The 118,350-nt window shown below is 40.7% G+C and overlaps 4 protein-coding genes and 2 non-coding genes across 19 annotated transcripts; 1 reads left to right on the top strand and 5 right to left on the bottom strand.

Moving 5' to 3' along the window:
* Positions 1-256: 256 nt before the first annotated feature.
* Positions 257-61,599, bottom strand: CHD8 (chromodomain helicase DNA binding protein 8). Of its 12 annotated transcripts, none has more exons than XM_043554281.1 (38): positions 61,479-61,599; positions 41,366-42,425; positions 40,135-40,506; positions 39,019-39,404; positions 37,512-37,626; positions 29,819-30,001; positions 29,670-29,738; positions 29,254-29,309; positions 28,624-28,741; positions 24,976-25,059; positions 21,400-21,537; positions 19,751-19,872; positions 19,352-19,595; positions 18,339-18,515; positions 17,189-17,332; positions 16,702-16,957; positions 15,906-16,116; positions 15,461-15,656; positions 14,817-14,984; positions 14,440-14,619; positions 14,188-14,298; positions 13,654-13,850; positions 13,254-13,453; positions 12,993-13,149; positions 12,813-12,902; positions 12,440-12,543; positions 10,658-10,787; positions 9,482-9,557; positions 8,960-9,014; positions 8,584-8,791; positions 7,211-7,419; positions 6,400-7,119; positions 6,013-6,164; positions 5,427-5,729; positions 4,503-4,616; positions 4,132-4,311; positions 3,617-3,733; positions 257-1,236 (listed from the first exon to the last, which is right to left on the bottom strand). In XM_043554281.1, exons 2-38 carry the CDS (start codon positions 42,206-42,208, stop codon positions 670-672), a joined length of 7,752 nt encoding a protein of 2,583 aa, XP_043410216.1. In that variant the 5' UTR covers positions 42,209-42,425; positions 61,479-61,599; the 3' UTR covers positions 257-669. The 12 variants fall into 12 exon arrangements, with proteins under 12 accessions (XP_043410216.1, XP_043410214.1, XP_043410223.1 ...); XM_043554279.1 differs by having other exon boundaries at positions 12,993-13,173; XM_043554288.1 differs by having other exon boundaries at positions 42,378-42,425; positions 61,479-61,578.
* LOC122469866 lies at positions 4,817-4,902 on the bottom strand. The gene has a single exon (XR_006293746.1). It is a non-coding gene; the product is annotated as a small nucleolar RNA U6-53/MBII-28 (small nucleolar RNA).
* Positions 10,097-10,206, bottom strand: LOC122469865. The gene has a single exon (XR_006293745.1). It is a non-coding gene; the product is annotated as a small nucleolar RNA U6-53/MBII-28 (small nucleolar RNA).
* Positions 61,600-65,285: 3,686 nt separating the features above from the next.
* Positions 65,286-81,288, bottom strand: RAB2B (RAB2B, member RAS oncogene family). Of its 3 annotated transcripts, XM_043554303.1 has the most exons (10): positions 81,128-81,161; positions 80,830-80,901; positions 80,397-80,476; positions 80,022-80,113; positions 77,974-78,041; positions 72,732-72,814; positions 72,427-72,519; positions 68,408-68,519; positions 67,777-67,845; positions 65,286-66,933 (listed from the first exon to the last, which is right to left on the bottom strand). In XM_043554303.1, the coding sequence occupies exons 5-10, from the start codon at positions 78,019-78,021 to the stop codon at positions 66,826-66,828; spliced, it is 513 nt and encodes a 170-aa protein (XP_043410238.1). In that variant the 5' UTR covers positions 78,022-78,041; positions 80,022-80,113; positions 80,397-80,476; positions 80,830-80,901; positions 81,128-81,161; the 3' UTR covers positions 65,286-66,825. The 3 variants fall into 3 exon arrangements, with proteins under 3 accessions (XP_043410238.1, XP_043410237.1, XP_043410236.1); XM_043554302.1 differs by lacking the exon at positions 80,022-80,113; XM_043554301.1 differs by lacking the exons at positions 80,022-80,113; positions 80,397-80,476 and having other exon boundaries at positions 81,128-81,288.
* A 25-nt stretch (positions 81,289-81,313) lies between these two features.
* On the top strand, positions 81,314-95,050 carry TOX4 (TOX high mobility group box family member 4). The gene is made up of 9 exons (XM_043554299.1): positions 81,314-81,583; positions 81,795-81,863; positions 87,581-87,823; positions 88,658-88,918; positions 89,270-89,500; positions 91,259-91,339; positions 91,721-92,464; positions 93,438-93,601; positions 94,337-95,050. The coding sequence occupies exons 1-9, from the start codon at positions 81,578-81,580 to the stop codon at positions 94,395-94,397; spliced, it is 1,860 nt and encodes a 619-aa protein (XP_043410234.1). The 5' UTR covers positions 81,314-81,577; the 3' UTR covers positions 94,398-95,050.
* A 516-nt stretch (positions 95,051-95,566) lies between these two features.
* On the bottom strand, positions 95,567-110,840 carry METTL3 (methyltransferase 3, N6-adenosine-methyltransferase complex catalytic subunit). Its single transcript, XM_043554300.1, has 11 exons — positions 110,540-110,840; positions 101,250-101,467; positions 100,751-101,155; positions 99,444-99,619; positions 98,241-98,457; positions 97,828-98,015; positions 97,416-97,454; positions 97,125-97,233; positions 96,936-97,001; positions 96,684-96,796; positions 95,567-95,797 (listed from the first exon to the last, which is right to left on the bottom strand). The coding sequence occupies exons 1-11, from the start codon at positions 110,637-110,639 to the stop codon at positions 95,686-95,688; spliced, it is 1,743 nt and encodes a 580-aa protein (XP_043410235.1). The 5' UTR covers positions 110,640-110,840; the 3' UTR covers positions 95,567-95,685.
* Between the last annotated feature and the right edge of the window lie 7,510 nt (positions 110,841-118,350).

Here is a 118,350-nt window from a genome sequence, read left to right on the forward strand (position 1 = left end):
TTTTTTTAAGAACTTGCGAGTTTGAATCTGAACATTTGCCTACTATTTACATTAAATAATTGCCTTGCCTTTAGCAAGCTGGACTACACTTAACATATGCCCTTTGGTGGAGTGGAGACGACTTGTCTGTCCTGTCCAAGGTAACTTTGTATGAGAGATAATGAACTTTGGAAATGGTACTGAAAATACCCATCATGAATTCAAAATTAACCTTTATATTGGGTTTGAGCAAATATAGAACAAAGGAAGAGTGGAAAAGGATTAACTTAAATTTATTAATGCCAAGGGGAAGGAAGGTAACAGTTCCTGACCCTCCAGCTGTATCCACAGTTCGGCCAGGAACAGGCTCTGCCAGAGGCTAGGGCCAGCGCTACATAGTCTGTGGTTAATGGAGGGGTTTAGGGAGGGGTGAGCACATCAGCTGCTCTAGTCTCCTTTCCTTCCCCAGAAATGAGGAAGTGGTCATGTATTTTTTTAGGAGTTCCCCCTGCCCACCCAATCCTCTCAATTTTGGAAGCAATCAGGTACAAGTTTTCTTTTTCCTTTTCACCTCCTGGAGTCCTGGGTTTCCCCACATCTCCCCTGCCCCTCCCACTTTTCCATAGTCCAAGGGCCAGAGTAATTGAAAATAACAGCAGCCACCCAAGCAATGGGGACCATGCCGGGGCTTCAGTCATCAGCATCTTCGCTCGAGTCTGAGTTGGCTGGCATCATAGGATCATCAATGAGTGAGAAGTCCCTTTCTGAGCTATCATAGCCCTGAGATAAATCATCATCATCATCTTCATCCTCATCGTCCTCGTCTTCCTCAGGCTGCAGTGGTGGCAACCTCAAGGCAGTACCAGAGGTGGTAGTGGCTGGTGAAGAAGGGAAGCCAGTGGCTCTCAGGCCTGGATGGTGATGGTGGTGATGGTGGGGGTGGGGGTGGTGGTGGTGGTGATGAAGCATGGTGCTGGAGTCTACATGAGGGGATGATGCTGCACCACCCATCACAAACGGCATAAAAGGCAAAGATGCAGAAGCGGCACTGCTGTGACCCAGAGATGACACAGACTGCAGGCCACTACTGCTGTGTTGGAAGGTATTATGCAGAGACAGGGACCCAGTGCCTCCACCCTGCATCAGGGCCATCATCTTAGAAAGGTCTGGTCGCATCCTACGGGCCCGCTTCTTGCTGCTGTCTGGTGCAATAGGCCCTGGCAAAACCCGGTTGAACACAGTTTCAGCATGGTGACCCTAGGAGAAAGGAAAAGAAGATGGTAAACAAGAAAGTCAAAAAGCAAAATAGAAGCCAACAGAGCCCCAGCTTGCAAATTCTTTTTCACTGACTCTATCTTTAGGAGCAGCAAAACAAGCACATTCAGATAAAGCTTGATGGTAATAAGGAGGAGGAAATGCTGGATGTAGCTGCTGGAAGCACTGCGACGCCCAAGCTAACATCAAGGAATCGATACTGATACTCATGTGAACCAGAGTTTTCTTTTTTCCGTGACTACATTGTATCTTCAGTCCATCCGCCCATTTCTTACCTTTAAGAAATTAAAGGGGCCTGAGTAAGCCAATGAGTGAATCAGTATTTGCACAGTATACTTTACTGATGGCAGGTTGTTCACATGAAATTTATCATGTGAAGTGCAGAACGACTATATTGGTATTCACAAAATTATCACTCATTAGAATATCAGAGTGTGGTAAACTAAAGACAGGTCAGGTTAAGACTCCTGGATGTTTAGAACAACAAAAAGACTGTGGGTAGCTCCTTGTGAAATTTAAGTTTTGTTCACACTGATAAAAAGAACCTATCTGCTGAATTTTAAGCCACTTCTTCTAGATGTTCTGACTGTCAATTTTAATTAAGTATACCAAAGCTGGAACTACTGCCTCTGCTTTGCTAGACCTAAGTACAATACTGGGTAACCTAGAATTAAACTCAGACAGTTGGTGCCTATATCTCTGCACTCTATTTACCAATCTAACACGTGACACAGGAATACACCTTTCTGATTTGGAGAGACAAACCTCTCAATACTCCGTATTTGTATAGACTTTTAAAATATAACTATAATAGCACCTAAACTCCCACAGTTACAAGTAATAATGCAGTGCTAGATATAAGATCAATTCTGTCTACATCAAAAATTCTGTACTAGTCATATTATGATTTTCTGTGACTCCCTAGGATCTTTTGTTTCAACTGACTATAAAGAAATAACAAAATACTTGAGGTAAAAATAGGTAATACTGGGGAAAAGCCTTTTTTATGAAGCTGCTCTGTAATGTGAAATTCAAGACAGAGAAGGATCCAGCCTTCAGCCATCAGTCTCACATATCAACCACTGTGCTTATTATCACACTTTTGGTCCCACTGAGGATAAGAGGAAAAATTAAACTATTCTTTTATGGCCAACAATCCTTATATGAAACCACTTTTATCAATAAAAAAAAAAATAAGCTTCATAAATGCCCCTCACAAATTACTATAATGTGCAAAATACTGATCTCAATTTGTTAAATGCAAAAGATAATGTTTATTTGGAAACTGACTTTGCTAAAAGATACATTGTATTTTTATATACATATTACATATATATGTAAAGATGTACATGAAAGAGGGGATGATTAGATAAAGGGAGTATACACAAGTAGTTATCACTTTAAGTGCTTCCCAAACCATGATTTAGTATGTTTAAAAAATATAATTACTGCCCAAAGTAAGGCTAACATAGCAAAGAGAAACTTTTACAGTTATATTTTGGTAGAAAGGATTATCAGCACTTAATCTACCAAAAGGCCTATAACTGGGGTAGTAAAAGCATAAGTACATTTGAAAATAATGGAATAACCAATGTTGTTTTAAACCATAAAACATGTTTTCCTTTCCTTTTTCCATTACTGGCGTTATTATCAGTGATTCTCAAACTCCTCCATGTTGGGAACCGCTATGACTATTTTCTTTAGTAGCCCCCAAGTCCCTTCTAAAATAAACAGGATCCTGGGGCGCCTGGGTGGCTCAGTCGGTTAAGCGGCTGACTTCGGCTCAGGTCATGATCTCACAATCTGTGAGTTCGAGCCCCGCGTCAGGCTCTGTGCTGACAGCTCAGAGCCTGGAGCCTGTTTCAGATTCTGTGTCTCCCTCTCTCTGACCCTCCCCCGTTCATGCTCTGTCTCTCTCTGTCTCAAAAATAAATAAACATTTAAAAAAAAAAATTTTTTTTTAATAAATAAATAAACAGGATCCTAAAACTTTTAAGAGATTATCTGCTCCAATACCCTCAACTTTTCAGGATGTGCAAACTGAAAGGTTAAAGATTTGCCAAAACTCCCTAGTCAATCAGTAGAAGAGCAGAAGGCCTTGAATGTTCCAACACATCTTACTAATTCTTGTGTTTTAATATGCTTGACGTGCTAGTTACTTTTTAGAACTTTATGCTCTTGTAGAGATGACAATGCTAAAGGACTGTATTAATACCAATAAAATTACTCTGGTTTTCTGATTGGTGGATTGAAGATAAATTTTTTTCATACACTGTTAAAAAGGTAAGTAACATAACATCAAATAATTTCTCCAGTCACATCTAGTGTGGGAACAGAGTGGTAACGCCTCAGTCTCACTCACCTTTTTCCCATTCCTAGAGTTAGCTGTCTGGACAGGTTCCACTCCCAAACAGTTCAATTCCGCCTTATTATTTTTTTTACATCTCTGCCACTTCTGTTTTCTGCGATCCTCCATATACTGAAATAGAAAAGGATCAGTCATCCTAGAGGAATAAAAATCTTCTCTGGAGTAATTATTAAGGTACTAGTGTCTAGTTTGACAATACATGCTTATTGCATGGCTAAGTAAAGGATTAGTCCTGGTGGGAAACTGCCATTAAGCTGATCTCTCCCCCCAAAATCAGGTGATCAGATAATAGTTCAACAGTAAGTAACTGCCTAGTATTTAGTTTAGTAAGTGCTTTAACTTATTTTATTTTGATCCTTATAACTCTGTGAGTTGGGAAGACGGGGTATTATTATTCTGATTTGGCAGATACAGAAATGATAACATAATACGGCATGCTTCCTCCCTCTCACACAGCTTAAATACCAAGGGAATGACTTTAAATCTTGCTGGATGGAACTGCCACTCACCGCTAGAAATCGGGGATCAACAGCGAACTCTGGATGACCCTGTAACCACATCTCCAGTTCAGCCCGGCGAGGGGCATCCTCACCCACCAGCAAAGTACCATCCACCTTATTGATGACAGGGATCCGGGTCTCCAGGTCCACATCAAGGTGATTAGGCTCTTCCATGCACTCCACCTCCAGCTGCAAACCCAGAATCCACCCCCATGAGCACATACTCTTCTTTGGGGCAGGGAGGGAGGGGGAGTAGAGCCAATGGTAGCCATAAAATAATTCTAGTATCTTCTAGTCCCTTAATCCCAACTGCCTTCATCAATTAGTAGGAATAAAAAAAAAATCTAATCATCACATTAAAGACTTTTTCTATCACTCACCTCGACTAGCTTCTTTCTGTTTCCCTTCTTCTTATGAAACAGAGGATGTCCATCTCCCATTACTCCATTAGCCATCAACTTGTGCTTCTGGAATGTTAACTTCAATCCTTCCTCCTAAGAAGACAACCCATCCACCCAAAATGTCATATGGCACATGTTTTTAAAGTAACCATTAAGCTTTGGGGATCTTGGGGTAAGGGTCATCCTCTGGCTCAAGGATGAGAAAGAAGGCCATCTGACTAAAAGGTAGAAATCAGAAATACGATAAAACCTATATACTTTTCCCTTAGACAGATTTTGTTTCTTGACCTAGTACCCCTCAGAAAAGAAGTAAGAGAAGGATTTCAACAACACCCCCTACCTGGTGTCTCAATATTAGCATGGCAAATCATCACAGGAGCAAAATCCTGATAATTCCTAACACATACTTTAAGAAATTTTTCTTGTTGAGTACTTAATGAGCAACTAATAGGGTTTCAATAGGGAAGAGGATCAGGAAATTAAACTTCCCATTTGTAAAGTAAGTAACACTGATTTAATTTCAGTAGGAATGACTTCTTATTTTTGACTTAATAAGGCCCATAAATACTTCCGTGTCATTTTAACAGCTTTCCTACAACTTGAATTCAATTTTTAAAAACTAGGTTTCTAGGATCTAGAAACAAGCCTCCCAAGAGAACCTTGTATCAATTAAATTTCTTTCAAAAATATTGTTTCTTTTAATCTAGTCCCCCGGAGATAGAAGTCAAGATCCCTTCCTTTACTGCAATGACTTCTCCTCAATGGAGCTGTGTGAGCTCTAATTTTTATACCCTCTCATTTTTAAAGTTAGCTAACCAAATGAGTTTAGTATCATGTTAGTGAAGTAGTTAGTAAAACTTCAGCCTCATTCCCCACTTCCCAGTGCCTAAATGCTAAGCTTACATCTTTGATCTGAACCGTAAACTCCTTTTCATCCATGCCTCTGCGAAGTTTTGTGAACTGAGCTGCTGCTGTGGTGACTGCAGACACTTCCTCCTCTGCCATGGAAGCCGCGCTGCTGCTTCGTGGTGTGGGGACTGGAGAGTCACCATATTCTCCTGGAGTCAAGGAGGGACTATCTAGCAAGTGGTTGCCTGGCCCCAAAATTCCTCCTGTTACCATTTCCTGGCTCCGGCGGCTAGAAGGCCACTTCCCTGAGAGTACAGCCTGGCAGACGAGGTCAATACGGTTTATAAGGACACGATCCTGAATGGGGGGAAAAGAAATCAATACTGGTTTTTAGGGCCGGAGAACCAGCTATGTGATTCTGTGACAAACAATACTGCCACCATTGTCAGAATGGGTAAAAATCACAAGGTAGGAGGAGGGAGGTAATAGTATCAGATCACTAAGTCAACTGGGAAGAGTTTCATGAAAAAAACCGCGTAGCGCAAAATACAATTAAAGAAAACGAGAACCATCTGTTCCTTGTTCCCTGCTTCTGTTACATTATATTTCCACACTATGTGTTGAGGAATGACGCTATTACCTTGGGCCACTCAGAGGCTCTTTGTCTTTCTTGTAGCAGCAGAAGCTCAGGGGTCATTTGTTCTCCATCTTCATTTGGGAATCCATCTTGGGACATAGTGAGGGACAAGAGACTCTCTTCATCATAGAGCTTTGAGCGGGACTGGTCAGCAGCTAGAGACCATACAGAATGTGAGCAGAGATGGAAGAATGAAGTTATATAGAAATGGAATTATATGGGCTTTAAATAAAAGCCCAGAGAGTAACAGATCTCTTTTGGTATTCTATCAAATCAAAATCCAAATCTCTCCCAGAGGATGCATGTAGAAAAGAAGGGGAAGAGTGAGGTGAGTGGGGTGGAGAGGTGGGAAATGGGGAAAAGGGCCAACAGCCTGTCACATGCACTCACTTAGCTTTTCTTCCTTCTCGTCCTCACTCTCATCAGTGCTGGAGCTGGAGCTGGATGAGGATGAGGAAGAAGAGGATGATGGTGACAGCTTGCTCAAGTCCAGCTCAGAGTCTGAATCATCCTCATCCTCCAGTTTGACTGGTGGAACATTCCGGGAAACCAGAGGGGTAGTATCAGAGGGGGCTACTCGCATCTCATAGTCTTGTGGGGTTGGTCGGCTCCTGGCCACCACCTCATGCTCTAGCTTTAAAGTCAGACTCTCCAGACTGGGGACCTGGGCGGCTGTCTCCTCGGGTGGTTTTTCAACAGGAGCATCTGGGCGCAGGGGCAGTGGTGAGGCAGTGCGCGAGGTATACTGCTGGTGGAGCAGTGGAGTAGAGCAGCGTGACAGGGGTGGAGCTGGTGCTCCTGCCTGATGGTTCTGCATATAATTCATACGGGCAGCCAGAAAAGAAAAGTCTGGGTCCTGCATGATGTTGCAGTCTGTTTGGCTCACCCCATGTCGGGCTGCCCCTCGCAGAAGCTCCCCATCATGCCGAACAGGCTCCCACCATTTGGGCAATTCAGGACCTGGGGGCTGACATAATGCCAGCCGATCTTCCAGAAGGGGATGGCATAAAACTTGTTCCCGTAAGCGCCGAAGCAACTCAATACGGTAAAGAGTCCGTGAGGCCCTCTCCTCCGTGATGGGCTCAATGAACAGATTAGGGTCCGGGGGCTCTGCAAGAGATAGGGGCAGACGGAGAAATGAAGCGACTTGGCTCTGTTGCCCTCCATCCCCACTCACCCAAGAGTCTCCAGTCTTGCTTACCATCTCCAGCTGCTGGGGGAAGGCGACACACTTGGCGACACATGGCCACAAAGCCATGGAAGTACTTGGTAAGGCTTTCGTCTGTTTTTTTGTCCAGACGGGCAAAAGTACGGAAGCGATCCCAATGGAACTGCATGGTATCAGGGTCATATTCCACACCAAAGGTAGACACCACCCGATAGAAATCAGTTTGTTCACGCCTTGTCCATCTAAAGGGAAGAGGAATCAGGCAATAGTGATCAGAAAAACACAGAGAGGGGTGCCTGGGTGGCTCAGTAGGTTAAGCATCCAACTCTTGATTTCGGCTCAGGTCATGATCGCGCTTTGTGAGTTCGAGCCCCACAATGGGCTCTGCACTGACAGTGTGGGAGCCTGCTTGGGATTCTCTCTCTCTCTCTCTCTCTCTCTCTCTCTCTCTCTCCACCCCCCTCCCCCCCGCCCACCACCACCGCTCTCATTCTCTCTCTCAAAATAAATAAAACTTAAAAAAAAAACCAAAACACAGGGAAACTGGTTATTTCTTAATGTGGCTTAGGATATCTGAATAAACAAAAATTGAAAGTAGGGACAAAAAAAGGGGGGGACCCAGAAGACAGCAGAAGAGGGAGTTAAGAGGTACTCTATAACATATAAGAATTTAAGAATAGCAAACTAAGGGAAAAAATGATGTGGGCAAATAAATGAGAACGGTCACATAAAAGACCTCCTTAGGAGTTGTGGTTAGGCACACAACCAAAGTTTCCGGCATAGAGGAATAAAAGTTAAAGGGAAAAATAAGTGGTCCCTCTAGGGAATTCCAAATAAATCCTTCTTAAGATGTTTTTCAATAAGACCCATAGCTGGGGCGCCTGGGTGGCTCAGTCAGTTGAGCGTCTGACTTCAGTTCAGGTCATGATCTCACAGTTTGTGAGTTTGAGCCCCACGTCAGGCTCTGTGCTGACAGCTCGGAGCCTGGAGTCTGCTTTGGATTCTGTGTCTCCCTCTCTCTCTTCCCCTCCCCCATTCATGCTCTGTCTCTCCCTGTCTCAAAAATAAATAAACATGGGGCGCCTGGGTGGCGCAGTCGGTTAAGCGTCCGACTTCAGCCAGGTCACGATCTTGCGGTCTGTGAGTTCGAGCCCCGCGTCGGGCTCTGGGCTGATGGCTCAGAGCCTGGAGCCTGTTTCTGATTCTGTATCTCCCTCTCTCTCTGCCCTTCCCCGTTCATGCTCTGTCTCTCTCTGTCCCAAAAATAAATAAACGTTGAAAAAAAAAATTTTTTTTAAAAATAAAAATAAAAATAAATAAATAAATAAACATTAAAAAAAAAAATTCAGTAAGACCCATAGCTGAAGGCAAGCCTACAACTCAGCCCAAATTCCCAGCCACACTACCGTTGCTGTTTTTCCCGCCGCGCGATTTCTTTTAGCTTGAAGGCTGCCTCACAACGCCGTCGTCTCCGGTCCCCTCGTTCTGCAGCCTCTATCTTCATCTGTTCTCTCTTGTAGCTGCGCTGATAAGCTGTTACTAGGCGCCGAAGCCTAGCTGTCAGAGCAGAGCCTGGAGGCCAGAATAGATGGCCTGGCTGCTGGGTCACCTGGGCTGTGGGAAGCAAAGAAGAATGAACAGGAAGTATAGGAAGGACAGTAGAGATAATCAAGCCACCCAAAAGCAAAGCTCTTAGAAATCCCAGGATAGGACAGAATTCAGTTAATAATTCCCCAACCCACCACCCCACACAAAATTGTACTAGTTGACCTAGAAGTTTACCTTCATCTCCATCAATCACTGAGATCTCCTCATCCATCATCATCAAGGGATCACCCTAGAGAAGGAGATCCACCCCACAGGATGGAGGGGGGGGAGGGAAAGGGGGGGAAGTTGGCACTCTGAAATCACTTTCTTATGTGAGTCCTTCTATGGCACCAAAGGGATCAAGAAAAATTTCTAATGACCCCTCACAAAGAAATGGAAGCAACCAACTAAAGGGATAAGAAAGTAAAACCTGAAAAATCAGTTGCTGTTAATGGCTTAAAAATTAGGGACTCAGGAATTTTGCAGTCACATAATATACTTCAATATCCAGCTTGGTCCCACCTCCTACACAAAGCCATCCCTGGTCTCCCCCAGTTGGTATCACAATCCTTTCCATTACTACTTTATATTCTCAAATGGTAGTTACTTTCCATTTTGTATTATAAATTAATCAATACACTTCAGGATCCAGGGAATGGGAGAATACTTAACTATTTAGTAATAGAGAAAAGCTAGACTCAAAGGAGAATTCCTCACCTCATCATCTTGGTCCTTTGGGGGACCCTGGAGTGGTTTATATTCAGGATCTTCACAATCCTTATCAAAGTCAACCCTAAAATTATTCAAAAGCATGAAAAAAAAAACAACACAAGAATGTATCTTCCTTCACTACGGGCAATTTAGGATGAAGACCTAGCCAAATGTATAATCTAGCATGAAGCAGTCTTTTCTTTCATGCTTAAAGGAATGGCAGCCAGGTGCTAAGATCTGAGAAAGTTAGGTACAACACCGAACAGGACAAAGAACGGGGAGAAACTGACAAAGTGTCATTCTAAATTGCTCACATCTGAAACAAAACACTTTAACCAGCATATTTCCTTTCTCTTGATAGCCTTTTTTATTCTTTACCCATTCTTCCCATCCTTCCTATTTACTTTAATTATTACATTTGAATAGTCCATGTTTGCTTGTTTTACTTTGCTCTACTGAGTGGAAGGGTGACATAATACATGATTTGCAATGAATAACTGACCCAATTTCCTTTGAGTGTTCTGCACTAAAGAAACTAAGGTTGTGATCATCAGAGAAATCTCTCAATTGCAGAAGAGTACATGGAATGGGTATTCATGAACTAAGCCAACTACTGAACATGCCCCTCAGGTCTCCATGTGAGAAGTTTTGTTAAACTCACTGGCACCCAAACCAGGGCAACACTGCCCCACCTGGTGACTCAGTATTAGCATGGCAATTCATCATCGAGGCACGTATCCAGAATCTATGCCTATATGTGTCAGCTACCACTGAGAGATGATAAACCAGGGGTAAAATCTCCTGAGGCGCTAACCATATAAGTGGTGTAGGAGAGTTGCATGGCTATTATCTTTCAAGAGAATCAGTTGTCCTGTCAGCTGTGGCTACACAGAAAAGTGCTGCAAGAAAACTGAACAGAACGTCAAATAAGCCGTTTAAGAGTAACGTTAATTTTCACCCTTAGTGGCATCTTTTGGCAATGTGTGGTTTTAGCCTAGTTTATGGAGTGCTTTCTGCTAATCCCACTCTTTGTTAAGAATTTATCATTAATGAGTATAACCATCATTAAGGATACTAATGGGTTCAGTCAAGGCTACAGTTATGTTGTCTCTTAGCATAAGCAACTAATAGGCTTCATGGGGTAGATTCAGAACTTCAAGACAATTAAACACCAGTGCTTACCCTTCTACTATGTCAGAGAAATTATCCAATACTCGATGTTCTGCTGCAATGGCTTTGTCATCTGGTCGACCAGCCTTTTCCAGGAAGCATAAGGCTGGATCTGCCCTCATAGTATTGTATTTCTCATAGCCTAGAAGAAAAAGGGTCTTAAGCTGAAGAAAATAAGAGATTAATTTTGCCTAAAGGGTGCTGAAATAATTGAACTATCTGAGCTACTTTGCTCATAATAGAAAATACTAACTTGGACAGCTCCTGGGTTATATTACTATATTTAATATTTCTATAGCAACTTAGAGTCACAAAGAGTTTTATCGCTAGTTATAAAAGATAAGAACTTAATCAGAATTTATAAAGAATGGTGAAAAGTTTACATAGCCATTTAACTGGTAGTTTTTCTATTATTATTCTTACTACATACATGGGGAAACTGAAAAAGTAAAATAATTTACGGCTAGGTCACACATTTTTGAATGAAGGACAAGAAACACCTGTAAACAAACAGGCACTGAATGTCTGATGAACAGAGAATGAATGAATGAGTCCATGAATATATTTCAGGATGTTTGGACTCATCTAAACCTCTTTGTCTCACAAGTAAATCTACGATTAGAAAGTGTTCAGTTTTTCTGATCCCTTAAAACATCTCAAAAACATGTTGATTAAGTGCCATTACTTTTATGTTAAAGAAATAAACAGAAAAACATTTTCAATTTCTTATAGGTTTACTTATTTTGAGAGAGAGAGCAAGAGCACAGGAGAGGGTAAGGGGCGGAGGGAGGGAAGGAGGGAGGGAGAGAGAGAGGAGAGAATCCCAAGCAGGCTTTGCACTGTCATCACAGAGCCCAACGCAGGACTTGAACTCACGAACCATGAGATGATGATCTGAGCCGAAACCAAGGGCCTGATGCTTAACCTCTGGAGCCACCCAGGTGACCCCAGAATAGTTAAAAAAAAAAAAAAAAAAAACAAAAACAAAACTGATATTCTAATTCACTAAGTCACTGGGCTGGAAGTTAGCACTCACTGCTTTTAATACCTAGGATTTGTTATTAGGCAAGACTGAAAAGGGAGTACTCTTCCTTTTTGTACTCCATTTTGTTTCACTGTAGCTCACACCTTCATCAGAGTGACTGTTGAACATTTAGACAAATAGGATGTTACATAAGTAGAACACTTTCATACAAATTAAACGTGTTTATTATTAGTAGGAGTGGGCATATATTACCTCCCCTGAACTGTGGAAGCTTAACTAAGATACCACAACATACAAATTGATAACACTGATTAGGGAACAGATGGGAGACTCCCTACCTTGGGATTTAACTATCCATCTGGTCTTTCTTTTTTTTTTTTTTTTTTTTAATTTTTTTTTTTTTCAACGTTTATCCATTTTTGGGACAGAGAGAGACAGAGCACGAACGGGGGAGGGGCAGAGAGAGAGGGAGACACAGAATCGGAAACAGGCTCCAGGCTCTGAGCCATCAGCCCAGAGTCCGACGCGGGGCTCGAACTCACGGACCGCGAGATCGCGACCTGGCTGAAGTCGGACGCCCAACCGACTGCGCCACCCAGGCGCCCCCCATCTGGTCTTTCTGAACATCTATTTATAGGAACGAAATGCTTTGCTCTGGATATTTAAGAACTAATTTCTTATTCAAACTTAATTTTATTGAAAACCAATCAGATAACTCAGGTACTGGTCATAAGCATTTTACGCTACATGTTCCATCTGTGGACGTAAGTCTACAAAAGGAAATAAACAGACTAAAAAAAGGTACCTACCATGCTTAAAGACTCCAATGAGCAAGGACTTGTCAGCCTCACTGTCCCACCATGTTGTTGGAACCTCCAGCTGATCCACTACTGGGAACCATATGTCAATCTCACTAAAGGTAGAAGACAGCAGAGTCAACACAGCAATGCAGAGAATTAAATAACAATCCTTGGGAAGATTATTATAGGTATCTTCTTTTATCCATTAACTTAAATGCTCACGGATCTACCTATTTCCTTCCACTGATATCAAGCGTAAGATTAAAGAAGTGACATACTTTCTTAATTATCAGTTATCCCAAAGACAGCACAGAATGAAATAAATAAACCAATCTTTTCTGGTATAAGGCAAGGCATAAAGAAAAATGTACCATAACTTTACCTGGCAATGGCACCCCCTAACACCTTCTCTGCCTGGTCTCCAATAACCTCCTGCCTTAGATAATAGAGCATCCGTACCCGCAATAGCACCCTACAAGTGAGGGAAGAAGAGCCGGGTCAGTAATAACACAGAAACTTTGGGGTGGAAAATGCTTTAGTCTTTGTTAATTTCCATCCTTACTTGTTACACTGATGTTTCAAATGCTTCTTATAACTCTCATCCTGGAACAGGGTATCAGGATTATATTTCCGGATCCAATCTGCCTTATGGATATCAAAAGTGCTTTGTGATTTTACTTTTTTCCCCTTGCGTCCACGTGGCACAGGGATAGACAGACCTGGGAAAGGGGAGACATTAAAGACTTGGATTGAGAAAAACCCTTGGACCTGAAAAGGATTAGGTGATCTATAGAAAGATAAACAGTAAAGAGTTGATAATTACCTGAATGATTCTGCAATTCTTTTGTCTTGCCATTTTCAGCAGGGCTAATCAAGTCCCAAATGAAGCCTTTGATATTTTCATCCCCACGATAATGTAGAAGACAGTAAACAAGGATGGCCCGGCAAATTGTCTCCACATCTCGTTCAGTCATACGTCGCTTGAAGCGTCCATGAGACAAGATATCTCGCCACCGTCCCCAACTAGAAAAACAGAAAATTGTGTTAATATTTTCCTGGGGACTTCCAAAAGATGGGAGAGAAAAAGATCTGGGGAAAATATCTTAACAGGAAAAAGTTTTTCCCATTATCCCCTCTTTGGTCAGAGCTTCCAATCTGAAAGGCAAACCGAGTGTCTAGCAGGATTAAAATCCACTACCTCTAATGGCAAGACGGGTTCTTACCCATATACCAAGAGATGCTTTTCCACCCGAAAACAGTCAGTGCGCCCATAGGTATGATGACGGTCGTGTCGGCGAGAGCGTGGCCGCTCATCATCTTCACTTTCCAAATCAGAGAATTCCACTAGGTCATCATCTTTCAGGGTGCTGAAGTGCCGGGTCTGTTTTCGTACTCTAGGTGTGTCAATCACCAAGTTATTCTATACAGAGAACAGAAGCAGAAGAGTAACTCTGTTCAAGATAGGATTGTGGGAAAGGAATTAAGACAATTATGGATTGAAATAGCCTAGGATATAACATCTGTAGATACTCAAAAAGAGATTTTTTTTTTTAGGACATGCAAAATAATCTATAGGGACTCAGGAAGCAAAAGTAAGTGGTAGATATCTAAGTAGTTTTCTGGGGCCTCATATGCAGAAAGTTTTTACAATGGCTCTTATATACAATACACCATCATAAACGAAGGCCAGCATCAAAGAATCGGAGCAGCTACAAAGGCTCCTGAAACACTGCTTCCGTAAAGAAAAGGAAGCTTACCTTGCTGTTCAGTAGATCCATGTCCAGGTCAGCCTTTTTGGCCCACTTTTGCCAAAAGTTGGGGTCATCCAGAGAAATATCAGTTCTATTTTCAGAAGCAACAAAGCTTGCCTAGTGAGGAAGGAACAAAGTTGACCACAACACTTTTTTGAGCAAGTGAAACCAGTAACTATATTTAAAAAATATATTTAAATTCCAGAAATTCCTGTCTCTACCTCTGCTTCTCTAGCATTTGGCACAGACAGAACATACCTTGGCAAAGGTAGAACCCTTTCCTTCAGACTCAATGGTGATGGTTGTGGTTCGTCTTAACAAGATCTGGTCAATGTCTTCTTCACAAAACTTGGAGCCCTCATCATCTTCTTCCATTATGGCTGCATATGCTCCTTTTCTTAAGAGATCTTCAATCTCTTTCTTGGAGAACTGCTGGATCTGCAAAACCCAACAGTAAGATGAAAAAACTACTAAGAGCATTACCTAACCATATCATAGTAATTTAGTTTATTACATTTTAAGAAATAAGAATTGAGAAATCAAACATGGTGGTCAGATTCCTGTGCAAAAATACCTTTGCCTCCCTCTATTGCTATCACCTGCTACAAATGTATCCACAGACTAAGAGGACTCACTCCAGTAATGTTGCCATCCCGACCACTCATGGACTGAAGCACAGCTTTATCCAATCCCAACTTAAGGCTAGCCTTATCAAACATCTCTCTTTCATAAGAATTACGAGTGATGAGACGGTACACCTTCACAGCTTTGCTCTGCCCAATTCGATGACATCGTGCCTGCGCCTGGTTAAAAAGAAATGGAAAGAAAGGGCAAAGATAACATAAAATTGGGGTGGGAAGAATTCAAAATACCAATTCACATCTATAATGCAGCCATGAGATCAACTCAAAACCAAAAAAGTCAATTTCAAGATGAAATGACTGCCCCACCAAACACAACAGGAGTCAGCAAGCTATAGTTTACCCAGCCACCTGTTTCTGTTAATAAAGTTTTACTGAAACGCAAACCCACCCATTCATTTCCATGTTGTCTATGGCCGTTTTTGTGCTACAAGAGCAGAGCTAAGTAGTTACAACAGAGACCGTATGATCTGCAAAGCCCAAAACATTTACTGACGGTTTGCTGATGGAGACTGCCACCTTTAAACCAAATAAACCATGCCATACTCTTTGAAAGAAAGTCTTTCTATGAGATCTTGATCCTGTTGAAAAACCTCTTACATTAGGTGGTTCGTCCCTAAGACAATGATTTCCTCTACCTGCAGGTCATTTTGTGGATTCCAGTCTGAATCAAAGATGATGCAGGTATCAGCAGCTGTGAGATTAATACCAAGTCCACCAGCCCGGGTGCATAGCAAAAAGACAAAACGGTCTGAGTCAGGCTTGCTGAAGCGGTCAATAGCTGCCTGTCGAAGGTTACCTCTGACTCTCCCATCAATACGCTCATATAGGTACCTGTGCGACCATCACAGAAAAAAATTTAATTGGTAAGCAGAAAAAAGAGACCAAAAAAGCAGAGTAGGATCAATATCAGTATCTCTGTATCTCTAGTTGACCCAAACCTTATCAGAGAGTTGAGAGTAGGAATCTTAAATACTTCTTTTATCCCAGTCCTAGCCGACTTTATTAAACCCAGACCCTCCTACTCTCTGCAGCTTTACGAAGCTACACTAAACACAAGGCAAGGTATGACTCTTTTCTCACCTCCTCTGAATTAGATAATCCTCTAGGATATCTAGACAGCGTACCATCTGGGAGAAGATCAGAACCTTATGGCCACCAGCTTTAAGTTTTGGAAGCAACTTGTCAATAAGAACCAATTTGCCAGCTGAACGAACCATGGCCTGCAAGTGGAAGTCATGAGGTATAATATGGCAAGCTTCTCGAAATTCTGTCAGGATTTTTTCTTCTGCACCTGCCAAAAGAAAAATCAAACTTGATGGTGAGATCCAGAGAAACATGCTAAGGCTGTAGTTTACTTAACTGAGATAAGGAAGCCAAGAAAAGTCATCTGACTTGAGATAAACATTTTTCTCACAGAGAATTTCAGCACCCAAAACATCCTAAATAATCTTCGACTGTGTCATACAAAATACTACAAATCAATCAGGACTTAAGATTGTAATTGGGTAAAATATACATAAATATGTGGACTAGAACTAGGACAGTACATGATAACAACTATTACCATCCCACTGGCACCCAAATCAGAAACTGCAAAATGGAGTACCAGTGAGGACATTTCTCCAAAGGACAGAATGACTACTTGAGTTCTTGTTCATGAAATTCTAAACAGCAAATTGCATATAATTTAAGATTATGCAGGATGAAGGGGGAAGAACTAGCGAAAGACATTTCACATAAGAGTTGCTTTAAAAGAACCCCTCTCCCTCCCCAACTTAGGCCGAGTCAGTCAACATATCCACAGTTCCTGAGGAGTATCGTTAGAAAGGAAACACAGGCGACAGAGGAATGCAGTATTCTCCAGGAGCTCTCTCACCATTGATGAGATATGGGTGGTTGCAGCATTTGCGCAACTCCATCATTGTATTGAGTAGATTAGGCATGTTAGTGTGACCTGCCCCTTTGGAAAGGAAGGAGAAATTCTTCTCCAAAATAGCCCGGTAGTATTTCTTCTGGATGTTGGTCAGCTCTACTTCAATAATAGTTTCCTGTTTGGGTGCCAGGTTTTTTTCAACATCCTCCTTGAGTCTTCTCAGCATCATTGGCTTGAGAATGGCCTGTAGCTTTTGAACCTGTGCCCAATACAGAGAGAAAAGAAATAAAAACTATGAGGACAAACATGCTTACGTTACTTGGAAACATGAAAAAAACATGAGTTTTCCACTATGAGAAATGTAGATTTTGCACAATGCCACAAATGATGCAGGCACGAGGTTGTAAGTTCAAAAAGACCCTCACGGCCTATGACAGTACATGCGTGCCTACTACACACTTTACCTTTTTTGTCCAGATACATTTCCTACCTGTTCCTCTGTCTTGAGATCCCCAAAGTCCTTGAGGAACTCTGATTCTGAAGGAAACTGTGAAGGTTCCAAGAAATGAAGCAAGCTAAACAGTTCCTCCACGGTATTTTGCAATGGTGTTCCTGTGAGTAACACTTTGTGTTCCTAGAAATGGAGAAAACAAAAAAATGATAAGACTCAAAAACACAAAGGACATCTGGGGTTTTCTATCAAGTATATAACTTAAGCGTTAATTTCTTTATCTGTATAATTATGGGAATGGACCAGATTACTATCTTAACTTTTCTTTCACTCTTGCTCCCTCTTTTGATAAACATAAAACATTAAAAAAAAAAAAACACCTTGATATTTAACAAGAATTAACTTAAACATGATTATGAGCAAAGAAATATTCAAAATATTTATTTTTTCAATTACATATGCCTTTCCACGCTCAAATCCCCACAGATATCCTAATATGTCCCCCTCTAGGGAATGTACCTGTGCTGGATTAAATATGGCCATTAATTCTTTGTAGTTCCTCCTATCAAGGTTCACCCCTTGAATCTGGGCTTGCCTTGTGGCTTGCTCTGACAAAGAGAATGTAGCAGAAGTGATATTGTGTGAGTTTCAGAGCCTATAACTCAAAGGCCTTGCAACTTCTGCCTTTGCCCTCTCTGGACACTGCCCTGACTCTACCATGTAAAGAAGCAACGTCTGGCCTACTGAAGGATAACAGGTCATACAGAAGATGACCCAAGAGCCCACCAATTGCCAGCTGCAGCCACATTACTGACTACAGGCAAGATCACCAAAGTAATGGTCTAGCCGAACACAGCCCAAGTTGCTGGGCTAGAAAATCATAAAAAATAATAGTTGTTAGCCACTAACGTTTAGGGTATTTGTTATGCAGTACGAGGTAACTAATACAGTATCCCACCTCTCCACCTGGTTAAAAACCACTAACATACAATTACCTTCCAATTCTAAAATATACAGGACTCTTACAAGACTTTCAGGTGTCCACTCCCATAGGTCATACCCACCACCCAATACCAGGATTGGGATTCTTTTTTCTTCTCTGGTAATTAAAGTTACATTAATTCCACAGAGAATTAGGGTTATTTTAATTTCAGGTGTTTTTGCCCATGAGTCAATGTGAAGAACTCACCAAGTCCATGTGCTTGAGGCTATCAAGCAGCTTGCAGTTACGGTTCTTTAGCCGATGGGCCTCATCAATGATGACACAACGCCATTCAATCTCACGAAGCTCAGGACAGTCTGACAAAATCATCTCGAAAGTGGTGATCAGGGCATCAAACTTGTATGCACCTGGGATGAGGCGCCCCTAAGCACGAAGGCAATAAAGTTAAAAAAAGGCCTACCATGAACCTAAACAGGGACCTCTTCTGAATTACACATTCTCTTTTCTATATTCAGGCAGGATCAACAGGAAATACAAACTGCACCACCACCCACCTCTGGTGCTGTTTATCTTCATGATAAATAATGCCAAATCACTGAATGTAAGATACAATGTCTCTTCAACACATTCAGTTTCTTGAGAAAATGACAGACCTCACTGAATGAAGCTGGACATTTTTGACTCTGCTGTATGCCTAGCTCATGTATCTCAAAACCTAGATCTCTTGATAGTTAACACTAAAATCCACAAAGGTCAGGCACCGTTGAAACATACAAGACAAAAGTGAAAGTGAAATAGGTAATATCTGTTACTGTCTAAAAATGGACAGGAGAATCAGTTTAACAAAATAGCAGCAAAATACGACTAAGAAAGGATGAATAGGTCAAATTTTTATTTTAAAATTTATATAGAAACAGGAATTGATCTTGATGAAAATTTTAGTAGACTTAAGAAAAAGAAAGGAAATGGCCTAAGTTCACCACCTCCATTCTCTCCTAAATAAAAGTTATCAATACTGGTAAAATTCTATTTAAAATCTAAGTATTCATAAATGAAGCCAGAACTCCCACTGGATCAAAATGTTCACTGGATAAAAAGAGCAAAAGTGAAAAAAATTCCTCATGTAATCTAGACAAAATGCCATAAATCACCTAAGAAAACCTCATTAAAAGTCTTTTATTCATAGAAAAGCCTCTAAAATACCAGCTACCTTGGCCTACTCTCTCCAAACCATTACATTCCCATGATATGCAACTCACCCGTGAATCTTTGCAGTACATTTCATATTGCTGAATCATCTGACGGCTAGCCAGACTGCCATGGTATACAATAGTGTTCATTTCTGTCCATGTATTGAATTCTCGCTCCCAGTTAGTAATTGTGGACAGTGGGGCAATGACCAGGAAGGGTCCATGAATGCCCACATTATATACCTCCTGCAAAAAGGCAATGGACTGGATAGTTTTGCCCAATCCCATCTCATCAGCCAGGATGCAGTTTTGCCTGAAGATTCACCATGGAAAAAGAAAAGCATGTTAAAAGATACCATCTTTTTAAAAGTACATAACAAAAGAGTAAAAAGAAACTATTTCAACAGAAAATGAATAAAAATCCTCCCAGACCAAGCCTACATTTCATGGGCCCACTCTTTTCTATACCTGTTATACCAATTAAAGAGCAGCCAGTTGACCCCTTCCAATTGATATTCCCGTAACTGGTTTCTGTTTTTATACTCATGTGACAGCTCTAACTTCTTCCAGGCACTTGCCTGTGGACGATTCTACGAAAGAGAAAATTTCAATTAGTGGGGTGAAGATATTAACAAAACTAGGCAAATGTCCCACGCAGTTCTAGTACCTAAAATCAATTCAAAAACGTGAATTAAAAGCATCTTAAATATATTCAAATTCATGAGTTCATAACGTAAGTTTAAAAAACTAAAAAAAAAAGGAAAACATAAAGAGAAAAAAATCCATTGATCACTTCTGAAGGATACTAGAGAACTACCTTGTTATTTTGAAAACTGGAAAATAAAGAAAACAAAGCATTTATCCTCCTTTCTTATACAATCTGTACCTCAGAGTGACCAAACAGTAGGTGAGTCGTATTTTATAGAAAATTCTGGCTAATAAATGAAGATGTGATACAATTAAAGTATCATCATTCTGAAATCCTTAAAGAACAGTCCGAGGCAGGGGCGCTTGGGTGGCTCAATCGGTTTAAGTGTCCGAATTCAGCTCAGGTCATGATCACGTGGCTTGTGAGTTTGAGCCCCACTTCAGGCTCTGTGCTGACAGCTCAGACTCTGGAGCCTGCTTCAGATTTTGTGTCTCCCTCTCTCTGCCCCTCCCCCACTCACACTCCATCTCTCAAAAAAAAATAAACATTAAAAAAAAAAAAACCGACCAAGGCAATGATCATAAATGGCTAATACTATCACAAAAGACAACCTGACAGAACCATCTATTAAGTAGATCTGGTCATCTCCCTTCCCCACCTGATCAAGCCTCTAGAATAGTAGTTTGTAATGGAACTGTCCACAATGATAATATTTTATACCTGCCACTAGCTACCTGTGACTACTGAAAGTTTGCAATGTAGCTAGTGGTTACTATGTTAGCACAGCGCTAAAAAGTTCCAGTGGACAGCACTGGTCTGTATCTAACCATTTATGTAAAATATAAGGGCCAGAGAACATGTTAGAAGGTACCGAGGGAAATGCAACTGGCAAACTTCAGACCATGGAAACCCTAGAGAACAAACCACCTGATTTCTTCAAGAGAAACTGCAAAGATGGGAAAGGAGAGACAGGAGGAACTATAATTAAGAGAGATCTGAGACACATTAACTGACAGGAATATATAGACCTTTATTCTGAATCCAATTCAAACAATTTAACATTAGAAGACAATCAGGGAAATTCATATAACGATTGGTTATTTGATGATATTGAGAAATGGTTAAATTTTCTTAGGTGTAAAAATGGTATTATTTATCCTTTAGACATAAACACCAAAATATTTATGGATGAAATAAAAGAATCTGGGATTTTCTTTAAAATAAATTGGGAAACAGGAAAATGAGTAGATAGAGAAATACATGAAAAATCAGCTATCATTAATTGTTAAAAGTTGGGTGATGGGTACATTGTAACATTTCTTCACAATGTACATTGTAACATTTCTTTAACTTTTGTATGTTTGAAAGTGTCCATGATAAAAAGCTAAACAACAACATAAACTTCTATAAATAAAAAATTACATCATTACCTATGTGGGCTTTACACTCTAAATGCAAATATACTTACCACTCTTTTGAGTTCTGGGTGCCTTGATTGGATCCGTTTAAATTCTCGAATCTTGCCCTCATCAACATCCTCTTTCAGCTCCCACGTACTATCCTCGTAGGGCAGAGAGCACCATTTCACCAGGTAGTAAATTACAGGCTAGGAGAGAAGAAGCTAACGGCTTAATGAACTGATTCTGTGTTCTCTCCTGTGATCAAAGGATAAGAATTTGACTATCGAGTCAGATCACAAGGTGTTAATACTAAAAAGTACTAGAAAAAAAAAAGATGCATGTACTATTCATGGCTTTGATGATTTTTGCAGCAATTTATCAGAATCTATTCTAAAAGGCAAAGTTCTGCCAGTAGTTTCTAGAACACTAAGCACTGAAACATTATGCTCATCAACCAAGCAAATGCCAAATATATACATATACATATACATATATATATATATATATTTTTTTTTTTTTTTTCTTTTTCTCCCCTGTATTATGTTGACTTAGGTTGAAATTAAAAGATAGACCTCTGGCTCCATACTAGTGTCCTGGGACCAAATTTAATACAGTGGAAGAGTGGAAGTCAAGCTACTTTTCTAAGCGAGGAACATATTAAACCCGTAAGAGAAAAGCAGGGCTGAAATCACTGGGCTTCGGAGCTCCTGTAGCTCTGAGTGCAGACGCTACGTCAAAGAGTAGTCATATGGTGGTAAAGAGATTCCCTTGTGAGCTAGGAGAGAACTAGAAGAGCTATCACTGAGGACAGGTAAGAAGAGAGAAGAGGAAGGGCAAATGCTGAAGCTCCACCTACAGTACTGTGCTCTATGTAGGTGTCCTACTGCAAAGGATGGGCAGTGACCTATGGTAAAATGGCTCCTCTTCTCACTACTCAAGATGATCTTTGCACTGACTGCATTTCCATTTCTGGCTTATATGAAACAAGAATTAGATTGGGCCTAGTGCTGGGACCCCTGGGTGGCTCTGTTAGTTAAGCATCCAAGTTCAGCTCAGGTCATGATCTGGTACATGAGTTTGAGCCCTATATCGGGTTCTGCACTGTTGGCGGAGAGCTTGCTTGGGATTCCCTCCCTCCCTCCCTCCCTCTCTCTCTCAACAAAAACCAAAACAAACAAAAAACTTTATATTGGGCCTAGTGTAACCAATAGTAATCTCTATGATCAATTCACAGAATACCCCTCAAAACAGCAAGAAGTTTGAAGATTATATCTAAGTACCTCAACAGAGTCACAGATCATGGGATCCCCAGAATTAATTTAGTTGCTCCTTTTCTTTATTATAGTGACTCAGGTCATCTACATAAAGCCATTTGTCCAGGTCACACATTTCCAGCATCATAATTTACCGTTCCAAATACTTTATTATTTATAATACTTATTTCCACTATTAGGTAATGTACAGAGGATGACAAAGTAAACTTATTTTGGGGATGGAGGGAAATGGGTATATAGGATGATATCCAATACTGGCAGCAAAAGTTTTACCAGGGAACTAAAACATTTTCTTCTGTCTTGCCATTTCCAACACAGTCCAAAGGGACCAAAGACCAATTACTTCTGGAAGAGTTAAGTATGTTGATAGAGAGCACAAGATTTTCAAGGCTAAGAAGACTGAGATCCTGAAAATGATGAGAAGAATTTAATAGCAGCTAACCTGTCCTTTCTAATAGTTGGGTTGGTTTCCCACTCACCTCCCACAAATGAACAACAAACAGTAACTCCCAGTCCTACCCCCAAAAGCAGACTATGTTATCTGAGGATGCCTATTAGGATATGAAGACATAGTGAACTATAATAGGTCTTGGACGTCTAAGGTTCTGAGTGACTCTAAAGGCTTATACAATAAACTTGGAATTTTACAGAGGGAAGACTTTAATTTTTAGGTCCTGTAAGGGTGGTGTATGGAAACATGTCACTTAACTTGTGAGTGGGCCCAGCTCACCACCTGGCACTGGCATTTTAACAAGGTTCTGTGGTTCTGTACTCGTCACTGGGTAAGCAGTAACTGTCAGACGTGATAAAAACTTTATGAAATATGGCCGTACAAAGCAAACCAACAACTGCTACTTAAAGTGCAAAGAAAGCACTAAGTTCTAAGGGAATGGTTGTTCACAGTCTAAGTAAGTTTCAAAAAAATTAAGAGAGGATGTTCAATTCACGGGTGGCTTAGATCTTTACAATTCTTCCTTGGAAAATGAAAAAAGTAATTTATGAATCTGTATTAGCAAGTGTTTTAGCATGTGTAAAATCTGCTAACAGAGCTTTAATGCTCTGATTCCCAATGAAGCTATGCCTGAGAATCCCTTGGAGAACCAACTTAAAAATACAGATCTCTGGGTCCCACCCTAGACCTACTGAAACTGAATCTGAATCTGTGGGAAGGGAATCCCACATTCTGTTTAAAAGTATAGATTCAGGGGCACCTGGTTGAGTGTCCAACTTTGGCTCAGGTCATGATCTCATGGTTCATAGGCTGGAGTCCCACACTGGGTTCTCTGTCAGTGTGGAGCCTGCTTCAGATCCTCTGTTCCCCTCTCTCTCTGCCTCTCCCCTGTGGCTCTCTCTCTCTCAAAAGTAAACATTAAAAAAAAGGTACAGATTCAAATCAGTTTTAATGATAAATCAAAACGCATTAATTGATGGTAAGTTCACCAAATAAGTAATTCTCTGGGGCGTCTGGGTGACTCCGTTAAGTGTCTGACTCTTGATTTGGGCTCAGGTCATGATCTCGCGGTTTTGTAATATTGAGCCCCATGTTGAGCCCTCGCAGCTGGCTTATGGGACAAAGAGCCCTGTGTGGGGCTCTGTGTTCCCAGAATGGAGCCTGCTTGGGATTCTCTCCCTCTCCCTTTCTTTCTGCCCTTCCCCTGCTCACACACACCCACTCAAAATAAATAAATAAACGTTTTAAAAAATCAGTAATTCTCTGGGGCAACTGGGTGGCTCAGCTGGTTAAACGTCTGACTTCTGCTCAGGTCATGATCTCACATTTTGTGAGTTTGAGTCCTGCATTGGGCTCTGCGCTGACAGCTCAGAGCCTGGAGCCTGCTTTGAATTCTGTGTCTCCCTCTCTCTCTCTCTGCTCTTCCCCTGCTCATGCTCTCGCTCTCCTTCAAAAATAAATAAAAACATTTAAAAATTTTTAAAAACTTAGTAATTCTCAACAACATGAAGAAAGCTAAGAGTCTGTACAGGTATTTTTACATTCATAACTACGAAGATTTGTGAAGTATCTCTACTGCTCTCTACTGCTCTCCCCTTCTCTCACCCTCAATTGAATGTCAGGGGTCTCCCATATAAAATCTGAGAGAAAATGAGATCAAGGTGAATGAGTACTTGTTCATACAGCTCTTGGTACTTATAAATATAGCTCTCAAATGTTTGATTTTATGGAAAGCTTTCCTTTTAGCCTCTCTCCCTACTCCCTTAATCTTCCCAATTTCATTCTAAAGAGCCCTCAGAAAAACTCAGAAATACCTTTTTGTCCCAGGGATTTTTTTAGCCATATCTGAAAAATAAAAGATGGGTAAGCAGACCAGCAGAAATCTAAGACCTTTCATGTTCTTCCATGCCCCAACTTACCTCCCCATTGTCTTTGTCAATGCTGTGAGACTCATCCAATATCCTATCCACCTCTACATAGTCAGGATTGAAGGGCTCTTCATCCTAAAGGAATTATCAAACAAATAGTAAGACCAAAAGATCATTGTCCAATAGACCCAACCTTCCACCCCACCTTTACTTTGATGATCCTATTTCAAAAAAAACCTTTTTTTTTTTAAAGAAGTCTTCAGAAGGGAGATCCCAAATTTCACAGTATCAAATTCTAAAAACTTACCTGAGCCTGCACCTATCCTCTCACCTATTACCAGAGCAAGTCTCCTAAGAGCGGCCATTCTCTCCATATGTGGTCTGGATTCCATCCCTTCTCATCCCTCTCTACTGGATCATTCCCACAAACACATGGATATTCTCTATTGAGGCACATCTTAAAAAGACCTCCTTACTCTTCATCTGCCTGTAATGATTTTTCTGTTCTGCTTCATAGCCAAATTTTCCCAACTGGTTTAAACACAAGGTATCTCCATGTCATCACGTTCCCTGCCCATCCATTCCACTCTTCCATCCACTTTCCTCACACAACTAAACTACTTACTTTTGTCAAGGTCATTAATGATCTCCAAATTGCCAAATATAATGAAATAGTTTTGTCCCCAGTTCGCTTTACCTCTGAAAAGCATTCCACAATTCCTAATTCTCTCCATTAAGCACTCCCTTCCCTGGGATTTGCTGAGACACCATAGTCTCATCAGTAGCACCCCCCTACCCGCCCTTTATTTTGGTTCTGGTTTTTGTTTTGGCCAATTTTCAATCACTTTGGTTCTTTTTCTTCTAAGTCACTGGCATCCGACTCTGGATGGTATATGAAAATATATAACCCGCGGCTCCAAAGATCTCAAAGAAACTTTAAGGAAAAAACTCTTCTTTCTTCAGACACTTGTTGCCAGTGCTTCTTGTGACATGTCTTTTCCTAATCTTTCTCTTGTAACTCTGGCATACAATTCCTTCTCCTTCACCCAGACCTTGAAATTTGGGAGAGTTCTCTAAAAACAAACAAATAAGGGGCGCCTGGGTGGCTCAGTCAGTTGGGCGACTGACTACAGCTCAGGTCATGATCCCATGGTCTGAGTTTGAACCCCACATCAGACTCTGTGTTGACAGCTCACAGCTTGGAGTCTGCTTCCAATTCTGTGTCTCCCTCTCTCTCTGCCCCTTCCCTGCTTGCTCTCTGTCTCTCTCTCTCAAAAATAATAAACATTAAAAAAAATTTTTTTTAAACAATAAGTAAATTTTGGGGAATTCTTGAAGCATTGGTTCTGAGCTCACACCCATTCTATTAGAGAAGGAACTTTCTATAAGAAAATACAGAACTATGTACAGAAATCCTCCCTGCCCCTGAGGGAACTTTAATCATCATTAAGGTTTTAATAACTATTTATATGCTGATAAACTCAAAATTTTAATTGCAGCCTTAAAAAATTCAGATCTGAATATCTTTCTGCTTAACTACAGATGTGTTAAGGAATTTTAAGGTTAACATAATCTAAACTAATTGATTTCTCCCAAATTGGCTGCTTCTAAAATCTTCCATAATTCAATAAATGATCCCACCTCAACCCATTTGCTCAGACCACAAACCTGCCATCACACCAAGCCCTGTCAATTCTAATCTATCCATTCTCTCCACGTGAAACCACACTATTCCAAGCTGTGATACTTCCTATCTAGAAAACTTCAACTGCTTCCATACTGTTTACTGTACTCTCTTCAATCCATTCTCCAAAGTTGTAAGTGATTGTGTAAAAGTGAACACTGGGGGGCAGCTGGGTGGCTCAGTCGGTTAAGCGTCCGACTTCGGCTCAGGTCACAATCTCCTGGTTCGTGAGTTCAAGCCCCGTATCAGGCTCTATGCTGACAGCTCAGAGTTTGGAGCCTGCTTTGGATTCTGTGTTTCCCTCTCTCTCTCTGTCCCTTCCCTGCTTGTGTTCTCTCTCAAAAACAAATAAAAGTGAACATTGCATTATGTCTTTGACCTGCTTTAAATGATTTAATCATTTTCATTTGTAAACAAAACTAAAACCAAACTGCTTAGAAGATCTGTAAGCACCTGCTTGCCTAAATTTCTGATTTCATTTTGGGCCATTCTCTTTTGTTCATCAATTCCACTGTCCTTTTAGTTCCTCAGCTTGTCTCAGGGCTTTCACATATGCTGTTTCCCATGCCAGCAATACTATTTACATGGGTTCATGTCCTTGCTCCTATTCACAACTGAATTCTCAGAGAAGTCTTCCCTAATTATCCAAAGTAGGCGTTTTCTCACCCGTTACGTCCCCTTGTGCTCTTTTTTGGCACTTATCATGATTTGAATTATTTTTTACTCTCTGTCTCTCCCAATTAGACAGTGAGGTGGATGAGAACACAAACCATGTCTGGTTTGTTCTCCATAGAGACTGGCACATAATAAATGACGAATAAATGAATGACTGATTTGGTTAAATAGCCTACCTACATATGGAGATTTAATTGGCATATGAGTTCATAGAGTTGGTTCAACAATCACAAATTGTACATTAATACCAGCTGGAATGGGATTGCAATTTCATTGTACATTTCACAAATCAGGCATTAAAAGAACAAAGATGAAGGAACACCTGGGTGGCTCAGTTAGTTAAGTGTCTGACTCTTGATTTTGGGTCAGGTCATGATCTCAAGGTTTGTGAGTTTGAGCCCTGCATCGGGCTTTGCACTGACGGTGCGGAGCCTGCATAGGATTCTCTGTCACTCTCTCTGCCCCTCCCCTGCTCCCTTTCACTCTCAAAATAAAAAACATAAAAAAAGAAAAAGACAAAAAACACAACCCAATTATTTTCATATAAAAAGAAATTATAAACCTAAATGGTCCTACTTGCCGTCTCTAGGTGATGTGAGAAATAACTCTTTTACTGGCAAACCTGGTAGTATAAAATTAGCTTTATCAGATGTATTCAGGCAGAACTTTTTCTGCTGAAACTCTGCATTATTCCTTCCCTCAACCTTTCCTACTGGACCCTTTCCCCTTTAGCTCTAAGAAGCTTTGAAAAGGAATTGGTCTTCTCAAGGCACTTAGTACCGTATGTACAATAAAGATGAAAAATTGCAGTTTGGCAATGGGATGTGTACACAAAGCTTTCAAAGGAAAGTGGAGAGTTAAAATATGGCTCAAGAGACCCTTATGAATGCTCCAGTGTTTAACCAGTAGTAAGAATGGCTATGGGAAATTATAGCTCCTTTATCATGATTTCTTGATATACTGGATTAGAAATTATAGAAAATAAGTGTTCTCTCTTAACGACATGTTTGCTTATGCCTACAGATACTATCGGCTGCCACAGACTGACATTAGGAGTGCCTCAAATAGACTGTAGGTCAGTTTATCACCCATCTTGAAAATACTCCATGGATACTGAACAAGTCAAAATTAAAATATTCTAGTAACTTACAAAGACTGTATTTAGACCTGGTAAACAAAGCATGGGGCTATAAAGTAAGGAAGGTTCAATGATCAAAATTAAGACTTCATACCCACGTACACAAAGCAACTATAAACCTTGAAAAATCAGTCAAGACTGCTGACTCCAGTAATTTATGCTTCTATGAAATAAATGATAGGTAATACCTATTCCTAATTACCTCATGGAAGAAGTGTCTCATCTGAGCCATTTTGGTTTTGAAGCGCTTTAGTTTTTGATGGATTCTCTTATCCTTCTCTAGTTGGGAGATGGTAGCCCATTCACAGTGCAGATAGGAGCTGAAGGGGATGGAAACAGCCAGTCATGGTGTGAGAAAGGAGAGGTGGTTGGCTAGGTTTGGGGATTAGCCAGAAGCAGGCACAATGAGTACAACATGTTTAAGTGGGAGATAGTCTCTTAGGTTAGTGCTTCTTAAACTTGATTTTGCACACAAATACCTGGTCTGGGGCAGGCTTGAAAGTACACATTTCTAACAAGCACCCAAATGAGGCTAATTCTTTTGGTCCATGGACCATAGTCTGAGCAGCAAGGTCTTAGTGTCAGACTAAGGTATAGAGGATCACAAAAGATTTTATCAGGAATCACCTTTATCCTACCTTCCTGCCAGGAATAGTAAGATTCATGACAATTCCTGAATTTCTCTCTGAATAGACATTTTCCTCAATGAAAACAATTTAGGCTAGGAGACTTCAAAAAGGGGACATATTCCCACCCAGGAAAGACTATACAGGAGAACTTTTTACAACCCTGTGGAGATTAGGGTGAAAAGCTTTTTGCACGGATCACATACTAGTTCTTGTACTTGACAAAGAATTCTTCTGCTTCAGTATATTGTCCAGAAGGAAGCTGAGAAGAAAAACATTATAGTTATTAATACTTTATTTGTCAAAGAAATAACCCTTAAATTCCACTACTTCTAGTAGAGCTTCATACCAATGCCCCAAGTACATTACTGACTGAGGGATTAAAGAACTAATCTGGTACTTCAATATAAGAGGTCTCACAGTTGGAAAAAATAAGCCTTCATCCATTTTAAACAGATAAGCAAAAGAGGAGGCAAGAAAACAGTTCTTATTTTCTAGCTAATTTGCCTCCACCATATTTCATAATTACACTGCAGTAATTTATCCTGACATCCAAAGGTGCTCATTAAATAAAGTCTGTGAATGTAGCATTATGAGCTGACATTAAAGGTTAAGGCCTCACCTCCTTCTTCACAATCCGCATGGAAAGCACTTTGTCTACTATGGCTGCATCTTCTTCACTGGGATTCTCCTGTAGCAAAAGATGCAGTCAGTCAACAGAGACTCTGAGGAGCAGGACAACCTCTCATATTGCTTAAGTTCTCAGCTTACCACAAAGAACTGCATGGAAGGCAAAGTCTCGCCATCTGGTTCCTGCACTGGTTCAGGGAGGATAGGCTCAGTTTTTATTGGACCAGTTACATCCACTTCTTCTTCTTCTTCATCATCTGTGATCTTTATATCCAGATCCTCTGTGTATTTTTTTCGCTTAACTTGGCGGTTTGAGCGTCTCTTCTGTAGAGGCAAGAATGGTTAAAATAACTGTATAGATCTCTCAAAGAGAAAACCTTTAAAAAACTATTTGCCTTTAGTCATATACTTAGACTTTACTCTAAAATCCCTATGAAAAATCAAACCAAAAGATAAAGAGCTTATTTACCAGCTTATGTGATGTCAAATCACATAATTTATTTTATGTACCAAATTCCTATTCATTTGCTGAATTTTTTTTTTTTTAACATTTATTTACTTTTGAGAGACAGAGAGAGACAGAGCATGAGCAGGCGAAGGGCAGAGACAGAGTGAGAAACAGAATCTGGAAGCAGGCTTCAGGCTCTGAGCTGTCAGCACCGAGCCAGTTGTGGGGATCGAACTCACAAATCACGAGATCATGACCTAGGCCGAAGTCAGGCACTTAACTGACCAAGCCACCAGGTGCCCCTGAATTTTTTTTTTAAATCAAAGAACAAGAATCCACCTGAAAGTAACCTGGGTACTACTGGCAAGAAGCTCTAATAAACTGCAACAGGACTCAACCTGCAAGGTGCAATGTACTTTCCACAAGGAGCAAACCTGAAGTGCAAAGGTGCAAGAATGTTTTGTTTCTAGTTTTTGTTTCTTTTCATTCTAGGTTTTTTTGTTTTAATAAATAGAATCATACCATGTGATGATTATAGTATTGTTCTGCCACTTTTCTGTTAATAATATTTCTTAAAGATGTTTTCTGTATCGATACATTTAGATTTACCTTACTCTTTCAAGTGGCTGAGCAAAACATTTTTTAAGTAATACTTTATAGCTCATGACAAAAAACTGGGAAGGATGGAGAGATAAAATTATTATTTTTCAATCATGACTATACCCCTGAAAAACCCAGAAGAATTAAATGAATTATCAGATGTCGAACTACTGATATTGAGCAAACTTCCCTGGGATAACACCAATTTTAAAAAATCAATATCATTCTTATATAGACTGAGCCATAAAATATATAAAAGAAAAGATGCTATATATGAAAACAAAAAGATTATTTATCTAAACAATTAAATTTAGTAAGAAATATATAAAATCTATATGTAAAAAACTTTAAAACACTCCCAGAGGACTTAAAAAAAACTTGATTAAATAGTAAAATACATTGTTCTGGAATAAGAAGAATCAATTCTAATTACATAAATTGGACAAAATAAAACTTCTTAATTAGATAAGCTGATCCCAAAATTCAAAGAAAGAAAAAGACATCTAAGAATAACCAGAAAAAATTTAAAAAGTGTGCTTGGCCTTACCAGATTTTAAGGACAATATAGAGCTATACTAATTAACAAAGGTTGGTACCTCTCCAAGACAAACAGGTCAATGAAATAATGTCCAAATATAGACTAAAATACTTTTGTGGATTTAGAACATAATAAAAATAGCACCTCTAATGAGTGAGGAAAAAGTAGATTATTCTATAAATGGGAATGGAAACAAATGGCCATCCATCTAGAGGGTGAAACTAAATTACATAAAAATAAAAGATTTAAAAGATCTTAAAAATCTTATAAAGAAAAAATATAACATTTCTTTTTCTCTTTAAGTTCAAGCTTCCTCCCCCACCCCCGCCACATGGGACTTGAACTCACGACCCTGAGATCAAGACCTGAGCTGAGATCAAGAGTTGGATGCTGAAATGACAGAACCACCCAGGCACCCCAGAAAAGACGTAACATTTCTGAAAGAAAATGAAGAAGAATTTTTTAATAATCCTGTAGTAGGGAAGGTGTTTCTAATAAATTGATCAATTTGATCTTGCAAAATTTAAGATATTTATATAATATCGTAACAAAGCTGAGACAAATAATGAATTGAGGAGGAAAACATCACATGATACATATCCTAAGCAGAGTTCTTTTGAGTAACTAAGAAAAGATCCATAACACAACAGAAAGATAGGCAAATAACATGGATACAGTGGAAAAAAAAGGTCTTAAATGTAAAAAGATGCTCACACTCATAATAATAAAACAATTACAACTGAAAACTAAACGGAGATACTTTTTTTTTTTCACCTAACAGACTGGCAAAAATCAGAAAGTCTGATCAAATATTGAAAGAGGAACTCGGTGAGAATGCACATGGACATAACCTCTATAAAAGAAAATCTGAAACTACCTTTTGGTCCAGCAATTCCACTTCAAAGGTATTAGCCTACAAATAAATCTGAACATGTCTACAAATCTTTGTAGCATTATTTGTGGTAGTAGAAGAGCAGAGAAAACCTAAATGCTCATCAATAGGGGACTGGTTAAACAAATTACAGTACAGTCAAACTGGAATGCTACACAACTATTTACTGTTTTTAAGGTTTTTTCTTTCTTCTTCTTCTTTTTTTTTTTTTTTTGAGGGTGGGAGGGGAGGGGCAGAGAGAGGAGGAGAGAGAAAATCCCAAGCAGGCTCAGCACTCACTATAGGGCTCGAACTCACAAACCGTGAGATCATGATCTGAGCCAAAATCCAAAATCGACGGAGCCACCTAGACGCCACTGTTATAGAACTATTTAAAAAGAATGGGCTCAGTTGGTTAAGTGTCTGACTCTTGATTTCAGCTTAGGTCATGATCTTGAAGTTCCTGGGATCAAGCCCCGCACTGGGCTCTGCGCCAACAGTGTAGAGCCTGCCTGGGATTCTCTCTTCTTCTCTCTCTCTTTGCCCCTCCCCCACGCACAAGCACATACACACTCTCTCCAGATAAGACACACTCTCCAGATAAAATGTTTAAAAATCTCCCCTGCTCACACAATCGTGCATGCATATGTGCACATTTTCTCTCTCTCTCAAAATAAATAAATATGTTTTAAAAGAAAAAAAAGAAAAAGAAAAAGAAAAAAAAAAAAGAAAAAGAATGGGGTAGGGGCGCCTGGGTGGCTCAGTCAGTTGAGTGTCCTACTCTTGATTTCAGGTCAGGTCATGATCCCAGGGTTGTGGGATCAAGTCCCATGTTGGGCTTTGCACTGAGCATGGAGCCTGCTTAAGATTCTCTCTCTCCCTCTGCCCCTCCCCACTCTCACACTGCACCCACTCTCTGTTTTAAAGAAAAAAAGAAAAAAAAAATGGGGTAGTTGACAACACCAAATACTGACAATGTGGAACTGGAACTCTCCTTAGTGGTGAAAATGTAAAATGACACAATCACTTTAGAAGTTGGCAGACGTTTGGGGTGCCTGGGTGGCTCTGTCAGTTAAGGGTCTGACTTCAGCTCAGGTCATGATCTCATGGTTCATAGGTTCGAGCCCTATAGTGCTGAGCTGCTTGGGATTTTCTCTCTCCTGTGTCGGGCTCTGTGCTGACAGCTTGCTCTGAGCCTGGAGCCTGCTTTGGATTCTGTGTCTCCTTCTCTCTCTGCCCCTCCCCCACTCACACTCTCTCTGTCTCTCAAAAAGAAATGTAAAATAAAATAATACTAAAAAAAGTTGACAGATTCTTACAAAGTTATACATTTATATGTATAACTACCCTCTGGTCTATCAATGCTATTCCTTAGATTTAGCTATGAAAAATGAAAACCTGTGTCCACAAAGTACGACTAAGACTGTTCACTGCAGCCTTATTCACAACAGGTCCAAACAGGAAACAACCCAAATGCCCATCAATAGAAGAATGGATAAACATTATGCTGAAAGAATGGAATCATACTCTGTCATTCTGTTTACATGAAGTTCAAGAATAGGTTAAGTTTAATCTATGGTAAAGAGAAATCAGAACAACGGTTGCCTATGGGAAGAGGGTAGCCTAACTGAAGTGAGTACAAGAGAATTTTTGGGGTGGTGGAACACAGGACTTCATTAAATTACCTCTCTACTCTGATGTACATTTCAAATTTTCATAATACAAACAAGGTGGGCTAGACTGATCTTTCCTGATGTAGAATAATCTCCAAGATATATTGTTGGAGAAAATAAGGGCTGTATAGAAAAGTACATTTAATACAATATTCCCTATTAGTGGAAGTAATGTTCATGAAAGTAAAGAATATTTCTGGAAGGATACACAAAATATTGGTAACAGAGGTTACCTCTGGGGAAGAGAAGTGGGGGACTGTGAGGCTGGGGTCTAGACTGGGAGATATTCATAGTGTCTACTTCTGTGCCCTACTGTAATTTTTCTCACATATATATTTTTTTAACCTAAAAAACAAAATGGCAAATGGTCATGAGGTTTAAAAGTTCCAACGTACAAAAATGAGAGCACGGTAATCATGACCCACCTACTCTTCAACATTCTCCTAAAAATATTTGTGCATCCTTCCAGGAAAAAAAAAAATGGATGTATAAACACGTATTATTTGTATACACACACATACACATACACACACACTCTTTAAATGTTATTAAAGAGAGAGTATATATATTATTCTACACCTAGATTTTTTTTTCATTTAATAGGGAGAGTTTTCCACAATAAGCACACCTACTCTACTTCATTGTTTTTATCTTATTTTTAAATATTTATTTTATCTTAAGAGAGAGAAGCCAAGTGCACGCACAAGCAGTGGAGGGGCAGAAACACAAGGAGAGAGAGAATCCCAAACAGGCTCTATGCTCAGCACGGAGCCCGACACAGGGCTCAATCTAACAATCCTGGGATCATGACCTGAGCTGAAATGAAGAGTCAGATGCTTAACTGACTGAACCACCCATGTGCCCCTTTATTTTTTTAATGCTTTATTTGTCTTTCTTTCTTTTTAGTAATCTCTACATCCAAAGTGGGTCTTGAACTCAAGACCCCAAGATCAAGAGTCACATGCTCTACTGACTGAGCCAGCCTGTCGCCCCTCTATTTCATTGTTTTTAATTGCCAGATAGTATTCCTTTTTTTTTTTTTTTTTTTTTTGAGAGAGAGACAGAGACAGCCTGAGTGAGGGAGGGGCAGAGAATCCCAAGCAGGTTCCATGTGGGCAGCGCACAGCGTGGGCTCAACACGGGGCTCAATATCATGAAATTGCGAGATGATGACCTGAGCCGAAACCAAGAGTCGGATGCTCAACTGACTGAGCCACCCAGGCTCCCTGCCATGTAGTGTTCTAGTGCATGGATTTTCAGAATTTTATTAACTATTTCTCCACCACAGACAGTGAATTTTTGGAATTTCTGCTATTGCAAATATTGCTGTGATACACATACATCATTACATACTTTTGAGTTTCCTAGATGCAGAATCACCGAGTCAAAAGGCATTGACATTTCAAATTGTTACATACTGAAACACTGACTCACCAAAAAGATTGTTTCAACACTCCCATCAGCTGCTTGCTGTTCCTTCAGTCCACTGCCAACACTAGCATTACCATTTATAATGGGCTGAATTATATCCCCCAAAATTCTTATGTTGAAAACCTAATCCCTAGTACACCTCAGAATGACTGTATTTGGAGACAAGAGTTTTAGAGAAGTAAGTTAAAATGAGACTGACAGGGTGGGCCCTAATTCAACTCAACTGACATCCGTAGAAGAGGAAATTTGGACACATGGAAAGACACCAGGGATTTATGCACTAAGAAAAGACAAGGTAAGAACACAGTGAGAAAGTAGCCATCTACAAGCCAAGGAAAGAGGTCTTAAAAGGTAACCAAACTTGCCGACCCCTTGATCTTGGACTTCTAAGCCTTCAGAATCGTGAGAGGATAAATTTCTACTGTTTAAGCCACACAGTCTGTGGTATGTTATCATGGCAACCCTAGCAAACTAATCCACCACCTTTAAAATTTTGTATTTCTTGTATTACAACGATTTGCCTTTACTTTTTTAATTTAGCCCTTTATTTAACATACACATACATAACTCTTTCTATGCTCTCTTACCATGAGCTAAGCACTGTTCTCTGTCCTTCATAAATGCTTACATTTAATACTCCTAATAACTCTACTTGGTAGGCATTATTACTTGCATTTTAGAAATAAGGAAATTGGGGCACCAAGAAGTTAAATAAACTTGCCTGAAGTGACAATATTAGTAGAGTTAAGATGAGAATCGAGGAATTCTTGCTCCAGAGTTTATGCTCTTAGCCACTACATTATTTGTAGAATTATTTGTTATACACGTATAATTTTTATATAGTCAAATAAATGTTCCATTTATGAATTATGAATTTTAATGCCCCCTTACAAAGATCTACTTTACTTGATAATTATTTTAAAAATCCATCCATGTTTTATAGAAAGTTCATGATTTCAAGTTTTACATTTGGACCTTTGATTAAACTAGTATTTGTTTGAGGAATGACACAAGAAATCCAGTTTTTTTTTCCCTAATTTTTTTTCCAGTTGTTCTAACATAATTTAATATTTTTTTCTTTCCACTGATTTAAAATGGCATTTAAATTCATATACTAAATTCTCATAACCATTTGAATCTATTTCTAGACTCTATTCTCTTTATTTTAAATGTTTATTTATTTATTTTGGAGAGAGAGAGAGAGATAGAGAGAGTGCACGAGCAAGGAGCAGAGAGAGAATCAGAAGCACGCTCAGTGCTGAGAGTGCAGAGCCTGATGCAGGGCTCGAATTCAACAACCACTGAGATCATCACCTGAGCCGAAGCAGGAAAGCTTAACCAACTGAGCCACCCAGGTGCCCCTCTATTATCTTTATTAATGTTATTTCTTCTCTGATTCCAAACTCTTAGTAATTATTACATCATAATATGCTCTAATGTCTGTTAAAGCTAATTTTTGCCTCAATTTTCTTTTCAATAATTTCTTGGCTATTCTCACATGTTAATTTCCCCAGAAAAACCCAGATATCAGTTAGCCAATGTACTGAACGTGTATCAAGAAAGAAGGTACGCATTTGTAAATATTAACAGCTAGAGAAGCACTTAAGGTTCGTTTAGTCCAAACCTTCATTTACTAAGGAAAAATTCAGACACAGACATAGAAGCTAAGTAAATCTGCCAGGCCCACAGTGCTACTTAGAAGAACCATGGGTCTCCCAAATCTTAATACCAGGTTCTTTGTATGGTTGGAAACTAGAGCCAAAGGTGGTACCGTAAAGCAACAATGAGAGACAGAGGACTAAGTTTAGTCCAGCTTCTGGTCCAGCTTCTTTTATTTTCTTTCAATGTTTCTCATCTTCAAAAGGTAGGAAAAAAACACTGTGCCTAAGCACCCAGTTCAGAGAGTCAGAACCCTGAAGTGTAGAAAAGGTAAGGCAAATAGATAGATGGACAGTTCTAAGAGAAACCAAAGTACTGACAGAGCCATAACAACAACCATGCACATTATTTCATACTTGCTTAGTTTTTGCAACGCCAGAATTTTGGAAATGAGTATTGTTATTTGTATAGTAATTGCTTTTTAGCTAAAAAAACCTCAACATTTAAAAGAGACGACCATGACCAGGCCCCACCTCTTTTACCTTTTAGGCCTACCTCTCTTATACAAAAATTCTTAAAATGCACATAGGCTCATAGTCTCTCGTATCTATTCCTGGTTTGTCTGCCAGAATTAAACATGATTTATCTACTAAGTTCATTTGGGATCCTTTTACCTGAATGCTGCTTTCTTCATCTTCCCGGGGTGACTGGGCAGGCATGACTTCTACATCTGAATTATCAGATGAAGTATTACGCTTTCTCTTTTTACCCACCACAGGGGTGATGGTGCTAAAAAAGGAAAAACCAAATTCATTTTCAGTAAGGGCCAAATTCATTTAGGAGATAAAAAATGTAATTAACCTAACCCATCGTATATGAATGAAACTTCCTGATAGAAGTCTCTAGCTCTTCAGTTGAGGGGACACACAGCTATTGAGCAAGGTGTCTGAAAAAAGAAGATATTGGGGTATCTAAGCCGCGGGCTGACCTTTACATCAGATGTGACAAATCCTTGCTACTACTGTACTCACAAATACCTGAAGAAAGGTGGCTAAGACAGTGGAATAAATACTGGGCCAAGAATTGCAAGGCCTCACTTTTAGTTTCAGTTCTGTCACTAGCGGGGCATTAGCTTCCTTATTTATACAATAAACACTGATGAGAATACCTGGTTGACAGTTGTTGAGGATGAACTAAGATAGGACACATGAATTTTTTCTTAAAAGCTGAAAAATCTTCTGCAAATATAAAGCATTATTGTAATTCCACCACAAAGCCTGAAGACTCCCAGGGGTAGAAGTTAGGGAGAAAGGAATGAGGCTACAAGACATGGATGAGAAAGAGGGGACGCTCAAACGTGACAAGCCCTGGTTCTGACAACACTGCTCCAGGCTGACACTCGTTGCTGAAATCTTCTCTAGTTCACAGATGAGATGCAAGAACAGGGCAGCTACATCTCCAGCTCTTTTACTGATGTGGGTGGTAGAGGGGATAGTGAGAAATCTCACACCACAGCGATATAACATCAGGAAGACATATACAAACATAGTCAACTTTTAACATAACTCCCAACACAATAGTTGGCTATCTTTCCTGTGCCTTGGTGTTTCTCTTTCAAAATACGCTAATTTGCAAATTTCTATTTAACAAATCATAAAAGCATTGGGACAGAGAAAAGAAAGGCCTTATTATCCTCTATGACAAACAGATTACCTTGAACTATGTAGCTGCTAAATACAAGTAGTTCCTCTCAACAGTAACTTACTTACTTACTTAGTTACTTATTTGTTTATTTTAAAGATTTCTTTAATGTAATCTCTACACCCAATGCGGGGGTTCAAACTTATAACCCCAAGATCAAGAGTCACATGCTCTAGCAACTAATTTAAAAACAAGTGCGCTGGGGGTGCCTGGGTGGCTCAGTAGGTTAAGTGTCCCACTTCGGCTCAGGTCATGATCTCACGGTTCATGGGTTCGAGCCCATGAACCGAGCTGTGCTGACAGCTCAGAGCCTGGAGCCTACTTCGGATTCTGTGTCTCCCTCTCTCTCTGTCCCTCTCCAGCTTGCGCTCTCTCTTTCAAAAATAAATAAACAATAATAAACATAAACCTTAATTTTCATTTAAAAACAAGTACACTGCCCTCAAAGGCCCCAACAAAAAAGCAGAGGGTTGTACTCACTTCAGCTTACTCTTGCCCTTAGTTTTGGAGGTACCCGATGTTTTGCTCTTCTTTGGCTTTTCTTCCTTGAGCCTCTCCCCACTGCTCTTCTTCCTGCGTTTCTTTTCACCTTCTTCCTCAGGCCGAACACTGGGCAACTCATCCTCATTTAGGACTCGAGGTATGTTCTGCTCACCCCGGGCACGGGCCCTAGCAATAGCCTCTGCTACAATCCGATTTGCCTTCTCTTGCTTCTTCTGGTGCTCCAGCCTGCGGTTTTCCTCCATTCCTATCTTGCCCCCCGTATGAGGAGCAGAGCTTGCTGGTGAAGACAGAGCTGCCACTTCACTGGCACTTAGAACTTTAACTACGGACAGCCCAGAAGAGGCCCCTTGGGAAGAACCAGCCTACAGAAATAAAGACACTAAAATTTCAACATGCTTGTAGCTACATGGCCTAAATAAAATCCAGCTCTAAAGCAGATAGGCTAGAAACTTTTGATCTCTAATTCCTCAAGAACCAGATTCAGACCAAGTCTGACTGAACCTAGACACATTTAAACAAACAAACAAACAAAGGTGTTTTTTAGTGGGAAAGAGATGAGAAAAGGCAAGAATTATGCCAAACTTCAATATCCTTTAGACATGCTTCTAATGTCAATACCCATCTCCATTATTCTAGAAAATTTTCCAACAATATAACCAATACTAATCGCTAGACCAAAAGTAAAAAAATTCAAATTCTACTCTTGGCCTACCTTTACCTTTCTGGAGGTGGGGGAGGTGGGAGAGGTGAGGGAGGGAGGAGTGACAGTCACCTGGCCTCTTTAAAACAACTTTTAAATGAAAGAATATTGCCATTCATTTTTACTCCACAATAGTAGGAAAAGATTGTAAATAAAACAGTTCAAAGACTTATATTAGACAAATCATCTCTTAACCCGAACCCAACAATAACCCTCAAATCTTTTCATGACATAATTAAAAGAAAATTTCCACTGGTAAAAGGAATAAAAGACTGCATTTCAGTTCAGAGGCGTGACTCTAGAGTGACCCCACATTCAACAATGAGTGGTTGTGGAGGGTGACAGCAAGGGGCCAGGAGGTTGGTCCTCCCTGCTCCCTGTGGAAGTCTCACCTGTGGCTGCAGCACCACCTTGAGCGGTACTGAAAGTCTTTGCCCTGGGCTCTGTCCCGGCCCCATTATCTGAGCCTGCTGCACAGAGGAGAGTGTCACTGGCTGGGTGGAGGGTGGTGGCGGTGGCTGAGGCTGCGATGATGGAGGCTGTGGTACGATCTGGATTTTCTGCTGTGGCTGTTGCACCTGCAGCTGGATAGTTACTACTTTGGCGGGCTGCCCCTGAGCATTCTTGGCTTGAGTCAGGGCTGCCAGCTGGTTGCCCTGTAACACTATCTTGCCTGGTAGACTCCCTAGAACGACATGCCGGTGTCCTTGGGGACCTCCAGACTGTGGCTGCTGGAGGACCAGGGTGATGCGTTTCGATTCACCCTAGAGTGAAGAAAGGAAATTGCAAGAGAGGCACGACATTAAAGAATGGTATACTCTTAAATATTTACACCAATTTTCCTCATCCTAGAACCATAAAAACTGAGAGTCAGAAGACAGAGTACATTTTATTTTGTCCATCCTCCTAGCTGTCCTGACTGAGTCTTCTATCACCTCTGCCCAGTGGGTGTCAGGCCCTATTTTTGACAAACTCCTCACAGAAGGCTATCTTCTAAGGTAGTCATTCCATTTTTTTGGCAGTCTGTTAGAACCGAAGTCTTTATAACCAGCCTCCTCATACCTTCTTTCCTCTGATCCTACTTATCTTAATACTACCCCCTCCCCCACAAACTCATCTGGCCCTTTATTCAGAAGCTAGAACCTCTACTTTCTTACAATAGAAACAAGCCTTTTCACTGGATAAAGGACAATCTCAGTAAGAAAAGGGAAAACATATACATAGCTTCTGTAAGTCTTGTAAATATAAATAAATAATGACTGTTCCCACAGCATCCAATATTTCTCATAAAACTTTATATTATACAGTATTATGAATTCTTATTTAATGTCTGCCTTCCTGGCAGACCGTGAGCTCTGTAAGGACAGGGACTGTGTCTGTCTTGTTCAGCACCAGCTAGGCACAGTGTAAACACGTAATAAGAGCTCAAAAAATGTTAACATTAACTGCTTTCATCTAGTAAGTAGTAAATATGGGGTTGTCAACATTTACTTAAAAAAAAAAGGAAGCAAAGGTAGAATTTAAACAGGATTTTCTAGAGATTGGTCTCATGTGCTCTCTTCTCACACAGTTGCTGGGCCCTCTACTAAACCAAAATTCACCTCCCCCTTTCACTCAAGTCACCTGGGTAGGTGTAGAGGTCAGTGTAACTGCAGGCTTCAGTGGGGGCCCTGTGGCCCCAGGGTTTCCAGCAGGAGCTGAACCCTTAACTGGCTGTAGGACCAGCTGCTTTACTGGTCGGCTGGGCTGGACAATGCGCTGAACAGTAGCCTGGTTCCCAGGGACCTTGGCGGCCAACACTGTATTACCAGAGACAATGGAAACACCTGGTCGAAGGGGAGTGCCGGTTAGCACTTTGGTAAAAGTAACTTTTCCACCATTGGCTGTGCCAGCCACCAGGGGCTGAGCTGTGCTGGTGATACCTTGGGCCTGAATTTGTGCCACATGGGCACCAGTGACTGAGGAGCTTGGTGGGGCCTTAAGGATAACAATCTTAGGGGCTGACTGAGGTGGTTGCCCTCCAGCACTACTGGAAGAGACAGCTGTGGCAGAGACACCCATGAAAGGATTCCCTTGGCTCAGGATCTCCTGGCTCTTGGAGACCTGCAAAAGTCCTGATGTTGGCGTCGGTGTCTGTAATACAGGTTGGGCTGGCTGCTCCTGGCTGACGGGCTGAGTGGTATAATCATGCAAAGTTAAAGATTCTGGAGCTGGAGCTGTAGATTCTTTGGGAAGTTCTGTGGGGGCTGTCTCATCTGGTGGGGGGACCAGGTCACTTGCTGATGAATTCCCCACATCACCACCTCCACCTTCCTGGTTCATCTGATCCAAGGAGTCCAGAGAGCTTGGCAGTCCAAGGGCTTCCTCAATGGGGTCTTGTGTGACCTGGTTGAAGCTGTCATCAGTCAGAGAGTCCAGGCCAAATAAATTTGGGTCATCAAACAGATCCATGATGGGGTCTGCCATCTTGGGAAAGCAATGGAGGGTACTTCCCCAAGGTCTAGGGAGGGAAGGGGAGGGGGGGTACTGTCTCTCCCCTCCCCTCCCCTATTAAGAAAAAAATGTACACAATGGAAGAGGACTACTCTTCAGGTAAAAAGAGGCAAGAAACAAGTGCATGTCAGATTGTCCTGACCTTCATGGAGCAAGATGGCTAGGTCTTCAGAGGAAGATGGTGAAACTCCTGTTGTGAGGAAGACAAATGAAAAATAAGCAAAGTTGGTGCCCTCAAAGAAAATCTCTCCTTCTTAGGTACTACCCTTTATATCAACTGGCATCAGAACAAGAAAAGAGGGAAACGTGAGGTAATCTGAGGACAAAGACATGGCAGAGAGAACACCCACATTTTTGCTTCAAACTAAATCTATAAAAGAAATAAAACCCCCTGTTTGGGCTTACACCTACACACTCTGAAGTTTCTGTCTGTCAAGAGCTTTGCTGTCTGTGTCCATTTCTTTATAATTATCATTCTTGGGTAGAGATCAGGAAATTTAACATTCATTTGCCTTCTATTTGAGGTTAAGTTGACAGAGTTTTACAAGATACCAGCAACATTTCAATGAATGTAGATAAAGGCTTCTGAATGTAGATAAAGGTTTCTGAATATATTGTATTTCATAAATTTCCCTTGTATTTTATATGCTTTTACTTACTACTGGCAAAAATAACAGCTTTTAACTAAAGCTCACAATATAATCTTGCTACACTTATAGTGTAATTTTACCCAGGAAGTTTCCCAAACTTTGTGCTAATTAACATATCAATCTATGCATACTATTTCTGTTCTCAAGTCCCTTCCCCCCTTTCTCATATTTAAGATCAAAAACTTCTTTGGCAAAAAACTCAAAGAATTGTACATTTTAGTTCCACTTATATTCCCAACTTTCTCTCTCATCGTTTCCTATATACACCCTACATTCCAGGCCAACTAGACTACACAGTTCCCCTAATGTGATTCCTATCTGCATGACTTTGCCTATTATGCTGTAGCTTCTGCCTAGAACACCCCACCCCCACTCCCAAGCATCTCTCCCATCTGAAATCTTTCCCACCTTCAAAGATCTTCCTTCTACTCTAAAAGAACCCTGAACCTCCGCCCCTTTAACCACAAAGCAATCTGTGATGACTTGGTCCTCCCACCTTCCTTAAATACCCACCAGTGTTATTCGCACCTGATTTAAAGCACTTATATTTAATAGTTAACTAAAATGACCAGTCTCTTGCCCATATCCTCCGAAGGCCCAAATGTTCCTTTGTGCAAATTATAAAAAGCTGCCTGCTCCTTAAGATGCTTGTCTGCCATCTGCTGGAAATTGTCATACTAAACATGTTATCAATGATGATAATGAATATGTGCAATGCACACCCTGCACAATCCTGCATGGTAGCCCAGCTGCTCTTTCCCCAAGAGACAAAAAGTTCCCGGATGGTAGGAACCACATCTTATTTATCTGCAGATCCTGAAAGAACCAGGAGGATATCACATACATGGTAGCTACTCAAAAAAATAGTTAACGAATTAATATATTTGCTTGCAGTATATGGAATGAACCATTCAGTCCTTACAAAAATTCTATAGTATTCCCTATTCTAAGAGGAGACAGTAGTTTCCCGTCTTGAAAAACTGTCCTACAAATAACTGAAAGCATGTTTACTAAATCCAAGTCTGAGGATTTAAGTTCATAAAAATGTTAGAATAGGTTACAACTAAAGCAAGGTATTGTAAGTACATCAACCATATAGCTAAAATGCATGAAAAACTGGCCTTTGTTCTTTGTATATGATATCAACACTCGACAATTCAGGAAAGCCTTGCTTGATAAGACCTTCGGTCTTAACTTTTAAAAGACACCAGAGAAAAAACTTGTCAGTGGCACAGTACGCAGACTTTACTAAAGAATTTTCCACACAACCCACAAACTATTTTCCCCCTCAACTTATTCCAGTTATTGTTATAAAACAATATAATGTGGGTAAATATCCCCGAAACCCAGATACAAAGAGAATAGACTGATCATAGTGTACACAGGGCATCTCCACCAATGTTAAACAAGATCTCCCTTGCTTCAGTAATTGTATACCCTTCACATCTCCCCCAGGATTCATATCACTTCCTACTTTTGGCTAAACTATTCCACCAATTCACTCCAGCCTCTTCTATTTAATGCCTGTCCCAAAGTTGCTCAAAATGACAATCATAAAAGTTATACATATTTCTTGATTTAATAAAAATCTACTCAATAGTTTTAACTACATCAGCTTTTTTCTAGTTATGCCCTACTTTGCTGCTAGCTTTCATCTCCTATTCACTGTCACAGATGTTGCACTAAAAAAAATCTAACAGTTAGGTGTCATATAAAAACTATAACACAAGTTTCCACTACTTAGAAGTTTATAAACTGCCTCTTCTTCCATGGGCAATTTTGTCCTTCCCAGTACTCCTTACTGGGGCAGAGGGAGTACTCCTTACTATTTATTCCTCCAAATGCTCTTCCTTTCCTCCACAGCAGTTCAATCACAGACAGAAATCTCACCTTTTTCATGGGAAAAACGCAGGCTAACAGTTTCTGAAATATTTCCTTACCCTCATACAACTCAAGTATAAGTTTTCAAAGATCAATCAGTGCATTTGTCATTTATCCCCATCCCCAATTTTTGAGCCAAATTTCTTCTTCCCCTCGTTCAGTCTGGGCCCAATAGTTTAAAAACATCACCAGTGGGGCGCCTGGGTGGCTCATATGGTTAAGCGTCTGACTCTTGATTTTAGCTCGGGTCAACATCTCATAGTTTGTGACATCGAGTCCTGTGTCGGGCTCTGCACTGACAGCATGGAGCCTGCCTGGGTCTCTCTCTCTTCCTCTCTCTCTGCCCCTCCCCCTGCTCATGCTCTCTCTCAAAATAAATAAACTTTAAAAAAATTTAAAAAGGGGGCACCTGGGTGGCTTAGTCAGTTAAGCGACCAACTTTGGCTCAGGTCATGAGCCAAAGTGAACTCATGGTTTGTGAGTTCCAGCTCTACACTGGGCTCACTGCTATCAGTGCAAAGACCACTTTGGATTCTCTGTCCCCCTCTCCCTCTGCCCCTCCCTTAGCTTGTGAGCTCTCTCTCTCAAAAATAAATAGAACACTAAAAATAAGTAAATAAAATAAAAATAAACATTAAAAAAATCAAAAATAAAAACATCACCAGTGACTTAATGCCACACCACCAAGTTTCACCACTTCTCAGTCCCGTCACATCAACTCACCTCTACTGACCTAATTCATCTTGTATGTATGTTTTTAATCCTAGTCTCCTGCTTCTTTTCTAACTCCCATGTTTAAGTTGTCCTTGACTCTCAAAAGATGAAACCTTCTCCCAACATATCTCTAATTTTCTTCACCCCTCCATCTATTCCTACTTCATGGGTCATCCTGGCTATATCCGCATCTGGTCTATTCTACCAAGCTCATGTATCACATGAATTCTCTTTCTATGGTTGAAATCCTGGTAGTAACAATAAGTAGATGTTAAGCATTCAAATACACAAAGCACTTAGATATCCCTCAGTAAAACAACTGCCTAAAGAAATCATATCAGCCTTTTTTCATAGCGAGAATGAAAGGCTGGTCATGGCCTATCACTGCCCCAAACAGAAACATATGTATATGCTCAAAAGGAAAGACAAGAGTTTGATGATTACACTTAATCACTTACTATAATTTTAATTTTTTTTTAACGTTTATTTATTTTTGAGACAGAGAGAGACAGAGCATGAATGGGGGAGGGTCAGAGAGAGAGGGAGACACAGAATCTGAAACAGGCTCCAGGCTCTGAGCGGTCAGCACAGAGCCTGATGCAGGGCTTGAACTCACAGGCCACGAGATCATGACCTGAGCCAAAGTCGGCCGCTTAACCGACTGAGCCACCCAGGCGCCCGATCACTTACTATAATTTTAAACTAATGACAGAAACCTTGGTGGGGTGGGTAGGAGTTGGGGAGAAATGGAACATGCTAGTAAGTTAGAATCCAAGGCTACCTATCTATAATCTCCATATAACAAGTCAGTTAATGCTAAACAAATACTTTATACAATAGCCTTTCATTTCACCTCCAACTATTCCTCCTCCATGAAGTAAGGATAAACCGATGTTCTTCTGCAGATTTATCACCTTTACTATAGCTCTTCTTGGTTTGTGTTTGTTTTTTAAGGAATCTATAGAGTCTCAACTCTCCTGTTTTTATTTATTTTACAGGTCTCCTTCTCCTGGCCCATTTCAAAAACACCTTGTCTGATCATAAAGGACTTTGTTTCATACTATTATCTACTTTTCATTGCAATCTCCCCATACCTTTCAACAAAGCAGTGATTCTCAACTAGGGGCTGAAAAGTATGTGCAGTTTGGAAATGTGTACTCAATGTCATAATTTTATATTTATCAAATGGAAGAGGAAAACACATCTCATTGTTTAGGTATACTAAGTGAAACCAAACAAAATCTTGGCCACTGAAGATCTGTAAAAGGCAACCGGGGGATGGGGAGATGGGGGAGGGTGATGGGAGAAGCATGCCTGGTTTAGAAGGGTTACCAAACATCTCTCTGGTAGGATAAGATTTCTTATGGTCTCTCAAAAGGGAGTTTATCATAATTTATTGTTTACGATGGATGAGAAACACTGCAACAGAGATTAGTCTAGCTGTCTAATAGATAAAATTACATAAAATGAACTACAAACATCCATTCTCCAGACTTATCTGTACTGCCCACCCTCTTAGAATATAATGAACTAATGCCACAGTGACAAATACTGACATTTTTTGGGTAATATGCACTTCCAGAAAGTACCACCCATGCCCAGTTAACCTTTTGACTGCTCAAAGATTTGGAAAAGAACTATTTTACTTCAAAGTACAAATGTTGTTATTGGAAACTGTATCCTTTCAAGAGGATCAGCTGAAGACAGACATATACACATGTTATTGAAACACAAGATAGGTAGAAGCAGCTCAATCTAAATGAGAAATCCCTTGAAATAACCGGAAGGCCTAAAATGAAAATCACCAACGTAATTTTTGAAAAGAAGAATTTAAAAACTGTACCATGGAGACATTTATAAGACTCAAGGAGTCTCAAATCTTATAAAGAAATGGGAAATAAGCATCCAAGGTGAATGTAATCACAATTTAGGGTCAGCAAGGGATCAGGATGGAAGGACACAGACCCTAAGAAATGGAGCTCTCAACTTGGAGCCACTCAAAAGATTTCCTCAAGAAGATCAGGATCCTAGGCCATCTTCTATATCTTCACCATTCCCAATGCCAAATGTGTGGCTACTCTGTTTCTGTTTTCCCAATTACTGAAGGAAAAAGCACTCGCACCTCAATCAGAGGTATAGACATTTGGGGGCAAACATGGCTGGTAAAGTGAGCCTTTCTGAATAAACAGGGAAAGAAAGTAAAATAGGCAACTATGAAAGCTAAAAGCATGTACGTATATTCAGGGGTTAAAAGAGAAACTATAAAAATTATGTACTCATATGAAAGAAGAGAAGAAAAAAGGTAAGGAAGTGAGGGGTTGATTGAGAGGGAAACGCTACTGGAGGTGGGGGTGGCGGGGACCCGGGTACATTACCTGCTCATACTGCCGGGGTTGGTGCCAGAAAGGCCCATACAGCAAAGGGGGGAGATTTCAGGCAACTGGCGCCTCCAAAATGGAAATGAGGTACATGCACTTGACGGAGGGAGCTAGCGGGGTGCCCTCCAGGGTGGGGATGGCCAAGACGGGAAGATGCGGGGGGGGGGGGGGGGGGGGGGGGGGGGGGGGGGTGTGGATGCCCGGGTGGGAGCAATGTTAGGGCGGAAGCTACAGGCTGGGAGGCCCGGCAAAACCTGAAGGAGAAAAGAAGCTGTGCCTCACCCCAGCGGGGTAAGAGAGGTGCCTTTACCTGCAGTGGCCGTGGGGGGCCGGTTCGCCCCTCTCGCTGTCTCTCCAGCACCAGTTCCCCCCCTTCTCCTGCGCAACCTAACTTGATGCTCCCGCCCGCCCCACGTCCTCACTGGCCAAACCCTACTGCCACTCACCAAAGGCGCAAGGACGCAAACCAGCGCAAAGGGCGGGACTAGAGAGAGCTTCCCCCTCCCCCGCCACCGCGGGTTAGGTTGAGAACGCACGGAGAGGCCTATCCGGTTTCTAGGGCCGAGGCGAAGCCTGCAGCTTGCTTGAAAAAAAAGGGGCCTGGCCAGAAGCACAATCTCCTGCTGCGGGAAACTAGTCCTGGGGATTAAATTCCCTACCACCTACACTGTATTCTGCACACCAAAGAGCGTAAACTTGGGAGGGAGGGTTCCACACTATGCCAACTCCGCCTCCCAATGAATCCCCTACCTTCTAGCAGCCCTGTCTATCCCTCTCTTACAGTGACTATGCCGGATCCCACTCCCCATTAAAAGGGGCCAAATCTTAACACCATAATGGGAATGAGTCAGCCTAGTTGCTGGAATATGGGGCCTTTTACCTTTAAAAGATAAGTACTCTTTCTGCCAAAAACATAATGCTGGTTTGTATTCTTGATACCCCAACCTCTGGGCAGCAGTATCACTTTCTGGAAAGTAATCCCAGGTGCCCTCTAACAATTCCCAGACCCCTCCCTTCCAAAACACACATCCACTCCTCACCCCTAAACCTGATCTCTGACCCCCACATCACTTCTTTTGAAATTCAGCCTGTTTGACATATTGGCCAGTATCCACTTTGCAATGTCACTTCGAGGCCACTCTAATTCCCAATGAACCTAGTCAACCCCAGAATGATGGTGCCCAAGCTTAAATCCCTCAAAAGTAAACGATTGCTAAAAACAGCTGCTTACCTCCTGACCACTAGTTTCCCCTGAAATGTAACCAGCCTCAACAATGAAATCCTATTTTCAGTACTCTAAGACACAACTGAGGAAAGAGATCAACTTGGCCTTAGATTTTCTACTTTTAAAGATCCTAGCATTACTGGTATTGTTAGGAACACCCAATAACACTCCTGTAAATAGCAATTCTGTTTTCCCATTCGCTCAGACTTAAAACCTCAAAGATATCTCTGAAACCTCCTGTATCCACCATCCAATCATTTGCCAGGTCCCACTGACTCTTGCAATATATCACACACGGATTTTGGAGCTGGCAGGGCCTTTGGCAATCATATCAAGTCAACCCTCTTGTACAGATGAGAAAACTGAGGCTTACAGAGATGAGTGATTCAACTATTAAACTAAGAAGAAAGTTAGGATTCATTATCTGACTCTCTTATCTCTGCTGTCACCTCTTTATTTATGCAGTTGCTTGTGTAAAAAAAAGAAACTTCATAACTGATCCCTTTTCCTATGAATCCATTCTGCTACCAGATTAATTTCCTAAAACACAGTAAAGTCAAATCAGTCTCTTGCTTATAAGTGTTTGAAGGTTCCCTGTTACTTAAGATATAAATCTTAAAACTACATCTTGCTTTTCCAATCTTATTTCCCATTATTCTACACATATACTAGCCAAAAAACAAAATAAAAACCCCAATTTATTGTTGTCATATATTTTTCTCATATCCTAGCTAATGCTACTGCCTTCAAATTATATTCCATCCTTCTTTCATTTATTTGCCTTATCAAAATCTTATTTATCCCTTAAGATGGACATCAAATAAATACCTCTTCATTATGTCTACATTTATTGAGTGTATAATACACTAATGTGGAAATATTAGAGAATCAAAGGTGAATAAGACATAATTTCTACCCTCAGAGAACTCACAACAGGTAGGAGTATACACACAGACTGCCATTAAGTCTCCTACCTTGGGCTATTCTGCAAATATAGGAAAGGGGCTTTTGGTTGCTGAGCAGAAAAAAAATCAAATTTCCACTATACAGCTTTTTTCTGGACTACCACAGCAGCCTCCTAAAGTATTTCTGTGTCCCTAAACCCTCATTTCCCAGATGTATTCTCTATTCAGTAGTCAGTTAGCTAACTGAAACGCAGTTCTGCTCATGTCATTCTGTTTCAGTGGCTCCTCATCCGCCCATCAGAAAATGCTTTAACATGGCATTCAAGGCCTTCCTTAAAGGGTCTGGCCTTAATCTATTTTTTCAATCTCCTCTAATTTTGTTGTGATTTACACTTTGGCAATACTGAACTACAAAGTTCCTTAGTTTCCTCTAATGTCTCATGCTGTTTGCCATTTCTGTGCTTTGTATTGACTTTCCTCTTATCCCTACTGCCTGAATACTCCTTTTTTGTGACCCACTTTACTTCCTTAGTTAACTCCTCCTCATCTTTTAAGAAATTACTTCCTTGATAACCTTTTTCTTCTACCCTCTCTCTCTCTATATGTGTGTGTGTATATATATATATATATATATATATATATATATATATATATGGAAAAAAAAAGCTGTATAGTATAAATTTGATTTTTTTTTTCTGCTCAGCAACCAAAAGCCCCTTTTCTATATTGGCAGACTAGCTCCAGGCAGGAGTCTCAATGGGAGGCTGGATCTTACCTCCCACTATAGGGGGGTGGCCTGTTGGAGAAGATGGGAAATTGGATGGTGGGGGGGTCACCTCCTTTTCCTGGCAAAGACAAAGTACACATGTGACCCAAACTACTTTAAGTGGACAGTCCTATAGGGAATTTTGACTTTGCAGAGGTAATGCAAAGACCCAGAACCAACTCAACAATACTCAGCAATGGAAGACACTTGAGTTCTACTATAGCATCCTGAACAGACTATTCAGCGGTGTTAACCCTGGACATGTTCTCTATGTCTCTAACCTCCCTTAGTTTTCAGATCATTTTCTAAACCAGACTGTCTAGCATTCCCATTGATTTTGTGAGCTGCACAGTATCATTCCAATAAATCCCCTTTCTGCTTAAATTAGCCAAAAGATGATTTCTGTTGTTTGTAACCAAGAACCCTAACAAGGAGATTAGTGCCTGAATCATAGCAATGTGGGTCAAAAGGTAATGATAAGAAAGAAGGGACAGAGCTGAGTAATATTTAGGGAATAAAAATCCATAGAACTAAAGTTTAGAGAAAGAGGAGTTTAGCTATGTTTAGTCCAGCCATGTTGAATCTGAGTTGCCTAGAGCAGTTCAAGTTAGTAAAATTTGATAGGAGATTGGATGTATAAATCGGAAAGTTGGCTTGGTGATAGACTTAAAGTACTCAGTATCTAACTAAAAGTGCTGAGTGGAGATTGCCCAGGGGGTATGTAAAGCAGAGCAAGTATACAAAAAACTGCATCAATACCATTGAGAGACAACAGAGAATGCTGGAGTCTGTGAAGGACTGAAGAATCCAAGAGAGTGTAGCTGCTAGTCAGCTCTAGTTAATTGTTGGCATATGGAAATGCACACCCAAGGTTGAGAGAGAACTTCAGATTTTTCAAATGCCAGAAATAGAGTTTTATGTAAATCTAGGTTTTAAATGTAGACAACTAATTTTTAAAAAACACACTTTAAACACTGCAGGCTAACCAAAACACGTAGTTGGAAACCCAAGTGTTGAGATTTTTGATTCAGAGTGAGAAAAGTTAGGAGGAACCCAGGAGAACATCAGGATTTAAGAATTGGAATAAGCAGGCAGCATACAACTCTTGATCTTAAGGTTGTGAGTTCAAGCCCCATGTTGGGCACAGAGCCTACTCAACCAGTGGGTAGAAGGATGGGTAAAATAGGTGATGGGGATTAAGGAGTATATTTAGTGTGATAAGTACCAGGTGTTGTATGGAAGTGTTGAATCTCTATATTATACACGTGAAACTAATATTATACTATTTTAACTAGAATTTAAACAAAAATTCAAAAAAAATTTTTTTGAAGAGTCAAATAAGCTACACCTAAGTAGGTAGAGAAGGAAAAGCTAGAGAAGCAAACAGTGCAAGTCACAGAAGCAAACAGAGTAGGGAACTGCAGAGGGAAAGAGTGACCAATTATATCAAATAAAGCAAAAATGTCTGACAATATAATAATTTTTAAATGTCCACTGGATATAATAATTGAAAGCCTTCTTAATTCCTACTTTTCACTGTCAAACCCAAGTAATCAGTCCCTTTTGAGCTTTCACGGCTTTTTTTGTTAAGTATTCTTTTAGGGTAAGTATCTTCTACTTTATTATTTTAGTTATATTTGTACATGGAGGTATAATGAACATTGAATTCAGAGGGACATGGATTCAAATTTCTGTCCCACCAAGTACATTAACCTTTCTGAATCTAGTTCATTCTTCTATACAAAAGGGAATCAAGTTACAGTGCCATTAATGAGGATTAATGAAACACCTAACACAGTATTTGGCACATAAACACTATGTCCTAGGAGGTACTCAACTAATGTTGCTGGATATATCGTCGGGAAAAAAACTTACCTACCTAGGAGATGCTAGTCAGTCTTAGAGGGGATCACCTCCCAGATTAATGGCCTCCAAAATAATTTGTTAATTTCAGCCAGGTAATATCTATATTACTTGAATGTACACTCAGGCTCTCTTCCTCTATATTATATCTAATTTAAGGCAAAAAGGAACAACTACAGTTTAGATTCTAGAGTCTGAAGATTATGTTCAACTAACTGGCTTTAGTCAGCCTAAACCTGCTCTAGATAGATGTTCTAAGTCACTAGTATCCAACCTTAAGTGGTGAGAGACCTAAATTAAGAATCTCAGGGATCCAAGAAGGATCACATAAATTTTAGAAAAACCATTCCCACTCTCACACACTTTTTTCAGACAGCTTCCAGGACATCAGGATGACTTTTCTGGTTTTCTTTCTACCTCTCTGGCCACTTCTGCTTTGCTACTCTTCTCTACCAGCCTTTCATTGTTGAAGCTCACCAAGGTTTGGTCCTAACCCCTCTTTAATTCTTTCTGTACTTTCTTTTCAAGAATGTCTAATTTACATACATGGCCTCAACTATTATTATTTCCTTCAACAAATGATCTATATGCTTATATTTCTCATTTATATCTCTGGGCAAGAGGTCAACCCTGGACTCTGAACCCCATACATCTACTTGCTTACTCAATGGCTTTTCTTGGTAGTGTCTCCAATCTCCTTGGCTTACTCACTTGTTCAATTCTCCCTATAAAGGCTTATTACCTCAAGGAGGCTGATTCCTTGGTAGTCTGCCTAGTCTCCTTCATCCCCACCACCACACATGCACACACACAAAGAGGGTAATCATCTTCCAACAGTCACGGCTGCAGAGACCAGAAAATCTCTTCCTTACCATCATATACATTATTTTAAAATCCTACCTTTACCTCCTAAATATCCCTCAAATGCATCCACTTGTCTCCACTGCCATTCTAGATCAACTTACCATCCCTACTTCCCTGAACTATTATTGCAAGTGTCTTCTAACTGCTTTTCCTCCATTCTGCCTATTTAACTCTAACTTACCCTTCAAAGCTCATTTCGACATCATCATTTCAAAGAAAAGCTTTTCCTGATGTCACAACCAAAACCAGCCAAATTTATTGAGTGTATATTATGTGCCAAGCATTCTCCTAACCAATTAAAATTCATTAACATATTCAATTTTATTAAGTCTGGAATCTCTCTTTTTTTTAACAGACAAGGAAACAGGCACCAAGAGATTTGCCAACATCCCACAGCTAGTGAAAAATAGTACCACATTCAAATTTAGGCAGTGTGGCTTCAGAAGTCACATTCTTAATCACCTTACTGTAGTATGCTTTAGGTTAGATGCCCCCATGATAAATTCTCCTGTAATATCCATAACTTTATTTTTGTAGTGAGATTTAATAACTGATTATAGAATCAGTTGTTTGATGTTACTGCCTCCGCCATTAGAATGTTAAGTTCCACAAAGGCAAAAACTGTGTATGACTTATTACACTATTTCCTTTGCTTCTCAGGTGGTAATAGGCATTTAATGCACTTTTCTTGAGGGACTGCAATTTCTTTCCTTTTTTTTTTTTTTTTAAGATTTTATTTTTAAGTAATCTCTACACCCAATGTGGGGCCTGAACTTACAACCCAGACATCAAGATATCAAGAGTCGCATGCCCCACCAACTGAGCCAGGGAGCGCCCCGGGAGTGCATTTTCAACTTCTAGCCAAAGGTGTGTGGGAGTGGGGCTGTGGAGAGGTAATGGGGAGGTTTCTGAGCAAGAGCAAGGGCTTCCCTCAGACTGCAGATAATAAATGGGCAGAGGCATGTTTCCTACCAGAAACATTCATTCAGAAGACGCATTATAGAATCTTCACTTTTGAGAACGTGGAGTTGACACAGCTTTTACATATACTCAAAGGGGTTACATACAATATACATAAAAGACTATTTTCTATAGTGTGATAATCAGTATTGAAAATAATGAAATTTTAGTTACCTCCTTTAGGCTTGGGACCATAAAGCCTCAGTGGCAGCCAATTTAAAACTGCGGCAAGAAGCAAATAGATGACACTATACCCATATGACCCAACTAGGGCATGGATTCATTTTCAAATCAGCCTCAATGTAGATTTTTTTTTTTTCCAGTAAAACTCTAGAGTTTTCCCTATGTCTGAAGACAGAAAATAAGAGCCTAATCTTTAAGGATCATGGCCCATAGGTCGAGTTAGACTGATCTGGAAAAGTACTTCTTTGCTGGCACATGGTCACCAAGGTGAAAATAACATTCTGGGTTCCAGCTGAAGAATATCTAACTGGATCAACATATCCACCTTGTATGATGCCACTTTTGGGCATCTGGTATAAGTAACAATATATACAATTTAGGTAATAAAGTCCTGGGCCTCCGTATGCTCCCCCCATCCCCACACACATAGCACTCTTGCAGGCACTTTTTTAACTGAGCCAAGTGTACATACATTTGCTCAGCCTAACAGAAAAATATAAACTTTTACTTAATTATTTGAGATATTATTTTCACTGCAACATTTATGTTTAAAAAAAGTGTATGTGGCGAAGGGAGGAGAAACATTATAAACCACTGTTATTATCACACTTGGGCTTCCAGGCACAAAAATGACCTCATGGGACATGGGACTGATGAAAATTTAGTGAGCTAGTTTGACTTGCATTGGCTAAAAAATGGAGTTATTTGGAAGACTGACCAAATGAATTTCCTCTGTAGAGCTTAGTACTTCATATATCTTATCTTTAAAATAACTTAGGTTAAATAAAAGAAACAAACTATTATTCTTTTTTTTCCCCTTTTAACAGAGATACAAAGACAAAAATTAATTTTTGAAGAAAGGTTCTTCAACTGCTTAAGGTACAGCTTTAACAGGCTACAGAATGCTTACCTGTCTAATGTCGTGGTCAAAGACAGTTCTCTCACAGGGGTCAGCACTGAACTTTTCAATGGGGGGGTGGCTGGCTAATGAATGGGGTTTTGAAGTCGGACAGACCAGAGTCCCACTCCTGGCTAAGTTACCTAACCTCGCTAAGTCTTATTTTTCCTCTTCTGTAAAATGAAGCTACTAACGTCACATACATTTCAAGGTTCCTCTGAAGACTAAAAGATAAGGTCCACTGTTTGGCACATAGTAGGCAAATGAAAAGGAGTTTATTATTCCCTATGCAATAATTTGAAAGAGTACCATTAAAGGTTTCTCTCAAAGCAAAATCACTCCTTAGAGACTTGGCTGTGCTGGTCTACTAAGCAGAATGGTAGGATACTGAAATAGATGTAAAAGTTTCACAATTAGAATAGCAGGACTGCTGGGCGAGATGAAAAGACTCTGAGAAAGCAGTATAGCCCTTTAACCTTAAAACCACGGAACAGACTTCAACCAGCACTGGTGTCTAGGGCAACATTCAGGTAATTCAATTAATCATTTTTTGTGTTTGTAGGAATGATGCCAGTGTCTTTCTCACAGTACTCCATTTACTTCACAATGCCTGTGGTGGGAACATAGAAGCCTCCAATTGACTAGGCTGCCCCTTGGTAGTTCACATGTTTCCATCTAACTGCCTCAACTTTTGACTCCCATGACTTTCAGAAGAGCAGTGAATGGAAACAACCATTATATATAAGTGTGTGCGTGCGCGTGCACACACACACACACACACACACACACACACTTAAGGCCTCATGAAGAAGGTGCCCCCCAGTAGGAGGCACACCTGAAAAACAGGCACTACATTTTATAGGAGAACTGATGTATAAATAAAGAGCTGACTCATATGCTCCACTCCCCAGACAAGAGGAAAAAAGAACTTTACTGAGTAGAAGCAATGAAGAATGTAACACGGATGAAAGGTCCATGCTCATGCAACTTGGTAGCCCCTATTTAAAAATCCAGAAAAATCAGGGCATCCGGGTGGCTCAGTCAGTTAAGATTCCAACTTTAGCTCAGGTCATGATCTCGCAGTTTGAGAGTTCAAGCCCCACGTCAGGCTCTGTGCTGACAGCTAGGAGCCCAGAGCCGGCTTGGAATTCTCTTTTTCTCTCTGTCTGCCCCTTCCCCGCTAACACTCTGTCTCTTTCAAAAATAAATAAATAGGGGCGCCTGGGGGGCTCAGTCGGTTAAGTGTCTGACTTTGGCTCAGGTCATGATCTCACAGTCTGTGAGTTCGAGCCCCGTGTCGGGCTCTGTGATGACAGCTCAGAGCCTGGAGCCTGCTTCAGATTCTGTGTCTCCCTCTCTCTCTGCCCCTTGGCTGCTCATGCTCTCTCTCTGTCTCAAAAATAAATAAAAACATTAAAAAAAATTTTTTTTAAATAAAGACATTTAAAAATAAATAAATAAAAATCCAGAAAAATCTTCCTATCAGTTTACGTAGGTAGATGTTTTACTGATGTGTATCTGATATCTGTATCAGAAAGTGAAAATTACATTCTATTAGGAAATTCTGTTATGATTTGGGCTCTAAATAGACAGCTAAACCACTGAAACCACTGATTTCTTCTAGAACAACCAAAATGAAATTCCCATGTCACTAATAGACAATGTACCTCTGAATACCCATGTCCCAAAGGAATAAATCCCCAAGATGTAGTGTATCCCTAAAGTATGTCATGGGAAGAAAAAAAAAAAAAATGAAAAGCAGGATATTCCAAAGGTTTCTATAACACCATGAGAGACAACTTGAGAAACTTGAAAGACTTTACAGCTCCTGAATGATGAAATTAAGAATTCAGTTAATATATCCTTTCTCAGAAAGATTGAGTTTTAGAAGAAATGTAGACTCTCAAAACAAAAAGGTGTTTTTATGGAATTACAAATTACTAGAATATTGGGACATTATCAAAAGGATTAGAACTACTGACAAAAGGATTAAGTAGCTGACATACAGAGGAGGAAAAAAAGCAGTCTTATTATTTTGTAGTAATTTCAGTAGTATGTCATTTAATTACCTTTTTAAAATGAAATAAACTTTGAAAAGACCAAATGAAATGAAGCCATACACAATAAATTTCTATGGAAATGTACAGAGGAGATAATTCAGGGATGTTTCCATTCTTTCAATGATAAAGCTAATCTTTTCCTAAAAACTATGCATAAGAATAAGTAATTTTTAAAACTTTTTTTTAAATGTTGATTTATTTTGGGGAGACAGAGAGAGTGCAAGCAGGGGAGGAACAGAGAGAGAGAGGGAGACACAGAATCTGAAGCAGGCTCCAAGCTCCGAGCTGTCAGCACAGAGCCCAACACAGGGCTCAAACCCATGAAGTACGGGATCATGATCTTGGCCGAAGTCAAATACTCAACCGACTGAGCCACCCAGGCTCCCTAATTTTTAACATTGTCTTTGAAATCTTTTTGTACATTTACTTGATGAGTGAGTGTGATGCTCTGGAAATTCTTATCAAACAAACAAGTGAGAATATACTTGGATAGTCAGAATTTGAAGGCGCTAGAACATTGTCTAGATTCCCTGTGCTGCTCTACTGCTTGGAATATATTCCAATATATCCACTGCTGCTGAACACAAATGTAAAACAATTATCTATGCCAGTCTACTTTCTGTTTGTGCTGCTGGATATTTTTTTTTATTATATTATATCATACATGGGTGGGTAAAAATGACTTGCTTTTTTTTTTAAGTCTCCTGCTGCACTCTTAAGGCAACAATTAAGATATTTTAAAGTTAGTCTAAAAAAACAACTGAATAAAAGGCATAGAATATCAGTCTAAAAAAAAAGATACTTTAAAGTTGACCACTTATGCTACATGTGACATTAAACAACCAAGAGCCTATGTGAAGGATAGAAAGTAATGGATCATAAAAGGGCAAAAGAAATGTTACCTACAGAAGAGCTTAATGAGAAATCTGGAGACTAACACACTTTGTAGTTTAAATTTAAAACACCCAGTAACTACAAAGACATAGACTTACTTTGCAACATAAATACAATGAAAATCTTAAAGGCAATACGAAATAGAGTGAAAGAACACACAAAAAAAGCTACATTACAACTTGATACACTTGCACAAACAAAACAAAACAAGAGGTTAAGGTGAGGAAAGGTTATCCAGGATAAAATTCAGAATGTAATAAAGGATTAAATAAACCTTTAGGCCAAAATAAACGGTTGATACAACAGCTTTGTTTTAGAAATACACAACTGAGTACAAGGTACCAAAAGAACACATCTTAAAAACTAGGGTCTCTTTACATATCTTAAAAGGCTTCAACAATGGGGCACCTGGGTGACTCAGTCAGTTGAATGTCTGACTTCAGCTCAGATCACGACCTCATGGTTCATGAGTTTGAGCCCTGCATCAGGCTCGCTGCTGTCAGAGCAGAGCCTGCTTTGGATCTTCTGTCCCCCTCTATTTCTGCACCTCCCCACGCCCCCCTGTTTGCTCGCTCTCTCTCAAAAATAAATATTTTTTTAATAAAGGTCTCAACAAGACATAAGCAAAAAAGGCACAATATCAGTGAATTAAAACAAAAAGCAAAGTGAACAAAATCATAATAGGATGAAAGGAAAATCACCAACTTTGTGAGGAAAAGACTAAAAAAATCAACTGAAGAGATAATGAAAAGTTCAAGTAAAATATGAAATGATACTATATCAATGAATCGACTGCTAAGGTAAAACAGTAAATACAGGTGAGTCACAGTAGGGCAAGGTAGGTCACGTGAAGACCACAGATCAGGGACTCGCCCAAATGCAAGTCCAGAAGTAGAGTGACTCCTAGGGGTAAGGGCGGAGGAGCCAGAAAATATTTGTCTTGTTTATTCTCCTAAGCTCAATGTAGGCTTAGAAGACAATTTAACTCTTGCAAGGCAGTGGACAAACAGTATCTTCAAAGCATAAACATTTATCCCCATGCTATGTTAAAATGTTACAGTCCTTCCACAGATGAGAATATCAAATCTCATTCTTTCAGTAAGCAAATACAGTTAGTTCTTGGCACCACAAATTAATCTTAAGTGGTAGTTTAGGTTAAAAACATCTCACCCTTTTCAAAGGAGGTGGGTACATTAGTTTCTCTGAAAGACTGATTCCCCCTCACCATCCTACCTAACCTATCAGAACTCTATCTTACCTATCACTATCAGATTCTTCAAATAAAATGTCAAGTTTTTTCCTGTTATAACTAAACTCTGCAGTGGTGGTGACCACAATGCCAAGATTCTTCCACCTCATCACCTGGTGGTGCTGTAGAGAAGACTGTCCCAGAAAATACAAGGTCTGTTTCCTGGTGATTCACAATCAGCTCGGTAGATTTCTCTCCCTTTCTATCATTTTCTATCCATGTCAGTTTCCAAACTGACAAAATCAAAAGGCCAGATGCACAGGATAGATCAAACATGGGGAAGGTGTGTGAACTGGGCAAGTACCCCTACACTGCCCCATCAAATCCCTGATTCCATCCATTACTCCTTCACCATTTCAGTTTTAACCCTTCCCCCAGGCCTGTCCCGTCACACTCGCCCACCCTCTCTTTGGGCCAATGTCCTTCATCATGCCTTGCAGACCCACTTGTGTGCCACTCTTGTAACCCAGGTCTTCTTAAGTAGAAAATGTTTTATCATAACTCTCTTTTAAGAGGTGGGATAAGTCCAAAACACCACAATTTGTTCTGAAAGTTATTTGGTGACCACTACAAAAGAAATTCCTAAGCAGAGGCATGATCTAATTAACTAGCAGAGGAACTTACTCAAATCTGAAACTCCCCCTTTACCATCCACCGTGTCCCACACCAGATAGGGCCTCAGCCGATTCTAAGGATAACCCTGTTAGAGAATCCCTGACTGAACTCAAAGGCTAGGAACAACGTGAAGAGTAAGTAATCTGTGGATGCTAGTGTGAGAGTAGGATGCAGTAGTTACCAATAATGCAGCTCCTGTGGCTTCAACGTGGGGCGTTCCACTAGGACAAGACATCGAGTTCTAAGTCTTCGACCCCTAGCTCACTATGCTCAGTCATTGAAAAGAGATTGGTCCATCTAGACACCCCCACTATAGACCTCTCTGAAGACCTTAATCACTTCACGACTGTCCCTTAAGGGCAAGAGCCGCTGCACTTGCACAGTTGCTGCAATGGCTGGAAAATTTCCTGCGACACTAGAGACAGGTAAATAAAGAAATTGCATTCGCTCCGAGGCAGGGGGAGGGGTCTTCTGCTAGTGAAGAGTTTACATAATGCAACAGAAGACCAGTAAGCTCTGCAGACCTGTCAATGGAGACGCCAAGGCTTGAGCTCCTCTCTTCCCACCATCTCTAAATACTCTCCAAAAACCCGATCTGCCCTCCCAGAGACCCACGAAATTACACCTAATAATGTATAACAATATGCACACGCTCGCCCTAAGCTTTCCTACCCACTTTTGTTACTAAAATACAAAAAAAGCAGACAAAAAAGAAAAAAAAAACACAAAAAACCCTAACCTCCCACTTCTGAGTCCAAAGTATGGAATAACCAAACGGAGCCGGGGAGTTTTCTCTCCGCTAAAGGGGCAAGCAGAACAAGGAGCTGCCCCAAATCGACACCACGCCCTGTAATGCAATGACAAGCCCTAAAAACCCCACAGCGGCGGGGCAGCCCCCTTCGCGGCTTGGCCCGGCTGGGGCCCCGCGGCCCAGCAGCCGCCCTCTCCCCCGGCCTTTCACAAAGGAGAATGGTTCAGTCCAGAGCATCACCCAGCACCTGATCCCTCACAACTGGGGGACGGGCAAGGAGCGGGGGAGCGAGGAGGAGGATGAGTTATGGAAACCAATTCTAAGAGCTTTAGTTTTGCAAAGACTCTTGGACCAGCACTGGTGAGCAGGCATGAGCGGGAAGCCTACCTGAACAAGTCCTGGTGCTTCCTTTCCAGCCAGCGTTTCAACTCACCCTTTCGGAGAACAAGGCGCCTTCCGGCGGAGCATGGCCAGCCCTCGCCTCAATCTAGCTTGCTGGTAGTCCATTCTCCCTCGGCTCCTCCCACCTCCGCTCCTACCCACCAATGGTAGGGCTGACGCCCGGCCTCTTCCAGCAAGGTAGTGTGAGCGCCATCCAGGAAGTCTCTGGAGGGTGGGAGGTCCTAAAAGGCTGAGAAGGGTACGTAGGCAACCACAGATATGCCTGATTGAAAATAAAATCTGGCGGCAGCTTGCCTCTGACTGCTCAGTTCACAGGCGTTCAGGCCTCTCGGTATCTTTTTTTTTTTTTTTTGACCCCTGCCGGTGGGGGCGCTCTAAACTAAAACATTTAGTTACCTGTCTCAGGGAAGCCATCTTGAATCGGGCCGGTGCCTTGGGGACCGGGAAGAGGAAGGAGTGCTTAAGGAATTTGAAGCCCTTTCCGGAGTTCCGTCGAACTACTTAGGTCCAGCCCTCACATACTTCATATAACCAGAATATCCCCAGTCACCATGGGCTGGAAGAGGACTTAGTGTAGTTGGAGGCAACCACCACCCCCCTCTCATAGGAGTGAAGAGACCTTACCAAAATCACAGCAGCAACAAAAGTCAATTTTTTGGAATGAGAGTGGATTTTCCCAGTCCTAGGAAAATCCTTTATAGACACCTCATTCCTCATAATATCAGCGTAAGACCAACATAAGCTATGTATCTATTCTAGGTGCTTCCAATCCTAATGCTTCACTTACAAGTTTTCCAGTTTGAGTTTGACAGTATCCGGGACTGGGAGTTTCTTATAAATGAACAGGATTTAGGAAATTTTTTTTTAAGGGCCCCAAATTCATCACTAGACTCAAACAATGTGTGAATATGAGTAGAACACATGATAGAGGTCTTCCAGAAGAGATTATGTGTGAGGAAGGCCATTAGTGAGGACGGCCTTACACTTCCGTGTTTCCTAGTCTAAATCTCTATTACAACTTGCTACAGGAAGGTTTTGCTTTTTGAAATTGAGTGAAGTGAATCCTTCCAGATCATAAAAAGGAATTTCTCAGGGAATAATATATTTGCATAGTCAAACATAGTAGGCACTCAGGGTCAGTAAGGAATCAAAGCAATACTTTTTGCCACAGGAGTGGTAAGACTTGGCCAAAAACATTTCCCTGTATATTGAGGAAAATCCGTTGGCCAAATTTCCCCTTGGCTACTTACTGCCATTATCATTATCAATTTGAGGTATTAGAATTTACCAAAACAATATACCAGCCGTGCCATTGGTGTGCGTCTGTAAATGCATATACAGCAATGATCTTAATTTTTATGTTTCTGGAATAAAAACCAATAGGTTCCTTCTGCTTATTTGGTACAAAATAAACCTATCAAGGGGCGCCTGGGTGGCGCAGTCGGTTAAGCGTCCGACTTCAGCCAGGTCACGATCTCGCGGTCCGTGAGTTCGAGCCCCGCGTCGGGCTCTGGGCTGATGGCTCAGAGCCTGGAGCCTGTTTCCGATTCTGTGTCTCCCTCTCTCTCTGCCCCTCCCCCGTTCATGCTCTGTCTCTCTCTGTCCCAAAAATAAATAAACGTTGAAAAAAAAAATTTAAACAAAATAAACGTATCAAACTAGTTACAGGCATGGAAAGGAACGGGTGTGCCTGCTCTACTAATTTCTACTATCTGCAATGATCTAGTAGTTTGATTTACTGCTTGCAATAACATTAACCATGGTCCTGCCCTTTTTACTTTTTAAGTAGGCTCTATCCTCAAGGTGGGGGCTTGAACTCAGAACCCCTAGATCGAGTCCCTTCCTCTACTGTCTGAGTCAGAAAGGTGTCTCTGGTGCTGGCCTTTAGGAACCAAACACCTTTTATTATCTCTTAACTACTATTCTTTGCATTGGGGGTGGTGTGGGCTGGGGAATCTACTTCCTTTAATTCTTCAAGAGCATTTCACTCTGAACATCAGCAATGATCAATACATTGCCCAAGTAGTTTTCTCATGCTTTCCTTACATTGGTGAAATATCTAAGTATACAAGATTATGAGTGGGTTAAATTCATTTTTTTTAATTTTTTTTTTTTTTTTACATTTATTTATTTTTGAGAGATAGAGAGAGACAGCGTGAGCAGGGGAAGGGCAGAGAGAGAGGGAGACACAGAATCAGAGGCAGGCTCCAGGCTCTGAGCTGTCAGCACAGAGCCCGATGCGGGGCTCAAACCCACGAACCATGAGATCATGACCTGAGCTGAAGTCGGACGCTTAACCGACTGAGCCACCCAGGTGCCCCTTAAGTTCATTTTTTTTAGTAATCTCTTTACCCAACATGGGACTTGAACTCACAACCCCAAGATCAAGAGTCCCATGCTCTTCCCACTGAACCGGCCAGGCACACCGCCCCTCCACCCCACCCAACCATGTGGTTTTAATAACAGAATAGGATGTGGGATTTCAAACTAAAAAGATACGCTCCAAGGGAGCCTGGGGAGCTCAGTCAGTTGAGCACGTGACTCTTGATAGAGACTCGGGTCAGGATCCCAGAGTCATGGGAGACTCGGGTCAAGATCCCAGAGTCATGGGATCAAGCCCTGTGTCAGGCTCTGTGCTGAGTATTGAGCCTGCTTAAGATTCTCTCTCTCTCTCTCTCTCTCTCTCTCTCTCTCTCTCTCTCTCTGGGACACCTGGGTGGCTCAGTCTATTGAGCGTCCGACTTTGGCTCAGGTCCTGATCTCACGGTTCGTGGGTTCGAGCCCCGTGTCAGACTCTGTGCTGACACCTCAGATCCTGGAGCCTGCTTTGGATTCTGTGTCTCCCTCTCTCTCTGCCCCTGCCCCATTCACACTGTCTCTCAAAAATGAATAAACATTAACAAATAAACATACATTAAAAAAAAATTCTCTCTTCTTCTGTCCCTCTCCCCAGCTCATGCTCTCAAAAAAAAAAAACACAAAAAAACAAAAAAACACCTCCAAACTATCAAAATGGTATGCTTTGATGACTCTGAAAGCAACAGATCTAGACAGAATGCTCTTTGACCCATGCTCTGATGCCTCCCAGTCACTGAAGATTTTTTTTTTTTGGCTGCTAAAGAAAAACTCCTGTACAGAAAACTACACAGTTTTAGTTTTGTGTCAACTGTGAGGGGACTGGCTAGCCCCAAACTCAACAGCCTCAAATCCCTTTGGAACAAGGTAGGATTAAAAACAAAACAAAAGCATAAGCAAAGCACTACCCTAGGGGCACTTGGGTGTCTCAGTTGGTAAGCCTCAGACTCTTGGTGTCAGGTCAGGTCATGATCCCACGGTTGGTGGGATTGAGCTCCTCTTTCAGGCTTCACGCTGACAGCACGGGAGCTTGCTTGGGATTCTCCCTCTCCCTCTCCACCCCTCCCACACTGGCACTTTCTCTCAAAATAAATAAGTAAACTTAAAAAAAAAAAAAAAAAGATTACCCCAAATGTCAAAAGTCTTCAAACTTCCTTAGGTGTAGTGTTAACTATTATTACTACCACTGGGGGCAAAATACAGTATAAAATGAATGTATCTGCAAGTTGTGAGGAGCACCAGGTCACATATGGAAGTGTTCAATCATTATACTGCACACTGAAACTAATTTACACTGATTAACTGGAACTTAAACTAAAAAAAAAAAAAGAAATAAAAAATGTATCTCACGGAGGCTTCTTCCAATACTTTTGACACAATTTCCTAGAAGGAGAGTATCTATGTACGTCTGGGATAAAATCAGAAAGACACGTGAAATATGAGCAGTTGGATACATGCATATATTTAATAATGAAACAATTCGTCAACAACAAAAAAAATTAGAAAAATTCATGAGACCCTAGTGCTGTGGAAGAGAATGGGACATCAAGGCAAAAGATACAAAAACTGACCCAGAAGGCTGCTTGATGAGTGAAGCAAAGGCAGATTAGCTTAGTATTATATGCCCTTGAAAAGAAAAATGGCTAGAGAAGTACCCACTTATTTGACTGCGTGGAAGCAGACAGCCTTACTATATGCTGCATAGAATGGAGGCAAAGGGAGAAAGAGACAAGCGGGAAGAGCAATATGGAATCCAGGGTGGGCAGACCAGAAGAGACTGAGATAGTTAAGAAAGATACTGTAAGACCTTTTGTTTCCTCTGCAGTCTACAATAAACCTGTTCCAACTCTTTAAGTAGGTCAGTCAAATCCAATGATCACATAATGAATAGCACTAGGCATTGTGAAGGAATAGTGGAGGGTGTGGTTTACAAAAGTAAAGGGATAACATGGTTCCTGCTCTCAGGGAGCTTACAACCTACAGAGGAGACAGATTCCACACAGAAAACAACTACAAAACAAATTTACAAAGTAACATAAATATAAATAAATATACAAATGAGTAAACAACATACGAAAGCTCATAGGGTACTGCGCCAATAATTATTTAGAAGTCCCTAGGCCAAAGAAGGCTTTCTGAAGGAAAAATTTTTGGACTGAGTATGTTAGCAGAGAGTAGGGCATGTGCAAAGGCATATAAGTGGAAGTATATATGTCATGTCCAGTAAGCAGATTAGCTTGATTAGAGTAGAAAGTCTAAATAGGTCTCATTAAGAAGTGTGATGAAACAGTAAGGGTTTAATTTGGTGAAAGACACTGTAGTGTTAGGTCCGGTCCCTAAAACAAAACAAATGGGGAAAGAGGTTTTCTTTAGGTAATAATAATAAGTAGCCACAGGTCCAGGAGCAACTCCACTGCTCTCCCCAAAGTTTTGTAGTTAACTCCGAGACAGAGAAACTAGCAATGGGATGGTGAAGTATTCAGCATCCTTGAGCAGTTCAAGCAGAAGGAAGTGCCCTCGACAAGAACTCTTAGACAAAGTGGCAAGTACAAACAATCAATAAAATTCCTAGATAGAGGATCCACCATCCAAAGGTCAGCCAGTCAGATCCCAGGAAAATCAAGTGCTCAAGCAGAAGGTCTTCAACCCTTGTTACTAATTCTTGGTGGGGAGCAAATTGTATATGCTTACAAAAGAATTTATTTTTCAGCTACCATGACAATTGACTCTGATCCTAAGATTTTAGAAATTAAAATAGGAGGATGAGAAGAGCCCTAATCTATAGGGAATGCTCACGTCCCTGAAGAAGGACAGGTCAGTAAGGGCCCAAATTCTTCCCTGGTCTTAAAGTGGAAAGGCAAAACATCACACCTTGAAAAGAGGCTTTTCTCAGCCAAAGCAAGTTAAGACCTCTTTCTTTAAAGCCTATTGATCTGAAGCTGTTCCAGGAAGGAAAAAAAGAGTCCAGGCCAGATATTCAGCAGCAGCCAGAGTTGGACCCTATTTCACTAGAGCTCCGCTGGGAGGCGCTGGGTCCCACTGACGTTGAAATACACTGCTGAGGACCAATCTTGATGCCATTTGCCTGGAAAAGAAAAGAGGCAAGAGTTCCCACCTCAGTGCTAAAGTACATTGGAGAGAAAGGTGGGTGGGGGGGCTGAGCTAAATGGGTGATGGGCATTAAGGAGGGCACCTTGTTTTGACGAGCACTGGGTGTTGTATGTAAGTGAGGAATCACTAAATTCTACTCTTGAAACCAACATTACACTGTATGTTAGTTCAACTTTCAATAAAAACTTGAAACAAAAAAAATAATAATAAAGTAAATGGGAGAAAGAAGAGGCACAAAAAGAAAAATCATTAATGACATTTTCTAGAAGCAGATATGGCTTTAGCTGTTAACTATATGCCCTAGGCAGACTCTTGTGGAACAATAACTGTCAACAATAAAGATGTGATGACCAGCTCAGGTAACAAGTGACCCTCGTGCCCATTTTTAAGGAGACTGTTCTACTTGGGTTTCACAGCCATGTGCAGAATCAGGATAAGATCAGGTAAGAGTAGGAGGAGGCAAAGAGTGATGTTAGCATAGAATTCTTTTTGTTTTGCCCCAGAATTTGCTTTATAGAAATGGCTCTGTTGAGCAGTTAGGAATTACACCATCCCTAAACTCTAGGATGCTAAAAACTGAGGTTGCAAAGAAAACCTCCTGTACTATAGTATAACCTTTTAGATTGCCAACTAATAACCTCTTTAAAAAAGAGAAAATGATGACAGGTTTTTGTGTCCATATATAAAAAAGATAAAGTATGAACTGGCATAGCTTCAAATAGCATGATGTTAGAAAGGAAATGCTTACATTCTAGGGGGTTTCTTGTCCTCTTCAACAGAAAGCAAAGTTAACTGTTGGTTCCCCACCCATTCTCACCTCATTGTGAACATCAAATAAACCCTGCTGGATCTTCCTATATATTTCTTTGGCTGTGTTAATGAAGGCCTAAAGGAAACATAAATTGTATTATTAGGGTCAAGTTTAGGTAGAAAATTAAGAAAAACAAATGCAAGTATTATTCCTATTTGGATTTCTAAGGTGAATTAGGAACCATTAAGAGACCAGAGTAAAAATACAGAAGGTCCCCCAAAGTCTCTATTTCAAAATGAAAAAAGGGACTGAATATATGTTATTTTGATACTAACCCAAGATGTTCCTAGATTGGCACCTTCTCCAAATAAAACATGCTCTGTTCTCAATTAGTTACTAAAGATAGTCAGTAGCAGACTTCAGAATAACTACAATAGAACCCAATAGACCCTCCAACTAAAATATTTACAAGTAATGTGGAATCTAATCCACTTATTAATGTTACCCAAGGCAAAAGTTAAACCGTAGGAATCAAGGCCCAAAAAATGCAACAATTCCCTTAAAGGGAGATAAATGATCACTGTGACCACAAGACATCCTTCCTTTACTTATGTCTTCTAAAAGAGAATTCTGAATAAAAGGATAAAGATACGGTGTCATCTCTGAAAAGTTTTCCCTACTTTTCCCCAAGCAGTACCTCTTCAACATTGCAGGCTGTTTTGGCTGAAGTTTCCATGAAGATAAGTCCATGCTCCCGGGCAAAGGCCTCTCCTTCTTCTCTCTTCACATCCCTACGGGACTCTAAGTCACTGCAAGAAGTTGAGAAAACTCAAAAAAGTTCCAAGTGAAAGAAGAAACTCTTATTTTAAAAGAATCCTAGTTAGAATCCTTCAACCACCAGTTAATACATCACGAACGCATATCCTATAGGACATTCTCTTGTACGGGGTTAATGATTTCTGTAGCCTCCTGGAAAATGGTTCTTCAAATTCATGACAGCTACTGTAAGGTTGAGACTAATACCTTACTCTATTATAGAGAAAAAGGTTTATAAATGGATAGGGGAAGCCCTATAGTTCCTCAAGGCTTCCTGTGCCCTATGCTTCTTTTTGGAATGAGATCCAGTGAGAGCCAAGGGAAGAAGATGAAAAGGGACTTGCAGTTGTTAGAAAGTAAAGTTACAGATGTCCATCCCATAGCAGTGTCTTTTTCTTTTACTAGAATCAACCCACAAGAATAAAGTGTGTCAGGAGTAAGAACACAGTTGCCTTAATTCTCACTAGTCTCACTGTTAACATATATAATAGCAGTTTACCACCACAAAAATAAAAGATTCAGAGAAAAATGAGATGTATAAAATTAGGTGATATGAGGGGGAAGAAGGTGGAGCCATGGACTGAGAAAAGCAATTAAGTGGCATGGAAAGACCTTCTGACAAGACAGGACAAAAGGCTGCAGACAAAGGTAAGAACGGATTGTGTGACTGTCATTTTTCTAACTGGAAATTTGCATTTCGGAGGTTTCCAGTTTTCCAACCATGAAAAGAAATCAAGGAGTAAGTCCAGTGAAGAACAACAAATCTACCAACTGCGTATTTATCATTCACCAGCTGTGTGAAGACCAGGGAAGAACTATCCATCTAAACGTCCACCTCTAGCCCAGACACCCCTCTAAGCTCCAGACCTGTCATCCACTTGTCAGTTCTTCGTTTCCAGTCTGATGTGTAAAAGTCACCTCAAACATAAATCAAAATAGAACTTGATCTTTTCCCTCTTTTTTCCCAAACTGCTTCCGCCCCAGGCTTCCACATCTCCATACAGGGCACAAGCTAAAACCAAGATGTTATTATTTTGTAATGCTTATTTATTTTGAGATAGAGCACGCGCCCACAAGAGCAGGGGAGGGGTAGAGAGAAATGGAGAGACAGAGAGGGAGGGAGAAAGAATCCCAAGCAGGCTCCCTGCCGTCAGCGAGGAGCCTGAATGAGGGGGCTCGATCCCACCAACCATGAGATCATGACCTGAGCCGAAATCAAGAGTCAGAGACTTAGCTGACCGAGCTACCTGGGGACCTCACAAGACATTATTTTAACAGCTTTTCCTTCTTCACTCCAAATACCCAATCCTTCCCAAAGTGAGGAACTTCCAAACTGCACCTTAACGCCATCCTGGTGTCACCACCTGAGTTCCCGCCACCATTCTCATTTGGACTACTGAAACTGACCTCCCACTACAACCCCTAGAGGGAGCTTTTAAAATCTAATCAAGCCACATCTCTGCTGACAACTCTTAAAAGCTTGCTACTGTGTTTAGAATAAAATCCACACTTCTTCCTAAGGCCTGAAAGAGCTACGAGACCTGGCTCCTGCCTACCTTCCCAATCCCACCTTGCAACATTCCCCCTGATTCACCCCAACCATACTTTTTTTTTATTTTTAATGTTTATTTTTGAGAAACAGACAGACAGACAGAAGGGAGTGGGGAGGGGCAGAGAAAGAGGGAGACACAGAGTCTGAAACAGGCTCCAGGCTCCGAGCTGTCAGCACAGAGCCCGATGTGGGGCCCAAAACCACGAACTATGAGATCATGACCTGAGCCGAAGTTGGATGCTTAACTTCTTTCAATACCTAACTTCCTTCAATACCATAACCTTGCTAAGGTTCTTCCCAGTTCAAGGCTTTAAGTTTGTTCTCCCTGATACCTTTTTCTTTTTTTAAACTTTGCCCACTGAACTCTTACCTGTTCTTCAGATTCTGGCTTAACTGTCACCCTTAATTAAAAATAGGTACCCTGTCATTCTCTTCTATAGCACCTTTTTCTTCCTTCACTGCATTTCTCACAATTTGTAATTAGATACAAATCCTTCTATATTTAATATTTATGTCTCCACTAGACTATAAGCTCCAAAAGGCCACTGGCACGACTCTCTTTTTTCTCACCTTATACACTCAGGGTCTGGCGAATAGACATCTAAAACATAGTTCCAATAAATTAGCACAATTAGTCTGTGGCCACAGTTCTCAAATGCTGCACTCTAGGCATTACTATGAACTCATAAGGGTGCCACAGGATACTCTGAATTTTCAAGGGTGGGGCACCTGGGTTGGTAAGCATCTGACTTCGGCTCAGGTCCTGATCTCAAGTTTTGTGAGTTGGAGCCCCACATCAGGCTCTCTGCTGTCAGTGCAGAGCCTGCTTTGGATCTTCTCCCCCCGCCGCCCCACCCCTGCTCATGCTCTCTCTCTTTCTCAAAAATAAACAACTTAAAGAAGCAAATAAATTTTCTTGGGAAACAGTTAACACTTGCCATCAGAACACCACATGAATTACAAGCCTAAGAGAGTTTGCGATGTCGCTGTCACATCACAATAGATCCCGTTCAACATTTGCCTGTGTTTGTATAACCTCAGTTTTTGGCAGCTGCTGTGATAAAAAGTACAAAATCAATTTGGAACAGAAAATGAGAGTGGCGATGACCGATCTTGATTCCAACTTTGAGAAGTTGTACAGTCCTGACAGGCACACCCAAGTCATTGGTAAGTAATTATGGACATTTAAGGATGAAATTAAAATTTTTTCTTTCATGTTTTCCATTTTCAAAGTCACCACGTCATAATGACAAAAAGACTTATATTGCTTAGATGTGTTTAATAACAAAACCGTTGGGCATTTCTTTTGGCCTATGGGTGCCACAGAAAACTTACTCAGAATAAAAAGTGTTGCTGAGGCTGTGGAGAAATTGGACCCCTAGGGTGTGGCTGGTAGGAATATAAAATTGTACAGCAAGTAGGAAAAACAGTATGGCAGTGCCTCAAAAAAGTAAACCTAAAATTTTGATAAGATCCACCAATTCCACTTCTGTAATTCAAAGAAATGAAAGCAGGGACCCAAACAGGTATGTGTATACTGATCATGACGGCAGCATTATTCACAATAGCCAAGACAGAAGCAACCCCAGTGTCTACCAACACCTAAATAACAAAATGGGACGAGTAACACACAAAAGAGTACCATTCATCCTTAAGAAGGAGGGGGGCACCTGGGTGGCTCAGTTGGTTAAGCGTCCAATTTCGGCTCAGGTCATGATCTCACAGTTCACGAGTTCCCCCCACGTTGGGCCCTGCACTGACAGTTGCAGACAGCTGCCTGGGATTCTCTCTCTCTCCCTCTCTCTCTGCCTCTCCCCCACTCTGCCTCTCCCCCACTCTCTCCCTCTCTCAAGATAAATAAAATTAAAAGAGGAAAAAAAAGGAAGGAAATTCTGACACATGCTACATTATGAATGAACCTTGAGGTCATCATGGTAAATGAAATATGCCAGTCACAAAAGGACAAATATTATGATTCCACAGAAATGAGATGCCTAGAGTAGTCAAATTCATGGAGACAGAAAGCAGAATGGTGATTGCCAGGGCCTGGTGAGATGGAGAATGCAGTCAGCATTTAACGCGTACAAGGTTTCAGATGGGAAGATGAAAGGTTCTGGACTCAAATGGTGGTGATGGCTACAAAACAATGTGAATATGCTTAATGCCACAAAACTGTATACTTAAAAATGGTTAAAACAGTAAATTCTACATTATGTACATTTTACAATAATTTTTTTTTTTTTTTTTTACTAAGAGTGCTACAAACCAAAAAAGTTTAGGGACCAAGTGATTTAATATCCACAGAGCACTTATATGACTTCTCATTATTTCTACAAATAAAACTTCACCTTTTATTCCCAATCAGCATGATAACCATGTTGGAGCTGGAGTGTTGCCGGGCATCCTCTAACCAGGAGGTCAGGTGGTTGAAGGTTTCACGCCTACAGCAGAAAAGTTTAGAAAGTCACAGGCCCATTTCAAAATGCCAAAGTAATTCCGAAACGCTTGGCAAAAGAGGGAAATACATGTGTAAAGAAAAATACTAGAAAAGCCATTCCTCTTTAGCATTCTTAACAGAATCAGTCTATAGAGAGGAAAAAGATTTCGAGGCCATCAGGGAAAGTCTCCCTCCCGCCCACTTGACCTGACTCACCGTGTGATATCATACACTAGCAGGGCTCCAGCTGCGCCCCTGTAGTAGGAACGGGTGATGGAACGGAATGATTCTTGCCCGGCCTTTCCCACCAACACGGCAACAAAAAAAAATCCCAACAAAATCAGGTTATTTCCAGAGAAATTACTTGATCCCATGCCAGTCAACCACAAAGGACTAAATTTTAAGAAAGAACTTCTCTTAGGGCGCCTGGGTGGCTCAGTCGGTTAAGTGTCATGATCGCAGGTCATGATCTAATGGTTTGTGAATTCGAGCCCTGCACCAGGCTCTGTGCTGACAGCTCAGAGCCTGGAGCCTGCTTTGGATTCTGTGTCTCCCTCTCTCTCTTTCTCTGCCCCTCCCCCACTTGTGCTCTCTCTCTCTCAAAAATAAATAAACATTAAAAAAAAATTTTTTTTAAAACAACTTCTCTTAAGAGAGGTAGAGAAAGGAAACCTGACTTCCCAGGGGGATGTCCAGGTGGGAAATTAACATTTTTCAATGAAAACGCAGTTGACATTAGGGGTGGGTCAATTGTTCCTGTGACACTGTCCATCAAAAAAGAATGTTTAGCTTCCCTGGCTCCCAGTCACTCAATGCCAGTAACACCCCATGGTCAGTATGACCGTCAAAAAACATTCCCATACATTTTCCAATGTCCCATAGGACAGAACAACTGGAAACAGGACTAGAAACTCAAAGAGCATTTTCAATCGCAACATGACATTGAACACACCACATTAACTTTTCTGTTTGCAGAAAGTTTTACCTGTAAAAAAGAAACTTATCTTAGAATGCCAACACCCTGTCTAATGGAAGTTTCATTCCAATGGGTCAGTGTAGAAAAGTGGTCAGATACAAAGCACTTAAATTTGGCATATCCTAATTGACATTTTGTGTTCCACTACTAAAGGCAGGACTACCAAGACATCCCCTGCTGGGATCTTGTCAGGGCAAATAAGAATCAGAAACAGGGAAAGAAACCTAGGGCCCAGGACAGTTTTCCTTAAAAAACCCAACATTCACACTCTAATCTCATTTCCAATAGGGGCCAAGATATTTATAACTGACCTATTTATTAATGCCCCCATATACTGGGTACTTCTGCTTTCTTGATGGAATAGTTGTATTTTTTTCCCCTCAGAGAAAGCAAAAGCATCTCTTAAATAACTATTTTATTATTAATAATATCCTGGTATTTAACCTGTCCTATTAGAAAAGTCTTCACATTCTTGGGCTGGCTCAGTCAGTAGAGCATCCAACTCTTGATCTTGGGGTGGTGAGTTCAATCCCCATGCTGGGTGTAAAGATTACTGAAATAAATAAATCCTTAAAAAAGAAAATTTTCACATTCTTGAAATCATTTATCCTCATATCCCTACATAAAGGTTAGGAAGAAAGACTACTATTCATATTTTAAAGATGGGAAAACTAAAATGTGAGATGAGGAAAAAATGGCTTTCTCATAGTATACTAACAATAACAAGGAATGCTAATAATACAAACGGGGAAATTCAGGCTCAGAACGGTAACTGGTCAAAAGTTATAAAATCTATAAATACTGAATCCATATTTAAACTTAGGATGTTAGGGCATCCGAGCATAAAACTTTGCTCTCCTAGCCATTATATCATACAATCTAAACACATGGGTTTGAACTGAGAAGAGAGTTCCAGTATATTAATTCTAAGGTTACATTTCCCACAATAAGAGACTCTCTTTTCACAAGAATCATACACATGTTTTAGTGAGTTGTATGCCTGTTAGAACACCCAAATCAAAAATAATTCTAAAGAGTTTTGTTGGTAATATTAACAATACTTTTAAGATGTAAAACATACTTTTTCTCTGCAAGAGCTCACTTAATGTTTTATTTAGTCCCTAATGGTTTTAGGTCTTACACTGTCTGATTCCCATTTTGATTTTACCTTACTTTTTCTCCTCTTCCGCTATTGTTGAAAGGCCCCTTCGTCCCTGTGGCCTTCTAGGAACTAAAAGGGAAAGCTTGAGGCAGGCCTATGTGATAATTGAAGCACATGGCAGCATTTAACTTTAGCAGCTAAAAATACTTCCAGGGGCTCATCAGAAAATGCTGTTTAAAACCATATCCCTTTACTTTTTCATCTCAGTCCAGTTTATGAACCTTTGTTGAGACAATAAGCTAGAAAGAGTGAGTGGCTCAATTTGGGCTGTCTGCATTGGTTTGAGGTTCTCTTTGTCCAACCCCATTAAAAACATCTAAAGGAGCAAAGAATTAAGATGGGGCAAAGAACAGCAAAGAATTAATTTTTTTTTTTACCAGCACAGCACTGTAAATGCATTTTTCTCCCTTATAATTTTCTTAATAACATTTTCTTTTCTCTAGTTTATTTTATTAAAGGAACAGTATATAATACATCTAACACACAAAGCATGTTTTAATTGACTATTTACGTTATGGGTAAGCCTCTGGTCAAATGTTTTTAGTACTTAAGTGTTTTTTTTTGTGGGGGGGGTCAAATGTTATACACAGATTTTCAACTATATGGGGGTTAATACTCCTAACCCCCATGTTGTTTAAGGGTCAACTGTAGTTTGAAGTATCAATTCCTACAAAGTCAGATAGGCCCATTTCCTAAAAATCAAAATACATTCTAAAGTAAAATACAAGTGAATTCAGGATTGACGAGTATTTTATACTAACTACAGTACAATGTCTCTCTTCAGTTAGCATGAGTTATTTGGGCAACTCTATGTACAGAATGAAAGAAGATAAAAAGTAATACGGTTTTCTAGGTGCATCTGGCTGGTTTATTTGGTGTAACATATAACTCTTGATCTCAGGGTCATGAGTTCAAGCTCCAAGTTGAGCGTAGAGCCTACCAAAAAAAAAAAAAAAAAGTCCCATGGCTCTCTAAATCCTTACCAATGACCAGAACAGTGACAACAAAAAACTCTGGATAACCAGATCTCTTTAAAAAATACCCTTCATAGTAATCCCTGAATATTTTCATGTAGGATGGCTTTGGGAGTGAGAGAATGAGGTCAACAAAGTGGGAAACCAAGGTGGGTAAGCAATGAGAAGATCAGGGCTGACAAGGGAGAAATGATCAGACTTACCCAGAGTAGCAGACAAGAAACACATCACATTATAGGTAAGAATCTCTTAGAAATTTCAAACAGAAAACCCCAGTATGCTGAAACCTGGTATCTTTTTATGATTCAACAAAGATTAGTTCAATCTCAAAACAATTATTAAAAGGGAACAGAAATAAGGCCAGTTGCAGTTGCATCATCAGGCCATATGGTCCTTGAGGAGCCTGTCAACAGAGCAGTGGCTCTCAACTTTCTTATTTTATGATCCAATACGTCTCACGTTACACCAGGTAAGGGAAAAAAAAAAGCAAAAAAACACAAAAGTCAGCAAGCCAACACTTTGACATTCTCTTAACTGTGACCATACCGCTGTCAGCTATTGGGTCTCCTGGCATGAAAACATCCATTTCTTGAAATGGTAAAGGTTTAAGTTAAAAGGACTACCAGTCTTGACATCTATAGGTTTCATTCTTTGTGACCTCCTCAGAATTTGTCCTGTGGCCTCTTTTGGAGGTCAAATCTTTGTGGGAAATATAAAAACCAGGAGATAATAAAAGGAGAGTTGCAACATACCCATTTCAGTTAATAGTGACAACAAACCCCTGGGTCACGACAATAAAAGAAAGCAGAGAACAAGTGACAGCTGCTTAAGAAATATATGAACTTAACCTTAATAAAAAACATAGAATAATATCTCTTAGGCTTAATTGGGAGGAAAAGACTAGAGACAAACTAGCCAAAAAACAAGTTTGGAAGATTTAGAGTTATGTGGATAGTTCTTCCACTAATAGAGATGTAAAGTTATTCATGTTCCTATAATTAGGGCAAACCACTAAGGGGAGATGTAAGTCTGTTCAGAAAGGCAAAAGGTTATTAAAATACTTGCAAATACAACCAAATAATGTATGAGAGAACATCATCCTAGTTGAAAGCACCTAATAAATCAGTGCATCCAAAAGTGGTAACAACCTTGGAGACTACCAGAAAAGGACTCTGCATAAAGAGCCTAGAGCAGCAAGTTAACTGACAGTTGACCCTGGAACAATGCAGGAGTTAGGAAGCCTAACCCCCATGCAATTAAAATTCCTCCAACTTTGACTCCTCCAAACCTTAACTGCTAATAACCTACTGTTGATCAGAAGTCTCACCCGATATATAACTTGTTGATCAACATATACTTTGTATGTATGTTATATGTATTAATTTTTTTCTTAATGTTTGGGTTTAAAAAAATTTTTTTTTGATGTTTATTTATTTTTGAGAGACAGAGACAGAATATGAGTGGGTTAGGGGCAGAGAGAGAGGGAGACACAGAATCTGAAGCAGGCTCCAGGCTCCAAGCTGTCAGCACAGAGCCCGACATGGAGCTCAAATTCACGAGCTGTGAGATCACGACCTGTGAGATCACGACCTGAGCAGAAGTCAGATGCTCAACCGACTGAGCTACCCAGGCGCTCCAATGTTTACTTATTTTTGAGATGGAGACAGAGTATAGAGTAGGTGAGGGGCAGAGAGAGAGGGAGACACAGAATCTGAAGCAGGCTCCAGGCTCTGAGCTGTCAGAGCCCAATGCGGGGCTCGAATCCACCAACTGTGAGATCATGACCTGAGCTGAAGTCGGACACTTAGCCAACTAAGCCACCCAGGCGCCTCTGCCCCTCTGAGCCACCCTCCCTCTGCCCCTCCCCCCAACTCTCCAAAAAATAAAAAAAACAAAAAACCTAATTCCCACAGCTAGGTCTACTTTGCCGTGATTCTATGCATGTACAACAAAAACAAAACCACCACCACAGATTTGTGTATGTTTATGTATCTGAACACATAGAACAAGTCTGAAAGTACAAGCACTGAAGCATTCATACTGGTTTATTCTGGTTAGGCAGAAACCAGGATTGGAAGGAAGAAGAGGTTTGTGTGTGTAAAGGGGACATTCACATTTTACTCTACAGCTTTTAATTTTACTAGGACAAATACATTACTTGGATAATTTAAAACAAAAACACAAAGACAGGCATTCAGAATTCATAACTGTAACAAATGAAAGTGAAAATTCTTTCCCTACTCTCAACTCCACCATCAGCCCCTCGCTAGTCCTCTGCCCTGGGGCATCAGCCTTTACTGTTGTTTGGATCTTAGTCAGGGACTGAGTTATCCTGTTCTCTCTCACCGTATCCCAGATTTGCAGCTTGATTTGTTTTCCATCAATGTTGACCATACGGGCCCCAAACTCCACACCTGTCAGTGAAGAGCAAAAGAATGTGATTTTCATGAACATCACCCACATTGAGAGGTTCGTGTTCTTCCCCAGTGTGGTGACTCATCCTCTGTCTGCCCTCAGTACCACTAAACCCATTACCACTATTTGCTTCAGTTAATTTTGTGTTCCTTGAGTTTCCATTTTCCTTTCAGAATTAAAAACCATGTTCCAGATGATAATGACCTCAGGAATGTAACCAAAAAGCAGATGTGGGGATACCACTAATTAAGAAGTCAAGTAGAAACAGTGAATAAATTTTTAGTAATATGAACACTTAAATTTGATTAGTAGTGTTTAATTTTCCGACTTTTTAAAACAAATATGTTCAAATTAAAAAATATATATATTTCCTAACATTTTCTCACTCTCTAGTCCAGTATTTCCAGTATTTTTGCAATTCTGTAATTTTTTGTTTGAGAAAAGAGCCCACCTAAGAAATAGGTTCTCAAGAGCGATACATTTCAGATCTCCAATAATTCCCAAAGTTCACCAGAAAATAGCTTTCCTCATAGTACGGAAACCGACAGTCTGGATAAAGGTTTTGGCTTACCTGGTATTCACCTTTTTTTTCTACCCCCATGTTTATTTTTGAGAGAGTGTAAGTGGCGGGGGGGGGGGGGGCAGAGAGAGGAACACACAGAATCTGAAGCAGGCTCTAGGCTCTGAGCTGTCAGCACAGAGCCCAACACAGGGCTCGAACTCACGAACCATGAAACCATGACTTGAGCTGAAGTCAGACACTTAACTGACTGAGCCAGTTGTCCCAGCATTCATCTTCTTTCAAGTAATGTCAGAACAAAACTTAAAATCGAAGGTCGTTCACATTGAAAATACTTGATTGTAAGTCAGACAATTTGTCCTATTTTCTATTTTTATATAGTACTTTACTAGAGAATTCTGATTTCCAAGTAAGAAAGAGCACTAATTTAGGATCTGCTAAAAGGCTGATAGGTGTCTATTCACTGGCCTCATGCACAGTACTATCTGGAGTATCTCTGTCAACTCTAAGATGCTGCAGTCAAAAAAAAGATATAGGGTCGCCTGCATGACTCAGTCGGTTGAGCGTCCAACTTCAGCCCAGGTCATGATCCCACGTTTCATGTGTTCAAGCCATGTGTCCGGCTCTGTGCTGTCAGCTCAGAGCCTGGAGCCTGCTTCAGATTCTGTGTCTCCCTCTCTCTCTGCCCCTCCCCCACTCTATCTCCCAAAAATAAACATTAAAAAAAAGATGTAAAAAACGTTTCCTACTACTCTAGACTGTCTCATCACGCACAGTGATAGTTACTGAAAAAAGTCACTAGATTTTTTTTCTTTCTGTACAATAGAATGGAATTTCAATGGCGAAGAATTAAAAAATAAAACTTGACTTTTATGCAACTTCCCCCAGTTATGCACTCAGAGATCCTTGTATTTTGCACATATTTTCTATCCAACTGCCTTACCTTGGTATACAAGACTGAATTCGGAAAGAAACAGAGCCTATGTATGACTCTAGCAAAAACCTGATCACGTCATTCCTCCATTTTAAAATGTCATTACCTTCAGCTGTTTCGAAACATGGTCTTTAATATATTCTCTAGCTTTATTTTTTGCCAGTGTCCACTTTAAACTTCATGCTGCAGCCATATTAAATTCCTTTCAGTTTTCCAAAGATAGCCTGATCTCTGTCATTCCTGAGCATTTGCAAATGATATTCCCTCTTGCTCTGACCACTTTTCCATATTGACAAGCCCTTTGCCTGGCTAACTCTGTTCATTCCATTTTCAGCCTTTCCAGATCAAAGTGCAGATTCTCCTCCCCATTTGCCATAGGAATTTACTTATCAGTATCTGTCCCCAGCCCCACCTCCTACATCAGAAGACTATAAACTACTTATGGGCAGGCACAATGTTTGCCTGGTTAAGCACTGTATCATTAGCACCTAATACAGTGTGGCTGTTCACTTCATATTAACTTACAAAGATATTTTCCTGTTGATGTTATCCTCTAAATCCTTTTCTGACTCCACGAGTTATTTGGCTCTGAACAGGGCGTTTGGGAGCAGAAGTAGCTTCAGTTGTCAATAAGGTGGGATTTGAAAAGTAGCAATATGATAAAAACGGGAGTTAGGGATTTTACTCAGAAACTGTATTTGCATGGCAAGAAGGTTAGTTTCATATATATTCCTCATCTGGGGTAGGGTTAATGTAGATGATGCCAAAGGGGCTGTGAAGGCTCCAGCGGGCCCTATCTTAACACAAATGTGCAGCGGACATTTATGCTTCCCATGATCACCACTGTGATTCTGGAACTCTACCACACTCTTTCGTTTAAAAGTTTTTAGTTTCACCTACCTTTTAACTCTAAGTCTGGGATGGTTCTTCAAATTTACTTCTTCCTCTCCAACACACAAAAATCTGTATGTTGGTGATTACTTTGAAAAACATACGTGAGGTTAGCACTAGTTTATCACAAAACAAGGTCGGTTTTTTAATAAGTAGTTAAGTTTCCGTGGAATTCTTCATAAACATATTTGTGGGGGGAATCCTACAGCAATGAATCCATACCTCATGCCCATCTCTTAAGTTACCTTTCAATTATTTACTCCCCATTACACTACTCCCCATTTATCAGCATTTGGTTAGTCATTCTTAATTTAACGTAACTCTGGACTAGTTTAAAAATAGGAAGACGTAACTTTTTACTTCGAACACTGAAGGCTGCTAACTTTCCACTTCAGCTAGTCAGGTTTCAGTTCTCTCTTCTGGGACAAGTAGATGGACTTACCTATTGTGAGGTCGTGGACAGGCTGGAACCGCTTGTCCGTAAACTGCAGGAGGAGACATGACTTCCCCACACCTAAAAGAGGAAGACGGACGTTCTAAGACTCACGCGTCCCAAGAACAATCTCGAGTCAGGCCGTCCGGGGCTGGGGAAGGGGAGCTCCGAGCCCCGCCCCCGGCCGCCCCGCCCCCGCCCGCACTTCACTTAATCGCCCAGCCCACTAAATGAGCCCCGCCCCACGCCCCGGTTTGTGAGCTTCGGATCCCCGCCCCAGCCGTGAGGGCAGTCGCCCGCAGCTCACCTGTGTCCCCGATGATGATGTACTTGAAGAGATAAGCATAAGTCATGGTCCCGTTTCCTCTGGATTCCGGGTCCGCCCGACTTCTACAGCCACTTACCTCCGGCCTCTCTAGCCGCTCAATCTACCGATTTCTGGCCCCTCTAGCCCAGATCACGTCTCTATTGCCCTCCCCTGAAACCCTCTCTCGGTCCGTGCGACTGTAATAACCATACAGCACCTCCAGGGACGCCTCTAAAACTTCTACTTGCCATTATCCCACCAAGATCCAGGGGGCGGTAGCTATCCTTTCCGTCCGCTCCGCCTTCCCGGCGCGACTCGCAATAGCCCCACGGCGCTCCTTCCAATCAACGGAGAGCGACGCACGTCCTTGCGGAAGTGACGGCAGTCCGAGTCCGGTGGGGGCGGTGGGAGCGATGAGGGGACTGAGACGGTGGTAGCCGTTGTGTGAAGATGGAGGTAGGAACCTAGCATTAAGAAGGCTGGCGAGAGAGCGCGGCCGACGGGGTTGAAGCAGAGGCGGGAAGCCGGGTGGAGAGGCGGCTGGCGGGAGGGGAGAAGAGAGCGGGGTTTGGGGAGTGTTGTCAGAATGTCGGGGACAGAATCCGTCGCTCCAAGCTAACTCCTTACTCCCCCTAACTTATCCCCGCGGCTTTCTTTTGGTTTCCAGTTTCCCGGAGGAAATGACAATTACCTGACGATCACAGGGCCCTCGCACCCCTTCCTGTCAGGGGCCGAGGTGAGCACGAGCTGCCGACGCTGTGGGGGAGGGCCTGAGGCAGCGGTGGGGTTGGGCGGCGGGGTGGAGTGCGCGGACGCGGGTGCCCGGGGGCTGGGAACCAGGGACCGCGATTGGTGTTCAGAGAACAGTGGCAGCTGCTTCTAGAGCCTATGAAGACTAAGGGGAAGGCCCGGGAAGCTGCTGTCATCAGAAAAGCAGGACTTTGGAAAGAGTTAACCCATCTCAGAGTGATTTTGGATTGGAAGACAGGGTAGAATTGTTTCCTTTCATTGGGGAGAAATAAGAATCTTGGGGGATCGCAGCGGGAGGAAAATAAATAAGATAAATCGGGGTGAGGGAGTTTACTTAACTGGTGCACATGTGTTCATTCTTGAAACTGTTGTAGGGTGTTTATTTCGCTTAAATTTCCTGCTCAGGGATTTTTTTTTTTTTTAAGTAGTTATGTTTACCTAGAAGTTTGTTTTGCTAGTGACAAGATGAAAGGAAATAATTGCCAGAAAACATGAAGGGGGTTGAGTACAACATGTGTTTGTTTGCCGGTGACTCAGAGTTCGGGCAGGTTACTACTCCTTTGTCACAAATTTCCTAGCTGCCGAATGGCTGTAATAATAGTTTATGATGTTGTGATGTAGAAATAATGGTTATGGTGAAGTGCTTTTTAGTATTTGTGAAAAAGTTTTGCTTAAAATACTGTCATAAGTTCCTATCACTTGTTTAGGCAGGGTGAAAGAGAAAGATTTGGAACAGACAAAAATAAATTTTCCAGTCTTTGAAAAACTGCAGTCTTGAGCTTTCCAGAATGTTTTTTGAGGATTTTAATATTTTTTTTTCCCAAAAGTGAAGTGAATCACTTCCATCAGTTTTTTCGATTGCTGTTGAATATGCTTATCCTGTAGTAAACTTTAATATTTTCATGGACGAGAACTAGATTGACAAGGCATAGTTGCTAGTTTAATTTCTTTATTGCTATTATTGTTTATTATTCTCTTAAGGAGGGGAAAGTGAATCAAATGAGCGACAAATTTAGAAAAAATTAAAAAACTGAAATCTCCTTGGTACTTTCCAGTCTCATTGCCAGTTTCTTCTGAATGATACCTCCGTGGTTTAATTTCATTATTTGGAGTGTTGTAAACCTCACACTGGCCTCATCCTCATGAAAGTGCATCATTGCCAATTTCTTCTGAATCAGATTTAAATTTAGAGTGTGGTAAATTTCACACTGGCAACCAGAAACTTCCCAGGTTTGAGTGTATCCTTTGTTTCTATGACTTTAAGAACTAAGAAAACAAAACTATTTTGCCAAGAAGCTCATAATTAAATTTCAGTATCTTCCTTTAGCATAGGTCTCTGTCATTGCTAACAGTTGTTCTCATTACTTATTCACCTTCCCTTCCCCTTTAAAAATTTTTTTGAACTACCCCAAATATAACTTAGGTGATACTTAAATTGTTTTTTGGAAAAAGTGATATTTATGGTTTGCTTGCCAGAAAAAGATAGATGCCCACAAAAATACTAACCATAAAAAAACCTGGAAAATTGGACCTCATTGAAACTAGGAACTTCTTTTCATCAAGACATCATTCAGACATGAACTAGACACACCACAGAATGGGAGAAGATATTTTAATACACATATTTTAATACACATCATTTTCAGAATATATCAAATGCTTATGTAGAGTAAAAGGAAAAAACAACCTAAAAATGGGTAAAAGACTGAACACACACTTCACAAAAGAGGGTATCCAAATTTCCATTAGGCATATGAAGGAGTGTCATCGTCATCACTCACCAGGGAAATGCCAGTTAAAATTATCATGAGTATGACTGTACACCCACTAGAATGGTTAAAATTAAGAAGACTGACAATTACAAGACTTTGCAAGTATGTAGATAACTCTTAATCATTACTGATGTAAGTATAAATTGGTTCAATCGCTTTGGAAAACTAGCAGTATCTACTAAAGATAAACATATACCTACCCTGTGACCCAGTTTATTTCTACTCCTTGAGGTATACATGAGAGAAATGAGTGCATATATTAACCAAAAACATGTATGTTTACAGCAACTTTAGTCATAATAGCTAAGCACCGGAAACAACCCAAATGTCTATAAATGGATACATTTGTAAAAAGGAATACTACACAGCAATAGAAAAGGTCATCAACTACGAATAAATGAACCTTGGGTGATATGAAAAATATATTGTTGAGTAAAAAGCCTGACATAAAAGAGTAGACACTCTATAAGTTTGTTTTTTAATGAATAAAGAATAGACAGTGTCACGCTATGTTTATAGAAATCAGAATAACAGTACCTGTTGTGGAAAGGAGAGAATATTGACTCAGAAGGAGCATAAAAAAATCTTTTAGGTAGAAATGTTCTGTATTTTTATCTGGGTGGTAGTTAATTGGATGTCTACATGTGTAAAAATTCTTTGAGCTATATACTTTAAATTTGTGTATTTAATGCAAATTATACCTCAATAAAATAAGAAATAATAGTAAAAATTTCTAAAGAGTAAGTATCCAGAGAGGAAGGCTTAGCATTTGTTACAATATTGCTTGAGACAGGAAAGTTATACTCTCTGAAGAGAGTTTAATCTGTTTCCCTCATTCAGGTTGGCTCTTACATAATGATACTAGGCTTTGAGCACTTAGAGAAAAATAATATAAGATACCTATTTTTAATTAGGAAAAGTACTTATAATATTAGAATCACTTAATTATTTCAGGCTGAATAGTTAAGATTTTCGCTACTATAGCACTTTTTAGAACAATTAATTATTTTAATGATACATAGTGCCAGTGTATCTATGAGTAAATAGGTGTTGGATTAAAATAAGTTTCTTTAAAATGAATAATCTATACAAACTACTTAAAGAAATAGTGGGTTGTGTGTCTTGGCATGGGGAAATATGAAAAGAGAGATCATGTTTTTATTTTTTGGTCCTCTAAATAGCTGAGGATCCTTGTTTATAAACTATAATTCCCAAACTGATTCTTACCTCAAAAAGACCCACAAATTTAACACAGAGGGAGAAAGCTGAATGAGAGGGTAGCTACATCATGTTCCTGTTTTCTCCTTTTGTGTTGAAATTATTTGTTTTTATTTTAATATTTGCTACAGTTGTATCTTTGTTTTATATGTGAGTTATGTAGTAGACCCACTAAAATAAAATAACTAGATATCCATTATTGGTTTTTTCCCCGTAATGTTAAAGGTCATTTGTGGTAGTAAAAGAGATTTAAAGTGAATCTCTTGTGTTTATTCTAGCATGTGGTTTACCCCTCTGTATTCTTGACCATTGCTATTATTTTACTTTTCTTATTTAGGGAAGAAACAAACACATAAGCAAAACAAAGCCCCCCTCACCCCCCCCCCAAAAAAAAACCATTAAAGCTATGGATACTGAATAGAAAAGCTGTTTCCACATTCCAGGGGGTGGTGCATAGAAAGAATGCCTTGTTAATTTAATACAGTGGAATCTCTGCATGTCTGGTTTTTTAGTGTTATCCATGAGAGCAGTCCAGATGGTTTATGAAGGGTAGTCCTTTGCAGAACACTGGTCTCTTGTTTGGGATATGAATTTTTAGTTCTTTTTAACAAATAGTATCATTTTCACATCTTGGCAGAGTTGCCTTTTTATTTGTTCTGGTAAGCAGGAAAAGATAGGCATCTTTTGCTTTGCTAAAGCAGTCTGTATCTTATAAAAAAACTGAAAACTACCATTATACAACTATTAATTTAGTATGTTTCTGTGGATCCTTTTTCCGATCCCCATAACTTTGTTCACATGAAAATTTGGTAGAAATCTTTGTACCCTCTTCCTGAAAAATGTCACATGAACCTACGTAAACTAAAATTTCAGAAAGAGTAAGTTAAGAACTTTCACGCAGTAAGAAGAATTGTAAGCTGTGTACTGAAAAATGTTTAGTTTTAGATTTTAAGTTTTTCCTTAAGAACTGCCGGCTCCTATGTTCCTTGTGCCACTCTCATGTTATATCCTAGACAACTACCAAATTTTTACCATGTTAAGTAAAATAGTAAGGATCTTAGAGAATGAAAATGTAGAAATGTAGCTATATACATATTTTTGTCTTTTAGGAAACTGTTTTCAGTTTACCAGTAAGATTCAGAAAGATTAGGCATTTCACAGACATACTTTTTTCCCCCTAGTTTCTACTAGCTGGAAATACTTTTTCTAACAACGTTTTCATTGAAATCAAAATGGTGTAGCACCTGGCTGGCTCAGTCAGAGGAGCAAGCAACTCTTGATCTCCGGGTTGGGAGTTCAAGCCCCACATGGGTGTAGAGATTACTTAAATAAACCTTAAAAAAATAAATAGTGATATTACTGAGACCCTTTGTGGGTCTATAAAAACCTTGAGGAACTCTTAAAGAATTCATTGTTTAATCATGAAAAAAATGTGGGTACCTATTGAATTTGATCAGAATCAGTTGATATTTACTATGCCATGTGTGGGCTGATAGAATTTAAAGTTTCTAAAATTCCATTCATCTATGATAACTGATTAGTAGGTCTCAAGTTAATAATAATTAGGATATTAATATTGTTAATAGCAATGGTTAATAGTTATTAAGCAATTATAAGGCAATGTGATAGAAGTTTTGTTACTAAATCCCATTAATTCTTATAATAACAATATAAGGAGATTGCCATTACAACTGATTTTATAGATGAGGAAAACCCCTTCAAAATCATATAGTAAGTGGCAAAGCTGGAACTTGAACCTAGACCTTCTCTGACACCAAATTCTCTTGCAATTATAATGCTCTTGCTGCAAATGTCACTAATTTAGTTTTTTAATGTCTAAAAGGAACCATGGCATTTAATATATTTTCATTCAGACATTAGCCTGTCGGCTCCCTGAATGGTGGATCCATTCAGTATAAAAAGAGTATACTACTATAGTTGAATTCAGAGGAAGGGATTGAGTTTTATAGCCAGCTAGAGTACTCTTTTTCTTCCTCTCTTACAGAAAGGCTGTCAGAGCCAGATTAAGAATCTATTAGAGAACCAATTTGCCTTTTGGCTGTAGCTCTTGTGAAGGTTTTTCTCCTGAGTATTAGCTTTATCTTGGCATTGTTGGGTTTTCTAAAAATGCTGTACAAATGGGAATCTTAACTGGTTGTTAACATCATGATCTCTAAGATGGAACTCTTAAGTGTAGATATTTTAGAAGAGCATATCATTCCCATGACAGTACCTTTTAGGATTTGCTTCAAAGGAACCTAAAACAACAGTCAAAAGTATAACTGGTTGACATTGAATTTCTGTGGTCTAATAGTTCAGGTGTATAATTGCAAAACAACTGCTGTCTATTAGAATCTTTTGAGAGCTTTTAGGCGTCACAGGCAAAACAATTTATAAAGACTGGGTCCTTGGACTAGTGGTGCCAAGAGAGTCACTCATTAGAACCGTAAGCATGATAGGACAATTGATAAAAACAGATTAAAAAACTGAAAACTGTGATTTATACTGGCAGCCTTGTATGTCATATGACCAAAGGTATGAGGAAGAGAGGTTTATTTGCAAAATTAAATAGGTCCAAAGAAACTGATAAAAAATAGGATCCAGGCTGAAAAGAGGTACACTGAGAAACTTCAGTACCCATCCATGTTCTTCACTTAGCAGTATGCAGTTCCTCCTCTTCCCACTAATTTTTTTTCCCTTTTTCCCCCTACAGACATTCCATACACCAAGCTTGGGAGATGAGGAATTTGAAATCCCACCTATCTCCTTGGATTCTGATCCCTCACTGGCTGTCTCAGATGTGGTTGGCCACTTTGATGACCTGGCAGACCCTTCCTCCTCTCAGGATGGCAGCTTTTCAGCCCAATATGGGGTCCAGACATTGGACATGCCTGTGGGCATGACCCATGGCTTGATGGAGCAGGGCGGGGGGCTCCTGAGTGGGGGCTTGACCATGGTAAGGGGCAAGACATTATCAAGCTTACCCAGGCTCATGGGCATGATGTTAAGGGAGTTAAAAGTGACTCTCTCTTCCCTACTACACTTGGGTATTACTTGGTTCTCATTCTGTGGTTAAAGGCTCACCAACAAAGACTTAATTTCCCTTGAACGGAATTTATCATTTGAATCAATTTTACTTGAAAACTAGTTTTAAATTATAAAACGTCCTGTGTTCACCCTAATATGAAAAGGATTGTGGCTTTGGGGGGAAAAGGTTTTTTTCCTTCTATTGTTACCTTCATAGCCCAGGATTAAAATGTGAGTGTGGTAGCTAGCATGTTGAGAGATTTATTCCAAAACCGTCTGAACCAAATGTATTCATTGTGGATTAGTATGTGTTAAAAATCAGTGTATTGGGCTTCCAGCACATTTCATCAGTAGCACATCTTCACACTATATTTGATGCCGTACATCTCTAACATTGGCCTTATTTACAATACTGTGTATTGCAACTTTAAAAGCCACTATTGTAGGAGAGTACAGGGAGGAAGTTTTTCTTTACCCTGTGTGTCATCACCATCTCCAGATTACTGAATAACTTATTTGTTCTTTAAATTATCCAAAATTAAGACTTCTCTGATTAGTTTTTATTTTGGAACAGGCTTTTGAATACAAAGAAGTGACTTTAATAATTTCTGTACTTTATTATATGTAGACAAATTATTTGTTTAGTGTTTAAACGATGATACAGTTTGGGTAAGCAAGAGTATAAACTGTCCTGAATTCAGTGGGGGGAAAGAGTGGTGTTTTTTTATATTTAGTGTTTAATTAGTCCTTCTGCTTCTCTCAGGACTTGGACCATTCTATAGGAACTCAGTATAGTGCCAACCCACCTGTTACAATTGATGTACCAATGACAGACATGACATCTGGCTTGATGGGGCATAGCCAGTTGACCACCATTGATCAGTCAGAACTGAGTTCTCAACTTGGTTTGAGCTTAGGGGGTGGCACCATCCTGCCACCTGCCCAGTCACCTGAGGATCGTCTTTCAACCACCCCTTCACCTACTAGTTCACTTCATGAGGATGGTGTTGAGGATTTCCGGAGGGTGAGGCATTCCCTGCCAAAATCAAATCTGCCATGATATTCTGGGATAAAACTCTTGGCATACAGAGCCTACTCAGTATTATTTACTCCTGCCCTGCCATCTCCTCTGCTCTTTTCTGGGTATGGGGTCCTGCCTCTCAATCTACAGTTTATAATGCTTTTCCCAATCCCCATTCTAATTGGTCCTCACATACTTTACTAATGTCTTAATCCTATTGCCTCTTTTTAGCATTTCTGAAAATTACATCCATGTGCCTAGTTAGTTCCCCCGTATAAAAGTCCTTTTCTTACAGTTCTCCAGACATGATCCTTCCTTCTTCCCCCTTGTAATTCTCTTTTTTTTTCCCTACAGCAAATTCCCAGCCAGAAGACAGTTGTGGTGGAAGCAGGGAAAAAGCAGAAGGCCCCAAAGAAGAGAAAAAAGAAAGATCCTAATGAACCCCAGAAACCAGTTTCAGCATATGCTTTATTCTTTCGTGACACACAGGCTGCCATCAAGGGACAGAATCCCAATGCCACTTTTGGGGAGGTTTCAAAAATTGTGGCCTCCATGTGGGACAGTCTTGGAGAGGAACAAAAACAGGTGAGCAAAACATGGAGGATAGTGGATAGTGAATGCTTTAGAAGTTTTTTCTAAACTTTTTTTCTTTAAAAATTTTTTTAAAATTTTTTTTTTTCAACATTTATATTTGGGACAGAGAGAGACAGAGCATGAACGGGGGAGGGGCAGAGAGAGAGGGAGACACAGAATCGGAAACAGGCTCCAGGCTCTGAGCCATCAGCCCAGAGCCCGACGCGGGACTCGAACTCCCGGACCGCAAGATCGTGACCTGGCTGAAGTCGGACGCTTAACCGACTGCGCCACCCTGGCGCCCCGTCTTTAAAATTTTTTAATGTGTGTTTATTTTTGAGAGAGGGACAGCATGAGCAGAGGAGGAGCAGAGAGAGAGGAAGATACAGAATCTGAAGCAGGGTCCAGGCTCTGAGCTGTCAGCACAAAGCCCGACATGGGGCTCGAACTCACGAACTGTGAGATCATGACTCAAGCTGAGAGCTGAAGTCAGACACTTAACCAACTGAGCCACGCAGGCTCCCCTTTCTAAACTTTTTTAAATGCTCTTATTTCATATCAGCTCTTTGTTTATAGCATTCGTAGATCATACTTTGTCTTAGAAGTTGCAGCCATCCACTGAATCCAAAATACCCATCTAAAAATTAATAATTTTTGTAAAAACACAAAATCTAATTTTACTAAAGCCTTTTTTTTTTCTGTCAAATTAGGCCATTCCTCGGTAACCTGCAGCTCTAAAATCTACTACCCTAAGTTTGAATTTAGGGTTTAGTTTACATTTTTCACATTGGTTTAGTATAAACTTGAAAACTATAATCTCTCTAAATTTGATATGGATTTTAAAAATAAATGAAAATTATACTACATAAGATACATTTAAAATTGAAGATGGCTATAATTATCATTACCCTACATTCCCCAGGTCTTATGTCAAAGTGAATCTGCTACTTAATTGAAACAAAAAGCTAAAATGTATTATAACTTATAACAGTTATCTATTGCTGCTCAACAAACCACAAATGTAATAGCTTTAAATAGTGGCAGTTTAATATTTGTTGTGATTCTGTAAATTGGTTAGATGGTTTTCCTGATGTTCTTGCCTGGGCTCATTCTTGTGATTGTAGCCAAATGACAGCTAGTGTGGCTGGCCAAGGTGACCTTGTCCTGTATCTGACAATTTGGTGCTACCTGTTAGCTTAGACAACCTGATTCACATAGGCTCTCATCCTTCAAAAGGCTAGGCTGGCTTGTTTATAGTATGGCTGACTTAGGAGCAAAGTCTGTCTCCCTCACTTAGGCCACATTCTCATGGTCAAAGCAATTCATAGGGCTATCCCAGATTCAAAGGAGGGGAAAGTAGGTTTCAGCCCTTGATGGAAGAAGTATGCAAGATGGGAGGAATTCTTGTGGCCATGATTGCAAATAATTTGCCACTTTCCTTAAGGGAGAATGTACTTGTTAGGGTAAGCATACTCCTGATCTTACATAATTTTTGGATCAGGTTTTTTTTTATTATAAAACTGGGCATGGTTTGGTGTTGCTTTAGAAGTATAGTTGCTCTGGAAAGATTTGCTGATTGGCTGACCTTCAGGTGCATGGTCACTAGAAAGTTTGCCATGGAAGTTGTTTTGATTACTAGCTTCCAGAAGTGTATTCACTAAAAAGAGTTGTAAACATTTAAATGAGTTGTCACTCGTTGATAAATAATATAGAATTATAGGTCTTTTCTAGGAGTATGGGGAGTTTTTAAACAGCCTCTCTTTCCTGTAGGTATATAAAAGGAAAACTGAAGCTGCCAAGAAAGAGTATCTGAAGGCTCTGGCTGCATATAAAGACAATCAAGAGTGTCAGGTAAGAGGGTTATTTAAACCAATAAAACGATTTTTGGAGCTATTTATTAGCGGTTATAAGAAGTAAATACCACCAAAAACCTGTGTGACTTGTTACTACCATGCAGTATTAAAAGCTCAAAAGTATAGAACAGGTTCTCTGTTGTTTCCATTATAAACCTTGCCAAAATCTTTCTGAGTTTCTCGCCCTTATTTACTATTACTCCCCACAGTTGCTCTTTTTTCTTTCTTTCTTCTTTTTCTCTTCTTTCTTTTTCTTTCTTTCTTATCAATCTGTGATGTGTCTTTTCGTGGGAGATGATTAGAGTGAATATGTTCTAGGGAACAAAGTAAATCTCCAAATGACTTTTTTTTTTTTCTTTTCTTGGGGGGGTTTTTTTAGGCCACTGTGGAAACAGTAGAATTGGATCCAGTACCACCATCACAGACTCCTTCTCCACCTCCTATGGCTACTGTTGACCCAGCATCTCCAGCACCAGCCTCAACAGAGCCCCCTGCCCTATCCCCTTCCATTGTTGTTAACTCCACTCTTTCCTCCTATGTAGCAAATCAGGCATCTTCTGGGGCTGGGGGTCAGCCCAATATCACCAAGTTGATTATTACCAAACAGATGTTGCCCTCTTCTATTACTATGTCTCAAGGAGGGATGGTTACTGTTATCCCAGCCACAGTGGTGACCTCCCGGGGGATCCAACTAGGCCAGACCAGTACAGCCACTATCCAGCCCAGTCAACAAGCCCAGATTGTCACTCGGTCAGTGTTGCAGGCAGCGGCAGCAGCTGCAGCTTCTATGCAACTGCCTCCACCCCGACTACAACCCCCTCCGTTGCAACAGATGCCTCAGCCCCCCACTCAGCAGCAAGTGACCATTCTGCAACAGCCTCCCCCACTTCAGGCCATGCAACAGCCTCCACCTCAGAAAGTTCGAATCAATTTACAGCAGCAGCCACCTCCTCTGCAGATCAAGATTGTGCCTCCACCCACTTTGAAAATGCAGACTACCTTAGTCCCACCAGCTGTGGAAAGCAGTCCTGAGCGGCCTATGAACAACAGCCCTGAGGCCCATACAGTGGAGGAAACCTCCCCTGAGACAATCTGTGAGATGATCACGGATGTAGTTCCCGAGGTGAGCCTCTGTTTTTAAGTCTTTCTCTAGACCAGTATAAAAGTTTAATTATTTCGGTTGATCCAATAAAGGTGGAGGTTGCTACTAGCATTTAATGCCTGGCAACCAGGAGTACAGACATCCTGTAGCAGTTCCCTGCGACTGTGACTTGTCCTACCCACGACAATCTGTAGTGTTCTTGTGAGAAATATTTAGGAGGGTCTGCTGTCCCAGACCACTCCTTAACTAGGTTGAAGTCATACTGCCATTCTACTAGAGGGAACACAGCCTAAGCATAGAGTTAGCAGGTGTCTATCCAAGGATCCTAAACTTTGGAGATAAAAGTTCTTCCATATCTCTTGCCTCTCGCCTGCTTAGCTTGATGTTTTAAGTGGGAGGATGGACAGGGGATATAGCTAGAAAAAAATTGGTTCATATCATGGAGTCTTTCCAAAGAGACACAGACAGGTGCCACTTACCCTAGTTTTAACTTGTACATCACCAGTAGTCATTTTAAATAAAATGTGAGTCTGTTTTGAGACTCTAGCTCCACAATTAAGGAAGCAATCATTTTAAAGAAAAATTCCCCCCCCCATCAGCAGAAACTGTGAATCTCCCTTTTTCTAATGGCACCACATTTTGTCTTCTCTTAGTCCTCCCAATCTTAGTTGAGGTAACCCAGACACTATGCACATTGTACTTTTGACATTTTCAAAGGAATATTATTCAAGTGTGGAACAAAGTCAGTGACAGATGAAATTAAAGAGTACTAGCATGTGGCCAGCATTCCATCAAGAATCTTCATGTCAGTCTGCTTGACAAAGTTCTAAACCTGCATAAAGAAAGGGAGACCAGGAACTCCTCTATTAGAATTCTGCCTCCATATGTGAAGGACTGTAATACCTGCTGCTCCACTGGGTTCCAGAATGCATTTGACTAGCTGGTTAGGTAAGTAGTAATCTAATTCATTTTTGGTGCTCTCTTCCTCTCACAGGTGGAGTCTCCTTCTCAAATGGATGTTGAATTGGTGAGTGGGTCTCCTGTGACACTCTCACCCCAGCCTCGCTGTGTGAGGTCCGGTTGTGAGAATCCTCCTGTTGTGAGTAAGGACTGGGACAATGAGTACTGCAGCAATGAATGTGTGGTGAAGCACTGCAGGTGAGCTTATAGTTCCCCTTTGTAGAATTCGGATATGACTAAGTTAACTGTGTTAGACATGGTAACCCCGAGCATGGAATCAGGATCACCTGATCTTAAGTAGACTAGACTGCTATACAGATGTCTGATTGTAGAGGCTACTGGAAAAGTTCCCCTGCCTTAAGGAGCTTACTTACATTTGCCATGTAGACAAAGATGATATAATTAACAGTTTTCGCTTTTTGCTTATATCACATTGTTACAGATGTTCTTTAACATTTAGTTACATATGCCCTTTTAAAAATGACGCCACAATAAACTGTTAGTGACTGTGAATATTAGCTTAGTATCTCCTCAGATCAAATCCGACCTCTCAGGGAATTAGAATTTGAGGAGGAATGGTAAGTGGTAAGTACCACAATAAAGCGCTAAGTGTGGCAGGAGTGGGAGCAGGGGAGAGGTTCTGAAGATTTTGCCCGTCTCCCTAGTTTTCCTGGGATTTACCTATACCCATGAAACAAAGCATTGGTATTTCCTGAGTCAAATCCTGTTCAGTAAATTAGGATTGCCTGAACCTATCTTTTAGGCCCACCGCCCTTATATTCCTATTGGGTGATACCATCTCTTCTTAATGCTATAGGAAATTATCCAGGAAGTTATTTATGACAGAGTTCAAAATGACTGTATCTTTAAATATACATATATATATATATATATATCTATATCTGAGTTTATGTGTCTCTTTTTCTCTCTTAGGGATGTCTTCTTGGCCTGGGTAGCCTCTAGAAATTCAAACACAGTGGTATTTGTCAAATAGTCCTCCCTGTTCTCCAAGCCAGTGAAGACTTACCTGCTGGGAACATGTCTAAGAGTCTCTTTTTAAAACACAAGCTGGGCTTCTGGTAGTGCCTGATCTCAACCCATGATGTCATTCGTGCTTCTCCCCTTTCCTGTCTCTTCAGCCGGGGCCATACTATGGAGCAAGGCCATTGAGTTTGCTGTAATCTGGAATTGCTTTTTACTTTCAAGTACAAGCACACATAGCAGTGATAACAGCAAAGGGTGAAGGGTATATGAACAAGCAGAACATAGGGAGGGCTGGTGGGGGGGTGGGGGGAGGATTGTCTGAGGAAACTTGTTGGTGTAATTGTCATAGGACTTGCCTAAACAATTATTAAAATGATGGGAGCACACTCAGCTTTGAGCCTAGGAGAATCCATTTTAAAAGGGATAAAAAATTGCATTAGAAGTTACCTCTTAAACAGGAATATTGCTGTCACACCTATTATATATATTACTTTGAGAAAAGTTCTCAACAGAACAGGCACATTGGGCTGTGGGGAAAATACCATCGTGTAGGAGTTTCTTATTTATTTCTCTTTACAAATATTTCTGTAGTCCATGATCCTCCTCACAGTTTGAGTGTAAAAGGCAGAACTCTATATCCTTAATATAAGAGGTTTTACTAAAGTCTAAAGTTGTGTTCACTTAGTTTGATAAAATATCTTTTAAAAGATAAGTTAGAGATGTTTTCACTTAGATAATACATAGGCTAATTATCTGTACACCCTAGGTTTTCAGTTAAATCTAATCTAAGATGTGCTTGTCTCATTTTCCTTGGAAATAAGCTAAAAAAAAAAAAAAAAAGGACGAGCAAAGCCATAGTCATAACAGAATAAACAAATGTTTAGAGCATGAAGGCCCTGGTAATGATAACCTTAAGTAAAATCAAATCTTACCTTGAGAAATGCTGTCCCAGAGAACCCCCTTCTTGATTACGATGTTCACGTAGTACTAACTGCTAATCACTTTGATCCTATGCAGTATAATCAACATTTTAATGCTTTCTATCCATACATTGATTTAGTTTGAACCCTTACAACAACCCAGTGAGGTAGGTAGTATTCCCAGCTTACTTATAATACTGAGGTAAGTTACACAAGATCACACACTGTTAAGTTGAAGAGCCAGATTTTGACCTTGAAATCCCAACTACAATACAAACTTTTATTTAAATAAGGAAAAAAGCTATTGTACAAATATTACTCTTCAGGTACAGCCTGCAGAGCCATGGCTGTAGATGCTCAGCTCTGTAAGAAGTGCGTCTATAGATTTTTAGGTTTAGAGATGATACCATCTGGATACCTTTGCTTGAACCTGGCAACCACATCTGGATCTAGTAGGTGGATCCCATCCAGTTGGTTTCCAAGGGTGATCCTGAAGCAAGGATAAAGGGGCAAACCAAAACATCCTGGAATTAAAAGGCTTAATATTGTTAAAAGATGCATACCTTTTATTAAGGCTGCCTATAATTTCATCAAATATTCATGCCAATTCTTTTAAGACTTTAATACTAGAATAGTATATGGTAGTATGACTGGTTAGGAATTGGGCACAGATTCTGGTGTCAAAACAGGCTGGATCTGTATTACTTAAGAGTTAATAGTAAGAACAGCTAATTCACAGAGTTGCTGCCAGTGAGTATTCTTCGGATAAGTAAAACACTAGCAGCATATCTTTCAAGGCTCTACTAACAAGATGAAAGATATTAAAACTGTTGACAGATTAAATGGATTCTTAACCACCAGGGGGCAGGTTCAATATATCTCGTAGAATAATTGAGGAAGATCTTTAGTGGGCACCCTGGAGAGCAGTGGTTTGAGTCCTAAAACCTGATGGGTTTCCAGTGAACGTTGCAGAAGCCCCATAAAACAGTTTAAATACAGGAACACCTGGGTGGCTCGCTTAGTTAAGCGCCCAACTGCACTCAGGTCATGATCTCCTGTTTCATGAGTTTGAGCCCCACGCTGGGTTCTGTGCTGACAGCTCAGAACCTGGAGCCCAATTCAGATTCTGTATCTCTTTCTCTGCCCCTCACCCACTCATGCTCTGTCTCTCTCTCTCTCTCTCTCTCTCAAAAATAAACATTAAAAAAATTTTTTTTTAATAAAAAAACCAAACAGTTTAAATACAAGCTCAGGTGGCTTATGAATCCTCTGAAGTCTATATTTAGACAAGTGGCATATGAGGTGAAGTTCTAATATGTGTCCTTGACCATAAACACTTTGGCCCTTGAGGGCTAGCAGGTCTCTGGTCGCCTTACCAATTGGGCTGCACATTGTGTGGTCGTCCAAACAACTCAATCTTGCGAGTGCCAGGGGATAGTCTCTCAATCATGCCATAGATTTCATCTGGTTTATGACTGGTAGAACGAACCTAGGAACAAGGTCCAAGTTACTTTTAGGTTACCAGAGATTCCAATTCTAGCCCTTTTCGTTTATGATCAAATGAGAAAACCTGGAACACCCCTGACTTGAACAACATGGAAGGTATGGATGCCTGGAGAAGCACATACCTCAGCTACGATCACATCACAATCCAGACCCTGGTTGAAGCCTTGGGGATTTCCTTTGACACCAACCTGCTCACCACAAAAAACATATTACCTTATGATACCACAGCATTTGAACTTTTCTTCAATAAGAAGTCCAACCAATTTCCCTTTTTGTTCCACCTCTTGTACTTGGGCCCCCTTGTCGCTCACCAAGCAGTGTTCTTTCCCATGGTTCAACCAGTGACCCGTACGGCCTGTCCGGATGATGCGTTGCAGTTGATTTGTCTTCACCCAGATAATTTCATCTACCCGTTCATAACTGGAATATACGAAAGAGAACCAGGGCTTTAATCAGGCTTTCACAGTTTAGGGGTAGTACCATCTACTCTACAAAGGCAAAGACTCACAGGGAATACTTGGAGAAGGGAACACATCTCAACTACAGCAATTACATTTTTATTTCCTTCAAAAGAAAGCAACACAACAATGATCACTACTTACCCCCAGAGGTTCAGACATTCTCTGCCCAACTCCATGGCCCTAAAAAGAAAGGTTAAACAGCTACTTCCATGCCCATATATATTTATCCCTTCAAGGTATCTTAAGTGTTTTCAGTAGATATTCAGTAAACATTTACATGCAAGACACCATTAGGGCAACAGGATGGATCGAAGAGTGAAAAGATGAAATAGTATCTACTCTCAAAGGCCTTACCTTTCACAAGGAACAAATGTAAAATTAAACAGAATTCGAGGTATCATTTGTGTTAAACAGGAATTAGGGTCTCAGGAAAAAAAGGCCAACTTAGTCATACATTTAATAGCCAGACTAGGAAAACCCAGGATTTTATCCCCACCCAGAACTCACTCTGTACTACATCTGCCCATACCTACATATCTTTGAACTGCATTACCTGCCTGTGACCCAGAGGAAGAGAAAGCCATCATCCTGAAGTACTGGTATGTTGAGCCTGCGCATCTCATCATCTGTCAGGGTCCCATAGGGCAGCTCCATGTGAATATCCCAGGGTGGGTCAGCCATCACAACTGCAAACTTGCCCAAGATACTGACGTCCAGGTAGCGGATATCACAACAGATCCACTGCATGAGGTGGTATTTGGTCATCTTTCCTTCCTTCACTCTGAGATTCATGGCCCCAGTCCCTCTTTTCCATTTGATTTTCCTATTCCCTTATAAATATGTATATCCCACACCATTCCCAATCAGCAAGATAGACTGCTGATTATACCTGCTTTTCCTACATGGATGGCTGCCCTACTCATACAAGTTCCTAAGTTGAAAATAGTTTTCTGAGCAGACAGGTACCTGAGGAGGGAAGAGTCGATCTGCATTCGAGTCCCCTCCGACACTCTGTGTAAGAGCAAGCTCCTGGCTAGGTGTATGGTCTTTGCTCCCAGGAGCCTCAGAATCCATGCAAGCATCAATTTCATAGTGAACGTATTTGCAGGTATCCATGTGGAAACACGTGTTAAGGAAAGAGCAGTCACCTAATGATTCATCAGTGTGTTTATTGATGATTCGTCTGGGAAAACAGAAAGGGAGAATGAGAATCAAGACCGTGTTCCAGGGGCACTTGGACGGTTGTTGATTAAATGTCTGACTTCAGCTCAGGTCACGATGTCATAGTTCATGAGCTCAAGCCCCCGCATCACGCTCTGTGCTGTCAGCGTAGAGCCCGCTTCAGATCCTCTGTCTCCCTCTCTCTGCCCCTCTCCTGCTCATACTCTCTCCCTCAAAAATAAACATTAAAAAAAAGATGGTGTTCCAGAATTAGATCCCATAGGTCAAGTTCCAAATTGTTTCAAACTCTTGTCTTTTATTACCCTCTCCTAATTTTATTTTTAGAGCTTCCTCTAAGTTTTCAGAGAAAAAAGGCAGGTGATATGGAAATCCATAATTCACACTAAAGTGTTTTAATTCCTCTCTGGGCAAAGACAACTTTCTTATTTTACAATAGGAAGGAAGAGCTTGCTGATTAGAGCTGCATAAAATGCTGACCTAAGAGCCCAGGTTCCTATTTCTCCTAAGATCATCCTCCTCCCAGAGAACTTTCAATGGGGCTCAAGAGTTGCCTTCCTATTGCAAGAAAGGGGCATTTTTAAAAAATCTCACATCTATTTGGGAGTGCAGTCTGTGCTCCCTCCCACAGAACACTGCTTCTGAAAGCATACCTTCAGAATCTGGGGGGTCTAAGACAAATCATTAAAACCATTTAATAACAGGAGCACCTGGATGGCTCAGTTGGTGAAGTGTCAGACTCTTGATTTCAGCTCAGGTGGTGATATTGCGGCTCTGTGCTGACAGTGTGGAGCCTGCTTGGGATTCTCTCCCCAGCCCCCCTCTCTCTCTGTCCCCCTCCCCCACTGTCTCTTAATATAAACAAACATTAAAAAAAAAAAACACTGAATAATAGGATTAAAGACAGAATCCCAGTAACAGGAAGGAACATCCTGAAAATGGATGACTGCTTCCAGGAGACCCACCCCACCTCTCCCCCTCCCAAGAGACCTGAAGTGCAGCTTGCGACAGGGCCGATCAGCATCACTGGCTTTCATGCACTCCTCCTTTGTTCCATAGTCACAAAACTCTTGTACTTGGGCCCGACCTCGTGAGCGAAACTTTTCAACAATGGATTGTTCCTTCGCTGTTGTTGTATTTAATAACTCAAGGATCTCCTGACTGACCTGTGACAGAAGAAGCCTTGGACTTAAAAGGGTTTGCAGATAAAATGATCCCTAAACCACCTTTCCAAATTCTACCTGACAAATGTCCTGTTGTAAGGGGTGAATGAGCTAACCTAAAATGGGAAAACTAGAATCCTAGGAGAAGAGATTTGTCATGGGTTCAGTTCTTTCTCACAAATCCACATTTGGGATGAAATTAAAATATAAGAAGCCTGGTTCCTACTGCTAAGCATTAAGCTAACTTCCCTTTTCCAGGAAAGCAATCCTTCCCACCAAAACCACTTATATTTATATAATCAACACACAGTGCTAAGCACTTTACTGTTTAGCTCACTCTTTGCAACAATTCTAGAAGGGAGGTACTCTGGTTATCCTTACGTTATAGATGAAGACTAAGGCTCAAGAGAAGTTAACTTGTTCAGATTCACACAGCTAGAAGTAGTAAATGGATAATAACTCATTTGGGTCTGATATTTATATCAGAACCACAGTAACTGTGGTCACACTCTTTAATCATCTGTTTCCATATTTATTAATAGTCCATGTAACTACCTTCCAGTATTCATCTCCATTCATCTCCCTCTATTTCTAAATTTGGATTCCTCTTCTCTTGATCTGATGATTCTTCCAAACAGATCCAATGACAAACATCCTCTAAATCAGTTTCTCAACACTGGCATTACTGACATTTGGGGCTAAGTAATTCTTTGTTGTGTGGGGATTATCCTACTATGATTGTAGGATGCTTAGCAACATTGTTTTTCTCTACCCACTAGAATGCCTGTAGCACTCCTCTGTGTTGTGACAACCAAAATGTCTCCAGACATTGTCAAATGTTCTCTGGGGGGAGCAAGGTGGGGGGCAAAATTATCCCCAGTTGAGAACCACTATTCTAAACCCTCAACTCTAAGAACTGCACCTTGCTTGCCCTAGGGGTAAAACCCTCCCAATGAAAACTATAATTCAAAGTGTATGTGTGAGGGGTGTCTCGCTGGCTCAGTCGGTAGAGCATACAACTCTTGATCTTGCAGTTTTAAGTTCAAGCCCCATAATGGGTGTAAAGATTACTTAAAAATAAAATCTTAAAAAACAAAAACATGTATGTGTGAAAGCATTTCCATCTACCCCTACCTTCTTGCTCTGCTGTTCCTTAGTAGACTGTTGGTTCAGAAGGCTCTCTATCTCCAGATCAACATCTGAGGCAGCATGTTTCCTTGATTTCTTGGCTGGCTCCTTGGTTGCTTCTGATGCTGAAGAGGCCAGACCAGAGGCCAAAGAGCTGGCAAAAGCAGCTACCGTGGTTGAGTCCTGCTCTGCACGCCGCTTCTGCCCTGTGATAGTTCCTGCTATTTCCCCAGGGCCCTTCTTTTCTGCCACAGCGCCCATCATGGCAGAGAGCTTGGAATGATCAGCATAGGTCACAAGAGTGGGATGTGCATCATCTTGTAAGAGACCTCGTTTTACCTCAATCAACTCCTGAGCTGCAAACTTCTGTAGCAGGCTTTCCACCCCATCTTGAGTGGCAGGGGCATCTGGCTAGGGAAGGAGAGGAAAGGAAGGCAATAAAACGCTGACCATGAACTGAAGAAAAGAAGTGGTACATCCCAACCCTGTCTTATCAGGTCATTACCGTGGAGATGGCAAGACGGATGGACACAGCATCAGTGGGTAATGTTAAGGCCAGATCAGAGAGGTGGTGCAGCAATTTCTTCTCTAATTCAGGGTCTGTAGCTAGTTCAGGAACTGCTGAAGCTGTGCTGGGCTTAGGGCCACCAGAAGTGGGTGCAGCAGGCACTGGACTGTCACTGCGGAAGGTGGGAGACAGTGCTGCCTCTGGATTTCGTAGATCTGGGAATGAAGAAAAGTGAAGAACATGAAAAAGGGCAACCACGGTAGGCCTATACATTCCTCAGGAGTCCAATGCTCCAATAGTCACAGCACACAGTTCTTTCATTTCATGTAGAAAATCCTCCAAATTTAGCACTAGATAACCTTTCCTCAATCATACTCAAGTGTTCACTGCTTTGTCAAGATAATCCTGAATTTTCTGGGAACCTCTTACCTTTCCTCTACTGAGTGAGAGGTGTTTTCCTAATTCCTGTCCCTGCTGTGTTTCAAAAAAAATTAGCAGCATGGTAGATTTCTATGTCCATACCACCTCCCTTTAGTCACTCTAAATGACAACTGATATAATCAACCCAAATTTAAAAGCCAGGAATATTTTCAACAACCTAAAAACTGTGATCCAATCTTTTGAGGAATGGAGTTTGAATTTTAATGAATCAAGGCCACTGGACATCAGAGGGTATATAAAATGACAGTGTTGAGGATAAGAAAGTGACTTTTTTAAAGATTTTATTAATTAACTTCTACACGCAATATGGGGCTCAAACCTACAGCCTTGAGATCAAGAATTGCATGCTCTACTGACTAAGACAGCCGGGCGCCCCTAGAATGAGACCTATAACACTCAAATACAAAAATCTTATAAAATTTTGTGACACCCTGGTCACCAAATGATACTTCCTGACTGTATTTCTATCACTTACCTTACTACTTCACAAGCTGGGTAGCCATCATAACCTTAGTAGGACTTAAGAACTCAAATCAGGACAAAATATTACCTTTAGGAAAGCTTAAAATCTATGATTATTTAGTTAAAATACAGATGGGAGCATCTGGTTGGCTCAGCCAGTAGAGCATGCAATTCTTGATCTGGGAGTTGTGAGTTCAAGCCCCACGCTGGGTGCAGAAATTACTTTCTTTTTAAGTTTATTAATTTATTTTTTTAATTTTTTTTTTCAACATTTATTTTTTATTTTTGGGACAGAGAGAGACAGAGCATGAATGGGGGAGGGGCAGAGAGAGAGGGAGACACAGAATCGGAAACAGGCTCCAGGCTCTGAGCCATCAGCCCAGAGCCCGACGCGGGGCTCGAACTCCCGGACCGCGAGATCGTGACCTGGCTGAAGTCGGACGCTTAACCGACTGCGCCACCCAGGCGCCCCTTATTAATTTATTTTTGAGAGAGAGTGCACGCACGTGCACATGCAAGTGGGAGAGGGGCACAGCCAGAGGAAAAGGGAGGATCCCAAGCAGGCTCCACACTGTCAGCACAAAGCCCAACGCAGGGTTTCAACCCATGAACCATGAGATCATGATCTGGGCTGAAATCAAGCGTCAGGACCTCAACCCACTGGATCACCCAGGCGCCCTGAAGAGATTATTTAAAAATAAAATATTTAGGAAAAAAAAAAAATACAGATGAAATACCAAACTCAGGACCTGTATCAGAACTCTGTTAAATTAAATATAAGATATAAGTGGGTCATTATTTTACATTTAGAAATATTTAAGTTACATAAACATTTTTACTCTAATGGAATTTTTAGTAAAATTTGACTCAGAAATTCCAAGGGTGGGGGATGCCTGGGTGGCACAGTCGGTTAAGCGACTTTGGCTCAGGCCATGATCTCACAGTTTGTGGGTTCAAACCCCACTTTAGGCTCTGTGTTGATAGCACGGAGCCTAGAGCCTGCTTCAGATTTTGTTTCTGTCTCTCTCTGCCCCTCCCCCACATGTGCTCTGTCTCTCTCTCAAAAATAAACATTAAAAAAAAATTTTTTTTTTAATTTTTTTTTTTAACGTTTTTATTTATTTTTGAGACAGAGAGAGACAGAGCATGAACGGGGGAGGGGCAGAGAGAGAAGGAGACACAGAATCGGAAGCAGGCTCCAGGCTCTGAGCCATCAGCCCAGAGCCCGACGCGGGGCTTGAACTCATGGACTGTGAGATCGTGACCTGAGCCGAAGTCGGATGCTTAACCGACTGAGCCACCCAGGCGACCCATTTTTTTTTTTTTTTTAATTCCAAGGTAAATGGAGCTGAACTATACCAAACATCTTGCTAGGATACATTTTATGTAAAAATAAGTTATAATCTATTTAGAAAACAGACTTCACAATTCCATACTACCCGGAAATGTTAAATAACTCACAGAACTTTCCTTACTTTGCTTATGATTCCTTTATGTTCTGCTGAATCTTGGAGAGTAGAACTTTTGCCAGATAAACTGATACAAGTCCTTTGTTTTGTTTGGCAAAGAGATATGTATACATGGAAGGACCATTGAAGCACTATGAAGGTCTAGATGAGAAAGAATTCAAGAGCAAGGAACTTAAGCTAAAAATACTTCAGAAAGAAAGGGGCGCCTTGGTGCCTGTCAATTGAGTGTCTGACTTCAGCTCAGGTCATGATCTCATAGTTTGTGAATTGGAGCCCCTCTCTCAAAAACAAAAACAAACAGTCAAAAAAAATAAATGAAAGAAAGAAGAAATAAAAGCGACTATTATTAGCTTACTTGGAAGCCTAAGGGCAAAATTTCTGCACTGAACAGGATTAAACTAGTGAAGTCCTTGGGATTCAGCGATTCAAGGAATCCAGTAAATTTGAAATAAAATACCCCAATTACAATTTACACTAGGATAATACGCTGAGCTTTTTCCTTTTTAATGTTTATTTTTGACAAAGAAAGAGAGAGCATGAGCAGGGAAGGGGCAAAGAGAGGGGGACAGAGAACCTGAAGCAGGCTCCTCAACGGACAGCAGAGATCCCGACATGGGGCTCTAATTCATGAACAAAACACAGGACCCAAACTGTGAGATCATGGCCTGAACTGAAGTCAGATGCTTAACAGACTGAGACTTTTTTCAAAAAAATCAGTTAAGCTTTAAAAGTTTTTGAAGTAACCAAAAATTTCTTTCATTAAGCAACCTAACTAAGCACAATCAATGATAAATATTAAGGCAGAGGACACACAAGGTATTTTAAAATTAGGATTTCAGGCATTACATCCACAAATTGTTTTATATATTATATAATGATATAACTCATCATATTTTTGTTTTATACACTGTATACAAATATAACCCATTATACATTTTTAACTCACAGAGTATGCCAAAGGGAGCAAATCATATAAGTTACTAAACCAAAAACTCTGATTATAGAACATGGGGCTAAAGGAAGATATAGGTAAGTTTTCTGTTTTTTTTTTTTTTTTTTTGGTTTTTCTGAAAGTGAGAACAGAGTTTATTGAAGACACAGAGAGAGAGCAGATAGAGTGTCCAGGAGATTCAGAAAGGAAAGGAGAGGACAGTGAGTCTCCAGATGTAATTAAGTTTTCAAACAATACTCAGTATATAGGTCCTTTGTTATGTAACTCTGCAATGTTGATTATTTTAGGTAAGCCATAAATTATCCCTTACCTCTCCCCCTTAATTCATATTCAAACTTTGTGCCAGGTACCTTACATATGCTGCTTCATTAGTAAGAGATTTGTTTTTTAAAAAAAGCCCTAACAGGGCATCTGGGTGGCTCAGTTGGTTAAGTGTCCAACTTCAGCTCAGGTCATAATCTCGTGGTCCATGGGTTCAAGCCCTGCATCGGGCTTTGTGCTGACAGCTCAGAGCCTGAAGCCTACTTCAGATTCTGTGTCTCCCTCTCTCTCTGCCCCTCCCCTGCTCACACTTTGTCTCTCTCTCTCTCAAAAATAAATATTAAATTTTTTTTAATGTTTATTTATTTTTAACAGAGAGAGACAGACAGATTCAGAGACAGAGCATGAGTGGGGGAAGGGGAAGAGAGAGAGACACAGAATCTGAAGCAGGCTCCAGGCTCCGAGCTGTCAGCACAGAGCCAGATGCGGGGCTCGAACTCACAGATTGCGAGATCATGACCTGAGCCAAAGTCGGATGCTCAACCAACTGAGCCACCAGGTGCCCCTCAAAAATAAATATTAAAACAAATAAATAAACATTAAAAAAAAAGATGTAACAAAATAATAAATGAAATATTTAAAAAGCCTAAGCTCCTTATAGATAATCCCTATTACACCTTTTTTTTAAACCACCTTAAGAAAGATATTAAGGGGCGCCTGGGTGGCTCAGTCGGTTGCGCGTCCGACTTCGGCTCAGGTCATGATCTCACGGTCCGTGAGTTCGAGCCCCGCGTCAGGCTCTGTGCTGACAGCTCGGAACCTGGAGCCTGCTTCCGATTCTGTGTCTCCCTCTCTCTCTGCCCCTCCCCCGTTCATGCTCTGTCTCTCTCTGTCTCAAAAATAAATAAACGTTAAAAAAAAAAAAAAAAAAGAAAGATATTAAAAAATAGGGGCTCCTGGGTGGCTCCGTTGGTTAAGGGTCCAACTCCTGTTGATTTCTTTTTTTTTTTTTAATGTTTACTTATTTTTGAGACAGAGAGAGACCGAGCATGAACGGGGGAGGGTCAGAGAGAGAGGGAGACACAGAATCCGAAGCAGGCGCCAGGCTCCGAGCTGTCAGCACAGAGCCCGATGCGGGGCTCGAACCCACGAACCGTGAGATCGTGACCTAAGCCGAAGTCGGACGCCCAACCGACTGAGCCACCCAGGTGCCCCGCAACTCTTGTTGATTTCAACTCAGGTCTTGATCTCACATCAAGCCCCTAGTCAGGCTCTGTGCTGGGCGTGGAGCCTGCTTGAGATTCTCTCTTTCCATCACTCTGCCCCTCCCCTGCTCATGGTCTCTCTCTCTCTCTCTCTCTCTCAAAATAAATAAACATTTTAAAAAAATGTTTAAAGAGGAGCCTGGGTGGCTCAGTTGGTTAAGCATCCAACTCTTGATTTCAGCTCAGGTGATGATCTCACAGCTTGTGAGATGGAGCCCTGAATCACGCTCTGCGCACTCACAGCATGTGAGTAGGGCTCAAACCCACCAACTGTAAGATCATGACCTGAGCCGAAGTCAGACCCTTAACCAACTGAGCCACCCAGGCGCCCCTAATACTTGCTCCTCTAAAAAGTAAGCTGGTGACATGATTCTGATTATGAATCCTTGTGTTAGTAACACCTTCTGGCAGTATTCTTTTCATGGCATTCAAGACATTAGAGCTGAAAATACCTTTTAAGGTTATTGGGAGGAGAGGCTCATGTTTAATATTGAATTTCCTGAAGTCACATGCAAATTCTTGCATGTATATACTTATTTGGGGAAAAGACTCCAATGTTTTGTCATTCTTAAAATGGTTTACTGGCAGAAAATGACTAAGAACCCCTGGATTACAACTCCTTCAGAAAGTATTTGTTCAGTTATTATTTCAGTACATTTACTGAGTGCTTCCACTATGCTGGCAAGTATGTTAATACTCTGCCTCCAATCCAATGAAAATTTCTACGTGCTGTGTTCAACAAAGTAATACATAATACTTGAGCTTACTCTTGGGTTAAAAGCTCCACTGACGATAAACAAAATGCTATTAGCTCAAAGACCTAAAAATATGGCCAGTCTAGTAATATAACATTGTATGTAAATTATACTGTCATTAATTATACATAGCCAGTCTACTAATTTGCTAAACTATGTTAACATCTATATGCACATCTTCAATCCCACTGATGAAATATATTGAGCAGTTCATATATTTACCATGTTCTAAGCCTGGCCAAGTCCATTTTGTTTCAATTAAAATATGATAAAAATGTATTCACGGTAATAATCTTCATTTCCAAAAGCTGTACATTATTTCTACGGAAAACAATGTGGTGGTTCCTCAAAAAACTGAAAATAGAATTACCATATGATCCAGCAACTCCACTTCTGGATACATACCCAAAAAATCTGAAGCTGGATCTTGAAGGGATATTTGTACACCAATACTCACAACAGCATTATTCACAATAGCCAAAAGTTAGAAGCAACCCAAGTATCCACCACCAGATAAATGAATAAACACTGTACAGACACACAATGGACTTTTCTTTGGCTTTAAAAAGAAATTATGACACATGCTACAATAGGATGAACCTTATGGATATTATGCTAAGTGAAATAAGCCAGTCACAGAAAGACACATATTTCATGATTCTGTTTACATGAGGTGTCTAGAGCAGTCAAACTCACAGAAACAAAAAGAATAATGGTTGCCAGGGACTGGGCAGAAGGAGAAATAGAAAGTTATTGTTTAATGGGTACAGAATTTCAGTTTTGCAAGATGAAAAAGTTCTGGAGATTGGTTGCACCATAATGTGAATATATGTCAAGCCACTGAGCTGTACACTTAAAAACAGTTAAGATGGTAAATTTTAAGTTTTATCCCACAATTGGAAAAAAAAAAAAAAAAAGTACTTAAAAATTGCCAAACTAGAGGCATCTGGGTGGCTCAGTTAGTTAAGCATCGACTTCCAATGATGTCATGATCTCATGGTTCCTGAGTTGGATCCCCACATTGGGCTCTGTGCTGACAGCTCAAAGCCTGGAGCCTGCTTCAGATTCTGTGTCTCCCTTTCATTCCACCCCCGCCCCACTTGCACCCTGTCTCTCTCTCTCTCTCTCAAAAATAAATAAGCATTTTAAAAAATTTAAAATAAAAATAAAAATGCCAAACTAGGACACCTGAGTAGCTCAGTCGGTTAAGCATCTGACTCGACTTCAGCTCAAGTCATGATCTCAGTCATGGGACTGAGCCCAGAATCAGGCTTGGTGGGGACAGCACAGAGTCTGCTGGGGATTCTCTCTCCCTCTTTCTCTGCCCATCTCTATCTCCTGCTCGCTCTCAAAAAAATAAATAAACATAAAAAACTGCCAAACTCAGGAAGGTCTCCCAGTAATTCTTTGTCCATGGTATTTTGTATTTGTTAATGATATGGATACATTTCAGGTCATGGTTATCCTTGCCTTTCTCATTGAGCTTAGTAGTAAACAATTAGGTACCAGATTTCAGTAATGCTATAAAAATCAAGAGGTAGTTAAGAAAATTTTTTTTTTAATTTTTTTTTTTTCAACTTTTATTTATTTTTGGGACAGAGAGAGACAGAGCATGAACGGGGGAGGGGCAGAGAGAGAGGGAGACACAGAATCGGAAGCAGGCTCCAGGCTCTGAGCCATCAGCCCAGAGCCTGACGCGGGGCTCGAACTCACAGACCGCGAGATCGTGACCTGGCTGAAGTCAGACGCTTAACCGACTGCGCCACCCAGGCGCCCCATGAAAATTTTTATTTCCTGTGAGAAAAGAACAGAATGATCTGAATTTTTAGCAAGACTTTGGTTATATCTTACATGAAAAATTGATTAGTAAACAAATAGAGTGTGTCTCATGATGTTTTCCTAAGAATCTTAATGCTCAAATCAATTCTTTGGAATAACCAAAATAATTCAAAGAAGGAACAGTGAAAGCACAAACTTTAAAATATTTTATCTTAACCATATTATCAGGCAGATGTACTAGGAATCTTAATCATATATTATTAAGTGGGTGTATGAGATATTTACATCCAAAAAAAGAATACTTACATTCAAGAGAGAATACACTCTTGTCAAAATTATTAAACATGTTTAGCAAGAACCTGTATGAAATATCGACATTCTAGTAGTTAAGTTTGCATATGGCACAAAGTTTGGTTAATACCAAAGTATGGTTATTACCATGGAAAAGTGAAGTTGAATTTAAAATTGACGATTAGGGGCACCTGGGTGGCTCAGTCAGTTAAGCTACTGACTCTTGGTTTCAGTTCAGGTCATGATCTCAGTGAGTTTGAGCCTTGCATGGGGCTCCATGATGTCAGTGCAGAATCTCTCTCTCCCTTTCTGCCTCTGCCCCTCCCCTGCTCATTCCCACTGTCTCTCTCATAAATAAAGAAATAAACATTTATAAATAAATAAATAATAAAATTGACTACTAATTAATCCCTGATCATATGACTTGTACTTCTTCCTCTACTTGCCCGGTCCTCTTAATTTCTCTTTAATTATCTAAGTCTTATATAACCATCAAAATCAAATCTCAAGTGCTAATTCCTTTCATGTCTTTACTGACTAAACCCGACTCCTTACTCTTCCCTTCCCTGTACTTATTGTGGACTCATTCATTCAGCATTTTACATATATCACATTTAAGTTCTGACTTTTTAGACGAATCGATCCTTTAACCCCAATTACATTTTAAACCCCTTGAGGGCAGGAACAATGTGTTACTTATATTTGTCTAACTAGACTTATGCACACTGTAAATACTCCACAGATGTTTGTTTATTATGGTGTGAGTGTCCTGACAGGACATCTTCTAGTTCCAAGGGCCAGAACATGAGTACAGGGACCTAATATGTACCAAGACAAGATTTAGAGATCGACTCCAGTATACAAATAAACACTGGAACAAAGTACCACAAGGGTGACATGGACTATCCTTGTAGATCTCGTTAACTGATTTGCCTTAAATAAGCCAGGGCTTGTGCTGGGGTGGGGGTAGATAAAACCGGACAATCATCGGAGGTTCCTTCAAGTTTTAGGACTGTGACACAGCGGGCAACAGGAAGAGAGAAAAAGTGTAAAACCCGAAAATAAATGCTTCCAGATATCTGCTTGGGATGTAAATGGCTAAGACCATACCAGTTCCTCTACTCATTTAGCAACTCTGTGAGGGTCACTGAGGTAAGCACTGTGGGTACAAAGGTTCGGACCTTGCTCTCACGGAGCCCACCGTGGCAAAGAAATGACCACGACAAAGCAGTCGCTGTAACGCAGGGAAGAACAAAGCGCCATAGGAGCAACAAAAAAGGGGGACTTACTGCTTCATGGGATAGGGGGCTGAGAGGCCTAGCAAAGCCAATGTTCTCGCAGACTTCAGAGGAGTCGGCCAAGCGGACGGGGGTGGGGACCAGGCTTCCGTCCCAAGAAAGTGAACTGGAAGAAACAAGGCCCGCGAACGGAACCGCGACCATGTCCAGGAGGACGAAGCGTCTGTGCTGCTCAGGGCGAGGAGAGTACTGATGTACCAGGCATTAAATAAATGGACTCCTGGGGAAGGGCACCGACTCGGGAGCTCTTTTTCGCCAGGGTTCCCTCCCACCCTCCCCGGCTAAGTATCCGCCCGGAGAGCCCCGCGCCTCACCCAAATGCCCCGAGTCCTGCTTCCGCCTCCGCTGCAGCCTCTCTCGCAGGGAGTCCAGCTGCTTTTTGTGGGCTTGGATAGAGCTCCACGTGTCCGACATTCTAGTTTCTCAGCCCAGACACGTCTCGAATCAGGCGCGGCGGACTAGCACCTCCCAGCCCCGGCAGCAGGAAATCTCCTGTTCTCACGCGGACACCCCCAGGCTAACCGGAAAGAGATCTGGGGAATACGCTGGACGGGAAGTTATTGCCCGTTTCCCGCTCGTTTTGAAGCTGAAATAAGAGCCACCTTAGGTGTTGGCAGGATGGCGGAAATATTTTCTGTCGGCGCTCTCTCGTTCTTCCGGGTGCCTTGAGGCTGTGGCTGCCATATTAGTGTCTGGCAGAACGGCCATGTTGCTTATAGATGCGCATGCGGCCATGTTGAATGTAAAGGGATGAATCCTGTGCGTTTACCCTTCCAGTTAAGACGGCGATAATGTAAAAAAGCGCAAATAGAACAGCAAGCGTAGTACAGATTTTTATTTTTATCTTTTTGAAGATTTTACTTTTAAGTAATTTCTGCACCCAGTGTGGGGCTTGAACTCCTGACTGGAGATCAAGGGTCACATGCTCTACTGATTGTGCCAGCCTGGTGCCCCCAGGTTAATGAGAAATAATTAGGGGCACCTGGGTGGCTCAGACGGTTAAGCTAAGACTTAAGCTCAGATCATGATCTCCCAGTTAGTGAATTTCTACTGACACCCCAGAGCCTGGAGCCTGCTCTGGATTCTGTGTCTCCCTCTCTCTGCCTCCCTCTCTCTCTCTCTCTCCTCTCTCTCTCTCTCTCCCATAAATAAACATTAAAAAAATTTTTTTAATGAAAAATAACTAAAGCCTCTTGATGGTTAGATACTAACATACTGGAGGTGTTGCAGATTTCTGTTTTCATGCATTCATTTACAAAGATACAGCTATTAATTACATTGATTTCCAGTCCATGAGTGTGTGTCTGGAGGTGTCTTTCTTTGAAAGAAATGGAGGACTGATGGTGCAGAGATATTATAAGGAGTCGACAAATACATGTTCTCACTATTGTTATACCTAGTCTACAATATTGTGTGCAATACGTTGAAATACAGTTCTCAAAAAGAGGGCACTAGAGGGGCTTTTGAGGGCTAGTTGCATGAGTATGTCTATGAAAATTGAATGAGCCAAACATTTTGGTATGTGCACTTTACTGTAAGTGTAATAAACTTAAATACAATTTTTTTTTTTAAGATTTTACTTTTAAGCAATCTCTACTCCAAAAATGGAGCTTGAACTTACAACCCCGAGATCAAGAGTCTCACCCTCCACCTACTGACCCATCCCGGTGCCCTTGTTGTTTGTTTGTTTGTTTGTTTTTGAGAGAGAGAAAGAGCAGGAGCAGGGGAGGGGCAGAGAGAGAGAGGGACAGAGGATCCGAAGCAGGCTCCACACTGTCAGTACAAAGCTCAAAGTGGGGATCTAACTCAGGAGCAAGTGAGATCATGACCTAAGCCTAAGTCTGACCCTTAACCTACTGAGCCACCCAGGCACCCTGTTGTTTGTTTGTTTTTAATGGGGGTCTTGTGAATGGAAGCATTTGGGAACCACTGATTTGTCAAGTGTCTACAGTTGACCCGTGAACTGCATGGGCCCACTTATATGTGGAATTTTTATATATATATATAAATATACTACAGTACTGTAATTGGGTTTTCTCTTCCTCATGATTTTAATAACATTTTCTTTTCTCTAGCTTACTTTATTGTAAGAATATGGTATATAATACATGTAACATACAAAATACGTGTTAACCAACTATTTGTCATCAGTAAGGCTTCTATTAGTAGTTCGGTTTTGGAAGAGTCAAAAGTTATACACAAATTTTCAACCAATTGCACAGGGCAGGGAAGAGGTTGTCTCCCCTAATACCTGCATTGTTCAAGGATCAACTATACATGATGCCAAACACTGCATCAGAAAGAATAGCTTGAAAAGGCATGGCTCCTGTTTTCAAAGAGTTCCTAGTCTGGTGAAGGAGCTAATATCCAGCTTATTAATATTGAACCATCTTTACAGCATGAGGCAGTATGAGCATAAACTCTAAAAATAAAGGTGATTGCAGAGAAGAGGAGGACACCAAGCCCAGGAGACCCGGGAGAGGCATTGGAAAGAAGGTGGTGTCAGGGCTTAGGCTTGAGGGGCACCTGGCTGGCTCAGTCAGTAAAGCATGTGACTCTTGATCTTGGAGTCATGAGTTGAAGTCCCATGTTGGGTGTGGAGCCAACTTAAAATTTAAAAAAATTTTAAAAATAAAAAAGGCTTAGGCTTGAATAACTGCTAGCTAGTGCTTCAACAGGTGAAGTTATAGGAGAGAATTCCAGCCTGAGAGCATGATAAAAAGCAAAGGTCTAGAGTTAGGAAAGCATGATGTATGTCTTGATATTCCAGATTAATTTGTTAGAACATAATTACGTTAGAGAACTTGGGAGGATATTTATGTTTCCAAATTTGAGGCCAGATGGTTAAATGTACATGTTACCTTAGTAAAGAAGATGCAATTTATTCAGAATACAGCAGGGAATATTTTACGGTTTGTGAATAGGCAGCTCTTTAAAGATTCATCTAGTGTTCTAGTTGGATTGAGATGGGAAGGAGGAAAAGTTTAGAGACAGGGAAAATAATAGTCTTTTTTTTTTTTTTTTTTAAAGTAGGCTCTATGCCCAACATGGGGCTTGAACTCACAAACCCTAGATAAAAAGTCACATGCTCAATCAATGGAGCCAGCCAGGCACCACAGTTAGTAGCCCGTTTTAACTAGTGTTTGATGGTAGGGACTTTAATTAACTCAGAAGGTGGTTATGGATAGTAATGGAAAGGAAGGGGTGGATATGAAGGGGGGCTATTGAGAAGAAAGATGTGGGGCGCCTGGGTGGCTCAGTCGGTTAAGCGGCCGACTTCGGCTCAGGTCATGATCTCGCGGTCCGTGAGTTCGAGCCCACGTCCGGCTCTGTGCTGACAGCTCAAAGCCTGGAGCCTGTTTCAGATTCTGTGTCTCCCTCTCTCTGACCCTCCCCCGTTCATTCTCTGTCTCTCTCTGTCTCAAAAATAAATAAACGTTAAAAAAAATTAAAAAAAAAAAGAGAGAAGAAAGAAGTATGTGTATTGGTATGTGGCAGTTTCATCCATTTACTCAACAAATATTTATTGACTGAGTACTATGTGCTAGGTACTGTGGTGATTTAGTAGTGATCAAAATATTCATTTCCATCTCATTTTCTCAATTTAACTTACTTGGTAGGCAATGTACACCATCTTTTGAGCTGAGTAACTTTGTATGTGAACCTTGAAGTAGAGGACACAGAAATGAATATGGGCTCACATGAGCATGCCTGGACATTTGATTCACATGATTACAGTTAATTAAAAGCAAAAATGCAATCTTCCTTAGGTGAAATACTCTTAGAAAGTTGTCTAATGTGAGATCATGAAAGACTATTCAAGGGGACTGACTGCTCTACCTAAGGGTTTTTGCTTCCTTTAGTGACCTGGGTCTAGCAACTGCCCTCCAGAATGTTGATGGGGGCACGGTGGGGGGGGGGGGGGCGCCTAAGTAGCTCAGAGGGTTGAGTGTCTGACGTTGGTTCAGGTCATGATCTCACAGTTCATGAGTTCCAGCCCCACATCAGGCTGTCTGCTGTCAGCACAGAGCCCACTTTGGATCCTTTGTGACCCTCTCTCTCTGCCCCTCCCCACGATCTCTCTCTCTCATAAATAAATAAATAAATAAATAAACATTAGGGGTGCCTGGGTGGCTTAGTGGGTTAAGCGTCCGACTTTCAGCTCAGGTCATGATCTCATGGCTGGTGGGTTCGAGTCTCACATCTGGCTCTGTGCTGACAGCTCAGAGCCTGGAGCCTGCTTCAGATTCTGTGTCTCCCTCTCTCTCTGTCTGATCCTTCCTCATTCATGATCTGTCTCTCTCTCAAAAATAAATAAATATTTTTTAAAATAATAATAAATAAATAAACATTAAAAATATTTTTAAAAATTTGACAAGGGATGCTTCTGTACTTTCATTTGGGATGTATCCTGTGTGGCCCTATGTTTAGACACATGTGTCATTACTAAAGTAAGATAATACCATTATTGCTACATTACAGAATTGGTTAAGAGTTCATTGCTCACTGGGATTGCAAGCTGCTGCAACCACTCTGGAAAACAGTATGGAGATTCCTCAAAAAGCTAAAAATAGAACTAGCCTACGACCCAGCAATTGCACTACTAGGCATTTATCCATGGGATACAGGTGTGCTGTTTCTTTTTTTTTTTTTTTTCAACGTTTATTTATTTTTGGGACAGAGAGAGACAGAGCATGAACGGGGGAGGGGCAGAGAGAGAGGGAGACACAGAATCGGAAACAGGCTCCAGGCTCTGAGCCATCAGCCCAGAGCCCGACGCGGGGCTCGAACTCCCGGACCGCGAGATCGTGACCTGGCTGAAGTCGGACGCTTAACCGACTGCGCCACCCAGGCGCCCCCAGGTGTGCTGTTTCGAAGGGACACGTGCACCCCCATGTTTATAGCAGCACTATCGATAATAGCCAAAGTATGGAAAGAGCCCAAATGTCCATTGATGGATGAATGGATAAAGATGTGGTATACATACGTAATGAAGTATTACTAGGCAATCAAAAAGAATGAAATCTTGCCATTTGCAACTACGTGAATGGAACTGGAGGTTATTATGCTAAGTGAAATTTGTCAGTCAGAGAAAGACAAATATCATATGGTTTCACTCATATGAGGACTTTAAGAGACAAAACGGATGAACATAAGGGAAGGGAAGCAATAATAATGTAAAAACAGGGAGGCTCTGTGCTGACAGCTCAGAGCCTGGAGACTGCTTTGGATTTTGTGTCTCCCCCTCTCTCTGACCCTCCCCCATTCATGCTCTGTCTCTCTCTATCTCAAAAATAAATAAACATAAAAAAATAATTAAAAAAAACAGGGAGGGGGACAAAACATAAGAGACTCATGAATATTGAGAACAAACAGAGGGTTACTGGAGGGAGAGTGGGAGGGGGGATGGGCTAAATGGGCAAGGGGTATTAAGGAATCTACTCCTGAAATCATTGTTGCAATATGCTAACTAATTTGGATGTAAATTAAAAAAATTAAACTAAAAAAAAAAAGAGTTCATGTTCACAAATCTGAATTCCTCACTTGGTATGAGATCACTTTCTTTCAAGGTCCTTACCACACAGAAATAAAATATACAGAAATTATATAGCTGTGAAGTTAAATAGTCTTGGTGGGGGGAGAGTACTGGACATGGCCTTGTAGAAGATAAAAGGAGTTGATTCATCTCAAAGATGGGATTCCACAGGTTGACCCCTAAAGAGTATGAGCATTTTTATCTAAGAAAGGGAGGATTTTCTAGTGGAAGAGATTCCATCCCTGGTAGAATTCGCAATATCTAAGGCCTGGATTGTCTCTTCTTACAGAGGAAGCCAAAGAAGTAGCACAGGTATTCCTGAAAGTCAACCAAATCAGGGGAAGCTTCCAGAAGTCTTTGCTTTCACATTCATTTTGGATAAATTATTACAGTAGTAAATCAGGCAATTTTTAGGAACATATGAGGGCCTCTCAGCATGATGTGCTTATAGAGGGATTCTTTCTAGGCTCCTCATGACCAATTTTCTGCCCACTCGTAGCCAGTCTGCCTACCATCCTGAGCAGTGCACAGTGGAAGGAACCTCACCCAGAACTCTTCTTGTCAAGACAGAGTGTAAGCCTCGTTGTGAGCAGGTGAGTGCCGCATGCACTACCTTTCTTAACTTTTCTTCATATCCACTGTGGTAGCCTGCTTCCAGAGGTAGTCATAATGCTTCGCATCCCTTGCCCTTATGCAGAGTGACTTGGCCACTTTTCCTTTTAAGAGGTAAAGCCTATTGCCCCTCCTCTTGAATCCGAGAAAGACTTCTGACTAGTTTTGGCCACAGAATGTGGCAGAAGTGATATGCTTTGAGTTTAGGAGTCTAAGCCTAAAAAGGCCTTGAAGCTCACAGTTTCTGCTTTTACCCTCTTGGAGACCTGGGCATATCATGAAAGTCCATTTATTGAGAGAGAGAGAGAGAGAGAGAGAGAGATCCTAGAGATCGGAAGACTAAACGGAAAGGGACCCTGGAGGATGAAAATACAATAAGGAAAGAGGTTCCACACTCATGCCACTCAGCTGAAGGGCCAGAAGTGAATAAAGCCATCTTGGACCCTCCAGCCCAAATCAAAGCTGCCTGAGTGACCTCAGTGCTCACTACATGGAACATAGACAAGTCAACCTATCTGAGGTCTTCCCGGACAATCCATGGAATTACAGGCAAATATATAATTATTGTTTAAGACACTAAGTTTTGAGGGGCTCTTGGGTGGCTCAGTTGGTTGAGCATCCGACTTCGGCTCAGGTCATGATCTCATGGTTGGTAGGTTTGAGCCCTGCATCAGGCTCTGTGCTGACACCTCAGAGCCTGGAGCCCACTTAGTATTCTGTGTCTCCCTCTCTCTCTGCCCCTCCCCTGCTCTCTCTCTCTCTCTAAAAAATAAGCATTAAAATTTTTTTAAAAATAAGATATTAAAAAATAATTAAACAGTTATAAAAAAACAAGGAAAAGGAAAGTCAGAGTTGGGCCAACTTGAGAGTAATATTAGTGAAGTCTGTCTTGAGGTTCAGGAGACAGATGTTCCATGGTTTACTAAGTCCCAGGGATGGTAACCAGAGTCTCAGGAGTAGCAGTTTGTGGAAGATGAAAATGTGCCAATAGCATCTAGGCCTTTTTCATGGATAATACAGGTTGAATCTCTGAGAAGCAGATGCAGAAGCCGAATTAGGATTCCAAAAGCTTTAATGAGTAATACCTGTAAAAGGAAAAGCCGGGGAGGGTTGGGAGGAGAGCAGGATTGGGGAGGAAGAACTGTCAGACTGTGGGGCAGACCTGACAGTCTCTGCCAGCCCAATGGGGAATGTCAGACTGAAAATGTTCATTGGAATCCCATGTTCCATGGAAATGGCTAAGCTCCTGTATCATTCACCATCTTGCTCAGTCTTTGGCGGGAGGTTGAAGAGTGTCAATGAGTCAGGCTTCCTGCAGCTAGGTAGCTAGCCAGTTCTTTCCTGGAGGGGAACCTCTGAAGCAACACATCTCTGGATCAGCCAAAGGGGACTTGGGGTATTTTATATAGGTTCTTAAACGTAACTGCATTTGTCCTTAGGTTGTTGTATGGGTTGTTTATATATTTGAGAGTGGCTATTATGAAAGCTGAATTCAAAAGAATTATACACCCCCTCCCCCTTCTCCATCTTTGCATCATGAGTTATTTCTCTGTCTGGGAACCTGTAGGCCATTGTTTGCATCTATTTACCACCATCATATAAAAATATGTTCATATTTTTCTTTATCCTAGACTGAGCTCCCACAGGGGCAGAAGTGTCTTATTTACTTTTGGACACTTGATCTCTGAAACAAAATAAATCCTCAGAGGGGCGCCTGGGTGGCTCAGTCGGTTAAGCGTCCGACTTCAGCTCAGGTCATGATCTGACGGTTCGTGAGTTCGAGCCCCACGTCGGGCTCTGTGCTGACAGCTCAGAGCCTGGAACCTGCTTTGGATTCTGTGTCTCCCTCTCTCTGTCTGCCCCTCCTCTGCTTGCACTCTGTCTCTCTCTCAAAAATAAATAAACATGAAAAAAAATTAAAAAAAAAAAAATAAATAAATCCTCAGAAATTGAATGGAGGAGCAAAGCTGCCTCTTA

This window comes from Prionailurus bengalensis, chromosome B3 (assembly GCF_016509475.1).
Source record: "Prionailurus bengalensis isolate Pbe53 chromosome B3, Fcat_Pben_1.1_paternal_pri, whole genome shotgun sequence".
Classification (NCBI taxonomy): domain Eukaryota; kingdom Metazoa; phylum Chordata; class Mammalia; order Carnivora; family Felidae; genus Prionailurus; species Prionailurus bengalensis.

What these genes read in the sequence shown, in the direction of transcription:
- CHD8 (XM_043554279.1), bottom strand. Translation starts at nt 42,208, where the DNA reads ATGGCAGACCCCATCATGGATCTGTTTGATGACCCAAATTTATTTGGC. An exon ending in TTACGGTTCAGATCAAAGAT is followed by an intron (nt 4,617 to 5,426) that starts GTAAGCTTAGCA and finishes TTGTCTTCTTAG; the next exon opens with GAGGAAGGATTGAAGTTAAC. An exon ending in ACTCTAGGAATGGGAAAAAG is followed by an intron (nt 1,237 to 3,616) that starts GTGAGTGAGACT and finishes CCTTTCTCCTAG; the next exon opens with GGTCACCATGCTGAAACTGT.
- TOX4 (XM_043554299.1), top strand. An exon ending in TGAGTGGGGGCTTGACCATG is followed by an intron (nt 87,824 to 88,657) that starts GTAAGGGGCAAG and finishes TGCTTCTCTCAG; the next exon opens with GACTTGGACCATTCTATAGG. An exon ending in AAGACAATCAAGAGTGTCAG is followed by an intron (nt 91,340 to 91,720) that starts GTAAGAGGGTTA and finishes GGGTTTTTTTAG; the next exon opens with GCCACTGTGGAAACAGTAGA.
- RAB2B (XM_043554301.1), bottom strand. Translation starts at nt 81,173, where the DNA reads ATGACTTATGCTTATCTCTTCAAGTACATCATCATCGGGGACACAG. An exon ending in ATGCTGATTGGGAATAAAAG is followed by an intron (nt 68,520 to 72,426) that starts GTGAAGTTTTAT and finishes AACTTCTTGCAG; the next exon opens with TGACTTAGAGTCCCGTAGGG. An exon ending in CAGCCTGCAATGTTGAAGAG is followed by an intron (nt 67,846 to 68,407) that starts GTACTGCTTGGG and finishes TGTTTCCTTTAG; the next exon opens with GCCTTCATTAACACAGCCAA.
- METTL3 (XM_043554300.1), bottom strand. Translation starts at nt 110,639, where the DNA reads ATGTCGGACACGTGGAGCTCTATCCAAGCCCACAAAAAGCAGCTGGAC. An exon ending in AGGAACAGCAGAGCAAGAAG is followed by an intron (nt 99,620 to 100,750) that starts GTAGGGGTAGAT and finishes CTTCTGTCACAG; the next exon opens with GTCAGTCAGGAGATCCTTGA. An exon ending in GTGATGTGATCGTAGCTGAG is followed by an intron (nt 96,797 to 96,935) that starts GTATGTGCTTCT and finishes CCTTGTTCCTAG; the next exon opens with GTTCGTTCTACCAGTCATAA.